This window comes from Diplotaxodon limnothrissa, linkage group LG7 (assembly GCF_057381915.1).
Source record: "Diplotaxodon limnothrissa isolate DT_005_m linkage group LG7, D_limnothrissa_male_GT1.1, whole genome shotgun sequence".
Taxonomy (NCBI): Eukaryota; Metazoa; Chordata; class Actinopteri; order Cichliformes; family Cichlidae; genus Diplotaxodon; species Diplotaxodon limnothrissa.
The window spans coordinates 32,795,361-32,918,274 of record NC_140602.1 but is presented as its reverse complement, the minus strand read 5'-3'; the positions used below and the strand labels follow the sequence as shown (position 1 = coordinate 32,918,274).

The window sequence follows — 122,914 nt, the reverse complement described above, 5'->3', positions numbered from 1 at the left end:
GCCCACCACTCATGTTCTGTTAAGTGAGGAGTGAGTGATTTCAGACACAGTTGATATTGGTGGGAGCAAGGCAGGGGCACATGCCCACTTAAAAACAAACAAACCTTAACAAATTAAACCATATATGAAAAACAAATCAGCTGCATCTGGTAAGTTACTTGTACAGAGAAGTGAAATACTGTCCTGTGGCCCAGTTTCTGAATGAAGGGAATAAGGGAAGGAAGAATACTCTGCTTCAGTACATGTCACATTACATGTTGGCATTCATGGTTCCCTCAACTAACTGTAGATCCTCAGTGCCAACATTACTCATGCAGCCCCAAACAATGACATCCCACCACCATGCTTGACTGTAGGCAAGACACACTTGTCTTTGTACTCCTCACCTGTTTGCCACCACACACCCTGACACCATCTGAACCAAATCAGTTTATCTTGGTCTCATCAGGCCACAGCTAATCCATGTTCTTAGTCTGCTTGTCTTCAGCAAACTGTTTGCAGGCTTTCTTGTGCATTATCTTTAGAAGACACTTCCTTCATGGACGACAGCCATGTGATGCAGTGTGCGGCATATGGTCTGAGCGCTGACAGGCTGACCCTCCACACCTTCAACCTCGGCAGTAATGCTGGCAGCACTCATACACCTATCTTACAAAAGACAACCTCTGGGTATGACACTGAGCATGTGCACTCAACTTCTTTGGTCGACCATGATGAGGTTTGTTCTGAGTGGAACCTGTCCTGTTAAACTGCATGGTTTTGGCCACTGTGCTGCAGCTCAGTTTCAGAGGTTTGGCAATATTCTCATAGCCTAGGTCATCTTTATGTAGAGTAACAATCCTTTTTTCAGATCCTCAGAGAATTATTTGCCACTATGTGCCGTGTTAGACTTCACATGACACCAGAAGTGAAAATGGCTAATTGGGCACAATTAGCCATTTTCACTTAGGGGTGTACTCAGTTTTGTACAGTGTTATACAAGCTGTACACTGACTACTTTACATTGTATCAAAGTGTCATATTTTCAATGTTTTGTTATGAAAAGATATAACAAAAATGTGAGGGGTGTACTTGTACTCACTTTTGTGAGATACTGTATGTACTTCACTCAGACCCATCACCACCAGGTGTCGCCCTTGTTCTCTTAACAAATGGTGTTTGTTTTTTTAAAGCTGACTATTGTTTGTACTTAGCCTTGTAGTTTATATAAAAGGGTAAGTTATGCATTCATTATTAAGTAATAGTAAAGTTATGATTATGTTTGTTTAAGAAATAATTCATTACCTAAAATTACTTTTAGACAAATTATATTTATACCTAATATCCAGGTGTTCCCACAAAATTAAGTCTGTGGCCTATTGAAGCTTCCTCATTATCAGTAAACTGTTTCTGAGATGCACTTTCATCAGTAACTCAGAGCCACTGCCTATTGTTGTTATTTCAGTATTAGCAGGAAGCAGTATCTGCTCTCTATGACTTGGCGCGGCCATTGAGCAACACTATCTTTACCACATATGTTTCTGAAATTGTCAAACTAACCTACTGTGTTGAAAGAAATGTTGAAAGAAATAGCAAACACCTAAGAAATTGTACAGTGAACATTCCAGTTGGCTGAGACTAATCCAGACAGATGGTTTACTAACTTAGAAGCATATTCTATTTTCTTGCTATGCATAATATCAGGATCGATTTGGTTTCATCAGCTGTTTATGCAACATTTTTTATTAGGTAAAAAAACATAATTTCAACCATTGCTTTCTGACAAATATAACAAAGACTTTAAAGTGTTGGCTAATAATGGTCTATTATTTTATAGCTAGCTGATGATGTGATGTTTGATTAACTTTTGCAAACATTTTTTTTTCTAGTTCAGGCACTCCTTCTGACAGTTTTAGCAAAATATTCATACACAGTTACATGTCCATTGCAAAATAAAGCAGTACGGTTAACAGTACCTTTTCACTGATGGTAGTAGTAATCATAAATGAATGTGTTCATGAGCAAGAGTACAGGTAGCAGTGGCAGTTTATTGCACAGAAACAAGAAAAAAAAAGAACAGTGAGAAAATTAATGCCAAATGATAATGTATATATTGATGACTTTTTTTCTACAATATTACATTCATTGCACATTCAGAGGAGAAACTGAATGTATGTTTAAATTGACAAACACCTGCAAATTACAAACGGCCACGTGTCACCTTTGTCCTCTGAATAATAACTTTTATTTGTGTTTAGCCTATTTATTCTGTATGCTATTGGTACATTTATTGTTTTGTAAAACAAGCTATCATTAGAATACCAGATGCCCATGCATTTTTAGAAGGCGGCTTTGGCCTGAAAGATCCATTTAGGGACTAGAGAGGAATTCACTGAGCTAGAGAAAAAGCACTGAGGTAGATGTGATATTGGGGTGATCGTGGCTCAAGAGTTGGGAGTTCGCCTTGTAATTGGAAGGTTGCCGGTTCGAGCCCCAGCTTGGACAGTCTCGGTCGTTGTGTCCTTGGGCAAGACACTTCACCCGTTTGAAGCTTCTATTTTTTCAGTTTGTTTTCACTTCCCCAATGCGCATTTCAGCAAAAACTCGAGAACACACTAATGAGCCAGTAATGGAATAAGTAGAATATATTATAGCTTTAACATGTGTTAAGGCTATGTGAGTGTGTTGTATAATTTATTTTTCACTGCATTTCCTGTTTGAAGTCTTTTGTGTTGTCCAAACATCAGTCACAGAAAAAAATAGGTAAATAAAATCAAAAATGTATTCAATTTATTCATAAACATTTAATCTGTATGTTGCTTAGGAACCACTTTAATTTCACAGCAAGCTCTCCTCAGCATGTTTCTAAGTCTTTTAAAGTTAGTCTTTATAACTGACTGCACTATTTCATATACATACATAAGAGCTAGAGGTTGTATCACCAACTTTGGCAGTCTGATGAAAAATTATAAATTGTTTACTAATGTCCTTTCAGTTTGGCTAAATATTCAAGATGAAACAAAATGGCAAATCATGATATCTAGGTTTAATGTAAAATTAGTTCACATGCCAGCAGAAAATTGCACTTCACACCCCTGAATCAGCAGTAGCTAGAATAAAGGGCACTGTGAATGTGGTTTTGAGTTTAAAAAGCTTTCTTCACGAAATTTATCAAAGAGCTCCCTGACTTGTTTAGTATCCTTGGAGTTGTTATTGAATACATGGTAACGATTGTTACAAGATTTCACAATGTGCTTGAGACAACTCCTGTTGCCGATAAACTGATCCACTGTGCCTTTCAAATCATCTCCATGTGTAAATAGGACAATTGTGTTTTTCCTGATTTTCCAGCCAAGCTTGTCTTCCAGTTTCTCTAATATTCCTATTTCACCATCTGTGAACCTGCCCAACTGTATCACAAGTAACACTACACACTGCCCTTCCTGACAGTACCTCTTACACTCTTCTACTTGTGCCTCCTCTATAGGTTTATCTTCATAAAAGAAGTCTGGGGTGTCGACCAGTCTAACTTTTGTTCCACATATCTCGATTATTTTGTCCTTACACTTGGTGGTGATTGGTATGGAGCTTGGCTTGGCTTCAAAACCCTGGCCTTTGTCCTTGTGGTGCTTCCCAGCAGCCAGGATGGTGTTTGCAGTCGCACTCTTCCCAGTCCCAGTTTGTCCCAGCAGAATGATGTTAAATATGATGTCTTCCTTTGCATCACTGCCCCTCTCAACTGAAAGTAAATGCTAGATTATTTCATCAATAGTTTCCAATAGTGTTGGTTTTCAACCTCTGGGTGCCAATATGTCAGCTTTAAATAAAATGCAGAAAATTTAGATCTCCAAGCTTTGTTATGTTTAAGTTGTCTTACTTATGACCACTTTAAAATTAGATTTTTTTAACTGTATTTTCTAAAACAATATACATCAAATATCAGTTTATATGATCTCACTTTCAGAATTAGATGTAGTTTTCTGAAGCACACCCTTGTTTCTTCCAGGTCCTTTTCCTCTTGGCCGGTCAGTCTGCTCTGAGATGGATGTACTGTGATTCCTGGCTCCTGATTGATTGGTATTTTATCATGAAAGCAAGTTTATCTTGTCTAAACATATCACATATGATGAAAAAATTGCACTTATTTACACAGGGTGATCACAAGTTCTCAAAAAGACATAAAATGTCTTATAAAAGTATTAAATTACTCAATTTATTATTATTCAATTTAAATGTAATTAAAATGTTTTTAGTCATGTTGTGCAAATATTATTTAAATGGTCTCTTGTTTCTTTCATTTTGAGATGATATGTTTCGTGGATTTCTGAGGCATACCCTTTTCTTGTACAGCTGCTTCTTCTGCAGGTAGGACAGTCTGTTCTGAGCTGGATGTACTTTGATTACTGACTCCTGAAGAAAAGAAGATACTTTTATCTTATTGCAACATTATGTTCAGAAACCTCAACATACTCGTTATTCACAAACAGACATGTTTGGTAATGTAAGTTATTTAAAAAGTATGAGAACATCATGAACTATAGATAATAAAATAAAGACGACTAGCTGGACTTAAATGGCTTAACATAGGTTGGCTGTGGGATCTTCAAAACTTAAAACATCTCAACTACACATTTACTAACAAACATCAATATGAGATTTTTTTGTCACTGAGAATTATAGATAACACAACAGATACAGTTTATGGTGAAAAAATAGTAGTGTTATACAAAATAAAGAGCAAACTACTCACTTCCTATTATTTTGAGATTAAATATATTGTTTTTGTTTTAAGCATACCCTTTTCTTGCACAAGTGCCTTTTCTGCTGGTTTGGTAGTCTGCTCTGAGCTGGGTGTATTTTCATTATTTGCTCCTGAGGAAAAAGTGGATAATACATACTTCTATCACAGTACAATATGTTCAGAATCTCAGCACATTTGTTATTTCTAAGCAGGTTTGGTAACATTAGCTACACATGCACATAAGGTTTTCACACAGTCATTTTATAAATAAAATAAAGAGATATTTTATACATATAATTAAAAACATTTAAATGGCTTACACAGTAAGTGTTAAAAATGTAACAAAAGCATTAAATTGTCTGGAATTTGTTTACATTGGTCATAAACGTGTTAGTCATGTACAGATATTTAAATTGACTCATTTTCTGTCATTTTGAGATAAAATGTTTTGTGGATTTCTGAAGCATACCCTTCTCTTGTACAGTTGCTTCTTCTGCAGTTGGGACAGTCTGTTCTGAACTGGATGTACTTTGAGTACTGACTCCTGAAGAACAGTGGATAATGCATACTTTTGTCTTATTACAACAATATGTTCAGAAACCTCCGCGTACCTGTTATTCATAAACAGATATGTTTGGTCATGTAAGTTAATTATAAATATCAGAAGGTTTCTACATCATAAAAAATAGAGATGAGTAGCTGTCCTTAAGTGGCTTATATAGGATAATTGTACGTTCCTCAATACTTACAAATCTGGACTACACATTTACTAAAAAACACAAGTATGAAAAGGTTTTGTCATTGGGAATTGTATATAACACAACAGATATGCAACCCAAATTCCTGAACCTCTTTAAATTTGAACAAAATGAAAACTAAGATTCTTTCAAATTACACGAACCAGTATGATGAAAAAAGTCTCTTTTTCAAACTTGTTTTATTAGTTTTAATCTTTTAACTTTATGCATCAAGAAAAATTGAAATTATAGGCAACAGTCTTTGACTTGAAGAATTTGTTTAACATTTAAACCTATATTTGCTGCATATTCCAGCATATAAAATAAAAACAGTGTTTTGTGTTTATACTCACTCTTTCAAATAGATGCAAGTAAAACACAGCAGTAAATAAATAAAATCAAAGATTCATTAAATCTATTTTCACCTGTTTAGCAGGAGTGGGGCGGGTGGAGGTTTGCCTGGGGTTGCAGTGGTTATGTCAGTGGGGGATCCGGAGTTTCTCTGTGAATTTCACATTCCCGTGGCAGCGTGCCCGGTACTTGCTCAGATTTGAAGTTTCATTTTTTGCTGCAGAAAGAAGTTTTCTTCCCACGCAGAGTGTACAGCGGATGTTAATGTCCCTTTTTACGAAATTAAACTCAAAGTAATGTCAGTACTTCCAAGCTTAAACGCTGCATGGTCGTACTCTCTCCCGCACTCCGTATCATCCATTGTTGATCTACACATGTCTATTGCTGCCACGGACGTTGCACGTTCGTACATCATTGTCATGAAACACTCTCACAAACAAAATCACGGTTTAGTAACGCAGCATGCTTACGGAAAAGTAAGAGTATTTTAACCTCCTAGGACCTGACGTTCACGTACAGTGGGGCAAAAAAGTATTTAGTCAGCCACCGATTGTGCAAGTTCCCCCACTTAAAATGATGACAGAGGTCAGTAATTTGCACCAGAGGTACACTTCAACTGTGAGAGACAGAATGTGAAAAAAAAATCCATGAATTCACATGGTAGGATTTGTAAAGAATTTATTCGTAAATTAGGGTGGAAAATAAGTATTTGGTCACCTCAAACAAGGAAAATCTCTGGCTCTCACAGACCTGTAACGTCTTCTGTAAGAAGCTTTTCTGTCCCCCACTCGTTACCTGTATGAATGGCACCTGTTTGAACTCATCATCTGTATAAAAGACACCTGTCCACAGCCTCAAACAGTCAGACTCCAAACTCCGCCATGGCCAAGACCAAGGAGCTTTCGAAGGACACCAGGAAAAGTATTGTAGACCTGCACCAGACTGGGAAGAGTGAATCTACAATAGGCAAGCAGCTTGGTGTGAAAAAATCAACTGTGGGAGCAATCATCAGAAAATGGAAGACATACAAGACCACTGATAATCTCCCTCGATCTGGGGCTCCACACAAGATCTCATCCCGTGGGGTCAAAATGATCATGAGAACGGTGAGCAAAGATCCCAGGACCACACGGGGGGACCTGGTGAATGACCTGCAGAGAGCTGGGACCAAAGTAACAAAGGTCACCATCAGTAACACACTACAACGGCAGGGAATCAAATCCCGCAGTGCCAGACGTGTTCCGCTGCTGAAGCCAGTGCATGTCCAGGCCCGTCTGAAGTTTGCCAGAGAGCACATGGATGATACAGCAGAGGATTGGGAGAATGTCATGTGGTCAGATGAAACCAAAGTAGAACTTTTTGGTGTAGACTCAACTCGTCGTGTTTGGAGGAAGAAGAATACTGAGTTGCATCCCAAGAACACCATACCTACTGTGAAGCATGGGGGTGGAAACATCATGCTATGGGGCTGTTTTTCTGCCAAGGGGACAGGACGACTGATCCGTGTTAAGGACAGAATGAATGGGGCCATGTATCGTGAGATTGTGAGCCAAAACCTCCTTCCATCAGTGAGAACTTTGAAGATGAAACGAGGCTGGGTCTTCCAACATGACAATGATCCAAAACACACCGCCCGGGCAACAAAGGAGTGGCTCTGTAAGAAGCATTTGAAAGTCCTTGAGTGGCCTAGCCAGTCTCCAGACCTCAACCCCATAGAAAATCTGTGGCGGGAGTTGAAAGTCCGTGTTGCTCGGCGACAGCCCCAAAACATCACTGCTCTCGAGAAGATCTGCATGGAGGAATGGGCCAAAATACCAGCTACTGTGTGTGCAAACCTGGTAAAGACCTATAGTAAACGTTTGACCTCTGTTATTGCCAACAAAGGTTATGTTACAAAGTATTGAGTTGTATTTTTGTTATTGACCAAATACTTATTTTCCACCCTGATTTACGAATAAATTCTTTACAAATCCTACCATGTGGATTCATGGATTTTTTTTTCACATTCTGTCTCTCACAGTTGAAGTGTACCTCTGGTGCAAATTACTGACCTCTGTCATCATTTTAGGTGGGGGAACTTGCACAATCGGTGGCTGACTAAATACTTTTTTGCCCCACTGTATGTGGACATCACATTTTGGGTTATTTAGACCAAAATACTCAATTTTGCTCTACAAGGACCTGATATCCACTTACGAGGACATTATACAGCTACTGTTATATCGACATTTTAAATGAATATCCTGATATGTGGATCTCATTTTTCTTAGAAACAAAAATCAGGTAAAAAAAAATTCTGGTAATTCTTTGTTTTTACATTCATCGGGCCCCAATATGGCCAAATATCAAAAAGAAATTAAAAATGCATGCTGTGGAAGAGTTCAGGTCTTAATTTCTTTTTTGAAATAGTAATCCTTTAGTTTACTCATTAAAAAAGTAATCGTATTACAGTAATGTGTTACTTTTAATGCATTACGGCCCATCTCTGTTCACAACAGAACATAAATAACATAAAGGTTTAAACTGAGAAATTGTACAACTTTATCCAACAAATGAGGTCATTTCAGAAGCCTGCTACATCTCCCAAAAATGTTGGCATGGGGCAAAAAATGGCTGACAAGTCAAGGAAGTTCAAAAAGGTCTAAGGAGCTTGGACAGAAAAGCGTCTGGATTTCAAGTTTCTTGAGGACGTTTCACCTCTCATCCTTCTTCAGTTCTGAAGTTCAAATAGATTAAACTGGGAGAATACCTAGCAAGTAATTAACTTAACTGATATCAGGTAACATGTAATATGATTAGTTATAAGGGATGTCTTAGGGCAGAGGCTCCAGTCTGTCAAATAGTGCTTGTAAAGATTGTGGATACTTCAAAAACAATGCTCCTCAACATCAAATTGGAAAGGCTTTGCAAGTCTCACTCTCATGCAGTACATAATATAATCAAAAGATTTAGAGAAACTGGATTTCTCTAAGGGACAAGGCCAGAGACTATTGAATGCCTGTGGTCTTCGGGCCCTAAAACAACACTACATCACATCATTTCTTTGCAAGCTCCTTTGACTACATCACTCATCGGCATGTGTGTCACTGACATTACTAAATGGGCCCAGGAATGCTTCCAGAAACCACTGTCAGTTAACAAAATCCGCCGTGCCATCTACACATGCCAACTTAAGCTCTATCACGCAAAAAGGAAGCCATATTCAAACATAGTCCGGAAGCATTGCATGTCCTGTGGGTCCAGAGTCATTTGAAATGGACTGTTTCAAAGTTTGCTTTGGTTAGACGAGTCCATTTGACATGCTTGTTGGTAATCACCAGCATGTCCTCTGGGCTAAAGAGGAGGGAGACCTTCCAGTATGTTATTAGCACTGAGTTCAAAAGTCAGCAACTCTGATGTTGTGGGGGTGCATAAGTTCATATGATATGAGCAGGTTGGATGTATTGGAAGGAACTAGGAATGCAAAAAGATACATAGGTTTTAGAGCAACATATGCTCCCCTCGAGATGACATCTATTTCAGAGAAAGCCTTGTGTATTTTAGCAGGACAAATGCAATGCAATGCAAAAGTGCATACTGCAGCTATTACAACACCATGGCTTCGTCGGAGAAGAGTCCGAGTGTGGAATTGGCCTGCCAACAGTTCAGACCTTTCAACTCTAGACAACATTTGCCGCATCACTAAATGAAAAATAAAGATGACCAGAAACTCTTTAGCAGCTGAAACCTACACTACGAGTCAAAGGTGTTAGAACAACCCAATTTCTTTTTTTTTTTATTGAAAATTATGCAGTTTAATGTCTCATTGCACTCTGAAATGAAATAATAGTACAAATAAACAATTGGAGTTGTGAAAAAAGAAATCATGGAATCAATTTATAAACAAAATGTATTCTAAACCTTTCACTTATCAAAGTCGCCACCTGTGGCACCCTGGATCCAGACCATCACACTTCCTCTTCCATGTTTGACAGTTGATGCCATACAATGTGGAACCATCCTTTCTCCTACTCAAATGCTTACAAAGATCCTGTGTGATGAACCGAAGATTTCAAATTTTTATTCATCAGTCCATATTACCTTGTTGCAGTCCTCAGTGGTCCAATGGTGGTGTTTCATTGCCCAGGCAAGCCTCTTTGTCTTATTCTGATGTCTTAGCAATGGCTTTCTTGCTGCAGCTCGTCCTGTCAAACCTGCAGCTCTTCTCTTCATAGTTCAAACTGAGACTTGGTTACTATGACCACACAACTTCAACTGTGCTTTAAGTTGTTGTCCTGTGAGCTGCCTATCTCACAAGCTGTTAACTCTCAGAAACTTGTCTTCTAATTGAGTTGTGGCTTTGGGTCTGCCAGACCTCTTCCTGTCAGAGTTTGCCCTACTTTCTGTGAGCCTTTTGATGGTGAAGAGGAAACTGTACTCACTGACACCTTGACTGTATTTGCAATTTTTCTGTAGGAAAGACCTACATTTTCAAATGTTATGATGGTCTGTCTCTCTTCCACTGTTATTGCCATTTTGTGCTCACTGAAAAAGGCCTTTTTGTATAATTCTGAAATGTACATTATTTTTCAGTTTTGGGTAACCTTGAACGACTTGAATTGCAATAAATTAATAACTGCAATAACTGGAAAAATTGGGGTGTTCTAAAACGTTTGACCAGTAGTGTATATCAGACAAAAATGGGACCCAACACCAAAACTCATAACCTCGATGCCCAGACGTCTTCAAACTTTTGAAAAGAAGAGAAGATGCTACACCATGGTAATAATGCCCCTGTCCCAACTGTGGCAAGTATCAAATTTGAAATTAGCAAATTTTGTGCATAAAATTGTAAAACTAAACAGTTTGAACATTTATTATGTTACTTATGTTCTGTTACACAACTTCCCAGCTTTTCTGGAATTTAGGTTATAGTTTATGGTGAAAAACTAAAACTGTTACCCAAAGTAAAGAACAAACTGTCAGTCTCACTTCCTATTACTTTGAGGTTAAATATATTGTGGTTTTCTGAAGCATACCTTTGTCTTGTACATGTGCTTTTTCTGCCGGTGTGGTAGGCTGCTCTGAGCTGGGTGTATTCTGATTAGTTGCTCCTGAGGAAAAATGAATAATGCTTACTTTTGTCATAGTACAACAATATGTTCAGAAACCTCAGTGTACCCTCAGTGTATTCTTTTGCAGAATGTTTGATAGTTAATTATAAATATGAGAAGGTTTTGTCGTCATGAACAGTAGATAATAAACTAGAGATCACTAGCTGGACTTAAATGGTTCACATAGGACAATTTGTAGGATCTTCAATACTTTAAAAATCTAAAATACACAGCCATCCATCATCCATGCACCCATTCTCTTCCGCTTATCCTTGTCAGGGTTGTGGAGGAGCTGGGGCCTATCCTGGATACCATAGGGTGAGAGGCGGGGACACCCTGGACAGGTCGCCAGCCTGACTCTGGGCTAACATAGAGAGACAACCATTTGCACTCACATTCACTAAAAATATAAATATGAAAAGGTTTTGTCATTGGGAGTTGTAGATGACGCAACAGATATAGCTTATGCTGAAAAAATGCGGCAGGTGAGGCAGTCTGCTCTGAGCTGGTGTATTTTGATGAGTTGCTCCAGAGGAAAAGTGGGTAATATGTGGAAAAGTGGATAAAATTATATCACAGTACAACAATATGTTGAGGGCCTCAGCTGACTTGGTATTAATAAGCAGACATATTTGGCAATGTTAGCTAAACATACACATAATGTTTGTAATAAAAATAAATATGAAAAAAATGAAACTTTGATATTGTGGTCTACAATACAATAGAAGTGTCGTACAAGAACGCATATAATTAAAACGGCTCTGAAAATGTCTTATGCAGAGTGAGCACTGGTTCTTAAAAAGCCACAAAAATAGCACTAAACTGTCTTTAACTCAGTTCCCGATCTCACATCTTGCCTTTCATACCTTTGTCCTGTCCAGGTGCCTCTGCTGGTGGGGCAGTCTGCTCTGAGATGGATGTGCTTTGATTCCTGGCTTCTGAGGAAAAATTCATAATGCATAATTTTTAAAGCATCACATTATGAAACATATTTAAATAATGTTTTGAAATCTAACCAAATACTTTTTTTTCTAATTCACTCTGAAAAAAATCTATTTTATTTAACTTTCATTATACCGGTATACCTGTTGCAAAAATAAGAAAATTAGTACTATGACTGTTTTCAATAGTCAGTAATAGAATGGATTGATTACTTTGTGAGTGTACTTTCACTTTATAATTTAATAAAAACAAGTCAGTTTTATAACATATATTGAATTTACAAACTCACCTTTGCTCCCAGGATTATAAGGTAGAACCTTTGTGTTTCTGGAAGAGTAATTGTGACCATTGTATTTACAAAGCAAATGACAAAACATAAAAAATATATTTGCGTATAATCACACTTCACCATGTCATTTCAGAGCATGTAGTGTGGACTAATAAAACACCTAATCCTTGACCAGAACCATTTTAATGTTAAATGAAAAGAACAAAATTTAAATGCAATGCAGAAAATCTGCCTGAAGTGTCATAGTATTGTGTCATTATATTATGTAAGCTGGAAACACCACCAAACCTCAGCAGTGCAAGAAATGGATGAGACTTGTTTAACATAACCTAAAGTATGTTTTATATTTTATTATTTTAACATTATGGCATTTCAACTAAATAAAAATGATTTCGTGACTTCTTCCACCTTTGATGGATACCCTCATTAGAGGAAACAGAAGCTAACTGTTAATACAATTAGACTTGTTATTCAAATGCAGTATATTACAGATAGGAAGAAAATGAAGATTTTACCTTGTGTGTTTCAGATCATTTTTCCGCTGTTCCACAACATCCTTACTGCAGCTTTTGTAGTCAAACCGGAATGACTTGCGGCATAAACACCATTTTTCATCTACAATTTCCATCTGGATATAGAACATTTGTTTCACATTCTCCAGTAAACCACGGCTCTTTTGGTTTTCTAAGATTATAACTAAACTTTGTGTGACATTGGCTCCAAAGATATCTTGAAGTTTAAGTATTTGAGCCCGAACATTATCTTCTTGGTCGTTTTCTGCATCGATTGCCAGTATGAACAGATCAGGCCCAGGATCAGAAAGTGCCATGAAATCAATAATCAGCTTGTCGTGTTGATGACATTTTTCAAAAAAATCAGGAGTGCTGATGATTCTGTACAAGTCATTCTCTCTCTCAACAAAGTTGTTCACATTTGTCATTGCAGGGTTGGTTCCTTTGAGAATTATATTATCAATCTTTCTCACAAAATCAGCTTTCTCTCCAAACAGAGCGATGGTAAATTTGTCAGCACATTCTGTAGGAAAACAGAACAAATAAGTTACTCTTAAAACACTGCAAAAATGCAGGAACGGTTAAATCTGTTTGTGTTTTATGTTATTTTCAAATAAACACGTGATACTTGGTCCCAATACGGGTATCTCAAGGTCAGAAATTCATTATCACATTATTACACCAGCAAATGATTCATAAATGTGATGAACTTTGACAAGAAGTAATAAACTAAATAACTGTCACTTACGAGAAGGCTCAGGAGAATTCATCTTGGCAAATATTTAATGAAGAGTGCTGTGGGTTTCAGCAGCGTCTCTCAACTTGCTTTGAAATAGGTCAGACTCATGCTGATATAGGCTGAGAATTAGCTCCACCCTCTGGGCGGAGTGCACACTAAAACTGTGGAGTGCTGCTTCAATTTCATTCTCCAAACACACTAGAGATGGGCAACAGCGACTCAATCCCTAAAGGTGTAAAAGATGCTTTAAATGAGATTTTCAACTAAATTTGGGTTTCTAACTAAACATTTTTTTCTTTCTGCAGGTGATCCTCTGAGGATAGTGATCATTGGGAAAACGGGTGTTGGGAAAAGTGCTGCTGCCAACACGATTGTGGGAAAAGAGCTTTTTGAGTCTGAAGTGAGTTCAGAGTCGGTGACGGCGACCTGTGCAAGAGAACGAGTTAAACACTGCAAGAGAGTGATCCATGTGGTCGATACCCCTGGCTTTCTGGATACATCTAAACGTGCAGATGACATAAAGAAAGAAATTGCAAAATCCATTCAGATGAGCTCTCCAGGCCCTCATGTTTTCCTGCTGGTCCTTCAGATTGGCCGGTTTACCAAAGAAGAAAACAACTGTGTGCAAGCCCTGGAGGAACTCTTTGGACCTGAGGCATCAAACTACATGATGATTCTGTTTACTCATGGTGATGACCTGACTCACGAGAAAACAACCATACATCAGTATTTGACAAGAAACAGCCATCCTAAACTCAAAGAGTTGCTGAATCGATGTGGTAATAGATACCATGTTTTCAACAACATGAATAAGAAGAGAACTCAGGTGGTTGAGCTGATCAAGAAGATTGATGACATGGTGGCAGCAAATGGAGGATCACACTACACTGATGAAATGTTTGAGAAGGCACAGACGATTCTGCAGCAAGAAGATAAAGACACACCTGAAAAGCTTTTAAAGAACGCTCCCTTCATGTTGGAACTGCAGCGAAAAGTCCTCCTGTTTCAGAAAGTGTTGGCTAATGCAAAGGGCTGGGCTGATGACTAGGACCATGCTAGCTATTCTTGTGAGTTGATAATATGTCTGTAAGGTGAACAAACAGCTCTTAATTCCCATCTTTAGTAATCACAGTGGCTTTTTTTGCACAGCAAAATTGAATAAGCTGTGAGATTTAAGGTGACATGCTGTCTTATGCCTTTTATTCTCTGTATAATAGTGTTTGCACATCTGGCATATTTTCTTTCCTCTTGATGTCATTGTTGTTCCACATCATTGCATTTTGTTTTTTTCTTAAATTTTACACACTGTCCCAAAATTTATTTTGAATTAGGGTTGAAAGTAAAATGTCAGTTAAATTGCAAAAGGCCTCCTGTCTTACTTTTTTACCTACACACACAAACAAATGTGGCCAATAAACAAGAGATGAAACTATGAAATCAGTATGCTTTAAGAATGGGGAGTTTTGTTTCTGAAATTGTACAAGCCGGTATAGGAAAATCTCAATTTAATTTTATTTCCAAAACAAAAGCCTCCAGTTATTTTAAAGAAACTAACAGGATGCTCTGAAATATCTCAGATACCTGCCATTTATGCCAGGTCTGGTGAGGCACATGGCATGGCAGGAGGAGATTGAGGGCCCAAATGCAGGCACACGGAGATGAGGGTGGATGATAACAAAAAACAAGCTTTTATTGCCAGCTGTACAAAACCTACAAACAGGAGGAACTGAGGAAACTAACTAAAACCTGGGCAGGGAAAATAAGCATAAACACATAACCTGAGGATAGAGACCCGAAGCAAGGGACAAGGTACCAGGAAACGCAGGGAAAGCTGATGGAGGAAACACAGGGGCAACACGGAGGAAGGCACACAAACGGTCCGATGAGGAACAGGGAGAAGCACACATTATAAATACACACAGAGGGACGCGAGGACGGAGCAAACAGGAGCAATACTCAAAACACTGAACACAGGACACGAGACTATCAAAGTCAAACATCAAATACATGAACATAGAGACAAGGATGACAAGAGCCACAGAAACACCTAAACACTAGAAATCATAACCAATAACCAGAACTTACCTAATGCGATGAATATTAAATAATCAGTATCAAAAACTTTTTTTTTTTTAGCCAAGGTCTTTAAATGTAACTTTTTAGCATCAAGCAATAAACAGTTTCCTATTCTCCAGAAATGTAATTGGATTGATCACAACATGATTACTAACTAGAATAAACTATTGCTATTAAGAGAACTGTGCTACCTTTGGAGTTCCACAGAGTTTTGTGGGACTGGATATGTTCCTCGGTAAACATAATTTCCATGGGACTATTTTAGGAAACTCTGTATACACTTCAGTAGCTATTCAGATGAAAGCAAATTATATTTATCTACATAGAAAAATCACAAATGAGCAGAGTTTTGCATTTGGACCCCAAAACTATATTTTTAGCCATTTAGCCATCCAGATTAAAGCAATATTTTAGTCTGGATGGCATTAGCTTGGATTCCAGTAAAACGGAGAGGAATCTCAGCCGTCATAGGGTCAATAGCACAGGAAGTGCTGACTATATTTTATGAAATAAACCCTTTACGTCCTGGGTTATTTCATTTTTCTTTCAGGAGGAATTTCCCCAAATCCGATCAGTAACAACTATTATTCAATCCGGTAAACGAGCAAACCTTACATCTCCCTTTGCTTTCTAGTGTGTGATTTCTGAGTGTGATTTTAAAAACAGATTTTAAAGGATTTGAAAATTGTGATTCTGTTTAATTGTTTATGTAAATAACAGAGTAAATAACATAATAATAATAATAATAATAATAATAATAATAATAATAATAATAACAACAACAACAACAACAACAACAACAACAACAACAACAACAAAAGTTATAAAGTTTTTATTTGTGACTTTACCAAATTCAATGCAACAAAACTGAAGTAGCATAAATCTATGTCCATTTTAGTCCTCGTAATGGAGGTTTCCAGTAGTAGTAGTTGTACATGAATTTTCAATTTACCTCTATCTGGGAATCTCAAAAAACCCCCAAAACAATTCACTCTCTCAACACACCCTCTCACTATTACAACAAAGTAAGGTCCAAGAGAAAAACATGATGGTTAGTATACGGTGGTTTTATATGTACCGATCTGTTATCTGGAACTTAGTTTGCTACATGTTTGTAGTAACCTAGTAAGAACTGAATCTCACTTCTAACCCTCAGAAAAACTCAGGATTACCTCACTAATCCCCAATATTGCTTCATCATGCAGACTTGATGAGGCTAAGTGTGGCTGTGTTTTTTTTCTAACAACTTCTGAAGTAACAAACTCATTATTCAGAATGTTCAGTCTTTCATCTTTCTTTTCAAACTTCTGAAAACTGCAAGAAGAAGCTAAAACAGGACGAGACATGAAGTGACCGTTTAAAATCAGTTAATTTACACGAGGACAGCAAGTCCAGGCAACTCACAGGCCTGTTCCCTGTGGTAGATTAAGTTGTCTCATTGGAAGGTTGGAGCTCCAATCCCTGGCTGCTACAGTCTGCATGCTCAATATCCTTGGGCAAGATATTGAACCCCAAGTGGCTCTCTGATGCTTCCATGGGTGTGTGAATGTTAGATAGAAAACACTTAGAAAAAGCACGTAGAAAAAGCATAAAAATGGGCTTGTATGAAATGATGTGAATGAGGCAAGTTGTATAAAGTGCCTTGAGTGCTCAGGTAGAGCAGAAAAACGTTATATAAGAACCAGTCCAATTAGATAAAAGTAGATCCAAAAGTAGATCCAAAATAGTGTTTCAGCTGCAGAAGTCTGTTGTTACAGTTTAACTTTTTTTACAGTTACATGGAAACCACTAAGACTTTGATCTCTGAATAAAAAAACAAAACTGTTCTCAGTTGATTGATTGTTCACCAGGGTGCTTAGTCTTACTGCAATAAATTAAATATGGCACTATGATAAAATTACCTGACTACCACTTTTTTATGAGACTTTATGAGACTTCTTGCTTATCTTTATTACTGTCAAAGAGAGAAGTAAAGGTAATCAGTACAAGAGTATGACAACAACAGAGCGTGTCATGTTTTTATATTCAAGTCAGAGTCTCTTTGGCATCTATCCACATGGAGGTAAAAGTTAACGGGAAATATTACCAGAACTCATTGCAAAAATGTTTTTTACTAGTACTTTTTAGAAGAAACATGCCTTATGAAAACAAACTCAAAACCAAATGTGAAATATGTACCAATGGGCTTTTTAAAGAAAAAAAAAATTGTAAGACAAATTAATATCTACTTCATTTCCATTTCTAGTCCTTTAACATCTAATGACTTTTAATGTTTAATGTTTCCTTATCACCATTTTGCTTTTTGGAACCCACTGCCTGTTGTCTCAGTACTTATCGTATAGAGACAATGGCCAACGTTTCACTTTGGCTTAAAAATCTGATCCAGTTGTTTAAAAATCTGATCTCTTGCCAGATGATGGCATGTGTAATAATGACGAAAGTCTGAAAGAAGGAGGAAACTCTTGTAACATACATAAGCATACTATTCATAAGGCACTATGGTGCAAACCATAAGCATATGACTTAGTTTTTTACTGATTCATAAATATCAAAACCCATCTTTTTTCCTTTAAATCCTGCTCTTATGCTCTTCTCTAACTCCTTTCTGACTCTTTCAGGATTGTTAAGAGTTTTGAACAATGAACGATGTCTGGAATGGACTAAAACTCAGGCCTCATGGCAGACAGTTGATGGCAGACAGTTGATGGCAGACAGTTGATGGCAGACAGTTGGTGTTGCAGCAAGTACTCTAGTCTGAGCTCTGTGGACCAACAGCTGATGTCGTTCCATCATGATGTCTGTTATGGTTTTATGGTTTTATTCCTTAGTCTCATGAATGCAAAAAAGCAGCCATAAGATGGTGGTATGAGAAGATTGGTCAGAATTTAAGTTGCTATCAGCTATAAAATGCTTCCAATTTATTGAATAACAATTAACAGGTAAAAATCAGAAGAAGACTGAAAATTCCAAAGGAAAATAAACTGAAAAACAAGTAAGTGGATAATTTTGATTTAAAAAAATGGATGCTTTAACCATAATATTAATAAAAAGCCTAAAACCGATGAGCTTGCATGTAGCTGGACGTCTCTATATGGAGTATGTAATAAAGGTTTATCACTTTTATTCCTGTAAAATCAAAAGTCTCTTTGGTTTCCATCCAGCTACAGATAAAAACCAGGAAACAGAACTTACAGTAAAGCATTTTGATAAAGTCAACTTCCTTCTGAAAAAACATTTCATTGGAAGAGAAACTCAGAAGCAACTAAGTTTAGCTCAAAAAGAGCTTATTTTATATTATATGTGTGATTGTCACTTAACTGTGGAATGAGATTGGAACGGAACCTGTTACATCTGTACCAGCATAAAAGGCAGATATGAGTAAGATACAGCAAACAATTAGCTGATGAAAAATATCCTTGATAATTGGTATTACTATTGAAGTTGCACTGATGTTCATTTGAAAACATTTTTTGTTTTTGACATGCTACTGATGATCTGAATCTTGTGTTCAGTTGCTTGTACAGTGTGACAGTCTTATTTTTTGTGATTGTTACAATGCTATAATCTAAATACCAGTGGCAAATTTAAACTCAATATGAGCTATACAAACATTTCCCTCACAAAAATTGCCACTGTACATACACTTTTCCTGCATTTTCCAGTTGTTTGCTTAAAGCAAATCTAAAGGAGGGATTTGGAAATGCCCCTATTTTTACTATTGCCCCCAGCAGCCATATTAGACAAAGTGTGCTTCTTCCACGATGCTGTGATGTTTTCCTTCAAATATTCCTACAAACAAATAAGTCTGAATCTTTAGTCTTTAAATATAAAGTTTTAAATGAGCTGGACTAGATATGTTACGTATTTTTAAATGTGTGGTGAACTGCTGTAAAACAGCCTGTTTCAGTTTAAGAGTTGTTTTCAACAGATTGCATGCTCAAAAAGAATATGTTTTGTCTCACTCCCATTTCTTCCCAACCTTGTTTTGATTTTTTTGATTGATTTTGATTTTGATTTTTTGTTGATTTTTTGTTGTTGCCATTTTTCAAGTGATCTTAAACTTTTGATTGGGACTGTATGCTGGCTTATATTTTGATCAGATTTAGGTGATTGTCCAACTGTATTACCATCAGTAACCCCATATAAATCATGGTTCTGTGTTTAACAAGTACAACAATATTGTTGTTGTAATCATCATACACATATTTAACATTATGTGTATGATGAATTGACAACACAGTTTTTATCTTTCTGCATTCCTTCAGACACACACAAAACTGGGTTGAAGGTTGAAGCTAGCTCATGTGCACAAACACACCACCACAAAACTCAGACATTAGAACAATCATTTCTACTGCTCAAAATACATTTCTCATTCATATATTGATCAAACTTATATTTTGATTAGTCTTTGATTAAGAATTAAAATGCTTTATTATTAGGAACTAGAGAAAAGCTCTGTTTTAGCACTTTGATCATATTTAGTCACATAAGGCTGGATATCAAGACCTTTTAACCTCTCTTAGCTGTGCAGAGATAGCGAGGGGGGACTTCAATCTCTTTCTACCCCAGGTCTCAAGACAGTTATTATAATTGTCGTTGTCCCAGATTTTAATGACATTTCCTCTTGTGGTATTAATAAAGGTATCTTATCTTATCTTTAAGGCCTATTAGGAGTGTCCATAAGAGGGTCTTGGCTTTGGAGTTGATGTCACACCGCAGTGCATTGTGGGATCGCGCCGCCATGTTAGAAGGCCACGAATCAAAACAAACACACTTGGAAGCTGGACTGCCAGAACCATGCTTAAAATCAGCACAAAAGACAAAGGGCTGTATCGCGACCGATTGCGCCCAGATGCCAAGAGATGGTACTTGGAAAAAATAGCGTGCATCGGTAATGTGGACTCGTATGAAAAAAGGCAGTGGAGTGGAAACCCAGACGACCTACCGCCATTGTCCTATCCCGATATCTTCGCGTACCTTGTCTGTGGAGTCAGCGCATACACGGCGAATCTTGTTTTGAAAAACCAAAAGTTGTATCCAAGATGGCCGACTTCTAAATGGCCACCATGGTCACCACCCATCTTGAGGAGTTTGCCCCCTCACATATACTAATGTGCCACAAACAGGACTTTAATATCACCAACCATTCCCATGTTATTATGGTGTATCCATATAAATGGCCCACCCTGTAGATTTATAGATATGTAAATGTGCGTATATGTAAAACTTTCATGGATTAAATATGATGAACTTTGCCAAGTAGTAATAAAATTATATAACAGTCACGCGAAGGCTCAGCAGAACTGTTTAATGATGAACCCTACAGGCTTCCCCCTCTGAACTAGCTTTCAAATAGCTCATGCTGATAAAGGCCGAGAGATTAGATCCACCCTGTGGGCAGACTGCTATAATCTTCTTCACACTAAGAGGAATCCTGCTTCCTTTCATTCTCCAAACAGAGAAGAGATGGGCAACAGCGAGTCATTCTCTGAAGGTGAAGCTGAAACTTTAATTTAGACCTCCAGCTAAAATTTAGATTGCTAACCAAATGAAATGACGCAGAATGTATGAAATGATACAACTATTGTAATTTGCTGTTAAAATATTTTCAACCTATCATGAGTATAACAGAGTTTTTATTTCTACAGGTGATCCTCTGAGGATTGTGATGATTGGGAAAACTGGTGTTGGGAAGAGTGCTGTTGGTAACACCATTATTGGCAAAGAGGTTTTTCAGTCTTTAGTGAGTTCAGAGTCAGTGACCGAGACTTGTGAAATAGAACGAGTTAGAGATTGCAAAAGAAAGATCCAAGTGGTCGATACCCCCGGCATTCTGGATACGTCTAAAAATACAGACATCATAAATAAAGAGATTGCAAAATGCATTCACATGACCACTCCTGGGCCTCACGTCTTCCTGCTGGTTCTTCAGATTGGCAGGTTTACCCAAGAAGAAAACAACTCTGTGCGAGCTCTGGAGAAACTCTTTGGACCTGAGGCAACAAACTACACGATCATCCTGTTCACTCACGGTGACAAGCTAACTAAAGAGAAGACAACCATACAAGAGTATTTGAGAACTGGCCAACCTAAACTCAGACAGTTGTTGGCTAGGTGTGGTGAAAGATATCATGTCTTCGATAACAAAGATAAAAACAGAATTCAGGTGGCTCATCTGATCAAGAAGATCGATCACATGGTGGGAACAAATGGAGGATGTCACTACACAGATAAAATGTTTGAGAAAGCGCAGGAGCAATTAAAAACATCAGGACAGCTTTTAAATGAGGCCTTCATGGCAGAGCTGCGGCAAAAAGTCATCCTGTTTCAGCAAATATTGGCTAATCCAGAGGGCTGGACTAGCTAGGACTACACTTGCCAGTCTTCTGAGTCAATAATGGATCCTTAATCTGATGTAAACGGCCATTAGTTTCCAATTTTGTAATCACAGTAGCTTAAAAAACTGCTTAATGTTTTTAGTTGATATGCTGTCTTATGTCTATTATTATGTGTATAATAGTGTTGTCTGAGAACAAATGTATAAATAATTTAAGTCTGTATGTCTGGTATGTAACCTACATTACATTTATTTTTATGTTCACTAGTAAATATTTTGAGCAGTATATACAAATTCAAGATCTGCTGTAATTAAATAAAACATGAATTGAAAAAAAAGTTTTTTTTCACCTTTTTTGTTTCACTATCAACCATAAAAGTTGATACATCAATTGCGATTTGGTCAAAATTCAGTGACTAATTGAAAACGATCTATTTACTATTTTGGTATCATATCATAATTTGAGGAAGAGGTCAGAGCATCGATCTGAGTTTTACTTATATTGTACCAAATTGCGGCACTACTTGCCTCAGAATACTTCATACTGTTAGGTAAAGAGTTTACATTGTTAGAGACATCAACAAATAGTCCCGTAGGAGTAAGAACTAAGTGAATGTGGGCAGGGAAAGCTTCTTTTTAACAAAATCTCTGGAATCTCCAGAGAAAGAGAAAATTTAGGGAGAAGGAAAACAAGGACAAAGTATAGATGATGGGAGAGAGGAGACAAAATTACATGAGGCAGTAGTTATAAACCCCCGGGGAATGAAAAGAGGTAATAGGGAATCAATGCTCAGTGTATAGAAGTTTTATATAAAAGTTTTAGATTTATATTTTTACAGTAACTTGATAACAGCAAAACTACAGACAGACCACAGGACTCATTTTCAAAATACAATGACAGTAACTTTATATTTGCACTAGTTTTATGTGTCAGATTGAAATATACAAATTAGTATTTCACCTGTTGTTACATTTTAACCTTTACCTAAAGCTGTTTGGAAACTACTAAGATTTCTGAACATAATAAAAACCTGTTATCAAATGTTTTATACTCCCATAGAGCACATTAGTGATTATGATTACTGCTGTTAAAAAATTATCAAGGCATAATCATGTCACGAAATACCTGAATGCCATTTTATTACTTTATGAGATTGGAAATGACTGGAAATGAAGACGAGGAGTTGCCCTGTTTTTTCACATATCTTTATTACTGTGAAAAAGAAAGGCCAGCATTGACCAGGACATGAACAACAGGCTATCGTCACTTTTTTGTATTCACAAATTAAAAAGTGTTTTTGCCCTGGAGATGGAAACCAAACCAAACTAGATCAAACCAATAACCGCAACACAAGCAAAGCAGCATGTCGTCCTTGTAAAAAGAAGTAAAAAAAACGAACAAGCCAAGAGGCAAGTTTCTATTTTACATGTTTTATTCATTATCAGCACAACAATGAAAACAACACAAAAACAAAAAACAAACAGAATCACATATATTTAAAATCATTACATGCATTTACAAATACATATATAGGGAAAAGAGGAGATAAAGAAAAGAAGAAAAGAAAAAAAAAACTACAAAAAAACAATTATTTACGATCTACCATCTTCACTCCAGCAGTGGACCTTGGATTCATTGGGTGTTTCGGCCACGTCTATCACTAGACACCCTTATCCGAGGAGGCCCTGCCAGGGTTGATCAGGCCCCGGAGTGTGTCACTGGTTTATGTTAAAATTGTTATTTCTCTTCTACTTCTCTTCTACTTTCTTCTGTTTAGTTTTCTACAATTTACTTTCTTGTACCTCTTTAATATTTATGGAGCCTCACTTTTTCAAAGGAATAGAAAAGGTGATAGAGAGAAGTAAGACAACAGAGAAAAGATCAGAGAGGAGAGCTGGAAGGGGGGCGCCTGATCTGGCATCCTAAACTCCCCCACTGGATCGGACTACATCCTACACCCCCCCCCCCCCCCCCCCCCCCTCACCGTATCTAAAAGCGTACTTAAAAGAGAGGCAGTGGAAACCTCCTTTAGGTTTCATTACCATGATGTTAACTGCACGGCCCCCAGGAGGCCCTGAGACAGCTGTATCAGTCAACCAGCAGAATTTCTAGTGTTAAGTTTTCTACCCTTTTGATGCCCCCTGCTGAGGCAGGCCCACCACGGGTTGATCAATCTTGGGGGTGTGTCTCGTGCTTAGCTAACTGCCTTAGCTGCCCAAGTGTCAGCCCTCTTTAGCCACAGTGACTGCTCCTCTCAGCAGTGTTAGCCAATTCTCTTATAGACTACTGTTGTGCCTGTCCTCCGATCCCAATCTCTCTAAGCAGTTTTGCTGTCGTACTGGCTACAAAGCCCCTGCACCCCACTTCCACACCTTGATCTTCCAGCCTCTGTCCTCTGCCCCAGCTGCCAAGTTGGCATACCGCAGCCTCTTAAGCTCAAATGCTTCCTCAGTTGCTTCCTCCCATGGTACTGTCAGCTTAATGACGTACGCAGGTTTTTGGGATTTAGACCAGAGGACAAGGTCTGATCGCAGAGTAGTTGTTATGATCTCTGTGGGAAAAATTAGCCTCTGATCCAAGTCTACTTGCATCTGCCAATCCCTGGCACAGGCCCAGATCCAGGGTTAAAGGGCTAGTCCTCAGCTTGTCCCCCTCAAATGATGAATATTGATGCTCCTCTTGGTTCGTAAAAGGTTGAGCTGGACCCTACCCCATACCACTAAGCCAAGATTCTTAAACATTTAATGCAGTATTTTATATAAAACCCTTAAGTTAACAATGAAACTCTGGCTGTTCAGTGTTAAATTACCACATATTCCATACAGACCAGTCAGTATAACAGACCAGTAATAGAATAAACTGAAGCATAATTAAATAAATGGAATCAACATAAATGCTGGATTTATTATTATTTATTGATTATTATTAATTTTTACATCCTTGTACATTTCTCTATCAATCTTGCCTCATAGACGTGAAATTCAGAAAAAGGTATCTGTCAAATAGCCACCTTTAGCTTGCCCATTAACATTATTGCTGTATGCAATCTAAATTTCACAACAACATAGACAACGTGATATCCAGCAGGACAGAAAGTTGGATCAAAGATTTTTTTATTAGTGGAGACAAGTCTTGTATATTTTGACCATGATGCTAAGAAGTATAAGAAAACTAGAGGTTAGAGTTAATATCACAAAATAATGATCAGTATGCAAGAGCAGTAAGTTTACACAGCTTCAAAAAATGATATTCATACTTGCCATCTTGCACAAAGTGGTAGATAGTTTCAAATTACTTTATTTGGACATTCAATATGAATCAGCCAAAGAAAACACAATTTTCACTGTGCATATGATATTTTTTTTCTATAAAGACTTGAAACGTTTTCTCTGTATAAAAGACTTGTTTTTTGGACTTGCAGTGTAAAGCAGCTACAGCTAACGTAAACAAGACATCGTAGATGTTCTTATTGTTGGGAAATTTGGAAACATATCTGGAAATTTCTTGACAAGTGCTTTGAATTGTTTTGAGTCTTTGGAGCTGTTCCTGAATACATGGTAACGATTACTGCAAGCCTTCACAAGGTGGTTCAGGTGACTTCTTTCACCGATAAATTTATCTACACTGCCCTTCAAATCTTCTCCGTGTGTAAACAGGATGATTGTGCTGTCCCTGATTCTCCAGCCAAGGCTTTTCTCTAGCTTCTCTAATATGTTTCTCTCACCATCTGTGAACCTGCCCAGCTGCATCACAAGTAACGTCACACAATGCCCTTCCTGACAGTACCTCTTACACTCTTCTACCTGTGCCTGGTTTACATGTTCCTCTTCATAAAAAAAGTCTGGGGTGTCAACTACTCTAACTGGTATCCCAAATATCTCCACTATTTTCACCTCACACCTGGTGGTGACTGGTGTGGAGCTGGGATAAGACTGAAAATGTTGGTTTGAACCACCAATGAGCTTCCCAGCAGTCAGGATGGTGTTTGCAGATGCACTCTTTCCAGTTCCGCTTTTCCCGAGAAGAACCATGTTATAGAGACCTTCCCTTGAACCATAGACACCTGGAAGATGTGGTCAGACAAAACATTTAGTTATTTTAGCAGCAGGTCCTTGCAGTTGCTAGAGTCCGACATTAAGACTGCCTGTTTTGGGGTTTTTTTAACCTCGAAATTTATAAAGGAGTACTTCAAATATTATTTAAATACTTTAATTTACTTTCCTGTCAAAGTTACATGTGTTGTGTTTTTTTGAAGCATACCATCATGTTGTCCGGGTGCTCTTTTTGCAGGCAGGGAAATCTGCTGTGAGCTGGCACCTAAAAAGGGCATATCATATACTCATATACTGTGATTTTGTAATTTTGTAACAACACAGTCAGAAAAAAGCAAATGCTGTACTGAGCAACTATGTTAGTGATAGCTTTTGAGAGCATCTGTTTAATTTATAAATGCTGAGTCTGCTATGAGTGCAGTGTGTGTGATGAATCTCTTTTCAGTAGGTAACTTGACTGTCGTTATATTACTTTCTAACAGCATGGTCGTCAAGCATCAGTGTTACTTTGCAGTTTTTTGTCCTACAACAAGTTACACTTCGGCATGAAATCTGTATTTTTCTGTGATTTTCACTTATAGTTAATTTCCATACCATCAGAAACTGATACCAGAATCTCTGTCTTATTTTATCAACATCATGACACCCCAAAGTCACTTTAAAGATGTTCTCATAATGCGAGTGGTTGCAGTTCTGCTTCCCATCTATCAAGCAACTGTTCAAAAGGCAGCGAGAATGCAAGTTCATTGTAGTCTGTATGGCTGCAATAATGTTGGTCACATCATGATTTTCAGTCAGAGTTCCCACTATTCATAATCAGATCATTATGCATTTGGTTAATATTCTCAAATTTAAACAAATACTTTCATTTTAACTTAGTGTTTGAACTGATATGCGTGTGTTTATCAGAAAATTATTTTTCATTTTAAACTCTGGTCTGAAATTTAATTTAAGATGCTGATGAAAATATTTCATTTATTGCCATAATTTATTACATAATTTAATACATGACATAAAGCCAAAAGATCAGTTTCCTAACATAGGTGGATTTAAGAAACTCACCTGCACTCCGAGGATATTGCTGAGCATGCCATGAGTGTCTGAAACATTAATGTGGTCATTAAATATCAACTGAGAAGGAAATGATAAAATATCACAACAATAGCTGTGGCAGGAGTTTTCTGCACTCTCTTGGTCCCAGCTTGTTTTTTTTTCTTTAATAAATCTTCTGAAATGGATGCTTATGCTTGTAATTGAGATTTATCTTTTTTTGAAAGACAAAACATAATTCACTTTAGTTTTGTTTTGAAAAATCCATTTGAATATATCACAAAGGACTGAATTCTGTCATTACCTGTGTTTCACTTTGGTTTGCATTCCTGTCTCTGTAGAAGCAGACCTGCCAGTGTTTCTCTGATAAGTCTCACCTGTATAATCACACTTTCTCCTGATAAAAAATATTTGGAAAAAAATGAACTGCATTCTTCAATGAGTTAATTAAGTAATTAATTAATTAGGCTTCATGTTCATTTTATTTTACAGGATGAAGTTTGGACTTGTTAAATTATGAAGGAGAGATTAAACATGTGCTAAATGTCAGAAATAGTACTGTAACTTGTGAGGATTGAACACATTTAGTTAATTATTGTGATCTATGTATTATTCAGAATATAGAACTTTTTGTAGTATTTGAACAATGTGGAATTTCACCATTGATAGAGACAATAGAGAAATACAAACTAGTTGTTAATAAAATATGTCTCAGAGGGAGACAATTCTTACCTCGTGCGTATCAGGTGATCTTTCCTTCGTTTCACAGTGTGTTGGGGGTAGTTTTTGTAGTCAAACTGAAATGGCCGTTGGTGTGAACACCACTCCTTACATTGGAAAGCAAGATTTTCATTCATAGTTGCCATCTGGATATTGTACATTTCCTTAATGCGACCTTGTAAATTCTCTCGACTCTCTTCCAACACGATGACTATGTTTTCTGTGACATTTTCTCCAAACACACGTTGAAGGTGAGAGATTTGAGTCACAACTTTTTCAACTTGTGTGTTTTTTGAATCTATTACCAATATGAACAGACGAGGTCCAGGATCAGAAAGAGCCATGAAATCAATGATTAGCTGATCTGGGAAATCATATTGCTCATCAAAGAAATCACAAGTACTGATGATTCTGTAGAGGTTGTTGTTATGCTCAACAAAATTGCCCAGTTTTGTGACAGAAGCATTGGGATCTCTAATGATTGTACTTCCAGTCCTGTTCACTGAGTCAGCACTCTTTCCGAGCAGAGCGATGGTAAACTTCCCAGGATAATCTTTAGGAAAGACAAACAAACTTAATTTTCCATAAAAATGTTGTACAAAACTTAAATCTGTCAATGTTCCTCCTTTATTCTACCTATGGGGTGTGATTCTTCTATAGTAGATTTATTTACACTTATTTTGATTATTTATATTTATTTAAACATTTATTTTTAACCTCTTACTTAAAAAAACTAACAAAATGTCAGTAAACAGACAATATAATCACTTATCTGCATCTATGAATGACAAATATACTTCAAATTTTAAAAAAGGGGAAATTTGTGTCTCAGTCACTCACTAAAAGCTCTAACGCTGTGCTGACACACACACACACACACACACACACACACACACGCATGCACGCACGCACGCACGCACGCACGCACGCACGCACGCACGCACACAGCTCAAACTATCTATCTATCTATCTATCTATCTATCTATCTATCTATCTATCTATCTATCTATCTATCTATCTATCTATCTATCTATCTGTTGTCAGTATATAATATTGTAATAAAGCTGTACAGCAGTAACTTACATGGAGGCTGTGCAGAGCTCATCTTGTTAAGGGCTTAATCATGAAGACTGCAGGTTTCGCTGGAGTCTCTGAACTACCTTTGAAACAGATCAGACTCTTGCTAATATAGGCTGAGAGATTAGATCCGCCCTGTGGGTGGAGTGCGGTCTTTGATCTCACACTAAAACAGTGGAGTTGCATTTCAGTTCATTCTCTATGAAGTCGCGAACAGACAGGAGATGGGCAACAGTGGGTCGATACCAGAAGGTGAAGTTGGAGCTTTAATTTGCTTCAGACTAAATTTAGGCTTTCAGCAGAACCGAATAACACAAAGAATTGATAGGGAGAGATCATTTTTGCATAATTTAACTTCATTTATTGTGTGATTACAGTACATAGCAACATTAGAAGTAGGACAGAAGCCCCCCAAATTTACTCACTGGTGGTTGTGGAGATGAAGCAGGTGGAGGCTTAGTAGGCTCCGAGCAACCAGGATGACTTGGAGATGGAAAGGAGGTGGGTCATATGACAGTCTGAAAGGCAGAATGACAGAAGTGCACTGAGGTTTGTAGTACGGGGAACGAAGACTGATTTTCTCACACAGGTGAGCAAGAATCAGTGCGGGAAAGTGGAGGTGATGTAAAGAATAGACTAGATTTCAAGTCTCTATGAACACAGTCAGATTAGATACCAATGCTTCATCAGTTAACTTATGAATAGGCTCCATTTAAAATCTATTCATCCATGCAATAAGTATAACAAAAACGTTCTTTCTCCAGGTGACCCACTGACGATTGTGATGATTGGGAAAACTGGTGTTGGGAAGAGTGCTGTTGGGAACACCATTATTGGAAAAGAGTTGTTTAAATCTGAAGTGAGTTCAGAGTCAGTGACAGAGACCTGTGCAAGAGAACGAGTTAAATACTGCAAAAGAGATATCCATGTGGTCGATACCCCCGGCATTCTGGATACATTTAAAAAGGCAGATGACATAAAGAAGGAGATTGCGAAATGCATCCACATGGCCAGTCCTGGACCTCACGTCTTTCTGCTGGTCCTTCAGATTGGCAGGTTTACCCCAGAAGAAGAAAACTGTGTGGAAGCCCTGGAGAAACTCTTTGGACCTGAGGCATCGAACTACATGATTGTAGTCTTCGCTCATGGTGACAAGCTGGCTGAGCAGAAGTCCATACAAGAGTATTTGACAGAAGGCCACCCTAAACTCAAAGAGGTAGTGAGCAGGTGTGGTAACAGGTATTATGTCTTCAACAACAAAGATAAGAACAGAGTTCAATTGGTTCAGCTGATCAAGAAGATCGATGAGATGGTAGCAGCAAATGAAGGATCACACTACATCGATGAAATGTTTGAGAAGGCACGGGAGATTCTGCAACACGAGCGTGAAAAGACACCAGAAAAGCTGTTCAGCCACCGTGAGTTCATGGAAGAGCTGCGGCAAAAAACTCTCCAGTTTCAGCAAAAGTTGGCTTTTTTAGAGGACTAGCTCGGTGATTCAGGACCATTTTGACCATCATTTAAAGTTGATTATCTGCCATATGATGAACTAATTAATGGTAATAATTTTTAGTTAATGACAGTTTAGAATCCATTGTTATAGTTTCTAGATTTAGTGAAATGATTCTGGTGCTGATCATTTAAAATATGGTATGAAATTGGTTTCCATGTCAGCTGTATCACTGTAAATTCATCCATTTGTTCACATATTAGTCAAGTCTGGGTTCCAACTTTAAGTTTAAAATCAATTAAAATATGCAAACTCCAACTACATGTGTATAAGGGTAAACATTATCAAGCAAAGGGTGACAACTGATGTAAGGCTGTTAGACACCAAATGCACAGTGAAAAAAATGGCATCAACATGAAAGGATGCTGAGCTGTTGCTGATGTTTCTAAGCAGTAATAGAAGGAGAAGTTCATCCAGTTCTCATGAGGAAATTCACAAAGTTGGTGCTACATAAAGAATAGGTCCAAAAAATATTTTTAACACTCAAAATATTCCCACAGATTTTAGGCATCTGGTGTGTAAAGGCCTTTATTGTTTATGATGATTATAAATATAGAAAACACCACTTGTTATTATTCTGGAGATATACATAAAATCCTGACACAATTTAATTTAATATAGAACGTTTTCTAAAACTTTTTGTCTTTTCCTCACCACATCAGAATGTGATAATCTGGAGTTTACATTTTAGGGTGGATGCATGGAGCAAACCTTTGAAAACTGAAATCTTAGTAGATGATTAGAGCTCCTGGAGGTTGTGCTGGACCTCAAAATAATGCAGTGAATTTCAACACACGCTTTAATTTGGGATGCAATGGTTACAATTTACGATTCAATGACTTTTAAAAAATATATATTGTGAATTATTTAAGGTACATACCGTTATTACACATAAAAACATTTGATTATTTTAATATTTTTCTGTGCTTTAACTGATTTTTTTTAACCTGTTTTTCTATCATGATCTTGACTGCTGTGGATACTAATGGACACCCTGTCATGGGTCGCACCGCTAATACACACCATGCCCAGTGTGCTTGACCTGAAAGCCCGGTTCAGTAGTCTAGTGTGCTAATTGCTGTGTTTGGGCACAGTTAAGTGATTAGTGCCCTGACCTGTTTAAAGATGTGGGTCTGGGTGTGGTTCAATTGGACTTGGAAATGATACATAGTGTCATCATCAATTGCTTTGCTTAAGTAAATAAATCTGTAAGGCCTATGACAGGACAGTGTTTCACAACTGTTGTCTCAGAATTAAGCAACAAAAAATAGAAAATGATTAACCCAACTCAATCATTAAAGTCATGTGTTTGTCAAACTCCAAATGGAGCTGCCAGATTTTTAACTGGTTCAGAGAACAGCTGACACATCAGATCATTGCTGCTCTGGCTCAGTTACATGCATTAAAATACAGCAGATATGAGTAAGGAAAGTAGGACAGAAACAAAGAGATGTTAAAGTGATGAGACATCGTGATGCAAATTCAATTGTGTAGCTAAAGGCAACTGAAAAGTAAGCAGCAGGATTTCCTATGGATTGCTAAGGCCATAGACATATAAGTTTATATAACTGTAAATAACTCAGCCATACCAAAACCAGTGTCTGTGTTATTTTTGTAATTGTGATGAGAGCTAAAAAAATGTGAATTTAACTCACTAGCTTTTAATTGTGACTGAGTTATTGTTTTGTTCTTTGTATGTGTTTGTTCCACTTTTTACTTTTTTACTATGTGCAGCACTTTGGTCAACCTGAGTTGCTTTTAAATGTGCTTATTAACAAATTGATTGATTGATTAAAAAAAAAACCCTCTGAAAACTTCCAAAAATGTCATCTTGAGGCAACTGTTGTGATTTGGCACCACATAAATAAAACTGAATTGAACTGAATTAAACTAAAGTGTGGTTCTTTTCCCCAGGAGTCGTAGTGCAGCTCTTTTAATGAAAAACTTGTGGCTGATGTCATTTCCCTGCTTTGGAAATTAACAGAATTCAAAATATTCACTCTTTGTTTTTTTTTTAAATCTGTTTACTTTTTCTTCTTAATATAATGTAAACTGCCAGAAACACTGAAACAGGAAAATATGAGGAAGAAAGTTACAAAACTGCAGGCGACACACAGGCCTCATTCAAGAGAAATAATAATGAAATATTACTGTTAAATGAGTTTTGTGTCTCTGCTTCTGTCTGCTTTTACATTTGAGCTTTTATTGATAGCTGGATGGAAGCCAGACTTTGGTAGGAGATTTAGACTTTTTGGGTATAAAAACCTGTTATGTACAGAGCACGTTAGCATTTTTCTTTCCCACTATAAAAAAATCAATTAACATGATGCTATGACTTGATAATGATAACCTCAGATAATGTCATGTTATCTAATACGGCACTATTATATTAGATAACATATTATCTGACTGCAGTTTTACCTCATGAGACTGCAAATTGCTAACTGTATTTCTTTTTATGAAAGCTTATGGGAAAAGAAGCCTTTTTCCCGCTTATCTTTATTACAACGAAAAAGAAAGGAAAACACTGACGAGGATAACAACAGATTGTCATAACTTTTTATATTCAAAAGTCAAAGTCTCTTTGGTGTCCATTCAAATGGACATAAAGGTTCACAGGAAATATAGTAACACAAACCGAACTTACTGTACAGAAGTACGGCGGAAGTAGTCTTTAAAAACTCTGTACGGTAAGTTCGGTTTGTGTTTCCCGGCAGGTTTATCTCCACCTGGAAGCAAACCAAAGCACACTAATAAAATACTGATCTGTTGCTTTTATCCACGTGTTTCATTGTGATTTTTATACTTCTGATGTACTTTGGTTTTAAAACTGAAAAAATATTTTTATACTTTTACACCTCGTTACTGCATGTAAAGGCCCAATTATGTGCTATCAGCCCAAACTGTTACCATTACTTGTTATAATTTTGCTTTGTTAGGAAAACTCTTTACATTTAATTAAGATGTTACTTTATTTGCAGCTGGACAGAAACTGTAGAGACTTTGAAATTCCATCATATAGACTTGCTGTTAGTGTGATTTGATGCTAATAAATAAAAGAGCAGTATTTCATTAGCCCAACACACAGGGTGATCCGCGTCAACTCGCTAACGGAGTTTTGCTGCATTAATGCGGTTGTGGCGTTACTGTCATTTTAACGAGATTAACGCTGACAGCACTAAAAACATTTGATCTAACAGCTTAACCTCTTTTTAAATGCTTAAAAAGAAACATGGGGAAGTCCAACTACAAATCTGAAGTCAAGTAATAATAATAAATAAATAAGTTTGGATTAATTTGTTACTGATTTCATAAACTTTGATTCATACTTTCATACTTTGAAGTGTAGTTTAACTTGTAGAAGTAATTGTACTCAAATTTCAAACTCAGAATAAATTCAAATGGATCCTTTTTGTAAGCCAAATAATGAGATATTTTCAAATGGTGTAAGTTTTTCCCATTGCATGTTGACTAAACATCCAAACAACCCACTGTCAAATAAATCAAATCAATTTACGCTGCAGCTGATACCTGTTAACAGCTGAAACAACGGTGACACTTAGTGGAAAATATCCAACACTGCGAGTTACAGTGAAGACACATAATGCTCTGACAGGAACACTGAATTATTACAGCTGTGCTCATGTGTTAAATACTAACATATGTGCATACTTTGGTGTATGTACGCAGATTTATAAACACTACTTGATAAATAGCACTGCTAAAGTCAATGTGTTTTTGTGTTACTTCTTTGTGATAAAGAAAAATGAAAAAGTTAATTTTTTGTGCATTATTAGGTAGTGCCAAGAGCCATGGTTTCACCATCATTACCAACAATTTTCTTATCCATTTATAATAACACAATTTTAATACCCACTTATTTACTGGAGGCATGTATGCATATCTCCTTGCTTTTAAAGTATATGAAAATATATAACCATTTAATTTATGAATATTATATATGGTTGATAGATGTGACATGTAAATTTTAAAGTTCAGGTGAATAATTTCTGCTTAAAATAATGCATTCACTTCATGAATTCATGTGATTAAGTATTTTCCAAGGAATAGGTTGGGGCAGTACAAGGTGGCTCTATAGTATAGCGATTTACACATCAGATCAGTTGTACCTGTGATATGTCCTGGCAATCTGTCATGGCCCAACAATAATTATACACACTTCAGAAGATATCCCATCCTGTCCACAGTTACTGGTCTTATGAATGCAGCTTCTTGTGTCCAATTGTCCAGTCCCATAGTACGCGCTGACCATTAAGCATGTACAGTGAAGTATGTATATGTATTTAGCTGTGTCACAGCATTTCCTAATTGTACAGCAGTATTCGTTTTTGCCATTAGATGGCAGTAGAGGCCTTGGTATGTCATTTTATCCACAACAAATTTACATCCAGCGCATGGATCCAGAAAAATCCATGTTCCTCTCAGAGATGGTGGCTGTTGGATGTTCCAAGTGATTGATGTTATTAGATTGAAAAGCTGCTCACTAAGAAATGTATCGAGTTCCTTATTATGTCCCTAATTAATTACATAATGAGTTCCTTAATAAGTGTAATATCTTTAAGTAAAAGAATTTTTAGGCTGGATAGGACAGCATATAATACCCAGTGGGGCATGATCTGCTTGGTTAAGAATGGGTGGTGTCTGTTTTGGTCAGACTTTTGAAATGTTTGGTCGCCTATAAAATCTGCCAACATGTATCCTCCTCTGTGGCATTGTGAAGAACACAACAAGCTTATGTTGGATCAGAATATATTAACTCATTGGTGGCAGGCCCTAATTCTCATTGAGGTCTTCCCTGATCTGGCCTAGCTTGTTGTTTCTCTGTTTCATCCTTTATCTTCATTGTCAGTACAGTTTCATGTATTTATTTCCATTTGGAGTTTTCATGCTTGTTTCCTCATCATTAACTGGGGACCCCTGCCTAATGTTGTCAATTCACTGTTAGCAGGCACCACCATCAGGGCACCATGAACAACACTTCATATCGGTTTGCTTTTTCATCTGTAAAATCAAATTGTTGTAAACTACACAACCAACTTTTTGTTGGCAAATTTGGAGCAAAAACATATGTAATTTGTGCAGACTTACCAATTTGCAGGTGCTAATAAATTAGCATAGCATGTTAATAGCATTAACATCAACTGGCTGTGTTACCTGGGAAGCTAATTAGCCACGCATTTAATGTCAGAGAATTGAGGTGAAGTCTGAGTAAAATGACAGTGTTGTGTTGCAGTTTTAAAGTATGGGGACACAAGTTTGTAGCTTTAACCATTGCAGTTCATATGAGAAACAGCAGGAAAATGACTGATTTACTGATATTTATTCTATTTATGCTGTGATGAAATCAGAATAAGGAAGAGCGAACATGAAGATAAGAGGGCAGAGAGAGCAGGTAAAATAAAATGATTAAACCCTGAAAACAAGCACAAGGTTAAAAAAAATAGAAGAATAGCCCAGACTAATATTTGGTCCAATCAAAATAGATTAATTTACTTACCCTTCTATAAGTCAAGTGAAATACAAGCCATCTTTTCATCTGACATGCAATTTTCAAGTGTTTCTTAAATTTGTCCAGGATTTTAGATTACACATAAGGCAAAAGTATGATTTCAGTGGAAGGTTAGCAGTAGTAGAATTTAATTATAATTATTATACAGTCACAGTAAATTACACACCGCTTCAAAAAATTATATTTGTACTTGCCACCCTTTACAAACTTGTAGATAGTTTTTAAATAAGATTATTCAGACTGAATCAGCCAAAGCTAACACAAAGTTCACAGACAACATGATGTTTATTGATGGTTATAGTGTGAAAGCTGGAAACATTTTCTGACTATAAACAACTAACATTTGGGCATTCAGTGTGTGTTAGCCAAGTTAACCGCAACAGAACAGTGGGAATGATTTTTTTGTTCTGAAACCTGGAAACATGTGTTCAGATGTCTCGATGAGTTCCTTGACCTGTCTGGAGTTCTTGGAGGTGTTCTTGAATACATGGTAACGATCGCCACAAGCTTCCACAATGCGCTTGAGATGAATCCGTTCACCAATAAACTGCTTCACATCACAATGCAGATTTTCTCCGTGTGTAAACAGGATGATTGTACGGTCGCTGATCCTGCCAAACTTGTTCTCCAGCTTCTCTAATATTCCTGCCTCACCATCTGTGAACCGGCCCAGCTGTATCACAAGTAATATCACATGCTGCCTTGACTTGCAGTACTGCTTACACACCTTGATTTCTTCCTCATCTACGGGTTGGTCTTCGTAAAAGAAGTCTGGGGTGTCGACCACACTAACCCATCTCCCAAACATCTTTACCGTTATCTCCTGACACTTTGTGGTCACCGGTGTAGAGCTTGGGTAAGAAAAAAAATGCTGAGCTGGTCTACTCTGATGCTTTCCAGCATTCAGGAGGGTGTTTCCTGAGGCACTCTTTCCAGTCCCAGAGTTTCCCAACAGAATGATATTAAATACGTTACCCCTGCCACCTGGAAGAAATAGTAATAGCAAACAGTCAGTTATTTGGCAACAGATATAACCTGAGACGTAACAGAAAGGATCAAAACCTTATTTATCTAACCTCTTTCTGCAGATGAAGCAAACCACCATCAGCTGGACTGTCTTGGCACATTGTATTTTTAAGCAGGCAATGTCAGTTAAATTAACCCGACTGAGGTATTGTCTTCATGTATTAAGGACAATGCAGTGACTTTATAAAGCTGATGAAGCAAAGTGGGCACTGTCATGACAGATCACATTAGCTCACAGTATAAGTCTCACATAAAGTCTCACTGATTACTCAGAAAAGGAAGGTTGTTGCAGTGAAGCTGATCACGTGTGGAGAAGAGTGAAGCCCTGCTTAAAAAGTCTCCATCCTACTTTTTCTTATTATTAAGAACAATCCACCATTACAAACTGAAACCACATATTGCAAAAGAAATAAACCAGTTTTTGTCATATTACATCACCCAAACAGTTATATCTTATTAACACATATTAAATTAAGGGCACTATGTTGTTGGGAAAATTTGACAAATGTAGTATTCTGATTCTACTGGGTCATTATTTAACCACCAGGTCTAAACTATCCTTAGAATTATTATTATATAAAAGTATTCTCATTAACTTAGCTCATATGAAACACAGTTTGGATGTGTAAGAAAACAAATTGCTGCTGAGATTAATAATTGATAAACATGTATTAAATTGAGTGCCAAATCTTAAATACTTTTTATTTCTATTTAAATAGCTACAGAAATACTGTAATTCAGTCCTGAATGTATATTTGAAGTTTTTAAACTCCTGATGCTATGATATTAAACACAATACTTTTAATGTGATAGAACCATTGATGCCATGAAGTAATTAAATTAACAAGACGTCACTTACCTGAACACGTAGCTGAGCTCATCTTGGCAGCTTTCTTAATGATGTGCTGACAGTGTGCAGGTTTCAGTGGAGTATTTGAAACACCTTTGAGGCTCCTGCTGTGTATACTGAGAAAATAGATCCACCCACTAGATGGGCGGAGCGCTATCATCTACTTCACACTCAAAGAGTGGAATGCTGCTTCATTTCATTCCAACAAAAAAGTCACAGACTAAACATCAGCAAAAGAAAATCAGATTTATATTGCTGTAAAAAGTTAGATAAAACTTGTCAAATTTAATGCAATATAAAACGTATATTTTTCTGCAGGTCCTCCAAAGAAGGATTGTTACAGTATTACTGGCCAAAGAGGTGTTGGTCAATAATACAGGCAGGGTAATTAGTTAGATAAAATGAATTCATGATTGGCCAGTTAAATCTCTCTGGTCAATGCTGTTGGCATTCTGGTTGACTCTAAAAGTACAGAAATTGCAAACTGCATCTATTTGTCCTCTCCTGTGGCTCACGTCTTCCTGTTGGTCCTTCAGATAGACAGGCTCTCTGAAGAGGGAAAAGTCAGATTTAATATTTTGTGTGTCTTTCTGTGCCATTTTCAGTGAAATATAGGGATTAGGATATTTGCATCATTACATTCTGTGAAACAACAGCAATGTGAAACAACTAGCTGTACTGTTGCTGTGGTTTCGTGTATTCATTGTTTGTACATAGGTGAAGGAAGCAGACCAACCAGTATTCCCTCCTAACTTTTCACAAAATGATGCTTTGATAAGACTGGTAGATGTTTCATTTCTACAAAAACAAAGAACAGCGTGAAAAGTGTGTCCAAAGCAGAATTCCTTCAAAGTCTGAGGTAGACCCCATGAGAGTGCAGGTAAACCAGGTACTTTTGTTGCCTCAAAACACAAAGGAGGTGGTGGAACTTCCCTGCACAATGCCGAAATTATTTAAATCATATACTCTATATAATAGTTTATATCAAATAGTGATGATAAATCAGTGCAAACAAAGATCACATGGAGATCCCTGTGGGTTAATCATCCTGCCTCTTCCACTGAGTATTCCCATGATCTTTGTGCACATCTTAAATAACTGTGAATCTCTTCACCTGGCAAGTCATTGGTTTCATCCAGCCCCATCCCCATGCTTCATGGTTTCAGGAATTTTACAGCATTTTTTAAGCAATCTTTTGCAATGTCAGTTTAACCTGATATCACAGTAAAGCGTGTTATAGCCACGCCAGGTCCACCGTGTCCATTTCATGCTTTGGCTTGACATTTTAATAACACATTTGCATGTATGTACATGTTAGCCGCCTAGCCTAATTGTGTTTGGCAATTAACGACTCTGGAATGTACTTCATATGTTTTTTTTTCTCACTACAGAGGCTTGGCTTTAAATCTCTCCCCCTGCTGGTAATGCAACTTCTACATCCGTGTCCATTTTCTCATTTTGGAGAGGCAAAGCAAAAAATAGACATGGTGCAACAGTGTGTCTATTACACAATTTGCCATGATACTGGTTTGTACAGTTTGTGCATATCTTTACAAATACTTATCACTTTAAATTAAGAAAGACAAGAAAGACATTAGGTTTAAAAATGAAAATCATGAAATATGTCCTTGTCATGTCCAAAACAAAAAGGCCTTTTATGATAGGACTTGATAAAAAAAAAACAGATAGTAGCAATGGCTGAAAGACATATCCATCTTTTCTGGTAAAAAAACAAAACAAAAACAACAACAACAACAACAAAATAGATCTGGGGCCTGTGCTTCGTACCGCGCTAAGTGAGTTAGCTGGATTAGATTGTTGACGATTTCGCGTGATCCTGGATCGTTCGGTTCCCCGAAGCCCATCCGGGACTTGCTGTCATAGCAACAGAGCCGTAAGCGTAAACCTGCTGGGGAGCAGGTTTACTTTATGTAAACAGGATTAGATCGCGGCCACGCAGGTATGCCCGCGTCATTCATACGAAAGCAACAGCGATATTCCACCACTGTTTCACCATAAATAAATAACATCACTGTAACCAAAGATAATGCAGCACTTGATCCTTTCATTGATGTCACACAGATACATACAGGTCATTCCCTAAAAAAGGGAAATGTACTATTAACATTCTATTACATGTATGTGATTATTACAGATGTAATTCATATTTCAGAGTAGTAATTGTAAATTACTTCGTGTAATCAAGATGAGAGACCACGGCTATAAAAGCGAAGGTGGATTTGGGAAGTCTGTCGCAGTCATATCCTGTCCGTTTACGCGAGCAACCCATTGCGGAAGGTGCAAGATTGATAAGGAGAGTCCTCAGAATTCAGCGTATATTGCGGGACAGAAAGGATCCTTTAGCTCAGCGCGACAGTGTGCTCATAGAGAGATATCGATTTTCCCGTGAGGGTATTATTTACTTAACCAACTTGTTGACGAGGGGGTGCAGGACCACCACCTGTCTTTGTTTTTGCTCTGCCCTTTTCTTGGTTGCTGTTATGAACAAACAAACAGAGTATTCCAGGGTCTCTTTCCAAGAGACGACAAGCAATATAAGTGATAAATATTACCATTCTATAGAATATTCTTATATTTCACTTTTACTTGTTCCCATGTTCTAGTGGGTCCTGTTGTGGCTCTAATGTGAAAGGGGATATAATATAACATATTATAATATAATATAATGTAATATAATATTGGATAATATGGTGTGATATGATAAATCTACCCTACCGCCTACTGGTGGGCCACCCAGTGATCTCACATTACTTCATCCAGCTATACTAATCGTCAACAACAGGTGTGTTCGGGGAACCGGAATAGCGAGCTCAGAGTTAGCGCGATGATTTGGTCTTGGATGTTTCATTTGATCTTGGATGTAGTAAGCGACGTACGAAGCACAGGGCCCTGCTCTGTCCTGCTTATCTCAACAAAGGGTTCTTTTTATAACTTTTTAAAAACAAATATATAATTACTATTTTTTCTATTTTTATGTATTTATTTCACAAACTTGTTTAAAAAAATGTTTATATAAAAAAACTTGATCACATCATTCTCACAGTACTGAATAGTACTAGATGTACAGTCACGTACAGCTGCAAGTTTCAGCGCACAGGTTTGCTCCATTTGTTTCACCCCTTACAGCACCTGTTTTACCAGGATGCTGTTGGTGACTGATGGGGATCAAATTGACATCTTGGAAGGACTAAAAATAAATAAATAAACCAGCAACTTGCACATTGCCTTAATTCTTTAAACGTCACCTATCTGATCTAAAAACTCTCCAAGGGACCATCACTTTTTTCTCCTGCAGCGTTGATGATGGTGAAATCCTTGATAAAAGGCATGCTTTTCAGTATGACTCAGGAACTGCACAGATATGTACTGCAAGAGATTAAGTTGACTGGTTGCATGATTTAACACTGCACATGTTTTTGTTAGTGTAAATGACAGTAGGCCAAAAAATATCCTGCTGAACTTGTCAATCAAAAAAATCAATCAGTCAAACTCTGTTTGTGTAGCACATTTCATGTAGGTTAGAACAATTTTTTCAGATGACTCACAAGCCAATGATAACACAGACTATGTTTAGCTTAAAGTACAAACAGGCATTCATTGTTAGAAGCGACATGAAGGCTGCAGAAAGACCTGTTTCTACTCACCAATCATCACAGTGGTGTATTGTCAGGACCCCTTAGTGTTAAACTGTAACAAACCAAAAAGCCATTTGGTGTAATCTTTCAACACATATGTGACAGGCTGGGTTAACACCATGAGGCCCCAAGCAGATGTGTTTCACTGGAAAAGTTTGCTTTATAATGTGAAAGTCTTAAAATTGATTTTTCACTTGGTTAGACTACAGAACTAAGTGGAGGCACAGGAGGAGCCTGTCGCAGGTCTAAGTATCAACTGTCTCCAATACCTATTCACTCATACTTTAGGATCAGCATGTGACAACCCACACAGTACTAAACCACCTAAAGCACAGAGGGTGCTATCTGATAACACTCTTAAGTGACTGTAACTGTGCATTCAGTGTTATCATCCAGGGCATCCTAATCAGCAAATTACAAGACTTACAAATCTCCAAATCTCCCCACCTTCACCTGCATCAAAGACTTCCTCACGAACTGCCCACAGAAAGTCCAAATAGGACCCACCTCTCCTTCTCCCTCACTGGAGCACAACAAGGCTGTGTGCAGTCCTTTACCACTATTGAATGGTACTAGGAGTACACTGACTTGCTCCTATTCTCTAAAGGACCTTGTATTGTGCTCAGAGATTTGAATCTATCACCGTGTTTAGAGTAGATGTACATTTAGCTGTATACCCTGAAGAAATTTTACAGAAGTAAAAAAAAGCGGGAATCCTTATGAGACTGATGATCAGTGCACAGGGGAATAGGTCCTTTGGCAGCCATTCAGATGTACAGCGGTCCCTCGTTTATCGCAGGAGTTACGTTCTAAAAATAACCTGTGATAGGTGAAATCGGCGAAGTAACCAGTGTTTACAATTATTATAGATGTTTTAAGGGCGTAAAACCCCTCACTACACACTTTATACACTTTTCTCTGACAGGCACGAACATTTTCACATTTTTCTCTCATGTTTAAACACTCTCAAAGTTCCAAGATTCGTAGAAAAATAAGTTCGGTATTATAGAATGAAACCAAAGATCAAACCCTGTTTTCAGGTCCAGAACATGGGAATAGAGCAGCTGCGAGAGAATTCAACATTAATGAATCAATGGTACGGAAGTAGAGGAAGCAAGGAGAATGAGTTGAGGAAAGTTTGACTTATCTGACTGTTTTGTTTTGTTTAATGCGCCTCATAATCCGGTGTGCCTTATGGTCCGAAAAATACAGTAACTTCTACCTTCCTTTAGCTTTAACTTTTTGTGCTGTGGTTAACATGTTCCTCTGCCTTTTGGGTGTTACTGCAGGTGCCTTTGATGATGCAAAACGTTTCGTCGACATTGTTGTGCTTGTTGGGGAGAAAACTTACAGGCATACAGTGCAGCACTTCAGAGTCACACTGCCAACGATCGAAGATTTATGTAAATTTAACAAGCTGAACACATTCTGTACTGTACAGGAGCCAGGGTATGGAGGAGATTTATTGACAATGGTCTACAGCTGATACAATGTGCTGTGAAAAAAAGAAAGAAAGAAAGAAAAGCATGCAAAATTGCACAAAAAAAATCCACGAAACAGCGAGGCTGCGAAAGATGAACCGTGTTATAGCGAGGGACCACTGTACTTCCAAAGTGACCGGTCATTTATTGTATGATCAATGACCACCAGGTGTCACTATTGTGTTACCTAGACAACCAAATGTTCCTGACAACCAGGAATTTCTGTCAATGAGATCCTCAGTATGTACTCCTGTTGAAATGTGCTTGGCAGAGGATTCTGGGTGTTGGACTTCACTCTGCGGTTAGTTTTAAAAAAAATAATAATTATTATTATTTTTAGCTCAGATGTAGAACACACACAGGCATATCTTTTGAAATGACATAAAGTTAAAAGAGACAGAATAGGGGTTTTACGTTTCCCTTACTCTGACACTTTGATTTTGATTTGACTCACTGTTTTTTTTCTCATCAGTTAAGCAATGAACAATGTGCCAGTACACATTTTTCATTGCCAAACTTAGATAGCAGATGCCCCTGCTGAACTGCTGTGGATGCTGTGAGGTGGGATTATGGGAGTTGTTGGCTTTGTATTGGTAGGAGAATAACACATAACACATTTATAACAGCTACATTTAGAGAGCACTACAGGACTCACTGTCACTGGACTGGGATGTTATGTCTGGGCTCTCTTTGATCACAACAGGAACCCTGAACGATGGTGAAGACCTTCCCCTATGTTTGAGGCTCAACATGCTAGTGCATGCATGCTTTGTCAGGACCCCTGGTTGTTACATTTTTACAGAACCCCAGAATCCTTTTAACTTTAGGTTTTTAAAGAGTAGGATATCAAACAGGCTCTAATACAGTTCCCTCAATGTCTGAAAAAGACACCATGAGGGACATGAGTCCTGCTTTAGGACTCAATAGGACTCATTAGGTCATCCAACAAAAGGTCTAATAAGTATATGCCATAGTGAGGCATCCCTCTGTCAAAATTCACAAGAGTCACTATTCCTCCTGCAGTTTTCTTGTGCTCAGGGTTAAGGACACATCTGTTGTTTTATGGGCAATAATCTGTGAGTCATGGTGTTCAGAGCATATCTTCTATTTAAAAACTAGGGTAAATAATGTGTTGGCTGCTAACTTCAAGTTCTTTGTTCAAGCATTCCAGTATGAGTACTAGCAAGAAGTATGTAGCTTTTCAGTCCAACAATTACAACTACCCTTTCATTCAACACCAGATCTTGACAAGCTGTACTTTCCATGTTCTGCCTGTCAATGAGATTTGGAAAAAAACCCAAACATTGCATGACTTTTATTAGGTGGCACCACATGAAGAACAAAAGGACATGTTTCTACAGCAGTCAAAGGGAAAATGATTGCAAAAACTGCCACAGACTCAACAATAGAACCTGGAAATTCACTCCATACCATGCACCTCTTGACCCAGATCTTTTTTTTTCACAGTGTCAAAAGATGCTTTCAGTTTTTTATTTGTGAAGCTGTGATATGAAGTGTATAATTAAAAAACAAGAACAACAACAACAACGAAAAAAGTTTAAAAAGTACCTTTCAAAAGTGATATCTGCTTTTTCCTACTTTAAGGTTTTTGTATTGCTTTCTTTCTTAGATACACAATCACTAAACCTGGTGAAGCTGTGGCTCTTTCAAAATGAGAAGTATAATTTTGGTAGCAGTCCATTGTTTGGCAACCGGCACTAAAGTAAATGACAGCAAAATATATTTTGGTTTGGTTACAGGACTCTCAGGTAAGAGCCTTTCAGCCAGGAAACTCACTGCAGCAGCTACTTATATTTTTTTTAAGAATGTCAAACTCAAGATGATGTATATATTTACAATGATATGATGAAAAATGTCCAGTATTATAAACACAGCTCCAAACAATTTCCCACACTCGGTTCAAACTCAAGTTTAGCATTTGATCACCAGGGTGGTCTGAGGGCTCAACGTCCTCTATAAAGGGCTTTGAGGCAACTGTTGTTGTGATTTGGCACTATATAAATAAAACTCTTTAGCTGCTTTTTAAAAGTTTCCACAGAGTCCAAACTCTGTAGAAATAGAGGCAGTGCATTCCACAGTCTGAGTGCAACAGTTTGGAAGAATTGGTCTGCTCAAGTTCTGAAATCTCAAAAAATGGTATGCTTAATGGTGACTCTCCCCTATCACTTAAAGACTTTTTCAACATTCTTCCTTCTTTAATTTCCACCATTTAATCCTCACCTCTGTCTTGACTCACTTCCTTTTCTTGATTGTCAAAGTCATCCTACGATGCTGCCCTGCGACATTCTGTCTAGGTCGTCTTACAGTCTCTTTCAGATTGCACCTTCTGCATAAGATAGTCTACCTTTGTGCACATTCATCCATTCTTTTAAGTTACCCTGTGTTCCTCCCTCTTCTTTAGTATGGGTTCACCACAGCCATTTCCATCTTTTTTGCAAAAAGAATATATAATTCTGTATTTCTCTTGTCAACACAATACCTTAGTGGTCAAAAATCAACAAAAGTTAAAAATGAAAATTAGATTCATTGTGGAACTGTGTCATTTGAGTGTGATATTAAACCACATAGGCAGAATGTGCAACATTCTCCAGTCTTTATATCTATAGTAAAGGCTAGAGATTTGTAAATGCAGTGGAACAATGCAAGTAAGAGTTACTTACATGGCGCTTTTGAAAAATTATTCTTAAGCTGTGAAATGTAACAGATGCACTCCTGGTGATATAGGCTGAGGTCCACCCAATAGGCGGAGTGCAGGGAGCTGCACCACATTAAAACAGTGAAGAGCTGAGTTTATGTTCATTTGCCAAATAGTAAAGAACAAAAATGGTTAACAGTGCTGCAATCCCTGATGGCAAAGTTGGCTCATTTATATAGACTTCTTCTTTATACTACAGTCAGTGTTTATTAGCTGCCTCTTTTTTTAAATTTCTATTGCAGTTGAAAATATGTTCATTCAAACAGTAATTATAACACTGGGTCTTTCTTTCTTTCTGCAGGTCCTCCAATGAGGATTCTGATGATTGGGAAACCTGGTGTTGGGAAGAGTGCCACTGGCAACACCATCCTGGGTAAAACATATTTTAAGTCTAGTGTTAGCTTGGAGTCAGCAACAAAGACCTGTGAGTTTGGAAATGTTCCAGACTGTGAAAGAAGGATCACTGTGGTCTATACACCTGGCTTTCAAATCAAATCAAATCAAATCAAATCAAATCACTTTTATTGTCACATCACATGTGCAGGCACACTGGCACAGCACATGCGAGTGAAATTCTTGTGTGCGAGCCCCACAAGCAACAGAGATGTGCAAACACAACAACACAAACGAGCAAAATACAAGAATCTAAAACAGATCTAAAACAGATCTAAAACTGCAGACAGTATAAAGAAAGACATCGCAAAATCCATGCAGATTACCACTCCTGGCCCTCATGTCTTCTTGCTGGTCCTGCAGATTGGTAGGTTTACCAAAGAAGAACAAAATTGTGTGGACACTGTAACAACCCTTTTGGGTTATAGCACCACTAGGGGGGGGGGTTGCCCAACTATTGTAGTAGCTATGGGGGTCTCCTAGTGGGTGTGTGTTGTTAGCGGCAGCCATTCCATGCTGCTCATATTCCATTCTCCAAGAAAACACCTTACTGTTGTGACAAGCTGGCGCTGGCGATACCAATCCCTGCGCATGTAGGCTCGGACGAGTACAGCCGAGGAGACCTGGCTTATAAAGTGTAATGTTGCTGACAGCGAATAAAGGTCTGTTATTGGATTTAACTGACTGGCTTCGAGTTATCCGGCTAACCTCCACACCACATGCCCGCTGGACCTGCTAGCCGCTCCTTACTCGCCAGACAGCTGTTACAACACCCTGGAAAAACTGTTTGCACCAATCACCATGATTGGAAAATTAGTTAACAAATGTGGTAACAGGTTTCATGTGTCTGACAACACTAACTCCATGAACAGAGAACAGATTGCTGAGCTTGTCAATTCGTCAGCGCGGTTAGCGCCGCGCAGCTGCTCGCACAGGGTGAGCCTAACTCGCTAACGGAGATTTGCCGCGTTAATGCGGTTATGGCGTTAATGACATTTTAGCAAGATTAACGCTGACAGCACTGGGGTAACCATCAAAGCATAAATAAAGTGCCATCAGTGAGAGGCTGCAATATTACCCACCCCCGAGAGCCAGAGACCACATGTCTGCATACCTGCTCCAATAGAAGGAAGAGCAACACCTGAGATGGACAGAACAAAGGGCATGAGCTGATATGTGAACTACCAGTAATAAAGATGTTGTAATAAACATTTATAGTTAATACTAGTTAGAACAAGACTTTAAATAACTGACACAACATAATTGCTGGATTAAGTTGAGTTTATTATTATCATTATTTTCCATTTTGTTTTGAATAGATATCAAATAAACTGGATGTATAGAAATTGTTCTATTTTACTCATCAACATTTTGTCTTATGCACGTTATGCTATACCAAAACTTATAAACTAGCTTTCCCAAACATACCCCAATTTTCTGATATACAAAAAAAAAAGAAAAACTGGAGATATTGCCCACCTACTTCCAACCTGTTTTGATCTTTCAATACTGAACATACTGAACAATGACTATCTATAAACGATACTGAAGTCTTTAATTATCTTTTCATCATATTTGATTATTCATACTTATTTCCCTAAGTTGCAAAAAAAAATGTAAATATATTTAAAGGCAAATTAAGTATAAGTAATAAGTAATCTTCTAAACTTGAAGATTGGAGTTACAATGACAGAACAGCTATCAAGATAAATACACACAATAATAAATTCATACTGCATCAAAGTATTACACTTGTACCTTCTCCACAAACTGATACATGGAGTTATCAACACGTTCTCACTTCCAAAGCATAACATTTTACACCAGGTGGCAAATCATCAGTATATTGCACTTTCGGCCACCCAACACGTCCCTATATTATGAGTTTGGAAAAATGAGGAAACGTGAGAACTGTTTTGAATGAATCTACGCATGTACATTTATTTTACGTAAATCGCTTTGGAAAACACTAACACGCTTAAGGTGGTAGTTAACGTTAGGGATAAGGTTATGGTCAGGGCTGTAGTACATGGCTGGAATGCGTGTTACCGTGGGAGCGTTATTCTATTCAATTTCATCCACAATTTGGTGCGTAGCATAGGAACGCGGAAGGCCACCTTTCCATAGAACACCTCGGGATGTGACAAATCTTTGGTATATTACGCGTCATGAGTGAGAACGGGCTTGGAGTTGATCACTTTTTTTGGGACATTCAGTGCACATCAACCAAAGTTAAAGCTAACACAAACAACACTGTGGAGATGGGTCTTTTTCTGTCAAATTTGGAAACAACTGTTCAACTTTCTTGATGAGTTCCTTGACCTGTTTAGAGTCTTTGGAGGTGTTCTTGAATACATGGTAACGATTGCCACAAGCTTCCAATATTTCCTTGAGGTGACTTTGTGGAACAATGAACTCGTTGAGGTTACATTTAATATTTTCCCCATGTGTAAACAGGACGATTGTTTTTTCTCTGATTCTCCAGCCAAGAAGTTTCTCCAGGTTCTCTAATATTCCTCTTTCGCCCTCTGTGAACCTGCCGAGCTGTATCACAAGTAACACCACACACTGCCCTGGCTGACAGTACAACTTACACTCATTCAGCTGTGCCTCTTGCATGGATTTGTTTTCATGACAGAAGTCCGGGGTGTCAACCAGTCTAATCTGTTTTCCACTCCCAACCTTCATCATTCTGGTCTCACACTTGGTGGTTACTGGTGTTGAGCTTGGATAGGATTTAAATGGGGTTGAATCCTGCTGGCTATTCCCAATTGTCAGGGATGGAAGCATTGGCTGCAGGGAGTTCTCTGCAGCCAGGATTGTGTTTGCTGAAGCGCTCTTTCCAGTCCCACCTTTTCCCAGCAGAACTATGTTAAACACAGCATCTAACGAACTGTGGGCACTGCCACCTGGAAGATGTAAAACAGGAATTGAGTTAATTTCTCAGTTCCCAACTGTTCCTCTATGTGGCATCAGGCATTATGTACACTTTGAAGGTAAGACATCTAATCATTGTTTTACCTTTGTTTTTTTAACTGGATGCATTTATTGTGTCATAACTTCTAAGGTATACTAATATTATGCTCAGGTGCAAAAAAGATTCTTTGTGAGTTGAAGGAGCATAGCGAATAGACACCTGAGGAAACATGTGCAATGAATGCTGTTCATTTAGACATGTTCAGGGATTTTTCAACCGCATGGATAGTCTGTATGTATTTTTATAACCTTTCATAATATTTACACTGAGATGTTTGGAGAGTCTGGGATATGGGGTATGTAATAGATAATCTATTTTCATAATTACTTCTCTTCTGAAACCTGTTAAGATTACTATGAAAACACCTGGTTCTACGAAAAACATACAAAAAATAAATATATAAATAAATATATAAATGAATAAATTAAAATTTTTACCTGACCTGTCTGGCAGTGCAGCAATCAGAATGGATTTACTTTGAGAAGTGAACCATGGCTTTTGCTATAATGGTCCACTAGATAGTCATATTTTATTAGGATTTTTTATTTGGAGTTATTACAGTAACAGTAGACAAGACCAGGGAATGGAAAAGGAACATAAGAAAGACAGCAAAGTTGGGGAGAAAGTTAACAGAAGGAGAGGGATTCTTATATGGAGTGGCATTAATACAACCAGGGAGTGGTGCTGGGGTCATGGTAGAGCTGTTCATCAACGTAGAGCCGGTCCATTGTGATGACAGGAGGGGAGCACGTTTGGATGAACCTGCGTCTGAATGAACAAGAAACTGTTCTTGATGTTGTGATGACCTTCTGTCAAGATTAGTAGGAAAAAAGGGAAAACGAAGCAGTGGATGATAACTGATCAAATGTAAAACTCAGTTGACCAGATAGGGATGAAGCTGAAGAGGGCAGACTGAGCCAGGCAGAAGAGTGAAGAGAGAAAAAACTGATATGATATGATAATATTTAAGGAGTATGATTTGGATAGCTAGCTACTGACACTGTGGATACAACATAGAATTAGTATACCTGCAAGGCTTTTAACACACAAAGAGCCCTGATCGTCAGTTCTCTCCCTGATACACAGGATATCATTGTAGATCAAATAGAGAAAATGAAAATAGCTGATGGAGGAGACTAAACACTTGATGTCTACAGTGTAGCTTTGCCTGAAAAGGTTTGGCCAGCCAAAAACCAGAAATTTTACCTGAAATTAATAATAATTAAAAAAAAATCAACTATAATGGCGTAATTATAGCGGTAATCATTTAGCATTTTCTAAGATTATTCTAATATTTAATAAATAAATAAATAAATAAATAAATAAATAAATAAATAAATAAATAACAGAAGAATCTGCATTCTAATATATACTTACCTGTTCTCTGAAGGTCATTGTAAGAATGGAAGTCATTTCTGAAAAGATAACAGTAATCACTATGACTGTACACAAAAATATAAATACCAGCTTATCTCAAAATTAGAGTATGGAAATTTTTTTTACCTTTTGCGTTCCAACTCATGTTTCCTTCTTTGCACAATTTTGTGGCTGTAGTTTTTGTAGTCAAACTGAAATGACTGATGGTTTGAAGACCAGTTCATAAATACTGAAACCATTTTTTTCAGAATAACCGACTTGACGTTGAACACTTCGTCTACATAACTGAGTAAATCATGGTTTTCTTGTTTTTCTAAGATGACAACTAAATTTTCTGTGACATTTTCTTCAAAGATATCTTTAAATGCAATGATTTGATTCCCCACTTTTTCTTTAGATGTGCTTTCTGACTCTATTGCCAGTATGAATAAATGAGGGCCAGGATATGAAAGTGCCATGAAGTCAATAATCTTCTGGTCTGGATTCATACATTCATCATCAAAGAATTTAGGAGCACTGATGATCCTGAATGAATTATCTTCTTTCAATTCACAGTAAGGTGAAGGCTTCCCAAAAGTACAGTGACCTTGGAGGAATGTACTTTCGATCTTGCTCATGAAATCAGGCTTTTCTCCAAACAAAGCGATAGTAAACTTGCCAGAATTTTCTGTGGAAGCAAAAGCAATAATAACTTTCAGAAACAATCTGCTTTATTTTATAATAATTTATAATATAAAATCATTCACATATATCTGTGGCATTAAACATAACTAAAAACAAAAAAGCAGTTTCACAGAACAAAAGGGTTGGGCAACTGCTGTGCTAAGACTCTGTTTTTGATTGCACTATTATTCTCCAACAGGCTGGCTGCTTTTCAGCATGTCTCTCTATCTCAGTGGTTCCCAAACTGTTTTTGCTAGGCCCTCCTTTGTTTTACAAGAAAAATGTTCGCACCCCCCTACTGACCGCGCGTGCACGCACACGCACACGCACAAACACATGGGGCAGGGATAGCTCAGTAGGTGGAGTGGTGGCCCCATGATCGGAAGGTCGGGGGTTCAACTCCACTGAATGGCTACCCTGAGGTACCCCTGAGCAAGGTACCGTCCCTACACACTGCTCCCCGGGCGCTGCATTGGTGGCTGCCCACTGCTTCACTGGGTGAATGGGTTAAATGCAGAAGAACTATTTCCCTATGGGGACTAACACATACACATTATTATTATCCTCCAACCAAACACAATCATATTTTGCTCCACTGCGGTTTATTTCACACCTCAAACATTTAGTAAGCAATTAAGCAAATACAAGTAATCTGCAATAAATTACAGGTAGTAAGAAAATAAACTACTAACTCTTTTACGCTACGTCCACACCTACATGGGTAATTTTGAAAACGCAGCTGTTTCGTCCACACGTAAACAGCATTTCGAATCACCGAAAACGGAGATTTTTTAAAACTCCTTTTTTGCATTTATGTGTGGACGAGGAATACAGAGTTCATCACACAACGTCAAAGGTATGTGCCTTTTTTCACGTCACGTGCGCCACGTTATTGTTTACATGAGATGAATTGCAGAATGGCAGATAGACACAAAATACTGTTAATCTGACTATCTTCTAGGGATGGGTACCAGTATCTGGTATTCTGACATAAACGGTAGTAACCAGACCGAAAAGCAGCACACATTTCGGTGCTTTTTTCCCCCCCCTGACATGTCATACACTTTGGATTCTAGCCAATCATTTTACCTTTCCGAGGATAGTAGGTGGGTCCAGGTACGTACGTTCTTTTAGAGCAGAGCTACAGATTAAAAATGCCCAAGGGGAAGCGGTCAAAAGTCTGGCTGTACTTCACAGCACAAGATGCAAACTCAGCAGCCTGCAACAAGTGCTTTAAGGTGATACTGTGCAAAGGAGGTAACTCCTCGAATCTGATGAAACACCTGGCGACACATAGCATTTTGTTAAAAGCTGAGAAATGCGCCGTATTTGATAACTTGTTGTGAGACCTCACACCGTGCACATCTACTGCGGGTGGGTTGCCTGTTATTGGACCCGGAGTTAGCAACATTCCCCAAAAACCCAAAGAGTAGAGTCCTGGCCCCTAGCCCTGCCAGTGTAGCAGAAATGATGACAGATGATGATGGCAGCAGCAGCCGTTCTTCTCTGCGTGAGTAGCTTAATGTTGTTCGTGTATAATTTACGTTGAGTAGGCTAACCACGTTATTAAATTAATGCATGTGAGGTGAACTAGCAAACATCATCATAGCTACATGCGGCTGTCTTCTTGTTTGATGGCAGATACTCCCTTCACCCTGGCCAAAAAGGCTAAAATGACCAAAGAAAAAGTGGAAAACAGCTAAACATGAGAGGCTTTTGGACAAATCTTGTATTTTTTCCATTGATTAAGCACTGCTTCCAGCTAAGAGTGATACCAAAAATCCCCTATAGTCTAACATTGTTATCTTTTTACAAAAAAAACAGCTGAACATGAGAGGTTTTTGGACCAATTTTGTGTTCTCCGTTCTTTAAGCACCGTTTAAGCACCGTTTAAGCACCGGCACCGTTTCAAAAGTACACAGCAAATTCAAAAGTGTTAACTGTTTTGGTGTTAATAGTCTTCTTGCAAAAGTAGAATTAATTTTACTCTAAGCAGAGTCACATTCTTTTAATGTAACTCTGAGGTGTAAAATGATAGTAGTTAAAATCAAGTGTTAAAAATGAGTGTTTCTATTTCAAATCTGGAGGTGTTACAATGGAAACATTAACTCTTGACCTCTTAACTCTGAACTCCTAGAGGGGCTATGACACCAACAGAGTAAATTCACAGACTCCGCCCCCAGCACCATAGGCTCCAATCGAAGCCGACGTGAAGCCGTTTCAGAACATTTTGCTCTACATATTTGAGTCAGTGTTGCCAACTTAACGACTTTGTCGCTATATTCAGTGAGTTTTCAGACCCCCTTAGCGACTTTTTTTCTGAAAAGCGACTAGCGACAAACCTGGCGACTTTTTCTGGTGTTATTGGAGACTTATTTATGACGACTTTTTGACTTGAAAGCGCGTATCGCTTTTACTCTCAACAAGCAGCGGTGCTGCCGTGGGCACCTCACCCGTGCCAAAGCACTCACAGGCGCTATCAGCTGCTATCAGGGCAGAAAATGTTCACACCTATGCGTCCAAACTGCAAATGAATCTCGCATGAGCGAAGCCGCTGCTCCCGCACTGACTGTAACGCAGTCAGTTCTTCTTTTACCTTTATGCTGTTTTGTGGATCACAAGGTTTAAAACTACTTATAAACACACACACAGTAACTCCACCAGAGTGCCAATCTTGGGTCACTTTTGCCAGTCCAGGCCCGGATAAAGGAGCAAGGTTGGAATTGTGACATTAAAAAACAATAATTGCTAAAAGAAATTGAATTTCCCTCGGGATGAATAAAGTATTCTGATTCTGATTTGTAGTTCTAAATAAATTCTAAATTCATTTAAGACGTTTTTTACTCAGTCTATGTCTCTTCCACGATGCTATTTCTCTCTCCAACAGCGTAGGTTACAATTAGATTAGCATGACCAATTATGCAAATTAGGTGATGACGTCATTTAGCGACTTCTAGCGACTTTTAGGACAGCCAATAGCGATTTTCCTTACTGAGGAGCTGGCAACACTGATTTGAGTTGTTTGCCATGCTTGGTAAGTCATTTTTTCAAAGATTGTTTCAATTATTATTATTATCTTTTACTTCTGTGGCTCTTTGGAGTTGAGACAAAGCTGTGTGAAAGGCATTAGCCATGTTGCTCGGTGATAGCATAATATTATGTTTTAGCTAGCTGAAAGGTATTGTTTGTGGGCAAATACGACAGCCTTGAAAAAAAGCTTGCATGTGAATTTTCAGTCAAACCTTTGGTCAAATACACCTAAAACATTTAGTTCAGTATTACCTGTTGCCTGTGTCTTTGTCTTTTGGGAAAATACTTTACACAAATAATGGCTCAAAGAGGATTCCTTTTTTTTTTTTTTTTTTTTTTTTTTTACTGTGCAGCAATTGTTTACTGGATTATTTGTGCCATTAATTAGTGTCAACTAATTTTTATTCAATCTCCACATAGGATATGCTTGTGAAGATGGAATATGGGGGAGAGCAGAAGTGCGTTGAAGTTCCACAAAGTGATGAATGAAGGACATGCATATTGTATTGAAGAAATAAGTGATGTTATTTGCATTTACCAGCTCACCTATGTAATTCAAATTCAAATTCAAATTTTTATTTGTCACGTACACAGTCATACACAGTACGATATGTAGTGAAATGCTTGGACAACTGCTCGTGACCTAAAGAAAACAAAAAAGGAAAAGGCTATGAATAAGATAGGAAATAAATATGAAAAATTAAAAAGGGTAAATTTAACTAGGAAGGAATAAAATATAAATTAAGGTTAAAAATGAAATAACTGTACAACACAAATTAGAATGAAGGGTAAATTTAACTGGGAAGAATAAGATAAAATATATAAATTAAAGTTGAAAATAAAATAACTGTACAACAAAATACACAATATAGAACTATATAAGAATGTATGAAGAAATCTAAATATAAATAAATATATACACAATAACAGCAACTGTACAAGTATTAACCGGAAATGAAGAATATAGTGACCAGTGTTGTGCAAAACCAAAGTCCAGAAAGTCCAGTGTGTGTGTAAGAACTGTATGTGTGGGTCAGTACTGTGTGGTGGTGTGATTGAGAGACCGTATCGCCTGCGGGAAGAAGCTCCTCCTCAGTCTCTCTGTGTTGGTCTTCAGGGAGCGGAATCGCTTTCCTGACCTCAACAGAGAGAACAGTCTGTTGTTGGGATGGCTGAGGTCCTTCACGATCTTCCTGGCCTTGGTCCAGCACCGCCTGCTGTAGATTGAGTGCAGGTCAGGGAGCTCGGAGCGGATGGTGCGCTCAGCTGACCGCACAACCCTCTGTAGAGCTCGTCTGTCCTGCATGGTGCTGTTCCCGAACCAGGTTAAGATGTTTCCCGCCAGGATGCTCTCTATGGTGCACGAGTAAAAGTTCCTGAGCACCTTGGAGGGCAGTTGGAAGTCTCTCAAGCGTCTGAGGTGGTAGAGACGCTGTCGGGCCTTTTTCACCACGGTGTTGATGTGACAGGACCATGACAGGTCCTGCGTGATGTGAACTCCGAGGTATTTGAAGCTGTCCACTCTCTCCACTGGGCACTCGTTGATGACGGGGGTCTGGTAGTTCCTCTCCTGCTTAGTGCTGAAGTCCACTATCAGCTCCTTTGTCTTACTGACGTTTAGAAGGAGGTTGTTCCTCTGGCACCAGTTCTCCAGATTCCTAATCTCCTTCAGGTAGGCCGTCTCGTTGTTATCAGAGATCAGGCCCACCACGACGGTGTCGTCAGCAAACTTGATGATGGTGGTGGAGCTGGTAGTGGCCACACAGTCATATGTGTACAAAGAGTACAGCAGGGGGCTCAGAACACACCCCTGGGGGGCTCCAGTGCTGAGAGTGGTGGAGGCTGAGACATGTCCGCCCATCCTTACTGCCTGTGGTCTGCCAGTTAGGAAGTTGGAGATCCACTGACACATAGATGAGCTGAGTCCCAGATGCTCCAGCTTGGTGGTGAGTGTGGAGGGAATTATGGTGTTAAATGCAGAGCTGTAGTCTATGAAGAGCATTTTAACATAATTCCCCCTTCTAGTGTCCAAGTGAGTGAGTGATGTGTGGAGGAGATGAGAGATGGCATCGTCTGTGGAACGATTTGGACGGTAAGCAAACTGTAGTGGGTCCAGTGTGTCTGGTAGTGAAGAAATGATGAAGTCTCTGACCAGGCGTTCAAAGCACTTCATCACTACTGAGGTGAGGGCTACAGGGCGATAGTCATTGAGAGAAGCAGGGTGGGGTTTCTTCGGGACAGGAACAATGATGGACTCTTTGAAGCATGTGGGGATCACCAACTGAGATAAAGAGATGTTGAATATCTCAGTGAACACAGGAGCTAGCTGGTATGCGCAGTCTCTGAGGATACGACCTGGGATGCCGTCTGGTCCTGCTGCTTTCCTGGTGTTCACTCTCTTGAAGGCTCTCCTTACTTCATGCTCGGAGATGACGAGCACGTTTCCGGTGCTGGCAGTATCTTCCTGTCTGCAGCCGTTAGCGCCGCTAACACTAGCATTGTTGGAGACCTTAGCTGCAGCCTCGAAGCGAGCATAGAAAGTGTTCAGCTCGTCTGCCAGAGTCACGGCCGCGTTCGTCATACCGGTTGTTGGTGCTTTATAGTCCGTTATTGTCCTTAGTCCCCGCCACAGGCTCCTAGAGTCACTCTGTTGGAGTTGTGACTCTAGTTTCCTCCCGTAGCGCTGCTTCGCCTCTTTCACCGCCCTCCGCACGTTATATGACGCGGCTTTGTACGGGTCCATGTCCCCCGTCATGAGTCCCGTGTTGTAGGCAGCGGTGCGGGATCTCAGAGCGTCGCGGATGGTTTTATCCACCCACGGCTTCTGGTTGGGAAACGTTATGATAGTCTTTGTCTCCACGGTATCATCCGCTAGTTTCCCGATGAATCCCACAACCGCTTCCGTAAACACGTTGACGTCATCGTCGGAGCTGTTTCTGAACATGCCCCAGTCTGCGTCATCGAGTGCGTCCTGTAACGCGGCCACCGATTGATCCGTCCAGCGCGCGACCTTCCTCTGAACCGGAACTTCCTGTTTCAGCCTTTGTTTGTATTTTGGCATGAGGAAGATGGCGGCGTGATCAGATTTGCCAAACGGGGGGCGGGATTGTGCCTTGTAGCCGTCCTTGACCGTAGTGTAGCAGTGGTCCAGTGTCCTTTCACCCCTGGTGGGGCAGGTGATGTGTTGATAAAAGTTCGGCGCTGCGCGTTTGAGGTTGGCGCTATTAAAGTCCCCCGTCACAATAAGCGCAGCGTCACGGTGTTGTGTCTGGTGCTGTGTGAGTGCCTCATGCAGCTCGCATAAGGCGGTGACCGTGTCCGCTTGTGGTGGAATATAAACGGCACTTACAATGACCGATGTAAATTCCCGAGGTAGATAAAAAGGACGACACATGATGGACAGTAGTTCCAGATTTGGTGTGCAGGAGCGTGTGAGAGGAACAACGTTCGCACTGTTGCACCAGTTGTTGTTCACCATTAAACACACGCCGCCTCCCCTTGACTTCCCCGAGTCCCGTGTCCTGTCCATGTGGTGAACCGAGAAGAACTCGGCCGGCTGGATGGCGTGGTCCGGCACCGCTGGGTTCAGCCATGTCTCGGTGAAGCAGAGGAGATTGCAGTCCCGAATGTCTCTCTGGAACTTTACCCTGGCCCTGAGGTTGTCAAGCTTGTTCTCCAGTGACTGGACGTTGGCGAGCAGGATGCTAGGCAGAGGTGTGCGGTGTGCACGAGCTCTCAGCCTGTTCCTGACGCCGGCTTGCTTCCCTCTAGGCCGCCGCCGCTTCCCTTTGTTCTCCCTCGAGATCTCACTCGGCCAGCTCGGATCCGGAGTTAAAAACTTCGAATTGTGAGTACATTGTATACCAATAGAAACAAGAGTGTCACTGTCATACCTAATGTACCCAATGGTGATGATTTTGCCGATTTAGAAACGCTGAAAACTAACTTAAAAAGCAAAGACAAAGAAAAAGTGGTCGGAGCAGTCGTGACGGCAGCCGACCTCACCGGCGCCATCTTATATTCCATGTCAGACCTTTTGATAAACAAAATTCTAATGAAAGTGAGAACATGTATACTGTTACATCTTTCAGAAAATGTTTTGAAATTGTGGTGCACAGTTCAGAATAAATGTTTTTCAAAAACCATTGCATCTTTTTAGTAAATGTTTATTTCCAACATAAATTTCTAGAAGTTCAGAACAGTAAAATTCCTGCTTTTTAGAATGAATTAGAAGATAACTCTTACGTAGTTAAACTAAAATACTCTTTGAGAGTTAATATATAAACTCTTAACACCAAGTGTTAAATTATCAACTCCAGACAGATTTGGTGTTTAACACTAAATCAGAGTTAACGTACCAACTCTCCAAAAAGAGTTAAACACTCTCTGGTGTGGACCCATATATACACTTTAATAGTGTTGAAATCAAATCCGACAGTGTTAATTTGGACATGCTGGATTTGCTGTGTACTGGTTTGGTACTGGTATCGGATAAAACCTAAATGATACCCAACCCTGCTATCTTCAGGTGCTAGCAGTGTCCAAGCGTTATCTTTTTTTTTTTATAAAGGAAACAACTGTTTTGTCCAAAGTATGCACTAAAGACTTACGGTGTGTTCACACCGAACGCGATGGACGCGAATAAAACGCCCCAAACGCCCCTAATTTGACGCGTGCACATTCGCGTCTCAACGCGTGTCCAAGAAAAATCCATCGCGCGTCAAATGTGGGAGGAATGTGGGAGGGAGTTGGGCCAGACCGGTATCTTTGCAAGATGGCAGCTGTCGAGCTAGCGCTTGAAGACAGAGTCTCCCTTCTCTATGTACTGTGGAGAGCAGAGCAGTGGCGTAAAAGACGTCCTCGCCGTACCTGGGTCCATCAGGTCCTCCAGAGGCGTGAGCAGTTTGGTGAGTTTCACCACTTGCTCCAGGAGCTGCGCCTGGATGACGGCCGATTCCAGCGCTATCACCGTCGGCCAGTTTGAGGACCTGCTTTCCCTCGTCGGTCCCAGCATCGCCCGCCTAGACACCAACTACAGGCGCTCAATCCCACCTGCAGAGCGCCTGTCCGTCTGCCTGAGGTTAGTAAAAGTGTTTAATATGGTAGTCCTTTATTGATACCTGTGCTAATATGCTAAACCATCCAGTTATACACTGCTAACATGGATGTGCTATGCTAACAGTGAATGCTCTCGGTGTTTACTGAAAGCAAACTGTGGTACAAAGACGACTGTTTATAATATTTCTAGTGATACTCAGAAGCTCTCATCAAGTCCTGATTTAATTCGATTTATGCTGTTATCAGTGTTTGCAATGATAGCATGGCTGTGGTGTCACATCAATGTATGCGCTCGGTGTTTGCTGATATCAAACTGTAGCATTAGGACCACTGAGTTAACCTTTGTAGTGATACTCACTCCTTTTTATTTAGACCTGGTTTAATTCTGGGATAGTTGAATGTTTGTATATAATCCCTGCAGCTGTCAGACTCTATAGCAGGGGTCACCAGCCTTTATTAAAACAGAGTTAGATAAAACTGAACAGTTTGGTTCATCTTTAGTTACATGGTTCTATCTTGATAAGCTGTCTTATCACAGATTAATTTTTCAAAAATATTAATGATTTAAGCAAGGAAAGGGCTACATGTCAACACACAACTCTTTATTTCTATTAATGTCTTACTTCATTCCTACCTGATTGACATGTTTAGGAATTATGAGTGATTGGCTCACTGTAGTGGCAAAAGTTGCTACCAATCAAATTATGATATGTTAAAGTTAAAACAAAACACAACTGTTTTAGATATTATCTAATATACATTTTGTAATTATCCTTATAATTACAAAATGTTTTATGTAAGATTTAAGTTTTGTGATTTAAATCTGACATCACAAAAGTATTTTGGAATTTGAATAATGTATTTTGTAACTGCAGTACACATAATACTGATTTTGAACAATTTTGTCCAGGTTCCTTGTCACCAGGGACTCCTTCACGACCAAGCATTCAGTTACAGAGTCGGTGTGTCCACGGTGAGCCAGATCATCCCCCAGGTAGCGACGGCCATCTGGGACTGTCTAGTGGACAACTTCATGGCTGTGCCTTCACCTGGAGACTGGCGGTCCATCACAGAGGGATTCCAGGAGCGCTGGAACTTCCCTCTGTGCTGTGCAGCTCTGGATGGGAAGCACGTCCAGACAAAGGCACCCCATATATCATATAGGATACACACACATTGATATACACTAAATATTTATTTAATTTCTTTTTTTGTGGTGCCCAAATATATGCACCTGCTTGATTTTGTTTAAACAATTATTGCACACTTTCTGTAAATCCAGTAAACTTCTTTTCACTTCTCAAATATCACTGTGTGTGTCTCCTGTATGATATTTAACTGACATTTTTTGTTGTAACAACCAACGATTTATACAGGAAAATAATGTCTATTAACAAGGTTGCCCAAACTTTTGCATCCCACTGTATTAGTATATTTTGTCATTAGTATAATATGAAATAAATTCTACATGTGTCAAGTCGTGTGCCAACATTTGCTGTGTAGTAGAACTGAGACATTAGTCTTTATAAAAATTTATTTTAAGTAATATTAAAATTCTCACACAGAAATACATTAAACATAAATATATAAAATATAAGAATTTACAGAGAGACAGGAATAAAAAGGACCAGCTGCTCTCCAGAGCAGGAACCAGGCTGAGGAGGAAATACTCCATTGGAGACTGGTGTGGACTCTTCAGGGACTCCAGGATGGCCAGCTCCACCACCGATGGACCGTCCTGGGACCCGTCCCTCATCTGCCTCGGAGCCGTCCTCCCCTGTGGGCCTGTAAAACAGCACAAAACACAAAGAAATGAGAAGACTGCTACTAGATTTTAATTTCAACATTGAAAAAAACAAAAACAGGATATAATCAGATTGGTTGTAGATATTTAGTAAAGGTGATCACAGGCAATCCCACCAACTAAAAAGGTATCAGTGCTTGCTGTACATATCTGTGGGTGCAGCAGCAGGAGCTCAGGGACTGGGGATGCTCTGCTGCAGAATCAGTTGGTTCTATCAATACAGTATTAAATGTTAACAGGTTGAATATAATAATCATAGAGTAGACAGTGATCTCTCATTTATTGCAGCAGGGGTTCTCAGAATAACTAGCTCCTGGTCACGCACTTTATACACTTTTTTCCCCACACACATGAACATTGGTCACAGTTCTCACAGTTGATTCTCAAAGTGCAAACCTTTGTAGATTGCAAAACGTAAAAGTATTATTATGCCGCGGTTTGTCTTCATCTGCCTGCCACTTTCGTGCGCCTTTTTCCCTCGCGGTGCAGGTGTCTATTTCCGAATGAGGGTCACAGTTATGGGTGTCTTTGTGCTGTTTTTTTCTATTGGACGTGATGGTTGTCAAAACCAAACGTGATAAATTTGGCAAGCGCAGGAGACACGACACGGAGGAGATTTGTCAATCAGGCTGCAGAATGCAATGCTGTACTGTGCAATAAAAAAATCAGCGAAAAAGCGAAGCAGTGACGGATGTGCGGAACCACTGTGTGCTGTTTATTAATAAACCAAAAAATATATTCCTATATGACAACATGCATAAAAGCAGAACGGTATTTGTACGTCAGTGGGAAAATAGCGGTGGCTTGCTAGCTTTTGTGCGGCTTCCCCGGGTCAGTGAAAACTTTCAAAAGAGAGATGAATGAACTTACCAGGTTGCCCGATCTCTTCACATATCTTCCTCCAAGCTCGGTCCTTTTTATTCCTGTCTCGGTACAGAAAGCAGCTGGTGTCGTACGGCTCCGGGTTGTTTGCTACGGCATTGATTAGCCTTCCCTCCATTGAAGTATGAAGGAATTTGGCTGGATCTGCCCCTTTGACCTAGGTAACAGCCACGTCACCAGGCTCCTGATTGGTTTGACGCTGGAGTTCAGTTTTTTCCAACTCGAGCGGTAGACGCGAAACGCGCGTATGCACAAAATGCTACACAAAAACTCACGCGCGTGGTTTTATTCGCGAGTCAAACGCGCCAGACGCGCTACACTGACACGCGTTTCACGCGTTTTGGCGTTTTCGCGACGCAAATCTGCTTCCGAATTTTCGCGGGACCCGCAATCGCGTGTCATCGCGCCTTTCCATTGACTTTACATGTAAACCTGACGCTCTATTCGCGTCCATCGCGTTCGGTGTGAACACATTCCTGTACCAGGTGTCATAGTGTAGCTTGTGTTGCTTTACCTTGTAAGTCAGTCTTTGTATATGTGTGTGGCAACACAACATTGTGTTGTAACTACAGAGAAATTTCACTGTCCATACCTGAAAAATACTCTCTGAATCACTGTGCAGTATTGTGACAAAATCTTTACTGCTCCAAGAAAACAAAATTCTTTAAGATTATACATTTCTACAGGCCAATTCAATAGCAGTGAGATTGACATTTCAAGGCAGAAACTGGCATGAAATGAGCATAAAGCATTACCTTCATACTGTTAGGATGCCTGGGTCGTTGACCCAGAGTTTTGAGTTTATTATATTATTTATCATTTCTAGTCTTTGGTTTCTTTGTTAGAGTTATGTCTTATGGTTATGTCTCTGTGTTCTCTAGTTGCTCTGTCTCCCCTGTTAGCTGTATCTCCTTGTCAAGTCTGTGTCTCTGTGTTATGTTTCCTGTTTTAATTTGAAAGTCAGTGTCTTATACAATACAATACAATTTTATTTATATAGCACATTTAAAAACCACAGGTATGCCAAAGTGCTTCACAGAACGAGTTAGAGCAATAATAAATACAAATACAAAATACAAATAAAATATACTAGCAGGCGGGTGACATAACTAACCAATAATACACCAGGTATAGTAGGCACAACCCGAAAGGCTGAAGGTTAAAACATTATAAATATTAATAAAGCGAAAAAGATAACTTACAGTACACCAAAAATGCGGGCTCTAGGAGGCAGGGAAAGCAAGGCTAAGCAAATAAGTTTTTAATCGAGATTTAAAATATTGAATTGAATCAGACGCCCGAATAGCTCATGTTAATGTGTCTGGTTTTGCTTCCTCATTAGGCCTGATTTGCCCCAGCTGTGTTTCCCTCCTGTTACCCATTCCCTGATTGCTCCCTCTGTGTATTTAAGCCCTGTGTTTCTCTGTGTCCATGTCGTGATCTACCCTTAACCACCGTTTACCAAGCTGTAATGCCTGCCTGTGTTTATTGTTTGTATTTTGGAAGTTTGTTACTTTGAGTTCAGCATTAAAGCTGTTTTTCTTTTGAGTTATAGTTATAGGTTATAGTTACAGATTCACCGAAAACAAACACTGCTCGTCTAAAATAATTATAAATGAATAAATTAAAAAGTATACAGATGATATATTGCAAAATATGGAGTCCTGATCACAAAGTCGAGAAAATTGTTCATATTATTAATTTCAGATTTTCTTAGAAATTTTAAGAAGAGTTTCAGTTGTTCATGTTGAATATATTAAACAATCTGCTGTCTTTACAGATATATTGAAGCTGTAGAAGATTTATACATTTTGATCGAATAAAGTATGACAGAGTTACTTACCCTGAGTCTTTGAAAAATTCATCTTGTCAGCTGCTTAATAATGAACAGTGTGTGCAGATTTTACCAGAATCTGAATCAGCTTTGAAATGTGTCAGATGCACTCCTGGTATTATAGCCTGAGAGATTAGCTCCACCCAGTGGGTGGAGTGCAGGAGCTGCTTTAGATTAAAACAGTGGAGAGCTGGGTTTCTGTTCATTAGCTAACAAGATAAGAATAAAGATGGGCAACGGTGCTGCAATCCCTGATGGTAAAGTTATCTCATGTTTATACTTATTCTTAATACTGCAGTAAGTGTGTATTAGGTGGAACTTGTTTCAGAGTAAAAGAGTAAAAAGTAAAAACAACAGTTTTTTTTTCTTTCTGCAGGTCCTCCAAGGAGGATTGTGATGATCGGTAAAACTGGTGTTGGGAAGAGTGCTGTTGGCAACACCATCCTGGGCAAAACGTATTTTAAATCTAATGTGAGCTCACAGTCAGTGACGCAAACCTGTGAGTTTGAAAATGTTCCAAACTGTTTGAGAAAGATCACTGTGGTCGACACACCCGGTCTTCTGGATACGTCTAAAACTGCAGACATCATGAAGAAGGAAATCGCAAAATGTATTCAGATTACTACTCCAGGCCCTCATGTCTTCCTGCTGGTCATACAGATTGGTAGGTTTACCAAAGAAGAGCAGAACTGTGTGGATGCCCTGGAAAAACTGTTTGGACCAAAGGCCTCAAACTACATGATTGTCATGTTTACTCATGGTGACAAACTGACAACACAGGGCATAACAATAGAAAATTACCTGAAAGAGGGCCATAAGAAGGTTAAACAGTTGCTGAACAGATGTGGTAACAGGTATCATGTGTTTGACAACAGTAACATCAAGAACAGAGCTCAAGTTGTCAATCTGATCAAAAAAATTGATGAGATGGTGGCATCAAATAAAGAAACTTACTACACTGATGAAATGTTTGAGGAGGCAGCAAGAATTCTGGAGCTGAACAAGAAAAAAGAAACAGAACAACAGCTGACTAACAATGTACCCTTCATGTCTAATGTCAGGGAAAAAGTTCTTTTGTTTCAGAAGATCTTGGCAAGTGATGAAGCTGAGTAGGGCCACATTGATTAAATCTCAGACTCAAACATGGGACATTACTCTAATTAGTCCTCAGTTCATTTTTTAATTACACTGGCTCAATTGGTTGTCATTTGAAGAAAAATTAAATGTTAAGTTATAAAATCCTTTCTGACATGAATGGTTTAGAATTGTATTCAACTGGAAGATTTCCATGTTAATATTTTCCAACTTGTACAGACAGCTCTTTACATTAGTTGTTTATGTTTATACACTATTCATTCATCATTTTCATCAATAAATGAGAAATTTCTTGGCCACTATTGTTTTTTTTGTTTTTTTTATATATTGAAGATCAATCTTTCATTTAATAAGATGCTTTATACAGGAAACGTTTGATTTTCTTAATCTTATTCTTCAATAACTCTTGAGTTGTTTGAATTAAAACAACAAAATCTTGTTCTTGACCTGTGTAGTATGTTTACACTATTGGAAATAAAAATAACTTGAACTCCAGTTTTGAAAACACAACTTTATTTATGTTATTTTTTTTGCTCTGACTTGTATTATGAGTATGAGTCTGTGGTCTGGGAGAGAGTCCTGTAACTCACTCTCTGCAAAATACAGGATATAATGTTGGGCAATTACTTATATAGTTCTTCAAAAAAGTAAATGAGTTTTGCAAACAACAAAGGTTTTTTTTTTTGCAGCTTTTTACCTAAAAATGCAGCCAAGGCGTTTTTTAAAAATAAACATTTCAAACTATTTACAGAACAATCAGCTGTTCTGCATCAAAACACTTTTTCCGTCAGTTGTTGCCTCTATCCTGCGCACATCTCCAATGGTTGTACACGTTGTCATTAACGTGGCTTCACTCCACATCAGCCACTCCGCTTTGCTAGCGGTGTCGGCACATAAGGACGCTGTCATAGCCTGTCAATGACGTTGATTAGCTGCCTATATATCAATATAAATCGCATCATTTGCTGGACTATGGAATAAGGTGGCCTCGTTCCGGAGCAGCCAGTCACTCACTGACTAACACTACAAAACAGAATTGTTAAAGTATTCATTTTAATTTCAATTCAGGGTAAATTTTTTTTTTTGTGTGCAACACAGATTTTCTGTGCACAGAGACCGTGCCAGCAGTGTGCAATTGCGCACGCGTGCAGCTTAGAGGGAACATTGGTTCTGAGTTAAGCAGAGTTAAGCCAGGTTCCTGAGACAATAGCCAACTGTGGTCACAAGGTGGCAGTAATTTAAACAATGGTGCAAAGAGGAAATGAGAGAAACTTACAAGACAGGATGGTATCTTGGTGTCTATTTTTACATTTCACTCAACCAGCTCTGCTTGATTTGCTTGCCCTAACAGACCACTATTGGTATATAAGTACAACCAACTAATGGATAACAATTTAATAAGACAGCCTGGTGAGTAGTGATGTGTCGGTCGCGAACGAAATGGCTCTTAGAGCCGGATCTTTGACGTGAACGATGCGAGCCGGCTCCTTATTGCGAGCCGTGTTTTTTTTTTTTTTCCCCTCTTTCTCTCACCCTCTCTCTCGCACTTTTTTCCCCGCTTCACTCTGCATGTGAGCCTTGTGCTTTGCGCTGGGAAGAGGGGCAGTAGTTACACTTGCAGTAGAACAGGAACTGTCATGCCTGTGTGTAGGCAGGCAGGAAGAGAGGACCCAAAATGCAGGACTCAAGGAGGCGGAATAAACTCAAAATACACAGCTTTATTGCTGGGATGAAGCAGAACAGAAAAACACTAACTAAACTGGGAGTATCGAATAACTAGACAGGTTGGCAGGCTGGCAAACAGTACACACCAAGGGAGTGAGGGTAGAAGCCGTTAACGACACGACAGAGAACAAAGGAAACAAAGGGCTTATATACACACGGCAGTAATCAAGGGATGAGAGACAGGGGGGGAACACACCTGGGAGAAATCACTGCTGACGAGACAGGGGAAACGTAAATTGAGCACACTCACATAAGACACAGACCTTCACAATAAAACAGGAAACAAGAAACCACTAAATAAAGACGCAGACTGAGAGCCAGACCGAATATATAGAATACATAGAACTCAAACAATAATAATCATCATCATCAACAAAACACCAGAGAAATAAAACGTTCATTCAAAAATAGACCAGGGCCCTGTTTCAGGAAGCCGGTTTAGTGGAAAAACTGAGTAAGTATACCCTGAGTTAACGAAAACTCTGGGTTTTCGGTTTCACAAAGCGAGTTCAGCTGCAGCCTGAGTGAGTCACTATGACGACACACTCCGTGAAGCTAACCTGCCCCCTAGCAGGTTTACTACAACTAACCCTGACTGTCTCCGCCCCTTTGTCGGAAACCTGACAGTAGGAAGTGTCGGACATGGCGTGCCACTTCCTTGAAGAGCCAGTAGATCGTGAAGCCCAAATTCTCCGCAGAGCTCTCCGCCGGGAGAGAGTGATCAGAGCGCGTTTGGACATTTTATCATTTCCTGATGATTTTCTGTGCGAACGTTACCGTTTCTCAGCACAATCTATAATTTATTTGGATAACATCCTCAGGCCATATATTACGCATGTGACACATCGCGGACATGCTCTCAGTTCATTGCATATTATTTGTATTGCACTTCGGTTTCTTGCAAACGGGAGCTTTCTGTATAATATTGGTGACGCTGAGCACGTTTCCAAGGCTACCGTCTGTCGGGCAGTCAGGAATGTTACAGTTGCACTGAAACGTCTCCTGTACTCGTTTGTGTTCCCCGGTCACAGACCCACAAGATTTATCAAAGAGGGATGCCACAAAATTGCAGGTATCAGGATGACCAAAACTTAATGTATGATGTGGTGATACTTGGACTACTACTTAAATTGTACATTTATTTTCACGGTTCCCAGGCGTGATTGGCTGTACAGATGGCACTCACATTCCAATCATTGCTCCTTCAGTAAATGAAGGAGACTATGTGAACAGGAAGTCTTTCCACAGCATTAATGTACAGGTACATAGTTCCCTGTAGCATGTCAAACTAACAAATTATTTCATTATAGTAATGGATGCTAATTTGTGTTCTCTGCACTGTGAAGATCACATGTGATGCTGCCAACATTATCACAAATGTGGAAGCCAAGTGGCCAGGCTCTGTCCATGACTCACAAATATTCCGTGAATGTACACTGAGCACAAAATTTGGACATGGTGAGTTGAGAATACTTTAAAATATATAAAGACCAATTGCTTCAGGGACATTTGAACTGAAGTGTATCCTTCTGTCTTAGGAGAGTTCACTGGCTACTTGCTTGGTGATAGGGGGTATCCATGTTTACCCTATTTGCTTACCCCTTACTCTGACCCTGAACCGGGCCCACAGCAGCGATATAATCTGGCTAATTGCAGGACAAGAGCCAGAATTGAAATGACTATCGGAATGCTTAAGGCCCGGTTCCAGTGCCTGCAAAGACTCAGGGTCACCCCAGAAAGGGCATGTGACATTATTGTGGCATGTGTGATTCTTCACAACATTGCCACAATTAGAGGAGAACACTGTCCTTCTGAACCAAACATCAGCAGTGATCCAAACCATGAACATCCTGACCCTCCCACGGACATACAAGATGGAAGCGCAGTCAGAGACACCATATGTCACAATCATTTCCTTTGACCCATCACCTCAACATGTTGAAAGAAGAATAAACAGATTTTTTGTTCAACTGGCTTTATTGGTCGCCTGTATTTCCTGTACACAAAGTATTAAAAGATGTAAACCTCATAAAGTGTCTCTGTTGCTTCCTCCTCTGTAACAGCTGTCAATGTTTCTTCATTATTTTCCTGTAGTAAAGAAATAAACAACATTGCTGTTCTACTGTAAACTCATATAATCTGTGGAGTATTACTCACAACTGCATGTTGGTCTGGCTCAACAGGAGGCTGCACCAGATGCAGTACACCATCAACTGATAGAATATGAGGTTTATACAGGTCACTTATAACTTACAAGGGACCAAATGGCAATTAACAAACATACCAAGCACCTTACACTTCATTGTCATTATGCTCTCAAAGACAACCAAGACTGAGGGAAGGCAAAATCAGTAGGAAAATAACTTCACTACAAAATAATCCATTATGGTAAAGAGTTTATCAAATGAATGAGTAGCACTGCAAAGGTGACTGTGAAGAAAGGATGTATGCACATCATGTATTATTTTGAATTTACCCCTTATGTAGGCACTTGTGTCTTGCGGGGTTATTGCCTCAGAGGATGTCCCCGCAGAGATGCCTTCGGCCACAGGGCGCCCACTGTTTTGGCTGAGGGCCAACTGCTCAGCCTCTGTGAGTGGTGGTGGTGGAGGACCCCCACCTGTTTTTCGGGCCTCCGCTTTTTTTCTGTTGGCTATAACGGGCCACATTTGAGCATACAGAGTAAGCAAATATGTACTTGTAATGTGCTCAGATAATTTCAATAAGTGCTTACAGAAAGAAAATTAATGTAGCCTCTAACTGCAATTGATTTACATGGGACAAACAGACCAAGCACTATGGCTCATAATACAATTACACCTTACCTGTTTGGACTATATTTTTATATTTCATTTTTACTTGCTGCCAGGCACGTTTGGGGCCTGTTGGGTTGCACCTGCGCTCACATCACATCACAACATAAAATGTATAAAATAACAAATAAAATAACATATGATAAAATAACGTGTTAAATGGGTGGAAATCCCTCGATCAATGTTTATATTAACACTCACGCATTGACTCTGTCGGCTATGTTTTGCCATGCATGCTTTTGCAGCTGTGGCTGTGTTACTTTTTTCCGCGGAATTTGCATGTTATCGGCATATGCTGCCATCAGAATTTCGGCCTCAAGCGCTGTAAAATACATTGACCGCGCCTTCTTTCCCTCCGTCTCCATGGTGACTCGCTTAATCTGTGCTCCGCTTATCAGGGCTTTATGTATCCTCGTCCGCGCGCTTCACTTGGGGTTAAAGCAACTCCGCGTTGACTGAACTAATTGTTATCAGCCTTTCTGAAACCGAATATTCCGAGTTGGACAGTTCGGGGTTACTCAACCGTGAGTGTCGTTTTTCACTCTGAGTTTTCCAAACCGGCTTCCTGAAACAGGGCCCAGAACTCAGAATGCTGGGTCAATACTGACCCAGAACCGTGACAGGAACAGAGCGGGAGGGAAAGAGAAAGAGAGCCAGGGACAACAACGTCACATTAGAAAGGTATAGTAATCATCCACAACTATTTTCAGTTGCAGATGATAAAGGATTCAGAAAGTTTATTCATGCAGGCCTATATGACAGAGAATATGCATCTTCTTTTTGTTTTCATATTATAATTTATATTTAATTGTGTTGTGGTTTGCAGTGTTTTGTGTTATTTCACTTTAAATTTGTTTAAAAGGAAAAAGCAGAAAATTTAAATAGTTAAAAGTTGAACTGTGAATAGTTGGTTTTTGTATTATATGATTTATTTATTACATTTTATGTGGAGTGAAAAAGTATATTTACGGTGGCCCCTAGAGACAAAGCACGTACAAACTCCAAAACACGGAAAAAACTCCAAAACACGTACAAAAGACAACAGAAGTGCTCCAAAATGCTAGGGGCAGTGTTGAGCTTTTGTTACCTGGTGGCTACACAACTCAAGTACCAACGACCGGATTTGGTGTGTGGTAGTAACAGGTAAATGAACATTTTTTTAAAAAAATTATTTGAACATATATATGAGTGCTTGTGTATAAATACACAAACAATACACATATGCTTTCAATTGTGTAATTTAAGTGATCTAGGTAGCTCTGTTTTGAAGTTCAGTTAACGCTAGGAATGTGTTTTGGAGTTTGTACGTGTTTTGTCTTTAGGGGCCACCACATATATTTATATATAAACATATATAAATAAAACCACTTTGTTTTTACATTAGTAATTCCTTTTGTGCATAATTTTATATTATTGTTAATAATAAACAACCTGAAGAGCTCGTTGGGAGCTGAAAGAGCCGGCTCTTTTTATTGAACAGAGCCGAAACGGCTGGTTCTCTATAAAGAGCCGGAAATCCCATCACTACTGGTGAGCGACTGAGTGGAAAGAAGAAGATCAGTTGAGACATTTAAAACAAGAGTGAGACATGGAAAGAGCTGGTGAGTATGTAAAGGTCAGGATAATGCTTGGCAATGACTGAACCAGATCTCTGTCACATGACTTATTTTCAGTAAGTTTATTGTTTTAATGCTAAAGAATGTTTATGTCATCACTTAGGGAATCCATTGCTGATGAAATAAGTGAGCGTTTTATTTAAATGAAAGCATACAATCTACTACCATTGTATCATATCCACCACTACTATACAAAACTAAGTAAATAAAGCAAATAAACAATACCAAAAAAGTAAAAAAAGTAAAATTAATGACTGAATGTACTGCATCAAACTGATGAATGTGTTCAAATGTGAGTCTGCTTCAAAAATGAGGTTGTTTGTATCAACAATCATTGATACAAAAAATGTTAATCAGGCAGTAGTTGATTTGATTATTTTATCTGGCAGTAATGGAGGGGTTAGATTGTTTTTTTTTTTTTTTTTTTTTTTTGATGATGCTGCACATGAATTATAGTACAGAAGGTACAGATAGTGAAAGTAATGAAGAGGGAACAAATGTCAAAAAATCCAGGCAGCAGACAGTGACATATGCAGAGGCTTGTAAAATAGTTGAGCAAGAGAGTCAGATTGAAAAAGCCATCATTGGGAAAAAACAAGTAATTAAAAAGCTTATGGAAATGGTTGAAAGAAAAATCTCGGAAGAGAAGAAGAAGATGGCGACATTTATTGCAGAAGTAATAAATGCAACATCAGACGTGAGGTCCAAGACAGAGAGGATTCAGACTAGTATGAAGGCAGCATGTCATAGTGTAGATATGAAATATATCAGGTGGGAGGATAGAAGGGGTGAACTAAGCAGTCAGGCAAATCAAGAAGGATAATGTGGTCGTTAATTTTTACAACCATGTTAATCCTACAGTGGAATGTAAGAAGTCTTTTATTAAATGGTCAAGATATTAAACAGTTAAGCAGAAACATGGTTGAAGCCTTTTTTGGACTTTAAGAGTACATGGATATATTGCAGTTAGATATGATAGGAAATAGGAAAAAGGGGGATGGAGGTGGGTGTCTGATTAAGGAAGGTATTCCATATAAAATTATTGAAAGGGGAGGGGATTTGGAGTATGTAGGAATTGAGGTATGGATAGCAGGGAAGGTAATTATGGTTATTAATTTTTAAAATCCTTGTAAAAAATTTGACTTTAGTAAGCTGGAGGAAATAGATTTGAAAGGAAATATTATATGGTGCAGACACTTTAATCCACATCATTCGTTATGGGGTAGTGAAACAACAGACTACAATTGTAAAGTATTAGAGGAATTTCTGGAGGATAAAAATATTGTATGTTTGAATGATGGGAAGAAGACAAGAATGCCAATGCTGGTAAGCAGTTGGTACTAGGTTTACCATTTGTATCTAGTTTTTTGAATCCATTATGTGAGTGGCAAGTAAAAAATAAGTCATTTTAGTAGTGATCATTGTATTGTTGTCAGTAAAGTAAGAATTGAATACAAAAAAAGCACAGTCAAAAGTCAGAAGTACAATAAGATTAAAGAGAACATGTATAAGTACGAGAAGTGCGGAAGTGAGAGGCCCGTGAAATGGGGCGGTCTACCCTTTGAATTCGCGTCACCAGCTGTGCCTGCCCGTACCACCTCCCCCGATCGGCAACATGGACACAGACCACGTCCTTGCGTGTGCCATTTCCCTGCTAATGGAAGAGCCCCAACAACCCACCCGTCACAGACGAATGATCCTGTTGCGACTATGGGACACCCACGTGCAGGTACAGTGATAAATACATGGCGATGTTCCTCCCCCCTGAGATATATGACGTGTGTACCTGTGTACTACCGTAACACCCTGATATATGCGACTGTAGATGTGAGTCCCAAATAGGACTGTGTGTGCCCGCAGCCAGCACACATGTGCAGGTACACTGGTACAGTACATGCGAGTGAAATTCCTGTGTGCGAGCTTCACAAGCAACAGAGGTGTGCAAAAATACAATAGCATAAAACAAACAAAATATAAGAATGGCTAAATCTGAGAGTAATAAATATATGTACAATATAAGAGTGTATGCATTACTGGATGTGTATATAATATATATACATATACATATGTGTATGTATATATATATATATCATTTTAGGTGGGGGAACTTGCACAATTGGTGGCTGACTAAATACTTTTTTGCCCCACTGTATGTATGTATATATATATATATATATATATATATATATATATATATATATATATATATATATATATATATATATATATATATATATACATATATATATATATATATATATGGGTAAATGGCCTGTATTTATATAGCGCTTTACTAGTCCCTAAGGACCCCAAAGCGCTTTACATATCCAGTCATCCACCCATTCACACTCACATTCACACACTGGTGATGGCAAGCTACATTGTAGCCACAGCCACCCTGGGGCGCACTGACAGGGGCGAGGCTGCCGGACACTGGCGCCACCGGGCCCTCTGACCACCACCAGTAGGCAACGGGTGAAGTGTCTTGCCCAAGGACACAACGACTGAGACTGTCCAAGCTGGGGCTCGAACCGGCAACCTTCCGATTACAAGGCGAACTCCCAACTCTTGAGCCACGATCGCCCTTTTATATATATATTAGGGGTGCAACGATATTCGTATCGATATTGAACCGTTCGATACAGTGCTTTCGGTTCGGTACGCACATGTATCGAACAATACAAAATTTGTAATTTATTTTATCAACTTTCCTTCTGACGATGCTGTCTGTGTTGAGCGCTCAGTGAATCTGCGTTTGACTATTCCGCCTAGGCTCGACAGTGCAGCCTAGGCGGAGTAGTCGAACGCAGATTCACTGAGCGCTCAACACAGACAGCATCGTCAGAAGGAAGAGCGCAAGGCAAGCTAGCGAGACAGAAGTTAAGCTCTTCTTGCAACATGGACCTCCCCCACCCTCATTCAGATCTGGCGTTTGGAATTATTTTGGTTTTCATGTGACGTATGACCCTGAAGGTAAGCAAGTCATGGACTAAAGTAAAACAGTATGTTGGATGTGCCATGCAATGCTCAATTACATGGGTGGGAACTAGTGTGTTAGCGCAGTTAGCTCGTTAACGTGTTGGCCGTCTAGCCCCATGCACGGGGCGATCGGCGGTAGCTCATTAACGGAGATTTGCCGTGTTGTGGCGTTAAGGTCATTTCAACGAGATTAACCTGAAAGCACTAGTGGGAACACAACGAATATGACTGCACATTTACGCCGACATCATCCTAGTGCAAAGACAAGTGGAAGCAGAAAAAAAACAAGCAAGCATGCTACTAACTTTTGCCGAGTCATTTAGACAGCTATTAGCACATCATTCTCCTTATATGTTTAATATGCTGCTGAGAATATAGCCCAGAAGAAGCGGATAGTATAGCTTTTATTTTGGAAAGAGCCATTTCTCTGTAATAAACTCTCTTTTCCAAAGATGAGTGATTCCTCAATCAGATACAGGGCTCGCAATATCGCTAGCCCGACGTCCCGGGGCTAGTGATTTTTTCAGTCGGGCTACCAAAATCTATCTCTGCCCTGCCCGTCGGGCTATTGTAGGAAGGAAAAATATATGTCAATGCTTTTGCATTCTTTCAGAAATGTAGCTGGGTAATTATGTCATTGGCATCGGTGAGCCACTGTCAATATGTGACATATTGAAATCGCGTTTGAATTTGCGCTTGTTTTTTTGCTTTCACTTTGCAATCGCGCGAACTGTGTATAGAGAGCGACAGCACTGATCTGTGAGTGATGATAATTTGTGCACCAATTCCTCTGACATCGTCTTATTAATTGTTAGCTTACTATGCAAACATGACAAGTGAAATCTCACGCAGCAAGCTTAAACATGTGAGAGGTTGATCGCGCAGAGAATCGCTGAGCTTATGTGAGTGCGTGTGTAAAAGCAGCAGGATATATATTTGACTACGATGACCTGGATGACTGAGAACCTTCACAGACAGATATATATTTTAGTTCTGCTGAGCCAAATAAGACAGGTCAGGGTGAAGAAGTGACAGCCAAAGAAAAGCTTACCACAAAAAGGCAAAAAGAAAGTGCAGCTTTATGGTTTCATGGACAAAAGAATTTCTGTGGCTGCAATATGACGAGCTAAATAACCAGGGCTGCACATAAGTGGTCCGCAGGTGCGCATTCGCTGTCAAAATAAAAAACACGCACAAGGGTTAGGGTTAAATTTAAAAACTGTACTTTTGAGTTAAAATATATATTTATAATTTTAATAAATGACAAATAAAAAAGGCATGAACATTTTTTTGTATCGAAAAAATATCGAACCGTGACACCAAAGTATCGAACCGAACTGAACCGTGAATTTTGTGTATCGTTGCACCCCTAATATATATATATATATATATATATATATATATATATATACACCCAGCGCGCCCCTGCGGGCGGTTTATCCTTCAAGCTCGGGTCCTCTACCAGAGGCCTGGGAGCTTGAGGGTCCTGCGCAGTATCTTAGCTGTTCCCAGGACTGCGCTCTTCTGGACAGAGATCTCCAATGTTATTCCCGGGATCTGCTGGAGCCACTCGCCTAGCTTGGGAGTCACCGCACCTAGTGCTCCGATTACCACGGGGACCACCGTTACCTTCACCCTCCACATCCTCTCGAGCTCTTCTCTGAGCCCTTGGTATTTCTCCAGCTTCTCGTGTTCCTTCTTCCTGATATTGCTGTCATTCGGAACCGCTACATCGATCACTACGGCCGTCTTCTTCTGTTTGTCTACCACCACTATGTCCGGTTGGTTAGCCACCACCATTTTGTCCGTCTGTATCTGGAAGTCCCACAGGATCTTAGCTCGGTCATTCTCCACCACCCTTGGGGGCATCTCCCATTTTGACCTTGGGACTTCTAGGTTATACTCGGCACAGATGTTCCTGTACACTATGCCGGCCACTTGGTTATGGCGTTCCATGTATGCCTTGCCTGCTAACATCTTGCACCCTGCTGTTATGTGCTGGATTGTCTCTGGGGCATCTTTACACAGCCTGCACCTGGGGTCTTGCCTGGTGTGATAGACCCCAGCCTCTATGGATCTTGTACTCAGAGCTTGTTCTTGTGCTGCCATGATTAGTGCCTCTGTGCTGTCTTTCAGTCCAGCTTTGTCCAGCCACTGGTAGGATTTCTGGATATCAGCCACCTCCTCTATCTGCCGGTGGTACATACCGTGCAGGGGCCTGTCCTTCCATGATGGTTCCTCGTCTCCCTCCTCTTTCTTGGGTTTCTGCTGCCTGAGGTATTCACTGAGCACTCGGTCAGTTGGGGCCATCTTCCCAATGTATTCTTGGATGTTCCTTGTCTCATCCTGGACTGTGGTGCTGACACTCACCAGTCCCCGGCCCCCTTCCTTCCGCTTAGCGTACAGCCTCAGGGTGCTGGACTTGGGGTGAAACCCTCCATGCATGGTAAGGAGCTTTCTTGTCTTTATGTCAGTGGCTTCTATCTCCTCCTTTGGCCAGCCTATTACCCCAGCAGGGTACCTGATCACGGGCAGGGCGTACGTGTTGATGGCCCGGATCTTGTTCTTACCATTCAGCTGACTCCTCAGGACTTGCCTGACCCTCTGCAGGTACTTGGTGGTTGCAGCCTTTCTAGCGGCCTCTTCATGGTTCCCATTTGCCTGCGGGATCCCCAGGTACTTGTAACTGTCCTCTATGTCTGCAATGTTGCCTTCTGGTAGTTCAATCCCCTCAGTTCTGACTACCTTCCCTCTCTTTGTTACCATCCGACTACACTTCTCCAGTCCGAACGACATTCCAATGTCATTGCTGTATAGCCTATATATATATATATATATATATATATATATATATATATATATATATATATATATATATATACACATATATATATATATATATATATATACACATATACATATATATATATATATATATATATACACATATATACATATATATATATATATATATATATACACATATACATATATATATATACACATATACATATGTGTATATATATACACATATACATATGTGTATATATATATATATAAAAACGTAAAAAAAAAGTACTTCTTAAAAAAACGTCCCATAAACTGCACATTCCAGGGTGGCCTTTTGTTGTGGGCAGTCTGAGGTACACCTGTGCACTACTCATGATGTCAGATCAGCATCCTGATGTGGCACACCTGTGAGGTGGGATGGATTATCTCAATATAGCAGATGTGCCCACTACCACACATTTGGACTGATTTGTGACCACTGTTTGGGAGGGATGGTTATATTGTGTATCTGGAATGAATTTTAGGTCTCTACGTCCATCCCATGGGGAATGGGAGCAGTAACAAAGGTGTTGCGTTTATATTTTTGTTGAGTGTGTATATATATATATATATATATATATATATATATATATATATATGTGTGTGTATATAACCAGAATAAAAGAATGTCTGTCATGTCCTGTATTTACTTTCACCAGACCAGACCCCTGTACTGCAGGATTAACCTGAGTGTCCCAGTCCTGGACAGATTCTTCAATAATGAGGACACCAGGCCTCATTTCCGCCTCAGCAGGGAGTCCATAACAGCGCTGCTGAATCTACTGAACCAGGAACGGAGACATGAATGGGGTGCCCCGATCAAGGCCCTTGTGTTCCTCTTCTGGCTGGCGAGTGGAGCAGCCTACTGGGTTGTGTCCAGGGTGTTCGCAATACCCCGTTCCACTGTCCACCGCATCGTGCACAGGGTCACAGAGGTGGTGGTGGCCACGCGCCACCAGGTCATCCACCTCCCACGGACCCCAGAAGACCTAGATGCCATGTCCAATGGGTTTGCACAGCTGGCAGGCCACAGGGCCTTTGTGAAGGCTGCTGGTGCAATTGACTGCTGCCATGTCCGCACCAAGCCCCCCAGCGGCCCTGACGGTCAGTGCTACAGGAACAGGAAGTTATTCCCCTTCCATAATCCTGCAGGCGGTATGTGACCATCAGGGCCGCTTTGTCGATACACATGTGGGCTGGTCGGGGTCAGTGCATGACTCCAGGGTCCTCCGCCACAGCCCACTGTATCGACAGGCCCGTTACCCTCCCCCAGGGCATTTTATCCTTGCAGATGAAGGGTACCCATGTCTCCAACATCCACTCCCCCTCATCACCCCCTACAAGACGCCAGTCCACGGTGTGGACGCACATCATTCCAAAGGCACGCTCTATGACAGAGCGTGCCTTTGGAATGATGAAGACAAGGTTCCGTGTCATCTTCCTGCAAGCGCTGGAGGTGCACCACACCTTCGTGCCACATGTATGTCACACTAATACGAGCATCATTGTTGTTTGTCCAATCATAATGGCAACTGTAGTGCATACTCTGGCATGTACATTGTACATTGTACAAGATTAAACATCTGTCGCAGGTCATAACAGCATGTGCCGTGCTGCACAACATCTGCATCGGTGCTGGTGACATTGTGGCCCCAGATGAGAAACCCGAGGATGATGCCCAAGATGAGGGGGAGACTGGTGTGAAGGCAGTCAGTGGTGCACACTGGCGGGACCAGTTATCTGCTGAGGTGTCTGCCCTGGAGGAGGTACCCCCAGACCACGATTATTGTCAGCAGGCAAGTATCCTTTAGTGGTGCATCTGCACAGTGCTGGGATTTCACGTGACAGATCTGTCTTAACATGCTTGTTGTTACCATTTCGTTTTCCCACCGCCATGATTACAATCTAGTGACGTGGCAGCTGTCGGTTTCACCAGGCCTGCAGACCCAAGTGGAAGATGTTGCGGTGGACAGTGGGAATGAGCATGCCTGAGCAACATCTGGGGACGCCTATGTGGGATGCTCCACTCAGTACCTGGCTATGAACCGTGGGTCTCACCTGTGGCACCTCCCTCATCTCTGTGGTCCTGGTCCAGCGGACCAAACAGCACTACCCAAGACTCCCTGCTCAGGCACATGTCAGGCCTGGTTGATGATGTGTGTGCATGCTGGGACACTCAGGTTTATCCTGGACCGCAGTGGGCAGTGCATTTCCCACAATCATGTTGTGTTTTACGTTGCACTGCTTTTATTTTCACAATTTGGCACCTGCAATAGGTCAGCCCCCCCCCCGAAATTGTGTCATGTAGTTTGTGACAGACATGCACTCACAGTTGGGATGTTCCCACTGTCTTTATTTACATAAGTGAAATCATCTTGTGTGTGCAGAACAAAGGTTGGAACAACAACATAAATAAAGTTCAACTATGTACATTGAGTCGTATTTACGGAAATCTGATCATTGAAATAATCATGTTTGTACAAAACAAAGGTTGGGGTGCCAGCATAAATAAAGTGCAACTATGTACAGTGGCTGTCTGTGGACACGACTCAGTCCTTTTTCTGCTCCACTAGCTTTTCGAGGACACCTATCAGCCTGTCCATCCTCTCCGTTCCTCCATTTGGCGTTGCTGAGCCATGTCCTCTTTTATTAGGGCAATGAGCTCATCCTCCCCATCCCTCCTCCTTTTCGCCACCCGTGCCTCAGGCGGCTCCTCATCCTCCTGCCTCTCCTGGTGTGGGAGTGGGTTGCCCACTGCTGCACTGGTCCATCTTCTCCACGATTTCCCTGACAGACGAAATATGAGATCATATGTATACAGAAATGGGCACGCGTTACTGTAATCTGATTACTTTTTTTCAAGTAACAAGTAAGGGATTACTTTTGCAAAAACGGTAATTAGATTACCGTTACTTTGCCGTAAGAACGCTGCGTTACTGTGTTACTAAAACCGTGATTTTTTGCGAGAATGTCTCATGACAGTGACGTAAGCGAGTGTGACGTTCGTGACAACAGCTTTGTGCAGATCAACAATGGATCATATATCGAGTGCGGGAGAGAGTACGAGCGTGCAGCGTTTAAAGTGTGGAAGTACTGACCTTACTTTGAGTTTGATTCCATAAAAAGTGACAAAAACATTAGTGTCCGTTGTGCGTGGGAAGAAAACTTATTTTTACACCGAACCCCCCCCCCCTAAACAAGCTCCGAGTGCGCAACGATGTAATGGGAAATTCACAGAGAAACTCGCGGATTCTTCAACTGACCGCTGCGGCACACCTGCACCAGAGCACACCTCCGCCTACGCCACTCCTGCTATACAGGTGAAAATAGAGCAACAGGACCGCTAGTCTTTGACTTTATTTATTTTCTGCTGTGTTTTACTTGCATCTATTTGAAAGACTGAGTGTAAAAACAAACAAATATTTTATTTCATGTGCTGGAATGTGCAGAAAATAGGTTTAAATGTTAAACTAATTTCTTCAAGTCAGAGAATGGTGCATATAATTTAATTTTTGCTTGATGCATAAAGTTAAAAGATTCAAACTAATAAAACAAGTTTTAAAAGGAGACTTTTCCATTTGATTACATTTTGTATGATGGATTATGCTGAAAAAGTAGAATTGGGCTGACAGATCTATCGCTTTATCACCTATTCAGGTTGTAAATCGTGTTTTGGGGCGATCGTGGCTCAAGAGTTGGGAGTTCGTCTTGTAATCGGAAGGTTGCCGGTTCGAGCCCTGGCTTGGACAGTCTCGGTCGTTGTGTCCTTGGGCAAGACACTTCACCCGTTGCCTACTGGTGGTGGTCAGAGGGCCCGGTGGCGCCAGTGTCCGGCAGCCTCGCCTCTGTCAGTGCGCCCCAGGGTGGCTGTGGCTACAATGTAGCTTGCCATCACCAGTGTGTGAATGTGTGTGTGAATGGGTGGATGACTGGATATGTAAAGCGCTTTGGGGTCCTTAGGGACTAGTAAGGCGCTATATAAATACAGGCCATTTACCATTTACCATTTTTAAAAAGTAACTAAGTAACTAAGTAATTAATTTTGAAAATAAGTAATCAGTAAAGTAACAGGATTACTTTTTTGGGGAAGTAATCAGTAATTAGTTACTGATTACTTTTTTCAAGTAACTTGACCAACACTGCATCTATATCAGGTCATTCCGTTTATGGCATCCACAGCAGGATGTACTGGCTTGGGACCACAGGACAGACAGTTCACTGTCCCTTGTGCCTCAATACTTGTAAACCTCATACTGTTGCTGTACCTCCAACCCACTGCAGCTGAGTGTTTCGCACATAGACATAAAAAAAGTGAAGTTAAAACTGAGCTTTTTTTTTTTTCAAAAATAAGTTTTGTTTTTCTTTTAATACAAAGAAGCAGCTTGTTGCTGCAACATTTTTAACTGTGCTGGATTATGGAGATATTCTGTATATAAATGCTTCTGCTTATTGTCACCAAATGGTTGATACTGTGTATAATGCTTCTCTGAGGTTCGTCACTGACCTTAAATTTCAGACTTACCACTGTGAGTTATAGGTCATATATCTATATAACTCATATATGAGTTATAGGTTATATATCCTCTCAGGTAGGATGGCCTGCTTTGGCCAGTCGGAGGAACTCTCATTTATATTGTTTTATATTTAAGGCAATACTCAGATTGCTGCCTTCCTATATATGTTCCCTGCTTGCAGTGAAATATGCTGGTTGTTGTTCTCTTCATCTGCAAGGTTACTTGTTGCTTTCTGTTCCATTTGCACGACCTGAACTTGGCAAAAGAGCTTTTGTGCATTTAGCACCCTTTGCTTAGAACAAGCTGCAGAACGACTAGAAAATGACAGAATTCATTTCATTAAGTGCTTTTAAATCCAAACTAAGAAGGACAGTTGAGGTCATTTCCATAACATGCAACTGCTTCAATTAGATTATTTAATTTTTTTGTGTGTATTGCTGTTGCCTGTGTTTAATTGTGTAAATTTTTTTAACGGTGAGATACTTGTTGCTGCCTATCTTGGCCAGGTTGCCCTTGAAAAATAGGCTTTTCATCTCAATGGGATCTACCAGGTAAAATATAGGTTAAATAAATAAAAAAATATTCAGTACATGAAGGATGCAGATGAACCAGTTCTCTCTTCCAAGTTGTTACACAGTAATCATTTCACAGTAATCAATCACAGTAATCACAGTAATCAGTACCCTCAAACACAATAATAACATGGACTGAACCACCACTCACAACCACTAGCACTTTATATAGCCTCTGTAGAAACTATCTACACCCTCACTTATCTTAACTGCACTACTGTATAGCTCTGTGTAAATAATCATTCTGTACATTCGATAATTTTTAATCCTACAACTGTTTACAACTTGCATAGTTCCCATTTCTGTATAGCTGTATATCCCAGATTCTGTAAAGTTATTTATTTCATATTCTGTATAGTTTTTCATATTTATATCCTGTTCATATCCTGTACATAGCTTGTACTCACTACAGCCTGTACATACTTATAGTTATAGAATATTCACAACATACTTCATACCGTGTACATTATAACATAATAGACCCATTTCTGTAATATACTCACATATCTATATTATTGCTAATATATATTGTAATATATCTATATCACTAAAGCACTTCTGGATGGATGCAAACTGCATTTCGTTGCCCTGTACCTGTGCATGTGCAATGACAATAAAGTTGAATTCTATTCTATTCTATCATTTACCAGGACCTCTTGTTGTCATACTTTTAAAAAATAAATCCCTTTAACTTTAGCTTTTTAAAGAGTAGGATATCCAACAGGCTCCAATATCTGTCAAAGCCTAAAAAAGACAGCACGAGAAACAAAAAAAAAACAAAAAAAACAACAACAACAACTAAAATGAGTCCTGAATTCCTAGCTAAAGGTCTAATAAGCTTGTGCCACGGTGAGGCATCCCTTTGTCCAAATTAACAAGAGTAACTATTCTTCCTGCAGTATTCTTGTGTTCAGCATCAAAGTCACATTTGTTGTTTTACAGGCAAAAAGCTGTAAATTCAGAGCTTATGTTCTATTTAAAAACTTGGGTAAATAATGTGTTGGCTGCTGTTACGTCCCCCCCACCATGGTGGAGGCAAAGGTAAGAAGGAGACAGCAACACTGGACAACCACAATCAATGAAGGAGGAAGACCACAGAACAGTTAAGAATCAAGCAGGATTTATTGGTTGCTTGCCTGGATAGTCAAACTTAACAAAAGAAAAGAGGTGGGGGAGGAGGACTGGGCGGTTGATCCAAATCAAAGAAATTAATAAAACAAAAAGAGGTCGATAGCTTCCAGGGCCTAACTGAAACAAAAAATGCAAAACAAAAGGCCTACCTAGCTACTCGACAAAAGGTCAGTGAAAACATACAAGAGTGGCATCAACCGCATAACCTAGTGTGACTAACAGTTTAAAACCTGCAACCAGTGTATAGGGTACCCCAGCTTACCTGTCCAGCCTCCCACCACACACAATACAAAGAAGCCTGTTTGCAAATGTTTGTCATAAAGCAGAAGCCAGCAGCCACCAGCTTCTTCTTCTTCTTTGTGTTTAATGGTGGTTGGCAACCAACGTAAAGGAGTATTACCGCCTCCTACTGTTCCGGAGTATGGGTCAGACAGTGAGTTCACAAGCTGTATCAAAAAACAAACAAACAAAAAAAAAACCCTACACTCTTTCATAAACACCTATAGCCTTAAGAAACCCCACCAGTTCCCTCACCTGTGCCCTACTACCCTCCAACACACTCTTCAGATTAAATTCCCCAATTCCCCGCTCCTTCAATCTATTCTGCAGAACTGACCTCTCCACATCATAACCCTTGCACCGCAGTATTACATGCTCTACTGTCTCCACCTCCTCCACTCCACAAAGCCCCGTCTCATGTTCTACTATCATCTGTAGTGTTTTACTTAATGCACAATGTCCCAGTCTAAGCCTGGTAATGACCACCTCATCTCTCCTATTACCCCTATACAACCTACTCACTGCCACTTCCTTCTTAAGATGATACAATTGCCTGCCCGTACTCCCTGAATCCCACCGCTTCTGCCACTCCTGAACAACCTGCCTCCAAACAACACCTTTTGCTTCAGATCCACTGCTTGTAATTTCCATCTCAGTCCTATTTTTAGTCAACGCTCTTTTCGCCAACCTATCCACCTTTTCATTTCCACTGATACCTACATGAACTGGCATCCAAAGAAAGTGAATATTGCCACCACAACACCTTATTCTGCTGACAGTCTCCAGAATAGCATACAGCATGCCCTGCTTTGTCTTCGAACAAAACGATTGTAGACTTGAAAGAACAGCTGCCGAGTCAGAACATACTACCACCTGCCTGATTTTCGAACACTCTACCCATTTCAATGGTACCAAAATTGCTACCATTTCAACCGTGTATACAGCCAGTCCATCCGAAGTGCGTCTGTGTATTCCAATATTTTTTGACGGAACTGCTATTCCAAACCCTGTACTTCCAGTAACTGGACTTTTAGCACCATCCGTGAACACATGAATACACTCAAGGTATGCAGTCAAGCTGTGAAAATGAAATGCTGAAACAAGATCGACTCCTCCTTACAATGTTCTCTTCAGATCCAGCAAGTACCAGTCCACAGGAGGGGTCTTCAATAACCATGGGGGAACCACAGAGAACATTACTGCAGGACATATTTTAAGGTCATACACCTGACACTCCTTAGCCCACTGATTCCCCACCTTTCCAAAATGAGCCTTCTGACTTCTTCCATACTCCCAGCAGTCCAAAAGTACCTCCTTTGTGGGATGTGCGTCACCATGACCACCAAGATGAACCCAGTAATTCACCGACACTTGCTTCCTCCTAAGATCTAGGGGCATTTCTCCCAACTCCACCTGTAGGGCTCCGACTGGAGATGTCTTAAAAGCTCCACAGCACACTCTAAGGGCTTCCAATTGCAGAACATCCAAACGTCTCAACACAGAAGGAGCTGCTGAACCATATGCCACACACCCATAATCAAAGACCGACCTAATTAATGCCTGGTAAAGTCTTTTCAAAGCAGAAGAGCTCGCTCCCCAACCCCTTCCAGCTACACACCTCATAACATTAATAACTTTTTTGCATTTGGTTTCAATCCGATCAATATGCTCCCGCCATGTCAGTCTCGAATCAAACACAACACCTAAGTACTTAAAAGAGCTAACTTTCCCAATTACCTTGTCATACAGTGTCAATGTCAAAGTCTCACTCACTTTTCTTTTGGTAAAGAACATCATTTTTGTTTTTTCCACCGAAAACCTGAATCCCCAGTCAAATCCCCACTCAACCACCATATTCACAGCCTCCTGAACCTTGCCCACTAGGTGCTCAATATTTCTTCCTTTTTTCCATAACACACCATCATCAGCGAACAAAGACCTCCCAGTTCCCTCAGGAACATCAGAAAAAACATCATTGATCATTATAACAAAAAGCAGGGGACTAATCGCACTGCCCTGTGGCGTTCCATTCTCAACCATGCACTGACTAGAAATTGTAGACCCAATTCGCACTTGGATCTTTCTACCAGATAAAAAGTCTTGGACTCAATTGAATGCCCTGCCACCAATACCCAACTTATGCAACTTGATTAAAAGCCCATCCCTCTACAACATATCTATGTCAAAAAACACTGCCAAAACAGACTCTTTATTGGCCTGCGCTTTCCTAACAACATTCTCAAGTCTAACAATAGCATCAGTTGTGTTCCGAGCTGTCCTGAAACCACTTTGGTAATTGGCTAAAGCCCCTTTTCTTTCCAGCTCAAAAGACAGCCTTGCCATTATCATACGTTCCATTAACTTGCACACATTTGATGTAAGAGCAATTGGTCTGTAGCTATCTGGTTTAGATGGATCCTTCCCGGGTTTTCTTATTGGCACAATAACAGCCTCCTTCCAAGTACTTGGGAGCTCACCCTTAATCCAAACTGTGTTAACCAAACACAGCAGTTTATTAAGGGCTTTCGTACCAAGGTTCTTCAACATTAAATAACAAATTTGATCCTTTCCCGGGGCTGTGGGCTTTGTTTTTTGAAGTGCTCTCACCATTTCCTCCCGAGAAAACACCACATCCAAACTACTACCTATGTGCGCCTTTTTTACTAGAGCCTCCGAATACTGTGTTTTAGTTTGGCACATTCTGCCTTTTCCCAACACTGATATGTTATCAGAGCTATGAATCTTAGCAAAAGTTTTCACCATAACCTCGACTTTTTCCTGAGCCGTTACAAAGTTCTGTTGGCCTGAAGATAGAACTGGGTAATCCCATTCCTGCCGGTCACCTCCCATTCTTCTGACCATGCCCCAGACCTCCCCCACTGGAGTGGTTCTACCTATTTTAGAACAGAACAACCTCCAACTGCTCCGCTTTGCTTGTCTCACTGTTCTCCTGACCACTGCCACTGCTTTTCTGTATGCAATCAGAGTTTGTACATTAAGGGTTCTTTGGAGAAATTTAAACGCCTTGTTTATTTCCTTTACAGCAATTCGACACCCCTCTGTCCACCACGGCACCAAAGTCCTACTTACATTGCCTTTACTGGTCGGGATTGAGGCCTTGGCGGCTACCACAAGTACTTCAACAAACTGATTACTCATTTGATCAACGCTACCAGACTCATCAACCTTGTCAATCGTTTCCTCACATAACTTTTGGAATTTCGTCCAGTCAGCCCTATGAAAACTCCACTGCCCATGCACCTCTCTTAGAGATATCCGTATCTTCCCTCCAACATCACAGAAAACAGGATAATGGTCACTGCCTATAGTAGTGTCCGTTCTGATGGTCCACTGACTCACGCCTGCAAGGACAGTTGAGACTAGAGTTAAATCCAAAACTGACTCTGTTCCATTAACAACATTACATCTGGTCCCCCTACCATCATTCAGGCACACCAAATTGCAAGCATCCATCAATTCCTCAATTACCTTACCATTTTTATCTGTGTGTGTGCCTCCCCACACTCTGCTATAGGCATTAAAATCCCCACACCAAATAACTCTACGACAGTCACTGCCTTCAATTGAACGAAGACGCGGCAGCTCCAGTCTGGCGCAAGGATTGTAGAAATTCACAATAAAATTAGGTTCATCCCTGTCCCAAACCTCAATAGCAATATACTCCAAATCATCGCCTTTACCCAGGAGTCTATATGGAATGTCTTGTTTGACAAACGTTGCACACCCTCCCCCTCCACCACGGTCCCTGTCATTTCTTATTATTTTGTACCCATACAACACAAAATCCAAAGAAGACTTAAGCCAAGATTCCTGTACACAAATGACATCCGGTTTGACACCAAGTAGTTTGACGAAATGCTTCAACTCTTGGTCATTGACCAACAGACTCCTTGCATTCCATTGAAGAATAAGTACCATGAGTACACAAAAGAGCATCACGTTTCCTGACTTGACTGAAAATTGAGGTTGTCCCTCACTTCTTCCCATGTCAGTCCTACTAACCCCAAGTGGTCGCCGCCTTAACAATAAGCTGAATTTTCTCCTGCTTAGATCTCACATCAGTTGTGGTGTTTATCACTCCTGCAATTAACGTAACCAACGCCATCTTATCAATAACCACACTATTCGTGTTGATCCTAGTAACTCCTTGATCCCGAGATGCACCCCGTCCTGGGTTGACGTTGACCTGTTCACTCACTCTCATCACCCTCACTGCTTCAGCATAGGAGATCTTCTTCTCCACCCTCACTTTTTGAATATGAGTTTCATGTTTCATTCTCTCACATCCAGCATACGCAAGACTGTGACTCCCACCACAACTACAACACTTTGGTTGAACTCCATCTCCACATTTCCCATATTCGTGATCTCCACCACACCGAGCACATCTCCTCTTTTCCTTACAGTTTTACGCTAGGTGTCCAAACCTTTGACAGTTAAAGCACCTCAGAGGTCTTGGAACATAGGCTCGCACTGGATAACTAATGAAACCCAAAAACACTTTCCTTGGCAGGTTACCTTCCTCAAAGTGTATCAGGATACTTTCACTATCCACCTTAAGGCCGTCTTTTGTTGCTTTCAGTCTGACCACAGAAATCACATTCCCTCCTTTGATTTTGCTTTTCAGGTCATCCATTTTCACACCAATGGGCACCCCAGAAATTACCCCCTTGCAACCACCTCCCGTCTGCGCACCCACTTGCCCAGCATTTTCTACTTTAAACTTCCCCAATTGTTTTAAGGTTAAAGCCTTGTTGAGCTGCTCTTCATTTCCACATTGCACAAGAAGATTTCCATCTGAGAGTACCTTAGAAGAAACTATATCTCCCACTTTACTGTTAAGTTCAGCTGTCAACACGAACGGACTCAGTTTTTTAACATGTACTTGTGTTTTGTCATTGAATCGCAGAACAACAAACATACTTGTCCTTTCTCTAGCTTCTAAAGAACCATCCCTACCACAACCGCTCCCACCTCTTTTACGCTTTTCCCTCCTCTGCTCACCTGGCACTTGCTCCAGAGGCATTTCCTCCTCTTCATCAAAATCAACAAAGTAGCAGCCACCAGCTGTCCAGGGAGCTGCTCATTTGTAGCGATCCTCGGAGAGTGATTGGCCAACTGTGCCCAGACCAGCCAATAGACACATGCCAATCAACTTTGAACTGGCCAATAGGTGGAGGCTTGACACCTGAAAGATACAAAGTACACCAAAAGCAAAGCCACATCTCTTGGCACGTAACACCCCCACCCTTTAAGAACCAAATCCAGGGTTTGGTGACATCTCTAAATGGCACGGGAGAGTGCGTCTGCTATAATGTTTTCTGAACCTTTTTTGTGATGGATATTGAGGGGATAATTCTGAATAATCAGTGACCAACGCATAAGCTGCTGGTTGTGATTATACATTCTGGAGAGGAAAACTAAAGGGTTGTGATCTGTGAATACTTGAACTGAACTCTGACCTGACCTTATATAAACTTCAAAATGTTGCAAGGCCCACAACAAAGCAAGTATCTCCTTTTCAATGGTAGAATACCTGAGCTGATGTTTATCAAACTTCCGAGAGAAGAAACTCACAGGATGGTCAATGCCCTGGGTATCCTCCTGGAGAAGCACCGCTCGTTTCATCGGATTTGAGGTGTTACCTCCTTTGACAGTATCACAGTATCAGCTTAAAGCACTTGTTGCAGGCTGCTGAGTTTGCATTTTTTGCTGTGAAGTACAGCCAGACTTTTGACTGCTTTGCCTTGGGCATTTTTAATCTGTAGCTCTGCTCTAAAAGAACGTACGTACCTCGCCTACTATCCTCGGAAACGTAAAATGATTGGCTAGAATCCAAAGTGTATCACAGCTCAGGAAAAAAAAGCACCGAAATAAAGCACCGAAATGTGCGCTGCTTTTCGGTCTGGTTACTACCGTTTATGTCAGAACTGGTGCCATCATGGCACCGGATACCGGTACCCATCCCTAGTTATGATATCATTGCTCTGTTCAGCAGGAAGGTGGCACAGGTATAGAGATTGACAGACCACGTGACTTTCGCGCATTGCATGCCGGGAACTCGTGGCAAAACAATCCAAGTACCTGCATCAATTGCAAGCATTTGCAGCACCGCAAAACGTTCATTCTTCGGTTCCAATAAATTCTTGCTTTTTCTTTGCCCCCCAAAAAGGTATGTACAAAACGAAGGAGAACAATGCTGGTCCGTACAAGGACAGACTTGATGAAAAGTCAAAGAAAAGATACGAGGAAAATCAAACCAGTGAAAGGGTTAGACCCTTATGAGCACACAGAGGGACAAAATACGTTAGCGTGCTGCCCAACAAAAACTCCCACACAATCAACAATCACTTTTTTAAATGGCTCCTCTACTACTGGGATATGACAGAGAGGTTTTGGTGGGATTATTTGGTTTGGCTTGCCAGGCATTTGGCATACATGGCAAGTACGACAGTATTGAACAACATCAGATTTCAGTCCTGGCCAGAAGAAATGTTTCAGAATTCTGCTGTATGTTTTGTTAACCCCCAAATGTCCTGACTATGGATGGTCATGTGCTAAGGACTAGGGGTGGGCGATATAAACGATATACGATAGAAACGATATAAATTTGGCCAACGGTAGAGATTTTGACTATACCGCTCTATCGCGATAGCGCATGTTGATGATGTCATCAAGCTGCGCCTGTTTTGATCGAAAGCATTGCAGCAGCTACAACCATTATCATCTGCAAATTATGCCGACAGTCATAGCAAAGAGATGAAGCACTTTTGAAATATGGGGAAAGCCAAAAACTGCGCTTCCTCCACTTCCGTAACATTGATTCATTAATGTTGAATTCTTTCGCAGCTGCTCTATTCCCATGTTGTTGCAGTATATTAATAACTAACCTCGTATTGTGGATGAATAATCTCAGTTGTTCTCCTGACTGAAGTTTGCCCCGTGTATAGCATCCTGCTATGCGATTGCATTTGTCCCTGACCACCAGAATCCCTCACGTTAACGTTTATTGAGTGGAAAAAAAGTTGGCGTTCATCCTCCAGCTTCACTGTGCTAATGTTATGCTAACATAGCTGTGTCGCTAGCAATCACGTAGCACAACATTATATACCAGCTAGTCCAACTTCAGTAACCCTGCAAACGCCACTGCTGTTTAGTTTTCTGTCTTCATTTATGTTGGAAGTGGTAGCAGAGCTGTACGTTTTAATTCGTTTCAAAAATCTCTCAGCCAGAACATGGTATGTCATGTTTAGGTGGAAACTAGCGAGCTAACTTCCTGTTAACTTGTAACTCCATTAAATTTAATAACTTCTGTTTTCATGGATGCCTGGATGTTAAACTTAATTGTTACACCTGGTAAAGCCGCAACGCTGATGATTTTATTAAAGATTAAAGAATTTAGACCGTTTTTAACAGTGTTCATTTGACTTTGGGACCTGAAGCGGACGTAGTTTTTGACCCAGATTACTCGGAAGCTCCTCACTATGGCAGCCGTAATGCTCTGACAATCCATCAAGCAGTGCAGCTTACCAAAGTTGTACTAAAACATTTTTTAACAGATTTCTGCACGCCCAAATCGGTTCGAGGTCAGTAACCACAACCAGAATTCATACATAAGGCACACTCTCGATTTTTGAGAAAATTAAAGGATTTTAAGCAAAAAAATTTTTTTTTTCAAAATTCAAATTTTATTTGTCACGTACACAGTCATACACAGTACGATATGTAGTGAAATGCTTGGACAACTGCTCGTGACCTAAAGAAAACAAAAAAGGAAAAGGCTATGAATAAGATAGGAAATAAATATGAAAAATTAAAAAGGGTAAATTTAACTATGAAGGAATAAAATATAAATTAAGGTTAAAAATGAAATAACTGCACAACACAAATTAGAATGAAGGGTAAATTTTACTTGGAGAATAAGATAAAATATATAAATTAAAGTTGAAAATAAAATAACTGTACAACAAAATACACAATATAGAACTATATAAGAATGTATGAAGAAATATAAATAAATATATACACAATAACAGCAGCATATACACAATAACAGCAGCGTGATTTAAGTAATGAAGTGAAAACAATGTCCAGAATGTCCAGTGTGTGTAAGAACTGTATGTGTGGGTCAGTACTGTGTGGTGGTGTGATTGAGAGACCGTATCGCCTGCGGGAAGAAGCTCCTCCTCAGTCTCTCTGTGTTGGTCTTCAGGGAGCGGAATCGCTTTCCTGACCTCAACAGAGAGAACAGTCTGTTGTTGGGATGGCTGAGGTCCTTCACGATCTTCCTGGCCTTGGTCCAGCACCGCCTGCTGTAGATTGAGTGCAGGTCAGGGAGCTCGGAGCGGATGGTGCGCTCAGCTGACCGCACAACCCTCTGTAGAGCTCGTCTGTCCTGCATGGTGCTGTTCCCGAACCAGGTTAAGATGTTTCCCGTCAGGATGCTCTCTATGGTGCACGAGTAAAAGTTCCTGAGCACCTTGGAGGGCAGTTGGAAGTCTCTCAAGCGTCTGAGGTGGTAGAGACGCTGACGGGCCTTTTTCACCACGGTGTTGATGTGACAGGACCATGACAGGTCCTGCGTGATGTGAACTCCGAGGTATTTGAAGCTGTCCACTCTCTCTACTGGGCACTCGTTGATGACAGGGGTCTGGTAGTTCCTCTCCTGCTTTGTGCTGAAGTCCACTATCAGCTCCTTTGTCTTACTGACTTTTAGAAGGAGGTTGTTCCTCTGGCACCAATTCTCCAGATTCCTAATCTCCTTCAGGTAGGCCGTCTCGTTGTTATCAGAGATCAGGCCCACCACGACGGTGTCGTCAGCAAACTTGATGATGGTGGTGGAGCTGGTAGTGGCCACACAGTCATATGTGTACAAAGAGTACAGCAGGGGGCTCAGAACACACCCCTGGGGGGCTCCAGTGCTGAGAGTGGTGGAGGCTGAGACATGTCCGCCCATCCTTACTGCCTGTGGTCTGCCAGTTAGGAAGTTGGAGATCCACAGGCACATAGATGAGCTGAGTCCCAGATGCTCCAGCTTGGTGGTGAGTGTGGAGGGAATTATGGTGTTAAATGCAGAGCTGTAGTCTATGAAGAGCATTTTAACATAATTCCCCCTTCTAGTGTCCAAGTGAGTGAGTGATGTGTGGAGGAGATGAGAGATGGCATCGTCTGTGGAACGATTTGGACGGTAAGCAAACTGTAGTGGGTCCAGTGTGTCTGGTAGTGAAGAAATGATGAAGTCTCTGACCAGGCGTTCAAAGCACTTCATCACTACTGAGGTGAGGGCTACAGGGCGATAGTCATTGAGAGAAGCAGGGTGGGGTTTCTTCGGGACAGGAACAATGATGGACTCTTTGAAGCATGTGGGGATCACCGACTGAGATAGAGAGATGTTGAATATCTCAGTGAACACAGGAGCTAGCTGGTATGCGCAGTCTCTTAGGATACGACCTGGGATGCCGTCTGGTCCTGCTGCTTTCCTGGTGTTCACTCTCTTGAAGGCTCTCCTTACTTCATGCTCGGAGATGACGAGCACGTTTCCGGTGCTGGCAGTATCTTCCTGTCTGCAGCCGTTAGCGCCGCTAACACTAGCATTGTTGGAGTCCTTAGCTGCAGCCTCGAAGCGAGCATAGAAAGTGTTCAGCTCGTCTGCCAGAGTCACGGCCGCGTTCGTCATACCGGTTGTTGGTGCTTTATAGTCCGTTATTGTCCTTAGTCCCCGCCACAGGCTCCTAGAGTCACTCTGTTGGAGTTGTGACTCTAGTTTCCTCCCGTAGCGCTGCTTCGCCTCTTTCACCGCCCTCCGCACGTTATATGACGCGGCTTTGTACGGGTCCATGTCCCCCGTCATGAGTCCCGTGTTGTAGGCAGCGGTGCGGGATCTCAGAGCGTCGCGGATGGTTTTATCCACCCACGGCTTCTGGTTGGGAAACGTTGTGATAGTCTTTGTCTCCACGGTATCATCCGCTAGTTTCCCGATGAATCCCACAACCGCTTCCGTAAACACGTTGACATCATCATCGGAGCTGTTTCTGAACATGCCCCAGTCTGCGTCATCGAGTGCGTCCTGTAACGCGGCCACCGATTGATCCGTCCAGCGCGCGACCTTCCTCTGAACCGGAACTTCCTGTTTCAGCCTTTGTTTGTATTTTAGGATGAGGAAGATGGCGGCGTGATCAGATTTGCCAAAAGGAGGGCGGGATTGTGCCTTGTAGCCGTCCTTGACCGTAGTGTAGCAGTGGTCCAGTGTCCTTTCACCTCTGGTGGGGCAGGAGATGTGTTGATAAAAGTTCGGCGCTGCGCGTTTGAGGTTGGCGCTATTAAAGTCCCCCGTCACAATAAGCGCAGCGTCCCGGTGTTGTGTCTGGTGCTGTGTGAGTGCCTCATGCAGCTCGCATAAGGCGGTGACTGTGTCCGCTTGTGGTGGAATATAAACGGCACTTATAATGACCGATGTAAATTCCCGGGGTAGATAAAAAGGACGACACATGATGGACAGTAGTTCCAGATTTGGTGTGCAGGAGCGTGTGAGAGGAACAACGTTCGCACTGTTGCACCAGTTGTTGTTCACCATTAAACACACGCCGCCTCCCCTTGACTTCCCCGAGTCCCGTGTCCTGTCCATGCGGTGAACCGAGAAGAACTTGGCCGGCTGGATGGCGTGGTCCGGCACCGCTGGGTTCAGCCATGTCTCGGTGAAGCAGAGGAGATTGCAGTCCCGAATGTCTCTCTGGAACTTTACCCTGGCCCTGAGGTTGTCAAGCTTGTTCTCCAGTGACTGGACGTTGGCGAGCAGGATGCTAGGCAGAGGTGTGCGGTGTGCACGAGCTCTCAGCCTGTTCCTGACGCCGGCTTGCTTCCCTCTAGGCCGCCGCCGCTTCCCTTTGTTCTCCCTCAAGATCTCACTCGGCCAGCTCGGATCTGGAGTTAAAAACTTCGAATTGTGAGTACATTGTAAACCAATAGGTGGTGATTTTGCCAATTTAGAAACGCTGAAAACTAACTTAAAAAACAAAGACAAAGAAAAAGTGGTCGGAGCAGTCGTGACGGCAGCCGACCTCACCGGCGCCATCTTGGTATCGTGCCTTATAGCGTGCCTTATAGTGTTGAAAATACGTTATACAGAAGAAAAGAATACATCGCGATATATATCGTTACCGCACATGCTTCAAATTATATCGCGATATGAATTTTAGGCCATATCGCCCAGCCCTACTAAGGACAATACCTGGGTACGATAGGCAGTGGGTACAACTACCTGATAAACTGCAGACCAGTCTGCGTCTTCTGAGACCTCACTCGTCCATCTGCGCATCAGTAGACCTTCATCTGAGAAGTATGCCAACTTTTTCTTCTTGGCATCCTGTTGACTGAGGGTAGGAGAATGACACTTGGACAGGGTTACATGATTTTTCTGTGCAGTAATGAACTCCTCTCGGGAGACTGGCAAATTCAGGATTGGTTGTGTTTTGTCAGCAGGTGGAACTTTGGCCTGAACCTTAGATCCAGAGGTAAATGTGATCACGCCACCAAAGGGATCTGACCTCATAAAAGAATCGGACAAGTCAGGGCCATACTTTTTTGTCTGGGCCCTCATAACTACACAAGCTGGAAAAATGGCAGGCTGGTCTTGGGCTGAGTCAGAGTCCAGACTCAGCTCGGGTCTGTCTAACACTTCAGGAACGGGTATGACCTTGCCTCCAGCAAGGTCACTACCTAGGATGAAGTCAATACCTGGTATAGGCAATGCAGAACGAATAGCCACTTTAAAAATCCCACTGACTAATGAAGACTGAATGTGAATAGTGTGCAAAGGGGCAGATACAAATCCGAGTTCTACTCCCTGGACAATGACACTAGACTGGCAAAATGACTCCTCTGAAAACGGTAAGACGTTTTCCCTAATGATGGACTGAGAGTATGAGGTACTGGCTGTTGATCTTTTGGATTCCCAGTCAGTGAAACCACTCCCTCTAGAATGAATGGTTTTTAACAGGGATCAGGGTGGTTATTGTTCGGTTGAAATGCCCTCCCATGCTCTGTAGCTTTAATCAGTCCCACCCCTTTTGGTTGTGAGGATAGTTGCTGTTTACGCTTTAATGCCTGACAATCTGCAATGAGATGACCCTTTTTATGGCAATAAAAGCATTCACGCTCACCATGGGGAGGTGAAGGTTGCCTCACTGGCCTCGCAACAGAGCGACTCGACTCAAGCCGTTCTGAGCGCAAGGCTGTGGGCCTTTCTGGATGGGAAATAAGGGTAAAAACATTCTTATGTGTTAACACAAACTCATCGGCCAACACAGCTGCTTTGGACATTGACGTCACCTTCTGTTCATTTAAGAACATTATGAGTCTCTCAGGTAATGAATTTTTAAAATTCTCCAGTAGTATTAACTCACGCAGAGACTCATAATTATCCCCAACTCCGTTAGTAGCACACCACTTATCAAGAAGCTGGATTAGCAGAGGCTCCAGGAGAAGCTAAGGAGTCCTGAGAAGGTACCTCAGTTGTAGCAGGGCTAATTAAGATACCCAACTCGATTAACCCCTCCAACAAAGCCTGCTTAATATCCTTCTTCACTCCATATTTTGGTACGGAAAGTTTATACTGGGCAGCAATACTTAACAAGTCGTCTTTGCGACACAAGTCAATTTTTTCAACGCTAGGTTGATTAACAAAATCAAGCAGGTCAAAACTCATCTTCAACCGCAACCATGAAACGTGGCCACCTTAAAACCACGACCCACTTTCATTAATTTAGGTTGTCTTCAGCATTTAAGGGGTGAATGAATGTAGCTGTTTGTAAGTTGATGAAAAATTTGGCATCCTTATGTTAGAGAATGTGTTCTATTTAAAACCTAGGGGAATGTTCAACTTCAAGTTCTTTGTTCAAGCCTTCCAGTGTGACTATTTACAAGAAGCATGTAGCTTTTCAGTCCAGCAATTACAACTACCCTTTCATTCAACACCAGAGCTTGACAAGCTATACTTTTCACGTTCTACCTGTCAACGAGATTTGTTTATCTTGGAAAAAAACAAACATTGCATGACTTTTATGAGGTGATTGCAAGATCTGCCACAGATCTGCCACAGACTCAACAAAAGAACCTGAAAGTACACTCCATACCATGCTTGAATCTGATCAGATCATTTTCTGTTGTTTTTTCTTAAGGTGACTCTCCCATCTTTAAAATTCTTTCAGTTTTCATTTCTGAAGCTTTAATATGAAGTGTGCTTTTCACAAAAACAAAGGCTACTTCATAAGAGTCCTGCATCCATATCCAAATGTTTAAAAAGTACCTTTCAAAGTGAGCATGCAAGGATATTGTTAGGAATTGAAATAAGCACGTTGGTGCCATGCAAACTACTGAGTACTGTTTTAAGTTACTACAATAAAATTTCAGCAAAATGGACTAAGCTGCTGCATATTTTTTCACTTTGATTGAAGGGGTGAATGAATGTAGCCTTTTGTAGGTTGATCAAAAATTTGGCATCCTTTTGTTAGAGAATGTGTTCTATTTAAAACCTAGGGGAATGTTCAACTTCAAGTTCTTTGTTCAAGCCTTCCAGTGTGACTATTTACAAGAAGCATGTAGCTTTTCAGTCCAACAACAAGATCTATCCCTTCATTCAACACTAAATCTTGACAAGCTATACTTTTCATGTTCTACCTGTCAACGAGATTTGTTGACCTTGGAAAAAAACAAACATTGCGTGACTTTTATGAGGTGGCCCCACATGAAAAACAGAAAGGACATTTTTTTTAAAGCAGTCAACGGGAAAATGATTGCAAGATCTGCCACAGACTCAACAAAAGAACCTGAAAGTACACTCCATACCATGCTTGAATCTGATCAGATCATTTTCTGTTGTTTTTTCTTAAGGTGACTCTCCCATCTTTAAAATTCTTTCAGTTTTCATTTCTGAAGCTTTAATATGAAGTGTGCTTTTCACAAAAACAAAGGCTACTTCATAAGAGTCCTGCATCCATATCCAAATGTTTAAAAAGTACCTTTCAAAGTGAGCATGCAAGGATATTGTTAGGAATTGAAATAAGCACGTTGGTGCCATGCAAACTACTGAGTACTGTTTTAAGTTACTACAATAAAATTTCAGCAAAATGGACTAAGCTGCTGCATATTTTTTCACTTTGATTGAAGGGGTGAATGAATGTAGCCTTTTGTAGGTTGATCAAAAATTTGGCATCCTTTTGTTAGAGAATGTGTTCTATTTAAAACCTAGGGGAATGTTCAACTTCAAGTTCTTTGTTCAAGCCTTCCAGTGTGACTATTTACAAGAAGCATGTAGCTTTTCAGTCCAACAACAAGATCTATCCCTTCATTCAACACTAAATCTTGACAAGCTATACTTTTCATGTTCTACCTGTCAACGAGATTTGTTGACCTTGGAAAAAAACAAACATTGCGTGACTTTTATGAGGTGGCCCCACATGAAAAACAGAAAGGACATTTTTTTTAAAGCAGTCAACGGGAAAATGATTGCAAGATCTGCCACAGACTCAACAAAAGAACCTGAAAGTACACTCCATACCATGCTTGAATCTGATCAGATCATTTTCTGTTGTTTTTTCTTAAGGTGACTCTCCCATCTTTAAAATCCTTTCAGTTTTCATTTCTGAAGCTTTAATATGAAGTGTGCTTTTCACAAAAACAAAGGCTACTTCATAAGAGTCCTGCATCCATATCCAAATGTTTAAAAAGTACCTTTCAAAGTGAGCATGCAAGGATATTGTTAGGAATTGAAATAAGCACGTTGGTGCCATGCAAACTACTGAGTACTGTTTTAAGTTACTACAATAAAATTTCAGCAAAATGGACTAAGCTGCTGCATATTTTTTCACTTTGATTGAAGGGGTGAATGAATGTAGCCTTTTGTAGGTTGATCAAAAATTTGGCATCCTTTTGTTAGAGAATGTGTTCTATTTAAAACCTAGGGGAATGTTCAACTTCAAGTTCTTTGTTCAAGCCTTCCAGTGTGACTATTTACAAGAAGCATGTAGCTTTTCAGTCCAACAACAAGATCTATCCCTTCATTCAACACTAAATCTTGACAAGCTATACTTTTCATGTTCTACCTGTCAACGAGATTTGTTGACCTTGGAAAAAAACAAACATTGCGTGACTTTTATGAGGTGGCCCCACATGAAAAACAGAAAGGACATTTTTTTTAAAGCAGTCAACGGGAAAATGATTGCAAGATCTGCCACAGACTCAACAAAAGAACCTGAAAGTACACTCCATACCATGCTTGAATCTGATCAGATCATTTTCTGTTGTTTTTTCTTAAGGTGACTCTCCCATCTTTAAAATTCTTTCAGTTTTCATTTCTGAAGCTTTAATATGAAGTGTGCTTTTCACAAAAACAAAGGCTACTTCATAAGAGTCCTGCATCCATATCCAAATGTTTAAAAAGTACCTTTCAAAGTGAGCATGCAAGGATATTGTTAGGAATTGAAATAAGCACGTTGGTGCCATGCAAACTACTGAGTACTGTTTTAAGTTACTACAATAAAATTTCAGCAAAATGGACTAAGCTGCTGCATATTTTTTCACTTTGATTGAAGGGGTGAATGAATGTAGCCTTTTGTAGGTTGATCAAAAATTTGGCATCCTTTTGTTAGAGAATGTGTTCTATTTAAAACCTAGGGGAATGTTCAACTTCAAGTTCTTTGTTCAAGCCTTCCAGTGTGACTATTTACAAGAAGCATGTAGCTTTTCAGTCCAACAACAAGATCTATCCCTTCATTCAACACTAAATCTTGACAAGCTATACTTTTCATGTTCTACCTGTCAACGAGATTTGTTGACCTTGGAAAAAAACAAACATTGCGTGACTTTTATGAGGTGGCCCCACATGAAAAACAGAAAGGACATTTTTTTTAAAGCAGTCAACGGGAAAATGATTGCAAGATCTGCCACAGACTCAACAAAAGAACCTGAAAGTACACTCCATACCATGCTTGAATCTGATCAGATCATTTTCTGTTGTTTTTTCTTAAGGTGACTCTCCCATCTTTAAAATTCTTTCAGTTTTCATTTGTGATATGAGGTGCATGACTTTCACAGAAATAAAGAGTGCTTCATAAGGATCTTGCATCCATATCCAAATGTTTAAAAAGTACCTTTCAAAAGTTATACCTGCTTTTGCCTACTTTGTGTTTGTGTATTGCTTTTTTTCTCGGATGGAATACACTACCACTGAACTTGGTGAAGCTGTGGCCCTTTCAAAATGACAAGTAATAATTTTGGTAGCTGTCCTTCATTGTTTGGCAAATGGCCCTTAAGTAAATGACAGTGAAATATATTTTGGTTTGGTTACCGGACTTTCAAGTAAGAGCCTTTCAGCCAGGAAAATCTCTGCAGAAGCTTCCTATATTTCCACAAAAATGTCAAACTCAAAATGATGTCTTCCAAATATTTTATTTAAATTTTTATATGATTATTCATATGCAAAAATGTGATAAAAAAAAGTACAGCATTGCAAAATCTTTTCCCAAAAAATATCTGCACCTGGCTCCAATTCAAGTTAATCAGCAGGGTGGCTGACACATTATCCAGTGCATATCAGTATAGATTTTCAGCTTGACATTTTTTTTCCATTAAGAACAGGTGCGTTTTAAAAGTGTTTGTAGCAAATTCAAATTCACTTCAATTCAAAAAAAAAAAAGAAAAACCAACCGATGTGCACTTCATAAAACAAAAAAAGTTAAAGTTGATCAAAAATAAAATAAAAATATTAGTGGTTAAAAAAATAGTGAAAGGACAGAAAATATGTTTTAAGAAGAAATTTCAAAGTTGTTATAGAGTTGAGGGGCCAAACATTCAGTCTCTGATAGTTGCTAGATGAGGCTTTGGGACCACTAACAAGGCCATACCAGAAGATCTCAGGCTCCTGCAAGGCTCATATGGAGTCAGCACAGGAGAAAAAGAGGCTGACTCCTGGAGGCAGGAGGCTGACCTTCTAGTGCTTTAAAATCCAGCAGTACAATTTTGAAATCAATTCTAAAACCTTCAAGTATGCAGTGAAGAGGTGTAAGGACTGATAAAATGTGGCTGTTCCTTTTGCTAAGTGTTAAGCACCTGGCAGCATTTTGAATTAACTGTAGTCAGTATATGTTATGATAACTGATGCACAGTCCATTATAGCAATCAAGTCTGGAAGAAATAACAGCATGGATGACTAAATTTTGATATCTGTCCAATCTGAATTAAACTAAATTGGGAGACTCTTTGCAGACATTTTTTTCAACATTCAGACTAAAATAAAAATTAATAGTGTTCCTAGTATTGGGGGTGGAAGGTGTATTTATGATTATTTTCGTTTTAGAGTCAGAGAAAGGTTTTGGCCATCCAAATTCTTCACTCTTCAGACAAGACAACACTTACGTGTGAGACATCAGTAGTGCCAAGTTTTAATGAAACGGAAAGTTGTGTACCATCTGCATACAAGGTAAAATCCTTGCCATGTTTCTGAAGGATTTGAAGTTAGACTAAATGGGCAGACTTACACTGCTAGAGAATCTATAGGTAAACAATAACTGGTCAAGATTTTATACTGTGTATGATTTCGTGAGTGTGAGAGAGACAGTCAAATCCATCCTCCAAAAAATGTGAAATACCCTGCTCAGCTCATCATCAGTCAGTCATTTATCTTTTATTTGTATAGCATCTTGCATGCAGTACAGTTTAACGTTCTTTACAGATGAGTTACAAGCCAATAATAGAACTGAATACAAACCAGCATTATGTCTGTGAAGGTTCTCAGTCATCCAGGTCATCGTAGTCAAAGGAGTCACTTACATATCACCGCCTTTACCCAAGGGATGCCATACCCTGCATCTATGGACTTCCTAAGATCCACAAGGAAGCTGTCCCACTCAGACCCATAGTCAGTAGCATAAACTCAGCCACTTACAACATTGCTAAACACCTTGCTACCATCCTTGCGCCTCTCGTGGGGAACACCCCACACCACATCAAGAACTCCACCGACTTCACCGACAAGGTCCAGAAACTTACCCTGGATCCAGATGAAACCATGGTGTCCTTTGATGTAGTCTCTCTTTTCACTTGCATACCCACCACGGAGGCCATGGGGACTGTCAGAAAACGACTACAAGAAGACAGCTCCTTGGAGGACAGGACCAACTTCACACCCGATCAGATTTGCACACTGTTAGACCTCTGCCTCACCACTACATATTTCAAGTACAACGAAGGCTTTTACAGACAAAAACATGGCTGTGCCATGGGCTCCCCCGTGTCACCTATTGTAGCCAACCTTTACATGGAGGAAGTGGAAAGGAAGGCTCTTGGCTCTTTCAAAGGAAGAGTACCCAGCCACTGGTACAGATATGTAGACGACACCTGGGTCAAAATCAAGACACAAGAAGTGGAATCCTTCACTGCGCACATTAACTCTGTGGATAAAAACATCAAGTTCACCAGGGAAGACACAAAGGACGACTGTTTGCCTTTCCTGGACTGCGCTGTGGACATTGAAGAGAACGGCAAACTCAACATCGAAGTTTACCGGAAGCCCACACACACGGACCAGTACCTCCTCTTTGACTCCCATCACCCTCTGGAACACAAACTTGGAGTAATTAGGACCCTACACCACCGGGCTGAACATGTTCCCTCTAAGCCTGAAGGAAAAAAGAAGGAACACACATGTAAAGGAAGCACTCAAAACGTGCGGCTATCCTAAATGGGCGTTCTTAAAGTCAGCAAAGAGGCACAGAAAAGAAGACCAGACACCAGCGAGGGAGGATAAGAAGGACAGACGCAACAACATTGTCATCCCCTATGTAGCCGGTGTATCAGAGAAACTCAGGAGAGTTTTCTCCAAGCATGACATCCCAGTGTATTTCAGACCCAGCAACACGCTCAGACAGAAACTGGTTCACCCGAAAGACAAAATGCCAAAACACAGACTTAACAATGTGGTGTATGCTGTACAGTGCAGCGAGGAATGCCCAGACCTCTACATTGGAGAGACCAAACAGCCACTTCACAAGCGCATGGCACAACACAGAAGAGCCACCTCCACAGGACAAGACTCAGCAGTCCATCTGCATCTTAAGGATAAAGGACACTCTTTCGAGGATGCCAATGTTCACATTTTGGACAGAGAGGACAGATGGTTTGAAAGAGGAGTGAAAGAAGCCATCTATGTCCACTGTGAGCGACCATCTTTGAACAGAGGCGGGGGTTTACGACACCAACTCTCTGCCATCTATAATCCAGTTTTGAGATCCCTTCCCAGACGCCTTAACGCCCACTCACATCCTGGGCCATCTGACCTCAGGAATTCGCATGATAAGGTGGGGCCAGGTTTCACAATGAACACACCCGAAACTCTGGCTGATTGGGACCCACACCCAGTTTCACACCTTGGCTCAGGCGATTAGAGGATCATCAGGGGGTTCTTTTGTCCCTCTGTGGGGGGTCACTCCCACTAGGTTTTTATCTGGGACTCTCCACCATTTGACCTTAGAACTGAAGAAGCTTCTCGGATGAGAGGTGAAACGTCTTCAAGCAACTTAAAGAAGTCCAGACACTTTTCTTTGCAAGCTCCTTTGACAAACCAGCATTCATCCTTAGAGTTGTCAGGACCTCTTGATGTCACACATGTAATAAACCAAAAAGCCTTTTAGCGTAAGCTTTCAACGTGCAAGGTGTAATACGCAAGAAAGTTTGCATAAAATGCCATGAGAGGGCAGATAGAAGCATTGTCCCAGAGAAGACTGTTTTATAATGTAAAAAATAAATAAATATTTGAACGTAAACTAAATCTAACCAAGTAGTCTTCTAAGCCTAAGCCTTACAAAACCATAAAAAACAGAAATAAAAGACAATAAAAAAGTCCAAAAAAAGTGGCTACAAAACGGTAGTATATATAGTTATATTACAATTGCTCCTGATCTGCTTAATAAAGTTGCTGAACACATTTGACAATGCAGTGTGTGAGCTGTGAGTTATGTGAGCTCATTAACACAAACCCAATTCTGACAAAGGAACAATTTGCAACAAATCAGGTTACTTTGCAACAGGTTAGTAACATGACTGAGTTTTTAGAGAAGCAGAGAATTAAGGTTTACTATTCTGCAAAACAGATCTACAAACTGTGAAACAACTTCAGAGAACTATTCCACAGCATACAATTGTGAAGGCTTCAAATATTATCTACAGTACATAATATCATCAAAATATGGAGAATATTGGAGAAATCCAGTGTGCTGCACTGCATTAAAAAGCTATGATTTTGTCACTGCATGGGCTCAGGAACACTCCTGGAAATTATTGTCTGTGAAGACAGGTTAAAACATAATTACTGCAAAGAATCAACAAAATTTAATTGTTTGCTCACAATCACCAAACTATTTCTAGTTTAAAAATATGAAGATGAAAATACACGTTTTTCATATTACAACCTCAATTCCAAAATTTACAAAATTAAATTGCTGGACAAAATGGAAATGACAGCAGATTTGCAGTTATTTGAAAACTCATCAATATTTTTTTTTTATTGTTGACTTTGCAGTTTCATTGTTCACAAAAAACCATAATGACCCATCAGGAAATGTCTTGGGGGCGATCAATGGACACTACCCCACTGATAGCCCCTACTACTGGAAGAGGTTAAATGGGTAAAGCTTTTATTTTCAATATTTTACTGCATACATATTTGTGAGTGTGTGTGAGAGACAGTCAAAATATCCTCTGAAAGTCAAAGTCAAAGTCAGCTTTATTGTCAATTCTGCCACATGTACAGGACATACAGAGAATAGAAACTACGTTACTCTCAATCCCTAGATAAAATAGCAAATGAACATTTAAATATAAGAGTGATTAAAAATGCAAGTAAAATAATTAAAAAGTAAAAATTTAAATAAATACAATACAATTTTTACATATAACAAGAAAGCTATACAATATACAATATAATGAGTAAATGACATTGAGTGCAAACCAGGCAGAGTAGTGCAAATGGGCAAATAGTGCAAATGGAGATTTGGTAATGTACGGTAAGAGATAGTGTAACAACAAAGTCTTATGAGGTAGTGGCAGTCCAATGCTCCACAAAGTGACTGGTAACTGGTGCAGGCCAGTGAGTGAGTTAGAGAGTGTGTGTGTGTGTGTGTGTGTGACAGAGTTCAGTAGGACCGTGGAGGAGAGAGGGGAGAGGGGGCAGAATCGGGAGGGAGTTAAGCTTCCTGACAGCCTGATGGATGAAGCTATCCTTCAGTCTGCTGGTCCTGGCCCGGAGACTCCGCAGTCTCCTCCCCGACGGCAGCAGCTTGAAGAAGCTTTGCATTGGGTGCGTGGGATCAGCCGCTATGCAAAGGGCTTTTTTAGTGAGACGGGTGCTGTAAATGTCCTGGAGGGAGGGGAGAGAGACACCAATGATCCTCTCTGCAGCTCTCACTATGCGTTGGAGGGTTCTATGACAGGACGCATTGCAGGCTCCAAACCACACAGTGATGCAGCTCGACAGGATGCTCTCGATGGTGCCTCTGTAGAAAGTGTACATGATGGGGGCTGGTGCTCCTGCTCTTCTTAGTTTGCGGAGAAAGAAGAGACGCTGCTGTGATTTCTTGGCCAGTGCTGTGGTGTTGTACGTCCAGGAGAGATCCTCTGTGATGTGCACACCCAAGAACTTGGTGCTGCTCACTCTCTCCACAGACGCTCCGTCAATGGTCAGAGGAGCATGTTGGGTGTGCATTCTCCTGAAGTCCACAACAATCTCCTTCGTCTTCTCCACATTCAGAGAGAGATTGTTGTCAGCACACCACGTGGCCAGGCGTCTCACCTCACTTCTGTAGTCTGTCTCATCCCTGTTGCTAATGAGACCCACCACCGTTGTGTCGTCCGCAAACTTGATGAAGAGGTTGGAGCTGTATGATGGAGTGCAGTCATGGGTCAGCAGAGTGAAGAGGAGGGGGCTCAGCACACATCCCTGCGGGGCCCCCGTGTTTAAAATGATGGTGCTGGATGTATTACTGCCGACCCGTACTGCTTGAGGTCTTCCGGTGAGGAAATCCAACAGCCAGTTGCACAGTGAGGTGTTGAGCCCCAGCTGGACCAGTTTTTGAGTGAGCTGTTGGGGGATTATGGTGTTGAATGCTGAACTGAAATCTATGAACAGCATTCGAACATATGAGTCATTTTTGTCCAGGTGTGTGAGTGCCGAGTGGAGTGCAGTGGAGATGGCATCATCGGTTGAGCGGTTGGGCCGATACGCAAACTGGAAGGGATCCAGGGAGGGGGGCAGGACAGTCTTGATGTGTTGCATGACTAGTCGTTCGAAGCACTTCATCAGGATGGGAGTAAGTGCAACAGGACGGTAGTCATTAAAGCAGGAGGGAGATTACTTTTTTGGAACCGGAATGATTGTGGTGGCTTTAAAACATGTGGGGACGACAGCCTGGATGAGTGATATGTTGAAGATGTCTGTGAAGACATCAGTGAGTTCCACTGCACAGTCTCTCAGTACACGACCAGGAATGTTGTCAGGACCCGGAGCTTTACGTGCATTGATCCTGCTGAGGGATCTCCTCACGCTGTCCGGGGACAGAGTCATCACCTGGTCACCAGGAGGGGGTGGGGTCTTCTGTGCAGTGGTGCTGTTTTGGACTTCAAAGCGAGCAAAGAAAGTGTTCAGCTCGTTCAGCAGGGGGATAGTGCTATCACAGGTCTGTGGTGGGGGCTTGTAATCTGTGATGGTCTGAATGCCTCGCCACAGGCTCCGTGAGTCTCTGCTGTCTTTGAAGTGATGAGATATTTTCCTGGAGTACTGTCTCTTAGCCTCTCTGATGCCACGGGAAAGGTTGGCCCTAGCTGTGAAATATGCTGAGCTGCTTGTCAGTCACCAAATAAATCAATCAGGTTTTGTTTGTATGTTTCCATAGAGCCATTCATGCAGGTTAGTACAATTTAGCATTCTTCATGGATGAATGAAAAGCCAATTATAACAGTCTGTGTTTAGTTTGCAGTCCCAAGAAGGGCGTTCATTGTTAGAAGCATGTAGAACAACCTGTTCACAAGTCCCACTTATGAAAGTGATACATTTTTGGAACTCCTTAATGTCACATTGTAACAAGCCAAAAAGGCCTTTTGCATAATCTTTCAGCAGCTTTTGTGACAGACTAGACAGACATGAAAAAGAAGTACATGAAAGCCTGAAATAGATGCCATGACATTACTGGACTATCAGTATGTGCATTTAAACTCAAACTACACCTCACCAAGTAGTTTTGTAGCCCAAACCTAACAAAACTAAGAGAAAAGTAAAAGTCTAAAAAAGAAAAGTCTGAAAGGAAATGGGAGCAAACGGATGAAGTAATATACTGTAATTGGTCATGACCTATTCATTTAAAAATAGGATATATCTTTAAGTTAAGTTTTAAGTAGTGGTAGTTAATTAAACGACATTCATTTAAGATTATATACTTGAGTCAGAGCATCACACGCAGATCAACTTATCAACCTGGGAGACCTTGTAGCTGCAATATTGTGTCTCCATAAGGGACAGTAGGCGGAAGCAAACACATGATTTTTGGGGGGCAAATGTGAGGATTAAAAATGACTAATTTGTTTTTGATGTCTTTTCTTAATATGAGTGGTTTTAGTAATTTTCAGACACACCTTGCAAATGTGCTTATAATGAGTTGGCACTCGGCCTTTTGAAGGTCAGAAGCTTCGTTCAGCGTGATGGTCCGGACTGATAAAGTGTAGGACATGCCTTGAGTGCAGAGGGCATAATGCAAACACGCTTACACACACATAGGATATGATTAGAATAAGTCCCTGGGACATTCTGAATATTCTAAACCAATTCTGAATCACTAGAAGGTCAGTAGATAACAACATTAGATTATTTGGGTTAGGAAGAGAGGTGTTTTGGTTTTCTGTCTCTTACAGAGAAAGGAACAGACACCAGACGAGGTCACAGATATGCGAGGATCCTTTGCAGCAGAGATAGACACAGTGACTGCCGAGACACCAACTGGGTCCAAGGGTCATGGCGTTTGGGCTCCAGCTAGTCACTCCAAAAGGATGGATCCCATAAACACAGCAATAACCATGAAGGGGTTGGCGGAAATCCGGGAACACCAGACCAGCGAGGTTCGAGAGGCTCTTGGGCAAAAGGGGGACGCGTTCCTGATCTTTTTCTGGAGGATACACAGGACCCGAGGATACACAGATCGTTGTTTGAAATTGGGGCAGAATAATCCCCTGATCTGTGCCACGACTGAAGGGTTGTCTAACCCCTGAGGTTGAAGAAAGAAGAGCAGAGGATCACCCAACTGGACGACACTGGTAGCTGCAGCAATAAAATAAAGGCTAAAAGCTCCTTGGACAGAGGTTCTAGTCTGAGTACGTCTGAAGGGTATAAGGTAGCACCAAGTAAAGCTGGGGGAGAACTGGGGAGTGTCATCTGTGCCGGCTACTGTTGGAATAATAGTTTTTCTTACATCTGAACTGCGCAAACACAGAGGTCATCTCACATATGGTTCGCCCATCAGGGGGACAAAGGACCTCAGGAGTGAGAAGAGATGAACCCGGCCACACTGGATTACAGGGTGTTGGTGAGCTCATTATTCTAACGAGCTCATCAGGGGGAGTGTTAAATTATAATATTATTTTATGCCATGTTATACCCCTAACTAAAGATTGTGAATTATTATGTAGTTTTAGTTTGCATTATTCTCCTGAATTAGAAGAAGCTGATAACTATTGCATTAGTTAAACTGATTTGCATTACATTAGACTGCTGATTTATTGTGGATGAATGATATTGTTTTATGATGTTATAAGAAATACTGTTTGCAGAAAGTCATCGCCTTATTTGTCTGATTAGAAGAGAACAGAGTGTGCTGGAGTTTTCTGCCCCATCTCAGCAGGAGCAGATAAACGGGGAGCCAAGGTCGTAGCTTAGGCACCGTGTGAGAGAAAAGCATGTGAATGTTTAGGCTTTTATGATAAGGTGGGGGCACCAGAGGCTATAAGAGTTTGATTAATGCTCCACCATTTTGAGATCTGAGGCTGTCTGCATATAGTGTCCATCTCCCACGCGTGTGACTATTAAAATCATCGTTTGACTTAACCCGGCCGGACCAGTGTTGTTATTGTGGTTTTTCCTCTTGTCTCCATCCCCAATATTTGAACTCGTAACAGTTTTAAAGAAAAAAAAATTCTGTCTGAGCTTCTTTATTGTTTTTTAGCTGAGCACTTACGTGTGGCAAGTGATAGTCACTGGAAATGTCAGCTAACCCACTTTCCCTGCTGTTGATCTCAACTGTGGTATGTTTTACAAATATCTAAAAACAAGCTATTACATAGAGAATTTAGATGCACCTCTGTATGAGTGAGTTTTTTTAAATTTATGTGATCATTCATTCATGTATTTATTTTTTAAATGCACCATACAGTCATATTGTATAAGAGTTTTAAGTTACACAACCTCCATTTGAAAGGGGTCATATATACATAAATTAGTGTCCCCATTATGTTGTACTGTAATTTATTGAGACAAGACCTTTTATTATTGTACCAATGTATTTTCACATTATATTATCCAGATCTGTACTAGCTTAGTTTAACACTACCTTTTTCTCTTTATTCAAACGGCAAGTAGTTTGGCTACACTCAACTTTCATTTACTGTAAATGTCTTACTAAGCAATGGGAAGGTTGTTAGTAAAATCTACCATTTATTTGTTGCAGAAAATGAAAGTCACACATTGTTTAAAGAGATAAGTTATTATTATTATTATTATTATTTACATTAGAATAACTTTTAATAGTCTTCTTAAACACCATGTCAAGGAACACCACTGATTTACTGATAACATATTATTTTATGTTCACTGTGGTGCAGTCAGAGTAAAGAGAGAGCGCATAACCACTCACCTCTTTGCTCTCCCTCATGCTTAAGATTTACATACAGTAAAACAACAAAAGGATAAATAAGAGAACAGGTGGAATTGAATTGAATAATCGTAGTCTTGAATGTTTGAATACAAAGACATTGTATTTTCATCTCTTCTACTGTTCACTTATTGGTGCTTCAAGCTGTTAAAAATTTTCCCTACCAGTGGCAGACTCCCTCAGACATCGGTGCGTTGGTGGTTCTTTGTGTCCGGGGATGGGCGTCCAGGTACACACTGGTGGCTGCTTGTCAGGGCCTGGAGCCTGAGGCTCGCTCGGGCCACATCGGAGGTGGGGTGCCCTCAGCCTCTTGGCCTGGGGCTCAGTCACTGTGGCACAGCTGGCTGCCGGCGGAGCTCACGGGCGCGTCACTGCAACCCCCCCTGGCTTCTGCTCCGTGGCTGCTGAGTGACCCCTCATCTGAGGCTCTCCTCAGCTCTTTCTGGGACAGTGGCGCAGCTGCCCCTCTGTTGGTCTTCCTTGGTCTCTTGTGTTCTGGGGGCCTCTGGATGTCTGGAGTTTTGATCTCCTCCATTCCTGCTTCATGCCCTGGAGGACGGGGCTGTGGCTCCCCCACACCCTCTAGCAGATCATTACATGAAGGAACCTTTTAAAAACAAGCGCGTCCATGCTCACAGGTGTACACACGGGTGCTCACACACACACATACGGCACCCTTTTTGGCTCCTACCTCAAAGCACACTGTGCGCTGTCGATCTTACGTGCTGCACAATAATATTTAATATTTAGTATTTACTGTTACATTCCCATAGATCATTTTTCTTCTGCTTGTTTTCTCTTTTTTCTTTCTCAACAGGTGATTGATATATGTATTTTTTTGTCTGCTTATTTAGTTGGTTTTTGTTTTTTTGCCCTCTTCTCTGCTGTTTTTCTTTCCCTCTTTCTTTCTCCCCTTTCTTTTCCCCAATCAAGTCTGTCCCATATTTAGCAAGTGAAAATAAAATAAAATAAACAATAAAAGGTGAATCAAATAGACCATTACGGCAAGGCTGGGATGGTCCATTTGGTAAAGTAAACCCGTTCTTCGCCTTTAGACAATAATTCTGATGGCAAAAGAGCCAAACGAAGAAAAAAAAAAAGTTGTTACAAATTTTGATGATTTTTTTTTCAAGTTTTGGCAACATTCTTTTTAAACATACAAACTGTGATGTGATCAGATACCAATAATAACAGGTAATCATAAAATGATGTGGTTTATAGACTAAATCTACACAACAGGGCAGCAGCTAAATAGAAGCAGACTGACACAGACATTCAATAACTAGACTCCAAGGTATTTTTTTTTATATTTTATTGCTGAGTTTATTATTTAATACATTTGACTTTTGGTTTATATAGATATAAACATGGCTATAACATCTTATTTTACCCATAAACATTGTGTCTTAAAACACCTCATTCCACAGCAAAACTTAAAAATAAGCTTTTCTTATATTCTCTAGACCGTTTAAAAAAATCTTCTCTTTTTAAAAACTTCCCCAAAAGTTGAAGAGTGAAAGAAGTATCCATAAATCACATAGAGTAGAAGTACTTGAATTTACAAATGCTGTAATTAAAGAGATGTCACATTATATGTGTATACAAGAAGTTCACAGAATTTCAAAAGATTACACGCTTACTTGCCATACAAACATGTATGTGTTAGTTGGGCTTGTGATGTAAGTCAGCAAACACTAAAACAAAGAGCACGGTGTTGGCTGTTTTGGTGTGCAATTTGGAACAATTTTAGAAATGCTCATGAAAAGCGAAAGGACTTGCTTAGAGTCCTTAACAGTGTTCTTGAATACATGGCAACGATTACCGCAAGCTCCCACAATGTACTTGAGGTGAGATCGTTCGCCAATAAACTCTGTCAAATCACCGTTGAAATCTTCGCCATGTGTAAACAGGAGGATTGTTTTCTCCCTGATCTTCCTCTGAAGATGTTTCTCCAGGTTATGTAATATTTCATTCTCGCCCTCTGTAAACCTGCCGAGCTGTATCACAAGTAACACAACACACTGCTCTTCCTGACAGTACCTCTTACACTCTTCTATTTGTGCATTGTCTACATCTTCCTCGTTGTTCAAGAAATCTGGAGTGTCAACCACTCTAATCTGTGTCCCAAATATCTGTGCCCTCTTCTCATCACACTTGTTGGTGACTGGTGTGGAGCTCGGACGAGATTCAAAAGTTGAATCCATCTGGGAGTTTCCAGCAGCCAGGATAGTGTTTCCAGATGCACTCTTTCCAGTTCCACTTTTTCCCAGAAGAACAATGGTGGTTTCAGTTCCTGGGTTAGGGTTAGTGTAATTGTTTATTATATCATAAAATGTAGTTTAAAAAAACTGGCTTAGAAAAACTACACTCATATTTGGATACCAGACTTACCTCTTGCCCCATGGTGATCAGGAGAACATTCATTTCTGAAATAATAATTATAATCACTGCAGATATAAGATATATTTCAACAACAAAACTTCAAATTTCACAAGAATTTTTTTTTTATAAATTAGCTTGTGTTTTCAGTGGATTTCCTCAAAAAAAAAAACCATAAACACACATAAACTCTATTTTAAATTATAACCTCTAACCTTCGAGAGCTTACTCGATATTTTTACAATTTTTACAGACTCAACCCTGCTATACCAGATCTACAACAGTACTCAGCATTTGTATTTATTCACTCTAGTAAAAATTTTGAAAAAATTCCCCCCTTAAGACATAATTTGAAGATCTTAAAGTTGTTCCCACTGGAGCTGCACAAAAATGTTTAGTTTTCTCAGGATTAAAGAAACCTGGTAAGATTAATTGCACCACTGAACCAGCTGAAGTGTATGAAGTGATTGTGGCTGTCTGCCCTTCTTAGGTTACAAAGGTGGTTCCACGTGTTTTAAGCAAAGTGTGTGTGTCTCTCTGCATGCTTTAGGTATATAGCAATACATTTGATTTTAGCATGTTGTGATACAAAAATGGCTTGATATTGTTGTGGGGCCTTGAAAAAGATATTTAAAATGTAAATCATCTGTATAACTAATTTCGCTCTGTAATCCCCTGGTTGCTAGGGAAAACTATGGAGTATGGAGGGTGCTGGCTGCCATTGCAAAAAGGTATAGAGTACAGCACAGTTTCCTCCTTCTCAAGACAAAATTTGTCTAGTTTGCACATAAGTTGGTGTCAGTAGCCTATAACAACTCACGGACTGAGTGGCGAATACACATTTTCTCCTAGCAACTGGTGGTTGCACAGGGTTCATTGATTGATCTAGAAACTGTGTGAATTTACTTTTGTTTATTTAAGTCACTTGGTGGGGAAAAAAGAAAAAAAACCTTTTTTGTTTAATAATGTGGGACCAAATTTGTTTTTGTTAGCATCTTTTTTTCCCATTTATTACAAGATGCCTAAATTTTCCTGTTCCTGAGTTATTGTCTTACTTTGACAGGCTGTTTAGTAGATTGCTTGTAGCATTAGGCTACATTAAAAACAATTGTTCTACATGCTGAAGGCGATTGCCGTTACTATATTTTTATTTTAGGAAAAGACTTTTACTCTTTGCTTAGGCTGCTGCCCCCGCGACCCGGCCCCGGACAAAGCGGATGAAGATGGATGGATGGATGGACTTTTACTGAAGGCTGCACTGGTTTTGTTATTTTAATAAAACTGACATCAGAAGCATTTATCCTTATATTTCTAAAGTGTTATTACGTATTGGTATTGCAACTACATGATCGAAACGTTTCTTTTCTCAGAAACAACTAATGAGAAAATAAACAAACACAAGCTAGCTGTAAAGAAAATAGGAATGACTATCCAACTGAAAAAAAGCTGGACTTTTGTGTTACCTTGTGCTTTCAAAATATTGTTTCCTTCGTTTCACAGCAATTTGAATGTAGTTTTCAGTTTTAAACTGGAGTGGCTGATCAGTTAACCATTCCTTACACTGATCGGGCAGGTTTTTATTCACATCTTCCTGGATATAGAATACCTTCTCATGATTCAGGTTGGGTTTATTCTTGTTCTTGCCATTATCTATTATGATGGCTAAGTGTTTCATGACAGTTCCTTGAAAAATATGTTCAAGTTTGTCGATTTGAGCATTTACTTTTTCCACTTGCCCTGTATCCTCTGAATCTATTGCCAACATTAACAGATCAGGGCTAAAATCAGAAAGTGCCATCAAATCAATTATCCTCTGATCTGGATCCAGATATTTGTCATCCAAAACATCTGGAGTACTTATGATTTTGAATGACTCGCTCTCGCTCACAAAAAAGTCATTACATAATTTGGAAACAGTTCTCTGATTTTTGAAGATTTCACTTTTGATTTTCTTCTGCAAGCTCTCCTTCTTTCCAAAGAGAATGATTGTAGTCTTGACAGGGTGATCTGTAGAAGCAAAAGGCAAGAGTATTTTTTCAAAATGTTGTATACTTTTCACTTTACAATTTCCAGGTGTGTGATTACAATTAAAATGAAGGATGGAATTAAAGATAGGAGCAATTTGTTCACTGACAATTCAATGGTCATGTCACAGTGTTCCAATAATCCAGCAACAATGCTACAAAGAGGTATTTTTTCTCCCAGTACTGTCCAAAGATCCCCTCACACATACCAATGGAACAAGGCAACAAAATAAAAATTGAATAATTCCAAAGAAATATTTAACCAAGGGTGTGTCTGTAGCTAAAAGAAAACAGCACTGGGAAAGATTCTTTGTTAAGAAGAGCATAATTTGTTCCAACTAACTTTGTATTGGACAAGAGTCGGACAACAACAATCTGCAGATATACTTTAATCTCAGCTACACTGTTCCAAAGTTTCATGTCTCTGTCTCATATGATACATAACTTGAGAAAATTGTTAATATTAGTAAATCAATATTTCTTCAGTTAAGAATTTAAGGTAACACTAATGTTTCTCATGTTTAGATTAAATCATTTCTCATATCTTTATGGAAATATGAAGGGGGTATATAAATGTGACAAAAGTAATTAAGGAAGAGTTGCTTACTTGGTGAACCAGCAGAACTCATCTTGTCAGCTGCTTAAAGATGAACCACGTGCAGATTTCAACAGAATCTGAATTCAGATGCAGTCTTGCTGATATAGACTGAGAGTTAGGTCCACCCAGTGGGAGGAGTGCAGGGAACTGCTGAACAACAAATCAAACCACTCAGAGCGGCTTTCTGTTCATTTGCCAAAGAGCCAAGAGCAGAGATGGGTAACAGTTCATCAATCCCTGATGGTAAACTTAGATCTTCTATTTTGATTTCCTGTGTTTTTAAAATATCACGTTGAATTTTTAATACTGTTGTGATTATGCTTGTGATCCACACAATTAAAACAGTAGATATTTCTTTCTGTAGGCTGCCCACTGAGGATTGTGATCATTGGGAAAACTGGTGTCGGGAAAAGTGCTGCTGGTAACACCATTATTGGCAAAGAAACGTTTAAGGCTAATGAGAGTTCAGAGTCAGTGACAGTGCACTGTGAGGCAGTTAAACTTGAGTGCACTAGAAATGTCAAGTTGGTTGATACACCTGGCCTTCTGGATACATCTAAGACTGCAGACAGTATAAAGAAAGAAATCGCGAAATGCATCCAGATCTCCACTCCCGGCCCTCATGTCTTCCTCCTGGTCCTTCAGATTGGCAGGTTTACCAAAGAAGAAGAAAACTGTGTGGATGCCCTGGAGAAACTCTTTGGACCTGACGCATCAAACTACATGATGATTCTGTTTACTCATGGTGACAAACTAACAAACAAGAAGATAACCATACATGCCTATTTGAGAACTGGCCACCAGAAGCTCAGAGAGCTGCTGAACAGGTGCGGTAATAGGTACCATGTATTCGATAACAAAAACATCTGGAACAGAGTTCAGGTTGTTGAGCTGTTCAGAAAAATTGATGACATGGTGGCAGCAAATGGAGAAACACATTACACCGATGAAATGTTTGATAAGGCACAGCAAATTCTGCAGCAGCATGAAGCCATGTATGACAATGAATACCTCGCTAACAACGTGGCCTTCATGGCCGAACTGTTGCAGAGAATCATCGTGTTCCAGACCGTCTTGGGTTCAGATAACGACGGTTAGAACCACTCAAGCGTGGGGTCTTAATCTGGTGTAAATTAAGCAGCTGTCATTTAATAAAATATGTTAATTTTCTAAATGTAAAATCAGTTTAGACATAAATGATTTAGAACTATAATTTTCAAAATTTGATGCCTCATTTATTTTAAATCACTTTCCATTCTGCTGTATAATTTATATTTAAATCAGTGGGAATGTCTTCAAGTGAATATTTCTGTGGCTGATATAAGCTGAGCTAATTTCTAAATGCATACACATCATTAAACTCTGTGTTTCCTATATCTAGTTTAAAATTTGTTAAAAAGTAAAAAAGTATCGTATTTACGATAACTGTTTAAAAAAATGAAGCTTAGAAAGGGTTAAACGCTCTGTAGAAGGTATATCTATATGATATCCATGCATGAGGTTATTGAATAACATGCGTGGCATCCAATATTGTTTGATGTACATTTATGAAATCAAGATTACATTCACTGAATAAATAGCTTTAAAAAAGTTTCAGTTTCTGTTCTTTGATTCTCCAGCCAATGTCAAAGTCAATCTCTAACATCTATTTGGGGTATATCGTCTAAAAATATCTATAAAGAAATCATATGAGTGATTAATGATGGTAACATCAGGGAATCATAGCGCTGTACAAATTAGTAGAGAAATATGGACACAGGTTCCTGCAGATGTAGCTTAACTCCTTTAAAAAAATAAAAATCACAAACACAGTGTATTGTTTTATAGGTTATATTTAATGTAGCAGGACACACAAAAGTCAGTTCCAATTACAAGATTTGATTCCCTATTTTGATTCATTTATCTTATATTGCGATCTCTCTGATAAACATAAGCAGATTATAAAATTCTGATATGGTGCTGTTTTTCTTAAATGGTCCTTATTATTTGATGGTGTGTTTTTGAGGCTCTAGCAAGTGAATTATCCTTTTGTGATTTTTATATGTATCTATTGAAAAAAACAACAACCTTCTATTAAGACTGAGCCCTAATGATGCTCAAAAGCATCTTTTTTTGTACAATAAAATAGCATTTTAAGTCCATTAATTAATGTCCACTACTCCTATGTTGTGTTTGTAATGCACTTCTGTCTGAAGGTATGTTGTGTTATTTTATATGATTTTTTAATATGATTCTTTTTTAGGCAGAGTTTGTTATTTTTGGATGAGAGTCAGTGTGAAACGCCCTGGTGAGCTGTTGCGTTAGTAAGTACCTGCCAGTAACTGTGTATATTCATGAAGCATGCAGATCAACCAGTTCCTCTTGCCAACTTGATGTCTTATCAGGAACCCACATTGCATCCAGATATTTGGTCCAACACCCACTCCTCTTTCACTCAACACCACATAAAAAAAGGAAGAAAAAAAACCCCCTCACTTTGTTGCCCTTGAGTGCGTCTAGGACAGCAGTAGGATTTTTTTTATTAACTTTTTTATTAACAGTTTAACTGTGAAGACATTTATTTTGTCACAACTGAGCTATAAAGGAATACAAGGCTCAAGAGAGATTTAACTGTTTGTCAGCTACAGTGCTGAAGATATTGATTTGACCTTTAAAGTTTTGGTAACCTTATAATAAGGTAATTCAAGTTATTGTGTTGTTGTGTGAATGGGGAAATGATGTATGTTTGATAAAATGCTTTGAGTGCTCAGTTAGAGCAGAAAAGGACACATAGAGGCTGGCTTAGATTAAAATGAAGCTAGGAAAAAAGTTCATATCATCTTTGTTTTGGACATTAATCAAACGCATGTATTTTTCAGTGACCTGTTCTCTAACTGGGATCTATTTTATTTCACAGTAGGTTGTTTGTTGTTCCTTTTTCTTTTTTATTCCCCTCCATCATTGCTTCACCTATTCCTTTTGTCCTCACCATCCTTTTTGCTGGGAAACACAGGTAGACGTTAAGTGTTTTGTTAAGGAAAGCTATCACCAGGGGGGTCTATTAACCACAATCAAGTATTATTTTTCTATATTATCACATGTTGGATTCTGCTCTACCAACACATTTTGTAGTTTTTTTTAATACTTTTAAAATTTTAAATACATTTGTGAGTGTGAGACAGGGTTAAAAAATGTCTTTTGAAATATTTGAAATATCCTGCTGAACAGCTGTTGTCAATCAGTCAAACTCTGTTTAAACACCATCTCACATACTTTTAAGGGTATTGACAACCCAAGGACAATATAGACTGTGTTTAGCTGACAGTAAAACATTCACAGGCATTCACTGTTGAACATCAATGTTGGTTTAACAATGTTCTTACTGTCAGTAATGCCTTTTCAGAACATCTTGTAACATTTTAACAAACCAAAAAACATTTGTCTTTCAACAGGTGTGTGACACAAAGAATGTGTTAAAAATAATTCTCTCACAGCCTGAAACAAAGGTTGTGACTCTACAGGAGGATGTGGTGTCTTTTGCATTGATTACTGTAAAACATTTTTTTTGTCTTTTCTCTCCATCAACTTATCCAGAATTCTGCCGCTTGCATCATCACCAGTCCGAGCTCGGCTGTCCTTCATCAAATACACAGGCTCCTGAATAAAAAGTACATAATTCTTAGAAAGTATCTATATCTTATAGTGACAACAAACAAAAGATATTTTTAAAATATATAAATACATTTGTTTATTGTACTCAGGTTTGAAATGTTATCTATTCAAATTCAAATTCAAATTCAAATTTTATTTGTCACACACACAAAACCATACACAGTATGACATGGGGGTGAAATGCTTGTAGCTGTACAATGCCCGACCATTAAATGACAGAAGAAAAGTTTTACAATATTTACAATTTACAGTTTACTACAAAAATTTACAAATTAACTTAGGAATTTACAGTAAATAATGTGCAAATAGCAGAAGAGATTATAAAGATAAGGATTATAAATTATAGGAATTATAGGATTATAGGAAATGTGTGGTGGTGTGTGGTGATGTGTGTGAGAGTCCAGTCTTATAGTGACGTGTTTGGGAGAGTCCAGTCCTACACCTGGTTCAGGCCCCGAATAGCCTGGGGGAAGAAGCTCCTCCTCATTCTCTCTGTTTTGGCTTTAAGGGAGCGGAAGCGCTTCCCAGACCTCAACAGTGAGAAGAGTCCATTGTTGGGATGGGAGAGGTCCATCATAATCTTCCTAGCTTTGGACTTGCACCGCTTGGTGTAGATGGACAGCAGGTCAGGGAGTTCTGATTGAATGATGCGTTCGGCCGAGGGCACCACTCTTTGCAGATCTCGTCTGTCCTGCTTGGTGCTGTTCCCAAACCAGGTGCAGATGTTTGCCGTCAGGACGCTCTCGATGGTGCAGGAGTAGAAGTTCTTGAGCACCTTCAGTGGCAGATGGAAGTCTCTAAGTCTTCTGAGGAAGAAGAGACGCTGACGGGCTTTCTTAACCAGGGTGTTGATGTGACAGGACCATGACAGGTCCTGAGTGTACAGTGAGTACAGCAGGGGGCTTAACACACTGCCCTGAGGCACTCCAGTGCTGAGTGAGATGGAGGGGGAGACTTGTTTTCCCACCCTCACTGATTGGGGTCTGTCTGTGAGGAAGTTGAGGATCCACTGACACAGTGATGAGCTGAGTCCTAGATCCGTCAACTTGGTGAAAAGCTTAGAGGGAATTATTGTGTTGAATGCTGAACTGTAGTCCACGAACAGCATCCTAACATAATTCCCTCTGCCAGTGTCCAGGTGACTCAGGGATGTGTGGAGCAGGTGAGATATGGCATCGTCTGTGGAACGATTTGTCCGGTAAGCAAACTGAAGTGAGTCGATGTTGGCAGGAAGTGAAGAAGTGATGTGATCTCTCATCAGTCTTTCAAAACACTTCATCACAATTGAAGTCAGTGCTACTGGACGGTAGTCATTGTGGCAAGTGGGCTGTTGTTTCTTTGGAACAGGGACAATAATGGACCGTTTGAAGCACGTGGGAACCACAGCTTGGGCCAGGGAGAGGTTGAAGATCTCCGTGAACACCGGTGCTAGTTGATCAGCGCAGGCTCTAAGGACCCGGCCAGGGATTGCATCTGGTCCTGCTGCCTTCCTGGTGTTCACCCTCCTGAAGGTGTTCCTCACGGCATGCTCTGTGATGACGAATGCATTTTCTTCACTGGTGCACTCCGAGCGCGCGCAGCCGTTTGTTGTTTTAATTGCTGCGGCGTCGAAGCGAGCATAAAACGTGTTCAGCTCATCAGCCAGTGAAGCATCTGCATTCATCATTGAAGAAGCTGGTCGTTTATAGTCCGTTATAGTCCGCAGTCCTTTCCACAGGCTCCTAGAGTCGCACTGTCGTAGCTGTGACTCTAGTTTTTCCCCGTAGCTCCGCTTTGCCTTTCGGACCGCGCTGCGCACGTTGTAGGACGCAGCCTTTGTATATATATATATATATATATATATATATATATATATATATATATATATATATATATATATATATATATGTTTAAAACTTTAAAACTAGCAGTCTGGAGATCCAAGATATTTTTCTTTCAGAGCAGTGATTATCTCATGTTGAATGTTAAACATTAATGCAACCAGCTAGTTAAATATAGTGAAATTAAAGTTTTTGTTTATAATTTTCATCTAAAAAAAAAAAAACTAAAAAAAGTGTGCAAAGTGGAAATGACTCCATGAAATTAATTGGCAGAACTTAGACACTCTCCGCCCAACACAATATGTTAACGGTTGAAACAAGAAGCATGTCTAATGTTCTGATTAGAAGACTGAAGCTAAGTAGTGAAAATTAAAAGAACAGTGACACCTAGTGGAAAGTAAAAAAGGAAAGTGGTGATTTTTTTCCCCCTTATTGCAGAAGAGAAAAAAAACCCCGACTCGTGATACAAAGAGAAGGTGGTCAATATCTAATGTGTTTCTTTTTTTTTCTTCTTTCTTGGAAACTAATCTATTGTTTTTGGTGTTTTTATGTCACAGAGAGAGGAATGACATCAGCATCACTAAACTGAGTATGACATTTATTTCACAGATGAAAGAAAGCAGGTCTACATATTGCTGTTATGAGTGTGATGAAGGGAATAAGATTCCTCACAGTGCTACTGGAGGCCAATGCCATTTTTAGGACCTGGTACAGTAGCAGACAGTTTGTCTGATTATAGAAGTGGACAAAAATTGATGTGTAATTCAAAATTCACCAAATCACAGAAACCTTTGAAACTTTGGGAGACTTGTAACTGATCATATTTAATATCAAAGAATTAATCTATAGTAACACGTCTTTAATTAACCAGTGTTGTAAGCATGGGATCTAAAAGACACATTGATAGTTTAGAGGGGGAAAAAGTGAAGTAAATATAACCATTTACAGAAGTTTCTGTATTTTAATGATACCTCTGTGGCATGACTGTGTACCACACAGTGTGTTGTGACACAAAAGTTAATAAAGTCATTACTAGGTAAAGTTGACCCTTCAGTGCTCTTGGTGCAGTGATGGCAAAATCGAGTCTTCCTAAGCTTGTATTGAAAAACGGTTCATTACTGAAGCCTTGCAACACTGTGTACTTTGGTGACATCTGGTGGCCAAAAATATGAAGAGCAGCTTGAATCTACAACTTAGAATATACTGCTTCATTATCACTGCCCACTCAACAGAACTTCTGTTTAATATCATGTGACAATTCTGTGTGAATTGAACTTGCGACCCTCTGCTCCAAAGGCGTGTAGTCTCACACAAACTCACAGACTGACGTAAGAAGGATTGACTTATTATCCTCCGTGTCCCTATGGCTCTTGTCTAGGTTGGAATCCTCAGAGGGGGAATCTACTGCAGACCTTTTTTACCCTACATTTCATGGGTTTCACAAACAATCTATCTTGACCATAGACGATGTCTTCATCACAGTTATTCTCACTCGTGAAGTTTTGTTTATGAGGTGTTCAGTTTGGATGATTTCACAAACTTCAAGCTCAACTTTTGTTGTTGTTGTTTCTGAGACCCGGGGACATCAGGAATGTTATGGACATAGACATTTCGAAGGATCTTTGTGTCTTTTCTCTGTATTGTGAGCAGCTCCTTGTGAATCTTCATTCGTCGCTGGATGGCAAGAAATTGGAAATTGATGGCTTTTACTTCATTCTCTCCACCAGCTTATCCATGTCTGAGTTTGTCTCTGAGTCCAGTGTCATACTCCTACGCAGAGGAGCATCTAAATGTAATTTCCTGCACTTATTTCCTGCCATTGAACGCATCACAAATACATGACTCCAACCACATGACTTTGCTCAGCCAATCGGATGGCATGTGGGTCATAGTAAGCCTGTCCAGGTGTTGTGCCAAAGTAGTTACCCCCGTCAAAAATTGTTTCCCCATTCACGGGAGCGCGCAAAGTAGGAGGAGCCACTTGCCCAGCTCCGTTCTGTACGCTACTTGTCACTGATCTGCAGTCGACGCGATAAAGAGTAAAAGCTGGAAAACAGCAGACTCGATGAATTTAATATTAGTTTCGTGATATTGTAATGTGCCGTGTGGAAGACAGTTTACCTTATAATGTACACTGAAATAACCTGCTGGGAATACTTTGTCTAGAAAAAGACTTTGATACTATAATACTGTAAAACCAGATGCGATCATGGAAACACGTCGCTCTCCAGTGAATTTACACTCGGTTTACACTTTGTAGCGAAGCTATCACGAATGAGTTTATTTGCAAAATCAATCTCAGTATAACCAATAAGTACAGTAACTTTGGAGAAGATGTCTTATTCACAGCAAAAGTTATGGAGGGATACAGATTTTATCAGAATCAGAATCAGAATGGGGTTTATTGCCAAATGTTGAGCAGGTTTACAACATTAGGAAATTGCTGCGGTGCTTCAGTGCAAACATAGTGTCATAAATAGCACTTAAATAGACATGAAAAAATAAAAGTAGGGATAAGAATTAAAAGTGCTACGTAGAAAGATATGTGCATGAGCTATACATGAGATATATACATGAGAATAAGAATTAAGAGTGCTACGTAGAAAGATATATACATGAGTGCAGGTGGTGATCAGTGCCAAACATGGAATGATGCAGTGACACAGCGTAGGGTCATGTGTTAGTGGTGGGAACAGTCATATGGTTATTGTTCATGTGTCCAACAGCAGAGGGGAAGAAACTGTTCTTATGGCGAGAGGTTCTGGTGCGAATGGACCGGAGCCTCCTGCCTGAGGGGAGCAGGTCAAACAGACTGTGTCCAGGGTGAGAAGGGTCAGCTGAGATCCGAGCTGCACGCCGCAATGTCCTGGAGGTGTACAGGTCCAGCAGAGATGGGAGTCTGCAGCCAATCACCTTCTCAGCAGAGCGCACAACACGCTGCAGTCTCTGTTTGTCCCTGATAGTGGCTCCAGCGTACCACACGGTGATGGAGGAGGTGAGGATGGACTCGATGATTGCAGTGTAGAACTGCATCATCGTCCGTGTTGGCAGGTTGAATTTCTTCAGCTGCCTCAGGAAGTACATCCTCTGCTGGGCTTTCTTGATGACGGAGGTGATGGTGGGCTCCCACTTCAGGTCCTGGGTGATGGTGGTACCCAGGAAGCGGAATGAGTCCACAGAGGTGATGGGGGTGTCAGTCAGGATGATGGGGGGGAGTGGGGCTGTGTGCTTCCTGAAGTCCACAATAATCTCCACTGTCTTCTGGGCATTCAGCACCAGGTTGTTGTGGCTGCACCAGGACACCAGACGTTCAACCTCCCTCCTGTAGGCAGACTCATCCCCGTCAGAGATGAGCCCAATAACGGTGGTGTCATCTGCAAACTTGATTAGCTTGACAGACTGGTGGGTGGAGGTGCAGCAGTTG

The 122,914-nt window shown here is 40.0% G+C and overlaps 10 protein-coding genes across 10 annotated transcripts; 5 read left to right on the top strand and 5 right to left on the bottom strand.

Moving 5' to 3' along the window:
• Positions 1–3,089: 3,089 nt before the first annotated feature.
• Positions 3,090–13,414, bottom strand: LOC146628608 (uncharacterized). Its single transcript, XM_085357061.1, has 5 exons — positions 13,393–13,414; positions 12,648–13,167; positions 11,979–11,986; positions 11,768–11,839; positions 3,090–3,718 (listed from the first exon to the last, which is right to left on the bottom strand). The coding sequence occupies exons 1-5, from the start codon at positions 13,412–13,414 to the stop codon at positions 3,090–3,092; spliced, it is 1,251 nt and encodes a 416-aa protein (XP_085213187.1).
• A 173-nt stretch (positions 13,415–13,587) lies between these two features.
• On the top strand, positions 13,588–14,431 carry LOC146628607 (GTPase IMAP family member 7-like). Its single transcript, XM_085357060.1, has 2 exons — positions 13,588–13,615; positions 13,689–14,431. The coding sequence occupies exons 1-2, from the start codon at positions 13,588–13,590 to the stop codon at positions 14,429–14,431; spliced, it is 771 nt and encodes a 256-aa protein (XP_085213186.1).
• A 6,497-nt stretch (positions 14,432–20,928) lies between these two features.
• Positions 20,929–21,829, top strand: LOC146628606 (GTPase IMAP family member 7-like). The gene is made up of 2 exons (XM_085357059.1): positions 20,929–20,956; positions 21,111–21,829. Exons 1-2 carry the CDS (start codon positions 20,929–20,931, stop codon positions 21,827–21,829), a joined length of 747 nt encoding a protein of 248 aa, XP_085213185.1.
• Positions 21,830–25,237: 3,408 nt separating this feature from the next.
• On the bottom strand, positions 25,238–28,727 carry LOC146628605 (uncharacterized). The gene is made up of 6 exons (XM_085357941.1): positions 28,706–28,727; positions 27,635–28,175; positions 27,207–27,299; positions 26,915–26,952; positions 26,061–26,117; positions 25,238–25,863 (listed from the first exon to the last, which is right to left on the bottom strand). Exons 1-6 carry the CDS (start codon positions 28,725–28,727, stop codon positions 25,238–25,240), a joined length of 1,377 nt encoding a protein of 458 aa, XP_085214067.1.
• Positions 28,728–28,923: 196 nt separating this feature from the next.
• LOC146628604 (GTPase IMAP family member 7-like) lies at positions 28,924–30,188 on the top strand. Its single transcript, XM_085357940.1, has 2 exons — positions 28,924–28,951; positions 29,464–30,188. Exons 1-2 carry the CDS (start codon positions 28,924–28,926, stop codon positions 30,186–30,188), a joined length of 753 nt encoding a protein of 250 aa, XP_085214066.1.
• A 5,921-nt stretch (positions 30,189–36,109) lies between these two features.
• LOC146628603 (GTPase IMAP family member 7-like) lies at positions 36,110–38,766 on the bottom strand. Its single transcript, XM_085357058.1, has 2 exons — positions 38,730–38,766; positions 36,110–36,723 (listed from the first exon to the last, which is right to left on the bottom strand). Exons 1-2 carry the CDS (start codon positions 38,764–38,766, stop codon positions 36,110–36,112), a joined length of 651 nt encoding a protein of 216 aa, XP_085213184.1.
• Positions 38,767–48,099: 9,333 nt separating this feature from the next.
• LOC146628602 (uncharacterized) lies at positions 48,100–50,868 on the bottom strand. Its single transcript, XM_085357938.1, has 4 exons — positions 50,342–50,868; positions 50,216–50,253; positions 49,511–49,606; positions 48,100–48,770 (listed from the first exon to the last, which is right to left on the bottom strand). The coding sequence occupies exons 1-4, from the start codon at positions 50,830–50,832 to the stop codon at positions 48,100–48,102; spliced, it is 1,296 nt and encodes a 431-aa protein (XP_085214064.1). The 5' UTR covers positions 50,833–50,868.
• Positions 50,869–63,715: 12,847 nt separating this feature from the next.
• LOC146628601 (GTPase IMAP family member 9-like) lies at positions 63,716–64,599 on the top strand. Its single transcript, XM_085357937.1, has 2 exons — positions 63,716–63,743; positions 63,863–64,599. Exons 1-2 carry the CDS (start codon positions 63,716–63,718, stop codon positions 64,597–64,599), a joined length of 765 nt encoding a protein of 254 aa, XP_085214063.1.
• Positions 64,600–110,712: 46,113 nt separating this feature from the next.
• On the bottom strand, positions 110,713–114,050 carry LOC146628600 (uncharacterized). The gene is made up of 4 exons (XM_085357056.1): positions 114,029–114,050; positions 112,861–113,404; positions 111,401–111,444; positions 110,713–111,311 (listed from the first exon to the last, which is right to left on the bottom strand). The coding sequence occupies exons 1-4, from the start codon at positions 114,048–114,050 to the stop codon at positions 110,713–110,715; spliced, it is 1,209 nt and encodes a 402-aa protein (XP_085213182.1).
• A 184-nt stretch (positions 114,051–114,234) lies between these two features.
• Positions 114,235–115,117, top strand: LOC146628599 (GTPase IMAP family member 7-like). The gene is made up of 2 exons (XM_085357055.1): positions 114,235–114,262; positions 114,384–115,117. Exons 1-2 carry the CDS (start codon positions 114,235–114,237, stop codon positions 115,115–115,117), a joined length of 762 nt encoding a protein of 253 aa, XP_085213181.1.
• The last annotated feature ends 7,797 nt before the right edge of the window (positions 115,118–122,914 follow it).

Excerpts from the sequence above, each read along its gene's own strand:
- LOC146628608 (XM_085357061.1), bottom strand. The coding sequence starts at position 13,414 with ATGAATTCTCCTGAGCCTTCTC. Across the intron at positions 13,168-13,392 it reads GAATTCTCCTGAGCCTTCTC|AATGTGCTGACAAATTTACC; the intron begins GTAAGTGACAGT and ends GTTTTCCTACAG. Across the intron at positions 3,719-11,767 it reads GGCACCTGGACAGGACAAAG|TTGAGAGGGGCAGTGATGCA; the intron begins GTATGAAAGGCA and ends ATTTACTTTCAG.
- LOC146628607 (XM_085357060.1), top strand. The coding sequence starts at position 13,588 with ATGGGCAACAGCGACTCAATCCCTAAAG. Across the intron at positions 13,616-13,688 it reads CAGCGACTCAATCCCTAAAG|GTGATCCTCTGAGGATAGTG; the intron begins GTGTAAAAGATG and ends TTCTTTCTGCAG.
- LOC146628606 (XM_085357059.1), top strand. The coding sequence starts at position 20,929 with ATGGGCAACAGCGAGTCATTCTCTGAAG. Across the intron at positions 20,957-21,110 it reads CAGCGAGTCATTCTCTGAAG|GTGATCCTCTGAGGATTGTG; the intron begins GTGAAGCTGAAA and ends TTATTTCTACAG.
- LOC146628605 (XM_085357941.1), bottom strand. The coding sequence starts at position 28,727 with ATGAGCTCTGCACAGCCTCCAT. Across the intron at positions 26,953-27,206 it reads CAAACCAAAGTGAAACACAG|ACACTCATGGCATGCTCAGC; the intron begins GTAATGACAGAA and ends TTAATGTTTCAG. Across the intron at positions 25,864-26,060 it reads AGCACCCGGACAACATGATG|GTGTCTATGGTTCAAGGGAA; the intron begins GTATGCTTCAAA and ends CACATCTTCCAG.
- LOC146628604 (XM_085357940.1), top strand. The coding sequence starts at position 28,924 with ATGGGCAACAGTGGGTCGATACCAGAAG. Across the intron at positions 28,952-29,463 it reads CAGTGGGTCGATACCAGAAG|GTGACCCACTGACGATTGTG; the intron begins GTGAAGTTGGAG and ends TTCTTTCTCCAG.
- LOC146628603 (XM_085357058.1), bottom strand. The coding sequence starts at position 38,766 with ATGGGGATGGGGCTGGATGAAACCAATGACTTGCCAG. Across the intron at positions 36,724-38,729 it reads TGAAACCAATGACTTGCCAG|GTGGCAGGGGTAACGTATTT; the intron begins GTGAAGAGATTC and ends TATTTCTTCCAG.
- LOC146628602 (XM_085357938.1), bottom strand. The coding sequence starts at position 50,832 with ATGAGCAAGATCGAAAGTACATTCCTCCAAGGTCACTGTACTTTTGGG. Across the intron at positions 49,607-50,215 it reads CAATGACCTTCAGAGAACAG|ACGCAGGTTCATCCAAACGT; the intron begins GTAAGTATATAT and ends TTGTTCATTCAG. Across the intron at positions 48,771-49,510 it reads GACCCCAGCACCACTCCCTG|GTGGCAGTGCCCACAGTTCG; the intron begins GTTGTATTAATG and ends TACATCTTCCAG.
- LOC146628601 (XM_085357937.1), top strand. The coding sequence starts at position 63,716 with ATGGGCAACGGTGCTGCAATCCCTGATG. Across the intron at positions 63,744-63,862 it reads CGGTGCTGCAATCCCTGATG|GTCCTCCAAGGAGGATTGTG; the intron begins GTAAAGTTATCT and ends TTCTTTCTGCAG.
- LOC146628600 (XM_085357056.1), bottom strand. The coding sequence starts at position 114,050 with ATGAGTTCTGCTGGTTCACCAA. Across the intron at positions 113,405-114,028 it reads GAGTTCTGCTGGTTCACCAA|ATCACCCTGTCAAGACTACA; the intron begins GTAAGCAACTCT and ends TTGCTTCTACAG. Across the intron at positions 111,445-112,860 it reads CAATATTTTGAAAGCACAAG|AAATGAATGTTCTCCTGATC; the intron begins GTAACACAAAAG and ends TTATTATTTCAG.
- LOC146628599 (XM_085357055.1), top strand. The coding sequence starts at position 114,235 with ATGGGTAACAGTTCATCAATCCCTGATG. Across the intron at positions 114,263-114,383 it reads CAGTTCATCAATCCCTGATG|GCTGCCCACTGAGGATTGTG; the intron begins GTAAACTTAGAT and ends TTCTTTCTGTAG.